The sequence below is a fragment of the Microchirus variegatus genome, assembly GCF_963457635.1.
Source record: "Microchirus variegatus genome assembly, chromosome: 1".
Taxonomy (NCBI): domain Eukaryota; kingdom Metazoa; phylum Chordata; class Actinopteri; order Pleuronectiformes; family Soleidae; genus Microchirus; species Microchirus variegatus.
The window spans coordinates 41669399-41813577 of NC_139802.1; the positions used below are offsets into that span (position 1 = coordinate 41669399).

Below are 144179 nucleotides of genomic sequence, written 5' to 3' on the forward strand. Positions count from 1 at the left end.
GTGTGTGTGAAGGTGGCGACGCTGCAGGCCCACCTGGAACAGTCCAGGAGGAGCACGACAGAGCTGAAGCGCCATTGTCGTCGGGTGACCTCTGACCTCCAGGACGCAAGAGTCCTCGCCGACAGCCTGCAGAGCCGCATGCATGAGCTGGAGCGCAAACAGAGGAGGTGTGTGTGTGTGTGTCTTACATGGTCTGTGAGGACAGAATCATGTGTTTTGACTAGAGAGCAAGTTAATGAGCTTTGAATTATGGAGCTTAGCGGCACGAAAACATTAAAGGCACAACAATATGAAACTGAACTCACCAGAAATGATCAGTGTGTAATATGTTGCCTAAATGCTTTACAATGAGTTTCAGTTCATGATCTGATCTTTACTTTCACCCCAAAAAATCATACTATAGTATTATTGTAGTACGTTTTTTGTCAAATTGTAGACGACATACTAATGTATGACTTTTTTTTCAAATTTTGTACGACTTTTTGGTCAAATTTTGGATAAAAATTGTTGACAATTTTTTTGTCAAATTTTTTGTCAAATTTTTTTGACAATTTTGAATTGTCAGATTTTGGACGACATAGTATAGTATGTCGTTTTTGTCAAATTTTGGACCAAATTTTTTTTTCAAAAAAATGTCACATTTTGGACAACATAGTATAGTATGACGTGCAACATAGTATAGTATGACTTTTTGTCAAGTTTTGGACCAAAAAAAAGTTTTTCAAAAAATTGTCAGATTTTGGACGACATAGTATAGTATGACGTTTTTGTCAAGTTTTGGACCAAAACATTTTTCTCAAAAAAATTGTCAGATTTTTGACGACATAGTACAGTATGACGTACTACATAGTATAGTATGTCGTTTTTGTCAAATTTTGGACCAAATTTTGGACCAAATGTTTTTTTCAAAAAATTTTCACATTTTGGACGACATAATATAGTATGACGTACTACATAGTATAGTATGACGTTTTTTTTCAAGTTTTGTCAAAAAATGTTTACCTTTTTTTGACCAGATTTGGACGACAATTTTTTTTGTCAACACATACTATAGTATGACTTTTTCACAATTTGGACAACAAATGTTTGTCACAATTTGGACGACATACTATAGTATGACTTTTTGGTCAAATTTTGGATCCAAAATGTTGACAATTTTTTCTGTCAAAATTTGTATGACATACTAATGTATGACTTTATTTTTCACATTTTGGACAAAAGATTTGGACCAACGTATTTTTGGTGGAGGTCAACAACAAACTTCTTGCTGCAAAGGCAAAAGTGTTAATCACTACACCGACCGTGTGAATTCATGTCTGCTGGTAATTGGTGACTTCACCCGGCAGGATCGTCATGACGTTGAGAGTCGAAAACCCCAGCTTTGCGTGGCATCAGCATTACAGTGCAAGTGCCTGGTCAAGATCCACCAGTTCTGTTGTGCTTTTCCTATTCCATGTGCCATAGTTATTCCTGCTTCTTCTGCTTCTCTGTGTGTTCAGGTTTGACAGCGAGTTGACTCAGGCTCTGGAGGAAGCTGATAATGAGCGAGAGCAAAAGGACAAAGCCTTCCAGGAAAACACATCTCTGGGGTCTGAGATATACACTCTGCGCCGCAACCTGCAGGTGTGTTTGTATTTATCTGTATCTGTCTGACACTGGTTGAAAACTGCTGGATTGGATAGTAGACGGATAAAAATTCAAGATCAGATACAATCCAAATATCACATGCTTCACATTGGAGCTTCAGGACTATGGCTGTGGTTTGTGGGTTTGTTTCCCCCTTGAACATATAGTATATATACGTACAGTTATTAGAATCTTCGTTTTGGTCTTCTGTTACTTTATGTACTTGTGTGTGTGAGCAGGAGAGCCAGTCAGAGGTGTCTCGTCTGCAGAAGCAGAAAGAGGAGCTGTGCGCCCAGATCCGGGACCTCAGTCTGCCCGTCGATCTGGCCTCAGAGTCACTCCCTGACCTCAAGAAACAGCTCAGACTCCTGGAGAGCCAGGCCACTGAGAGGGCGGAGGAGATCACCCAGCTCTCCGCCAAGATACAACAGCAGCACCAGGTGCAAATCAGTGTCCGCGCACTCATCCAGACGTACGTCACATCACCCAGCACCGCCTTTTTCTCACCTCATTCCCTTTATCTCTGCTAGATCCACATGAGGTTTGAGGTGGAGATGGAGAGGACGAAGCAGATCCATCAGAAGGAGCTGGAGGACATAAACGAGGAGTTAGAGGATGTGCACAAGTCGTCTCAGAGGCGGGTGAGTTCATTCGTAACTTACCTCAGCACAGGACGCTGGTGATAACCTAAAGTCAAAGGGGACATATTATGCAAAATCAACCTTTTAAACATTTAAATCCTTATATTTGAGACTCTGGAGGCTCTATCAGTCGGCAAAGTGTGGAAAAAGATGACTCACTCCTGTTTTTGTGGTCCTCCTCAGTCTAAGGGACGTCACAATGTGGAAAATTCCTGGTTGCGAGGACAACGGTATCCAAAAACCGCAAAGTCTGCGAAATGTTCTATTCTTGGCTCCACAGTGCAGCACAGAGTTCTACACAAACTTCCAGCCTCAGAGGATTTATCTGTCCAGTGGATACATGTTATATATGACGGCAATGTGCCTGCAAGCCCCTGAAAATGATCACTTTTCCAAATGCTAACTGCTGTTAGCTCCCAGTAGCCTCTGTGGATGATGTCATTTCCTGTCCCTTAAGTTTCGTTTTACTTTTTTTTAAGGTGGACCTAAAGAGATACTACTAAACAGAGCATTCTGAACAGGGCTGTTTTGGCAGGGTGATTGAACTGCTGTGGTGCTTCATCCTTATGGTATTATGACACTAGAGTGTCTTTAGTCTCCTTGACGTTAACGAGTACAACGTTTAAAAATCACCAAACTGTGGTGGAGGAGTTGTGCATGTGATGATGGAGGTCTGTTATTTTTATTCTCTTCCACAGACGCTGTTTTAATGCCTGTCATTTTGCATTTGTGCTGCAGGGAAGATTTCCTGTCAGTGACAATAAAAACCCGTTCTGACTGCTCGTTCAACTTTTGTTGTTGTTGTTGTTGATGATGTTGATGATGTTGTTGTTGTGCATGTGTGTGTGTGTGTGTGTGTGTGTGCAGCTGAGGCAGTTGGAGATGCAGTTAGAGCAGGAGTATGAAGAGAAGCAGATGGTGATTCATGAGAAGCACGACTTGGAGGGACTCATTGCGACTCTGTGCGACCAGGTACACACACACACACACACACACACACACACACACACACACACACACACACACATATGAACCGTATCTATATTGATATTGATTTTTTTGGCTATTGTAATATGCGTTGTTTCATGGTGATGAGTTTATAGGGCCCCTTAGGCCATATGTCTTGACAGGCCCCTCAGTCAAATACTGAAGGTTTGAACGTTATTTTCCCACTGGTTCATTATCCATTGACTTTAGTTCAGTGCTGGATTTCCATCGATGTATAGATGAACAAGTACCTGTATTTTATGGAGTAATCAGCGTGAGCTCTCGCATTCCTGCAGGTGGGACACCGAGACTTTGACGTGGAGAAGAAACTGAGGCGAGACCTGAAGAGGACTCACGCTCTGCTGGCCGACACCCAGCTGCTCCTAGCCACCGTCGACAGCTCGGGACAGAATTTGCCCAACGGCAGTAAGGAGCAGATAGAGCGCCTACACTGTCAGGTACACACACACACACACACACGTAGTTTATACCACACAGGTTTCACTGGTTCACTCCTGGTTTCCTGTGATAAATTCTTCAATCCTTTCCCGTCTCCAATTAGCTGGAGGAGAGCGAAGCGAGACGTCTCGAGGCCGTGAGCATTCAGGAGGCCGTGTCCCAGGAGCTGGACAACACTCAGAATGAACTGGAGAACATCTGCAAACAGAAGAGTGTGGTGAGTGAAGACGTGATGTATGTCCCCCTCAAATATTCAGTGGACAGGTCACCAGGCCATTGCTTATGGCAAATACATTCAATTACATTAACTTCCACTTAACTCATCACAGACCCAATGGCCTTCTATACCTTCTTCACAAAATCTTGATCGCAAAAAACATCCACTACTGATTATCATTTTTTAATAACATTTGAGATGAAACTAATATATCATGGGTAATTGTTTGACTTTAATGCTTTTTGAAAGCTCCGGCTCCCAAGGTGTCCACTTTACTGGAATAGAGGAGACCGAGGTAAGTGGAGCTGTTGCTAGGAAACCATAAAAAAACCAGCAAATATTTAGGAGAAAGACATAATTTCATGGAGTCTGTGAAGGTAAGAGCCCCATGGGTTACGTGGTTAGACATTTATGCTCACTGTCAAAGTGCATCAGGGCAAATGGATAATTTTACTGATTTTCAAAAGTTTGTTAAATTATTCCTTAAGAGGTTTGCAAATATTTTCAACGGATCCTTGTTCAGGGCTATGCCGACTATTATGATGGTGAATTTCAAGTCATTCCGAGATACTTTTTGTTTTTCAGACTAAAGTCAGCTCACTGTCAAAGTGCATTAGAGCAAATGGATAATTTCCTGAATTTGAAAAATTAGTTAAAATTATTCCTTAAGAGGTTTGCAAATATTTGCAACGGATCCTTGTTCAGGTCGATGCCGACTATTATGATGGTGAATTTCAAGTCATTCCGAGATACTTTTTGTTTTTTTGAAGAAAGTCAACTCACTGTCAAAGTGCATCAGAGCAAATTGATCATTTCCTTCAATTAAAAAATTTGTTAAAAATATTCTTCAAGAAGTTTGCTAATATTTTCATCAGATCCTTGTTCAGGGCGATGCCGACTATTATGATGGTGAATTACAAGTCATTCTGAGATACTTTTTGTTTTTGAGAAGAACGTCAGCTCTCTGTCAAAGTGCATCAGAGCAAATGGATCATTTCCTGAAATAAAAAAAATTGTTAAAAATATTCCTTAAGAGGTTTGCAAATATTTTCAACGGATCCTTGTTCAAGGCGATGGCGACTATGATGATGGTAAATTTCAAGTCATTCCGAGATACTTTTTGTTTTATTGAAGAAAGTCAGCTCTCTGTCAAAGAGCATCAGAGCAAATGGATAATTTCCTGATTTTCAAAAATTCTTTAAAAATATTCCTTAAGAGGTTTGCAAATATTTTCAACGGATCCTTGTTCAGGGCGATGCCGACTATTATGATGGTAAATTTCAAGTCATTCTGAGATACTTTTTGTTTTTGAGAAGAAAGTCAGCTCACTGTCAAAGTGCATCAGGGCAAATGGATCATTTCCTGAAATTCAAAAATTTGTTAAAATTATTCCTTAAGAGATTTGCAAATATTTTCAACGGATCCTTGTTCAGGGCGATGTTGACTATTATGATGGTGAATTTCAAGTCATTCCGAGATAGTTTTTGTTTTTTTGAAGAAAGTCAGCTCACTGTCAAAGTGCATCAGGGCAAATTGATCATTTCCTGAATTTCAAAAATGCATTTAAAATTATTCCTTAAGACATGGTTAGACATTTATGTGTCACTCATGAAAGTGAATTAAGCCAATCCTAATTTTACATTATACATCAGCGAAAATTAAAATTACTCCAAAAAACTTGAAAATCAAAGATGCACACCATCAACCCATATCCAAAATCTTAGGGCAATCTGACTAACAGTCAACAATAGCTTTGATGATCCAGATAAGAAAAACCTACCCCCGGTCTCCCCAACTATAATGTAAACAACAACATCAACACCTTTTATCCCCTCTTTTTTTTTTTTACGTTTGAACAAACTGGAGTTGTGAAAGTGATGGTTTTATATCTATATCTTATATCTCAGGTAGATGAGCAGTTAGCCCTGCTCCAGCATGAGAAGGTGGACCTGCTGAAGAGGCTGGAGGAAGACCAGGAGGACCTCAATGAACTCATGAAGAAGCACAAAGCGCTCATTGCACAGGTTGTGCATCAGGACAGCATTCACAGTTTTGTCTCTCTGCCTGTGTCAATCACTGATCGATCTCTCTGTCTCTCTCTCTATCTATCGCTCTTGTTCCTGATTAGTCGTCCAATGACATCTCTCAGATCAGAGAGCTGCAAGCTGAACTGGAGGAGATGAAGAAACACAGACACGTTCTGCAGGAAGAGGTTTGTCAGGCAGTCACAAAGAAAATGCAAATTAAATCTCCCGTTGAACCAGGAGAATATCAGATTGTTGTAATTTAAGGGTGTTTGACATATTTAGGCATGGTCGACACAACACTCCCCAACGGACAGTAGAACAACTGGGCTCTGTTTTCATATGTTGACTAACCAACGTTGTCCCTTGAAGATCAAAATCACCGTGACTGGCTCTTTAACTCCAGCCAATTGGACATTATCCCAGACATTCTCAAGGATACGCCATTTGCATGTAGTAAACACAGTGGGGGATTATCTGGGTGACACGTGTTCACTGTCAATTCTGTTGCTTTCTCACAGGATTAAACTCAAGACATTGCTGATTAGAGCACGCACCCTATCTCTGTCCAAAACGAATGTGAAAAACGCCATATAGAAGGCCCAATGTAAAAGAAAAAAAGTTATATTTTTAATATTTTCAGTCATTTACCGTGCCGTGTCTCTTGTACTGAAGCATAACACAGCATCAGGGCTGTTGCACTTATGCACTGCTAAGAATAATCAAAATATACAGTTAGCAGAACAGAACTAAGGCTACGTTTACACTAGCTGGATATTTTTTTTAAAACTGATTTTTTTCTTCCCTCCGTTTCCAAATGTAAAAAGGTCGCATTTTTGGAGCGTAGATTGCCCAAAACTCTGTTTTTTCCGTTTTTACGCGAAAAACAGAGTTTCCCAAAATCTCCACTTTTGCTGGAGTTTTTAGAAATAGTCGTTTTCAGAGGCGAAATTGCCGTTTGTGTGTAAACGAAAGGCGCAAACGCAAAGGAAAGTCATTTTTAAAGATACCCGTGCTAGTGTAAACGTAGCCTAAAACACATATTCTTTGTTGTTGCCGTTATCCTGGTTCTTCTACGTCCACGCAGTGTGCTGCATGTAACTACATGCTTACATTACCCACTCCTTCAAAAAAAAATCACGCACTATCCCTTTAATTTTTTCTGCGACAAATCTCTCAGGATCTCTCAACGCAAGCTTCAGGTGGAGAGCAGACATCATCTCTCTCTGCAAATGTTTGCGCCTCACTTTTCTCCCCTTCTCATGCAACAGCTCCAGCAGTCAGTGTCAAGGTTGCAGTTCCTGGAGTCCTCCACTGTGGGGCGCAGCATTGTCAGTAAACAGGAGGCACGTGTATGTGACCTGGAGAATAAACTGGAGTTTCAGAGAGGCCAGGTCAAGAGATTCGAGGTGAGGGGATTTAATTTCCTCTTCAGCACGTAGCCATAATTACCGACGTGTATCATGCTCTCTCATCATGCTGCTGCACGGCCTCACTCCTGCAATGCGTCCCGCTCAGGTGCTGGTGTTGCGTTTAAGGGACAGCGTGGTTCGTCTGGGAGAGGAGCTGGAGCAGAGCGCCCAGGCCGAGGCTCGGGAGAGGGAGAACGCTCGCTACTACCAGCAGCGCCTGCAGGACATGAGGCTGGAGATGGATGAGCTGACCCAGAGAGAGCAAGACAGCGGTCGCAGACGCATGGAGCTGGTAAAAAAAACACACACACACACAAACCACTGTTCTACTCACAACAGTATTTTTGTACCATAAATAACAAAAACAAGTGGTACCTCTCCACTGATACGACCTGCTGTCCTTCACACATACTTAGGTGTTTCTATCTTGCGTTGGGCTCTAGGCCCCTAATCTCCAATGAAGGTCAATCTTAACGCTTCATACCAAGACATTTTGGACAACGCTATGCTTCCAACTTTGCGGCAACAGCTTGATTCAAACATGACTGTGTTCCCAGTGCACGAAGCAAGGACTATAAAGACACGGTTTGACTTTGAGTTGGTGTGAAAGAACTCGACTCAACTCCACACAGAGCCCTGACCTAGACCTCAATGAGGTCAGCCAGCCCTGACCTCATAAATCAGTTCAGTTCCGTGAATGCAGTGGTCGTAGGAGCTTCACAGCAACAGCCAGCAACAGTGATACGTGTCCTGGGCTTCCCGCGATGAGTCGCGCCGTGCTCAGGCCAGGCCAGTCCACCCCTTGACGTTATCCAGCCACGTCTTCTTTGGCCTCCTTCCTCGTTTTCCTCCCTCCGGCTAACGTACCTTGCAGAATGGTCTTAGCAAGACAGTTGTATATCGGCAAATGTGCCCGAACCAGTTCAGCTTCCGCCGCTTGACCGTCGACTTGCACCGACTTGTTGGTCCTCTTGTTGCAGGTAGGAGATGCCCGGGATCTTCCGCAGGCATTTCAATTCAAAGGCTTCTGTGCGGCGCTCTGTTTTTCGGCCGTTGTGGTCCAGCTTTCGCAGCCATAGAGGAAGATGGAGACGACGAGTGATTTGTAGAGTTTGATCTCCAAACACGTCAAAATCTTGAGGAAGTGTGGAAGATGTGTGTTGTAGCTGCACAATATCCATATTAAAGTAAAGTACATGTATTTGAATATGTCATTACAGTCCTTGTTATGGTGTAGTGGTCAGGTGCGCGAATGCTTTTGTCCATATAGTGTATGTACGAATCCTGTTTCCAGAAAATGTTGGATGCTTCCTCTAAATGCGTTTCAAATCAAACGAAAAGTTGGAAAAGATACTTCACTTAAAAGGAATTATAATAACATACATTATATGTGAACGATGCACGTGTGAGCGAACGGGTGAACTGTGCGAAGTACTTTGAACGATTATCAAGGCTTGACAAGTGTTATATAAATAGAGACCGTTTAGCAAATCCTTGAATAAAATTAAATCATTCATTGATATAAGTCGGCAATAGAACCAGGTTTTAATAACACAGCTACTGTAGATGGTGGTGCTGAGGCGGGCCGGGGGGTGGAGGACAGTGAGGTGGATGGAGGAGGAGGAGGAGGAGGAGGCAGTGTGGAGGAGATTAGACCATAGTGAGGGAGTCCGTAAAGGGAGGGAATTGCAATAATCTCGATGGGGTTGTGACATGGCTATGAATAAGAAAAGGAGTGATGTGGGGGTGAGGGAGTGACGCAGACGATTAATGTTGCGTAGATGGAAATAAGCAGACGGGCTAATATTGTTGACGTGGAATGATAATGAGCTATCAAGGATGACGCCAAGACTCTTAACCTGGGGGGTGGAGCTGTCAATTGAGAGGGATAAACTGTCTACTTTGGATATTAGTAGTTTTGCTTCCAACGAGGAGGATTTCAGTGTTTCGTCATTGATGAGTTTAAGGAAGTTTGAGTCATGGATCATGGAATTTGTTTTTCTGGGGGAGATAGAGCTGGGTGTCATCCACGAAGGTAGGTGATGAAAAGAAGAAGAGGGACCAGGATTGAGCCCTGGGGCAGACCCGATGTGACGGGATCTGAAAGACCGGTGAACTGAGAGATACGAACCAGTCAAGGGGGCGACGTGAGCGATGCCAATGTCTGTGGAGATAATTGCAGGAAAAGTTCATCTCATCTCATCGGCAGTTACCTGCAAAAGCGCAATTTACCTGAGCGCCACTAAGGCCGCTAAATATAAACCTCAAACGGCAATTATTTATGTGTGCGCTGTTCCTCCAGGCTACGATTAAAACTGCGGCGGTGCTTCCACAACAGTCACTTTTACTGCTGTTCTCATTAGCACCAAAACAACATATGGCGTTAATGAGAAAACATCACTTTCACTACTGATCAAACTTTGTTTTATCATGATAGCATTAGCAGCAGCAGGAGGAGGAGGATAAACACACAAGTAGACTTCTTTTCTTTAATAAGGTTATAGTTCTGATACGTGTTAAAGGGATAGTTTGTTTGAATAAAAGCTCACCTTCTGCACAAGTCTGCAATATCTTAAAAATCAGATATTGTAGACTCAGGTCAGTGTCCTAACCCTGACCCATCTGGAGCATTTTGGTATCGGCTCAGCTCACTTGAAACCTCGACTGAAGTGATAACAGTGTGTGTTTATTTTAGTTTAATTTTCGTGTTTATCTTGACAATAATATATATATAAAAGGTCTCTCAAAACGCAAATTACACAGCACACACATGGCAATGGTGATATGAAATCCAAACGATCTCCAACGATAATCAGTTCTTCTTCCTGTTCTGGGTCCGTGTACTTGACGGTCAACGGAGAAAATAAAACCAAAATTGCAAAAGGAGCCGTTTCCCCGACAAAATAATCTATTCAATTACCATTTGTTGTTACCTGGAAACTATCATTATGATCCTGTTGCACTGTACCCAGAAGTCAGGACATTCGCCTGCAGTATAAACGTGTCTTTACACCAATTTACTAGTATTTTAGCTAGTAAACTTTTAATAGTTTTACAATTCACAAATATCTGAAATAATCAACTGCAGCTGGTTTTTTGGATTAGCATGTAAAGGTGTATTTAGATTACATGCAATACTTTCTGCATCAAGCTAGGCTAAGCAATTGTACGCAACTGATCATTGGTATTTACAAAGCTAACCTTCAGACAACAATCAATCAATTGACACACATACTGTAAACATTATTTTCCTGACTTACGACAAAGGTCAGTCACTACAACTTCTTGGCCCACCCACTCCTTCCCCATACATGTATGGTGCAAAATCTGACCTCCATTTCTGGTGCAAGTCAAAGTTCAAATAATTCACTCAGTGCTTGATGCCCTTTTGTGGGACACTTTTGTGCGATTCTACATCTCCCGGGTTCTCCTCCGTTTGTCTTCACGTTTCCTTTTGTACGGAATCCTCGAGAGTTTCACTCTGTTGTGACCCTCTGAGCCGAGGAGAAGAGACGGAGCTTCAATAATTATTCAGTTATTAGCACAAAGCAACACACACACACACATGCGGATGCCCTTTAACAACCTACCAACTGACAACGTGCACACACACACACACACACACACTCCGCACAGTCCACCTCCACCCACCTCCCCCCCGTCCTCGACGTCATCTCTCCCTCATCCTGCTTTCTCTCTCTCTGACTGTGATTAATCTTCATTGTCTCCTCAAGGTTATGTGCACGCACACGCGAACACGCACACAGATGCATGCTTACAGTGTGTGTCACTATGACAACCACTGCACCCTCACCCGTCTCCTCAAAGCCATAACCAATAACTTTGAAAGCCTCTAGCCCGAAGTGTGTTTGTAGTAGACGACGAGGACAAATTTAGCATCAAACCTAATGTCCTTGTGAGGACATTCTGACCTTGTGAGGACATTTTGGATGGTCCTCCTTGCAAATTTAAAGAGCTTTTTTCGAGGGTTAAGACTTTGTTTTGGGGTCCTCGTAAGTTACGGTTATTGGAGGATAGAACATAATGTGTGTGTTTGTGTATGCTGCAGGTATTACTCATGTTATGGGGACCTACATCTGCAGTCACATTATGAGGACTTGTGACTGTAGACAGATGAATTGAGATGCATGTTTGAGATGAGGTTAGGGTTAGGCCAGCGTAATTATGGTTAAAGTAAGTCAGTCTCCAGGAAACGAATATAATGTGCTGTGAAGTTGGTGTGTGTGTGTGTGTGTGTGTGTGTGTGTGTACATGAGAAGAAGCTAAAGAAACGGGATGAATGAATAAATCACTCTATTCTCCCAGCGTCACTGTGCGTCTGTCACAATTCCTATCTAAATAACTGGGGCAGCGTGGCACAAACATCAGCACCACAGGCTGTTTCATAAAACACTGGGCACTCACAGTGTTTGACTGATGAGGTAATATTTGCGAGAGAGCGCGCGCGTGGGTAATTGCTGTGGAGGATTGGACCTCGGGAACGAAAACGCAGACGTGAAGGTGACTCGAGTTTGATGCTTCGTCTTACAATGTTTGTTTACAGGAAATGCAGGTGGAGGAGCTGACCGCCGTCAGGCAGACGTTACAGGCCGACCTGGAGACGTCCATCCGCCGCATCGTGGATCTGCAGGCCGCCCTGGAGGAAGTGGAGTCGAGTGACGAGAGCGACAGCGAAAGGTATTTGACAGCGACGCGCGTGAAGTCGACCTTTTGTTGAAACACTGCACTCGAGCACAAATTGGAGTTTTGTTGCACTATATGTCATAACTCAATGAAGACCTCAGGAGTCATAGTGGTATTTAAAGGGAACATATTATGCAAAATCAACTTTTTTAATCATTTAAATCCTTATATTTGGGACTCTGGAGGTCCTATCAGTCGGCAACGTGTGAGCAAAGATGATTCACTCGTGTTTTTGTGGCTCTCCTCAGTCTAAGTACAGGAGATAAAACACGCGATGTTGACTTCCGTGCTCATTGGGACGTCACAGTGCACTAAATTCCTGGAATTGTCACGTTGTCCGTAAAACACGTGAGAGTGCTGGCGAGGGCAACGGTATCCGAAAACCGGAAGTCCGTGAAAAGTTCTATTCTTGACTCCACAGTGCAGCACAGAGTTCTACACAAACTTCCAGCCTCAGAGGATTTATCTGTTCAGCGGATACGTGTGGTAGAATTATTCCAGACTTCATTGTAAACTTTAGTACCTCCTACAGCCAGAGTTAATAAAACTCACTTCACTCAAGCATGAAGTATTTTAACAGTGTCACCACCACTGAAACTCCATCTTTAACCACTGTGCCTTTTACTCCAGCGTTCAAACGGCTGTGGATTCCCTCAATCGAAAGAAAGACCTGTAAGAACCATATGTGTGTGTGTGTGTGTGAGATTCTGAAAGTATTGGTGTGTGAGCATCATCTCAGAACTTGAATGGCATCATTACACATCTGGGTGGAGTAACTCTTACTAAAAAGTGTAGGAGAACTAATTTCGGCCATTTTTAAAAGATTTGGAGCCACATAACACTGGTCTCTTAATGTGATGTGTGACTGCACACGATCTCCAGATGTCAGTCATTAACTCAGTGGTTGAAATGTTGCTGAAAGTGGCTGTTTTTTGAAAATGATGTCTGCATGGCTGCTTGTAGTAGTCCATGGTATCCACTAGTATATTTTTTTACTCTAGTGTCATCATTTGCATCTTTTCCTGCTTTCCCATCAGCAGTTGAACACAATCCAGACAATTCAAAAGATGAACAACATGTCTCTAAATCCTCACTGTATAGAGGTAGAAGATGGTCCATGCAAAATGCAGGTATCAATTGCAGTTTTTTAAGCGTCAAATATCAAATTAATACCAACTTGGCGAGTCTTACCTCTTGCAGCGACACTTTGCATGACGAGCAGCTAATTTGACGACTTGCTGCACCAGGATATTCCCAGACTGACGCTCAACTGCAGGCATTTCGTTCCCACCTGCGGAGCGTCTGCTCGTCATTTCAAAGTATCACTGGAAATAGTTCTCATCCATACGGAGCACCCCCCCCCCGAAGCGCAAGAGAGTGCAACGACGCTTTGGTTGAACGGTGAAAAGAAACGCAGACATCAGTGTCTGAGATAAAAGCCAGATGAGGTGGCTTGTATTCCTTAAAACATCATAGACTTGTGCTAGTGTAGAATTTATTAGGCGAGTCTGTTTTTGGCAGGGTTCCAGGGTGCAAAGTGAGCATCGACTGTGTATCAGGTCCCCTCCCGAAAATCAATGGAAACCTGTTGCTGCATGGAAAGCAGGAAAATCAAATGAATCATTACAGCTATTGGAGAACGTTTGCTAGCTAGAGAAGGAAAGGGACGTGGTTCCGTTCTTATTACGTTTTTTCTGATGACACTTTGTTCTGCAGCGACTCCGTGTCCAGCGCTGGCTCTGTCGGAACCGAGGATGTCGGAGAGGGCATTCGTCACTGGTTGGGAGTTCCAAGGGGAGGTGGCGCCCGGGCCAGTGGATCTCCCTACAGCAGCCGCCACTCTCTCGCCGACACCATGAGCACCTACAGCTTCCGGTGAGACCAACGTCCCGGGGTCTTTTGCAGATGCAAAGTAAATGTGTAAAAGTTACTACGATACCGGCATGACTAGTAGCGAATATGCACCATCGTGTCCATATTGACCATGAAAAGAAAGTTGAAATGCATAAGTGACCAAAATAGATAAAAACCCAGTAAGTCAGCCATTGGTGGTTGCACTTTACTGTCGACTGTAGCCAGAGACTGCAGCTCATTTTAGATGCTGAGCAGCTTCCTGAATCTCTAATGGTTGCAGGTACAGATTTACTCCTGACTATCTGTCTACCAACACTCTCACAATGATACACCACTCATAATCCCTAATTCAAATGTTTAAAGGAGCTACAACAAATGGCCAATTCATCTTTGAGTTGATCGGAAGAGAATTGGGGCCAATTCCAATTCCTATCTTAACCCTCAAGCTCAACCCTTAATCTTAACTGGCCCTCAAAACCAAGTGTTGAGGGTTATTTTGTCACTTAGAAATGGGACACCCCTTAAATGCAGATACGTCTTCAGACTGTAGGGGGCAGAATAACGCGAAAGCTGCGTCCAGTCTTTCAACTCCAAAAAAGAAGACGAAGAAGAAGAACACATTTACATCACAATTATTTATTACGATCCGTTTGTCAGTCAAGTTATTAGGTTGTCAGTTAGTTATAAGATGATACTCATACAAATACCACAACCACGGACATATTCAGCTGACAGTTACCACACACCACGGCTTATTGAAAAGTAAACCATAGCAAACGATCGCTTGTCCGCACCGGCCGGCTATTGACAGAAGATCGTAAAATAAAAATACGCAACAATGACGTCAGTAATCCATAATATGGGCCTAAACTAAGATAATACAATGGTTTTCATAGTTTTTATATCTCTATTAACAAAGAAAATACTTGATTTGTAGCGTACTCGTTTCGCTGCTTTCGGCACCATCTTTGTTATGTGAAAAAACGCAATGCATTCTGGGTAGCCCTTGCTCCCAAGGGCGGTCTCGGAAAATCTCAATATTGAGGGTGATATAGACCTTAAACTTGGCCCTCAACTCAAGGGTTGAGCAAGAAATTGGAATTCCCCCTAAAAGTGATAGACTATCCACAATAATCACTTAATAGATAGTTTCTAAAAAAAAAGATGTTATTGTCAGGACGATTTCAACAAATGAATAGCAACAGTCGGTAATGGTTAGTTGCCCCCGAACAATTATTCATAGGAGCTATGCTGATGGACTTACCTTGAAAGTGTCTCTCTTTTCCCAAAGTTCTTGTGTGGATCCTGGAGACGAAGGTCCCGATGCTGGGGGAGTTGGTAACAGAAGTCTCGGCCGAGCCCCGTCCTCCTCTGCCCTTTCTGAACTGCTGGATGGACTTAGAAAGCGCAGAACTGGCGCTGAAAAGGGAGACGCGGCGGGCAGCACCATCTCTTTGCCGATATATCAAACGACGGGAGCGTCGGCCCTAAGACGGAGAACTTCAGCCCTCTCTCTCAGTCCAGATGATGTCCAGGAGCCCAGACCTGGACCCAGCATCCTTAAACCCCCATCCCCTCTCCTGCCACGTGCCGCCAGCACTCGCTCCATCACCGACTCCCATACGACAGCGGGAGCCAAACTCTCTCGCTTCAACTCGAGTGATTCGCTGTCTTCCCTTCCCTCGTTGCCTCGCCTCTCCTCACTGGCTTCCTCTCTCACCGCTCGCCATCCCCCTCCCTCCCTGTCCATCCCAGAGGAGGACCCCGAGGAGCCCCACCGCTCTGCGACGACCCCCATCAAGCGCTCCCCGCAGCCGCCACGGCGGTGCATGCTGGAGAGTCTTGCGACAGAAGACGGCGGTGAAGTCTCTCTGGGTTCAGAACCGATGGTGTTCCAGAATCGGCGTCTGACCGGGGACGACGACGGCGACGCGGCGTCTGACATCTTGCCCGCCATCCGGAGAGCTCAGTCCACCAGCAGCCTGGCCGGCTCGGTCCGAGGAGGCAGGAGAACGCTGAGCGTCCACTTTGGGGAGCTGCCTCCCTCGACTCGCAGCAGGAAAGGCTCTGAAACCGAGTCCTCCAGCTCCGGCGGATCAGGAGGGAGTTCCCAGAGCGGCTGGACGAGGCAGCGGCTTCAGAGGCCACAGGGAGAGAGACTGGAGGCAGAAGGTAGTGAGGGGGGAGATGTGGCGTCAGTCATGAAGAGATACCTGAAGAAGGAGATTGACTGAAGTTGATGAGCTCAGGCCTCAGGTGTGTATACACAGTGACCACTCAATTAAAAGGGTTTCGATTCTACATGGCAGTTGGTTCCAGTCAGGTTTGTTTTCATGAAAAAAAGCTAATGCTAAAGTTGAAGTGCCCAATTTTAGGTGAGCATTATTGTTGTTGTTGATTGTGTGATTATTTTGCCTTTGTTTGGTCTTTGTGAACAGAAACAATGCGACTTTATTCGTGTATGCGCTCACTGGGCTCTGTCAAGCAATAATATCTAGCTTTACTTGCGCTGTGTGCTTCATCACGTCACCAGCGCAGTCGGAATGTAAATCTGTGTGCACCGAAAACTGCAAAAATTACAAAACTGAGAAACATAAAGAAGTCAGCTTTGTTTAGTTTTATGAGCGTAACGGACATTTGTTGATGTTTAAAAGGAGCCCCTGAGGGGAAAAAAAAGAAAAATTATTATTGTTGTTTTTTTTTTAAATCTCGAGTTTCAAATTCGAGATCTGGAGTTTCCAAAAAATTTGAAAAAAAAAATTAGTTTTTTTTATTTATTTTTTTTTTTTCATAATTTTTTGGAAAGTCCAGATCAAATTCGAGATGTGGAGTTTCCAAAAAATTTGAAAAAAAAAAATTGTTTTTTTTATTTTTTATTTTTTTTTCATAATTTTTTGGAAAGTCGAGATCTCGAGTTTCAAAGTCGAGATCTTGAGTTTCCAAAAAATTATGGAAAAAAAAAAAAAAAAAAAAATCATACTTCTTTTGTAACGAGATTAAAAAAAAAATTTCTTCATTTTTTTTTTTTCTCAAGTCACTTCGGGGGCTCCATAGTTTAACACACAAAGACGCTCTATGACTATTGCTCGACTGAGCTTGTTTTCCAGTTGAGGACACATCGTCCAAATAATGGTACCCCAAACAGAAGCACGATAATAACATCAACAACAACAACAAACACCTAAAGCTGTAATTAAATTGAGTTCAAACCAGTGAAGTTGGCTTCTCCCTAAAGAGAATGTTTGTTCTGTGAGAGTCGATGCACAAAGATTCATAAAAATGAGCCGCATCTGTGGTATTTTTAGTTCCGAGTCAACTTTCAGTGCAGTGATTTTGAAGTGCTTGATAAACACAGGCCCATACCTGCATATGTGGCAGCACATTCACACACAGCAATACCCCCCCCACCCCCCATCTCTCACATCTTCATTTCTATTCTCACCATTCTGGCTTTGTTTTGTCTTTTTTCTATCTCCCCGTCAGAGTCTTTGTGTCCACATTCAACAGAAAGACAATGTCAGGAGCTGCTGCGATGAAGACTGAAGGAAATACTCCATGTCAATGTTGAATCCAGCTGAAAATACACATGCACTCAATCACCTGTATTTTCAGAGAATCACTGTTGTATACGAATAATAATAATAATAATCAAACAAATGTAAAGAACTTTGTGAATTTCTTTGGTCCCTTTAATTCTTTGACAAATATTCTCATCTCGTCTTCCCTAAAACAAACCAAATCTTCAGAAGTGGCACTTAGGATTCATTTTGCCACCACTTTCACGTTCGTTTTGTGTCTGCGTTTTTAAAAGCCGTCCGTGGTGGCCGAGGTTGTGGCATAAATTATCAACTTAATGTGGAATTCTAAATACTCAACACAGTCACTTTAAATTCATCTTACACTGCTGAGCCAATCCCAGCTGACAGGAGGTGAATGTTTGGGTGCATCCTGGATTGGCCATCAGTGCAAAGATTGTTAACCCTCAGATTACAGGTCTGATCAGTGTGGTGTAAGCCAGGTTTGATCTGAACACTCCTGAATGTGACCTTAGATGCGATCCGAAAACTCCTTTATGTGTCCTTAGATCCGATCCGAACACTCCTGAATGTGTCCTTAGATCCGATCCGAACACTCCTGAATGTGTCCTTAGATCCGATCCGAACACTCCTGAATGTGTCCTTCGATGCGATCTGAACAGTCCTGAATGTGTCCTTAGATGCGATCCGAACACTCCTGAATGTGTCCTTAGATCCGATCCGAACACTTGAATGTGGTCTTAGATCCGAACACTCCTGAATGTGTCCTTAGATCCGATCCGAACACTTGAATGTGGTCTTAGATCCAAACACTCCTGAATGTGTCCTTAGATCCAATCCGATCACTCCTGAATGTGTCCTTAGATCTGATCTGAACACTCCTGAATGTGTCCTTGGATCCGATCCGAACACTCCTGAATGTGTCCTTAGATCCGATCAGAGAGACCACATTTGGAAGTGGTTTTACACGTAGTATCAACATGGGTCTCCGGTGTCCACATCAAGATCACGGTCATCTCCACTGATGTCACCTCCTCCTCTTCTTCTGCAAAGGTTTCCAGCAGCAGACTGCACCGTCGGGTCATGTGTGAACTTGTGGTTCGAATGGGACAGACATTTTCTTTACATTTAAAAGTAAAGTTAGAAAATATACAGATTTCTGAACAATTAACATGTTTAAATGTGCGTTTACAAAAGTATTTTCAGCTGTTCTACTTTCACTAGCAGTTTAAAAGCAGCCCTGCTGTAGAGTGTCGTCTTCCATATTAATGCTGTGAGCGTGTATCAGTCTACTTCCTCTGGAGCTGGTTTCCCAGCTGGATTTGATCCTCCTCTGTATGATTCTAGATTAATCAGAATTTGTTAACTTGTCGGACCTGTTCAAGCGAAAAGGCTCAAAGCGTCGAAACCCTAGTGCGTGCAATGCGCGGCCTGCAGGGGGCCACAGCAGCAGAGAGCCGGGGGAGTCTTAGAACTGTTTTATAGAGCACAATTTGGGATTTTTTTTCCCCTACTTTAACTCGCGCATCAATCTCTACTCGTCGGAAACCACTTCAACACCTTCAAATGAAGTGTGATGAATTCATCATGTTTACTCTCGTCTTGACCTAATTATCTCGAGAGGCTCTCTCTGGAGCGCAGACCCCCCCCTGAGAACGTGAGATTCACATCGATTCAAAGCAAACACAAGAAGAGTTTGATTTCATCTCAGAGTTAGGATTCCTGCATTGTCGGCCATAGTTCACACTTTTCATATACTCCAAGAGGCTCCGCTGGGATTTCCAGACACTTGAAGAACTCACTGTACGCTAGTTTTACCCTTTTTTTTTTTTTTTCCTGCAGGTACATTTATTTTTGGGCCAGTTTTTTGCCTTTCAGCTCAAGCAAAACAGAATAAATAATTATGCTCTGTGGCTTCTTTTCATATTTTTAAAATGATTCTGTTATTTTTATTATTATAATAGCACAACAGGTCACATTAGTCATTTGGGTAACCCACACATTTAGTCCACTTACATTAATATGAGGCACAAACACTGGCAGGTACTTTGCAGAAATGATATAGATTAACATTATACTGTATTGGGCGACAGCTCAAATGCTTCACCTTGCATTAAATACAGAAAACAAACCCAGTGTAATAACTGTGTAATAACACTGGCCTCGTTTCCAATAAACCCAAATCAATGGAGCTTGGAAAAAAACTATGGTTCTCATATTGTTGATTTAATTGGATATTTTGTGGATTATTGGTGAGGCAAAAAAAAAAGTCAGCATTCTGAGATTAACATCAGAAAGAAAGTCAGAATTCTAAATTTAATCTCAGAATTAAGAAATTCAACACAGCTACGCTAATGCTAATGCTAAAAAATGAAAAACATTTGCGTTGTGCCTAATGAGGTCGCACAGTGTTGAAAATACGTAGCCTCGTTAGTTTAGCCTCGCTAGCTTAGCCTCGCTAGCTTAGCCTCGCTAGCTTACCTTTGGAAACAGGTTCGGCGAGTTAGCCGCAAAGAAGAAGCATGCTAATGCAAAAATAAATATGTGCTCGCGTATTGGTGAACTTCGTTGTTTCAGTATAACACCCCTCATAACACTGTTGTGTGTAGTTCTGGGTCGTACCATTTGAAAACCACTTCCAACTCACGCATTTCCATGTAATCTGAAGGTGTCAATATATGCCGTTTTATCTTTATTTTAAAGCGAATACCGTGTGCGTCACGTGACGTGTTAGCATGCATAATAAAAAGCTGTATAATCTGTATTCCGCACCTGATATTTCTGTTCTCATTAGGACTTGGAGAACATCTCCGACTGATGTGATTCACACATCAGTCGGAGATCTTTCCCACGTGATTACATCTCTGCTGCCACCGCACATTTTTTTTTTTTATCTGCTCCTCACAGTTGCATCATTGTTTGATTCACATTAGCACTGATCCACTGATCTGGGGCTTCGCTCAGATATCGACTCCAGCGATTGAGGATACCGTCGGCAGCCAAACCAATTTGAGATAAATCCTCTCATGTTTCCCCGAGTCTGGTAAAAGGAAAAAAACGAAGGAGGGCAAATAAAAATTCAAATTGAGCAGTTAATAATTGATGCATCTTCCACAGTCTATGATCACAAATCAGTGAGCTGTTGCTTGTGTAAAGTGAACTCATGTCGGCCGTGGAATTTAGAATTAGATTTATTTGCACACGGAGCAATTAGTGATAGTAAATCCCACCTCTGTGTTTAATCCACCCCTTATACACAACAGTCGCCAACACACACACACTCTACTGTAGTGTGTTATCTAACTGCCACAGGCTGCTGAAGCCAAATGTGGCTCGTTAGGATGTTAGAGAATCTCGAAAAATCACAGGGTCAGATTATATAGGCACAGGCACAATGAAACACATCTGAATCTACATTTACAGAACTATTTTACAGTAGTTTTAGTACACACACACATATATATGTACACATACATACATACATATATACACACATATGTATATATATACATACATACACATTATATATATACATATACACATATATGTATATATATACATACACATATATATACATAAACACATATATGTATATATATATATACATACACATATATATACATAAACACATATATGTATATATATATACATACACATATATACATATACACGTATGTATATATATATATACATACACATATATACATATACACGTATGTATATATATATATATACATACACATATATATACATAAACACATATATGTATATATATATACATACACATATATACATATACACGTATGTATATATATATATACATACACATATATATACATGTATATATACATATGTATATATACACATATATATACACATATATACATATGTGTATATATATACACACACACGTATATATATATACACATATACACATACACGTATATATACACATACAATACACGTATATATACACATACACGTATATATATATATATATATATATATATATACATACACATATATATATACATACATATACACATATATAAATATTTATACATATGCACACATATATATACATATACACACATGTATACACACACACATATATATAGCCAGATTTGAGCCACTTAACAAAAATAATAAAATCTACACCTGCTTTAATCTACAATGTCATACTTTATCTTTCTCTGAACTGAGAACCATCTACTTTCCTGCAACAAAGTCCATTGTGAAGGTAAGTGATTTCACAGCACAGAACACATCAGTGATGTCAGGAGTCTCATTTAAATCATCAGTTTTACCATTTCCCATTTCCCATTTCCCAATGTATTTGTGCTCTTTTCGTCGCCATTGACCTTCTCATGCCTACTGTCTGTCCCCGTTGTTTTCCACGAGTCAATCGGTCTAAAAATAACCCAGCAGTCACATCATGTCTTTGCCAAATTGTCTTTGCCACCGTCATGCGCTTCACTTCCCCCCGTTCCAAGTTCCCCCTCTGCACGGATACAGTTTATATCATTTGGTTTTTGAATTTCCCAGTGTATGTTACAGTTGTTTATCTGCTGCTGCCTCCATCAGTAAGTTCAGATGTGTTCCATAGATCGCAGTAGACCAGCAGCCCCACTGTTACACACTGCTGTGGGCGTCTTTAACACAAACATCAACAACAAAAAAAAAAAGCTGACTCGCTCTGGTTCTTATGAGAAGGAAAAAAAACAAATGAAAGAACATCCAGCACATACATTCATCATCATCATTTTCTCATTTACGCTGATAAACGACGTAATGACGAGTTTGTTTATCTTCTCCCCTTCATCCACCTCTTTACTTGCTGCTCCATTTTTTCCCTTTAAACAGCACTTCTAACGTGGCCAGTGCGACCTCTGTACACTGTGAAGTAGAGATGCACAGAGGCGCAGCTTGTGAACGGGCAACTGCTTGGGGCCCCCCGAGCTGATATGGGGGGGCCCCCCCGACACTCGTAGCCTGAGGGCTGTTTTTTAACTGAAATGTGCAGTGACCAGCCGCCTCCTCGTCCCCCTTAAAAAAAAACAATGAGGCGATTTGCAATGACATCTCAGTAGGAAACCCCCCCTTTAAGAGGTTACCAGGGGCCCCACCTCACTTTAACCTGTGTGAAGTTATCGTTCTGCAAGTTGGCAAATGAAGAGGATTATTTACAGTGTAATGCATATCTTTTTTACTCTAAGTTACTAAGTTTATATAGTTTTTTAAAAGCTATTTACAATATTTTATTGTTCTTTCACATACTTTTTAAATTACAAGGTTTTTCCATGTTTTTTCGAAAAAAAAAAAATTGAACTCATACATTTTTCGTCGGTGTCAGATTATTTATAACATAATGGTGATGGACACTGGTTAGAAGTTTTATAGTGCCAAATCATAACATACACTCTTAGAAATAAGGGTTCCAAAAGTGTCCTTCTACAAGGGCTGAGGTTCTACCTGGAACCATTTTCTTCTGAAAAAAAACCCTTTCTTCGGGGAAAGGGTTTTTTCAAGGGTTCTTGGTAACACTAATGGTTCCAGTAAGAACCATTTTGATCCAGAGAACCCTTTAAAACACCTTTCCTGAATAAAGGGTTTTAAAAGGGTTCTTGGTGGAACCCTCCAAAAGGGTTCCAGGTGGGGAAAAAACTACATTTTAAAGATGTGCAGCATCTGCCTCGACCGGTTGGGGTGAAAGGACAAGTAGTAAAAGTGCTAAGTAGAACCATATAAAGTTTTTCTACCTGGAACCCTTTTGGAGGGTTCCACCAAGAACCCTTTTAAAACCCTTTATTGAGGCAAGGGGTTTTAAAGGGTTCTCTGGATCAAAATTGTTCTTACTGGAACCATTAGTGTTACCAAGAACTCTTGAAAAATGCTTTCTTCTGGAAAGGGAATTTCAGAATCAAATGGCTCCAGGTAGAACCTCAGCCCTTGTAGAAGGACCCTTTTGGAACCCTTATTTCTAAGAGTGTAAAAAAAAATTGAACTCATACATTTTTCGTCGGTGTCAGATTATTTATAACATAATGGTGATGAAACACTGGTTGGAAGGAAGGAAGGGCCCCCCTGGGAATGTTTTGCTTAGGGCCCCTACAGACTCTAGAACCGCCTCTGGAGATGCAGCAACATTGGAGCAGGTTTGTCGCTGAGCCCGGCTCACTGCAGAGGCTTATCTGCCCTCGCATTTATCTGTGTGAAGAAGCAGCAGCAGCAGCAGCAGCAGCAGCAGCAGCGTGAGAACCAGAACTGATGGCAGGAAAGAAAAGAGATAAAAGAGATGAGATTGTGGGCAAAGATGGGACGAGGGGAGGGGGGGGGGATTAGACCGAGGGACATTGAGACAGAATGAGGACGGGGTGGGGGGTGGAGGAGGGTGGTGCTGGTGGTTGTTTCTGATCTCTCACAGAAATAATGATAAGTTTTCTCCTTCAGAAGCAGTTGGCGAATCGTTTTTTTATCCTTTGGTTATCGACGACGGAAGATCTGAGGTCTCAACACTCAGCGGAGGAAAAGCAAAAAAAAGTTCATTCATGTGGATGATGATGATGATGATCGGGAAGATACCATGTCACCAGTTATTGCGGGAACGACGTTCCCAACATGATCTGTGCAGGTGAAACCATTTGTTTACAATCGCTTCATCGTGAATCTATCGCTCGATTAAGCATCGACTTAGAAATAAGGGTTCCAAAATGGTCCTTCTACAAGGGCTGAGGTTCCATTTGCTTCTGAAAAACCCTTTTCCAGAAGAAAGGGTTCTTGGTAACACTAATGGTTCCAGTGAAAACCATTTTAAACCAGAGAACCCTTTAAAAAAACCCTTTCCTGAATAAAGGATTCATGGTTGAACCCTCCAAAAGGGTTCCAGGCGGAACCTTTAAAAAAAAAAGGTTCTACCTGGAGCCAAAAAGGGGTTCTTCTATGAGGACAAGAACCTTATATGGTTCTACTTAGCACTTTTATTTATTTCAGAGTGTATTATCAATTTGTCAGATCACTGATTTTTCAACGTCTTAAATGTGAATATTTATGGTTTCATTGCACCGTACAACAAACGCATAATAAACACAGAATCAATTTGTTTTGTGGAGAAAACGCGACATTTCGAGAACATCAACGTTCTTCAGTATTATCTGACATTTCATGGACCAAAGAACCAGTTTAATAGAGTAATCAAGAAGATGATTGACAGTAATTGCCACTATATTCAATTGAATTAAATTGTATTTGTATAGTGCCAAATCATAACATACACTCTTAGAAATAAGGGTTCCAAAAGGGTTCTTCTACAAGGGCTGAGGTTCTACCTGGAACCATTTGCTTCTGGAAAACCCCTTTTCTGAAGAAAGGGTTTTTCAAGGGTTCTTGGTAACACTAATGGTTCCAGTAAGAACCATTCTTTGATCCAGAGAACCCTTTAAAACCCTTTCCTGAATAAAGGGTTTTAAAGGGGTTCTTGGTGGAACCCTCCAAAAGGGTTCCAGGTGGGAAAAAAACTAAATTTTAAGGATGTGCAGCATCTGCCTCGACCGGTTGGGGTGAAAGGACAAGTAGTAAAAGTGCTTAGTAGAACCATATAAAAAGGTTTTAAAAGGGTTCCATCAAGAACCCTTTTAAAACCCTTTATTCAGGAAAGGGGTTTTAAAGGGTTCTCTGGATCAAAATGGTTCTTACTGGAACCATTAGTGTTACCAAGAACCCTTGAAAAACCCTGTCTTCGGGGAAAGGGTTTTTCAGAAGCAAATGGTTCCAGGTGGAACCTCAGCCCTTGTAGAAGGACTCTTTTGGAACCCTTATTTCTAAGAGTGTGGTTCTTATTTCTAAGAACGATACCAGGAGCAGGTATAGAACACATCTGTTGACGTTAGAGTTTACTTACGTGTCTCCGTTACGTCTTTCCCACTGGTTTCCTGTCCACGTCTCTCTGTCTCTACAGAGCTTGTTTTAGAACCATAATATTACTGAAAGATTAATACACTTGTGTCATGAATTATACACAAGCTTAGAGAGAGAGAGAGACGTTAAACCAACAGTGGTTTAAAGCAGCTTCCACACACACATGTCTCAGATTATTATTTTATGTATTAGACAGTGAGCAGCGGTTTGGTGTCTTATTAAAAACACACAGCTTTAATAAGACTTTGGTTCTCGTACGTTATCTAACCACAGGCAGATTCTGCTTTGTAAGTTAGAACCATATAAGGTTCTTCGGCTTGTCCTCACAGGAGAAGCCTTTTTGGCTCCAGGTAGAACCGTTTTATAAAGGTTCCACCTGGAACCCTTTTTCGAGGGTTCCACCAAGAACCCTTTTAAAACCCTTTATTCAGGAAAGTGGTTTTAAAGGGTTATCTGGCTCAAACAGTTCTTACTGGAACCATTCGTGTTACCAAGAACCCTTGAAAAACAAATGGTTCCAGGTAGACCCTCAGCCCTTGTAGAAGAACACTTTTGGAATCTCATTTCTAAGAGTGTATACACTCTTAGAATTAAAAGTGCTAAGTAGAACCATATAAGGTTCTTCGGCTTGTCCTCACAGGAGAAGCCAGTTAGAACTTTTTCGAGGGTTCCGCCAAGAACCCTTTTAAAACCCTTTATTCAGGAAAATGGTTTTAAAGGGTTCTCTGGATCAAAACAGTTCTTACTGGAATCATTAGTGTTGCCAAGAACCCTTGAAAAACCCTTTCGTCTGGAAAGGGGTTTTCCAGGTAGAACCTCAGCCCTTGTAGAAGGACCCTTTTGGAACCCTTGTGTCCACATTCCCATTCATGCTTGACCACAATCTGGATTGATTAGAGACCCTCCAGACCAGACCATGCTTGTTTCCGATGAGTTCTATGACTTCAATGTCGATCTAGTAATGGCATCTCATGACTTTTGGTCTGGGGAACTTCAAAAGGGGTTCACGCTCTGCAGCTACGTTCCCCTTTCAGAACAACATCCACTAGTCGTAACAACATGTTCTCATCAAGGGTTCGTATGAAAACGTAAAGAAAAAGTATGAGATACTGAGGTGCCAGCCCATTTAAGGATGTTTTAATTCTATCCTGGGGGGCCACACGGTTGGCGTAGTACTTTTGCGACCCAAACCCCGGTTGGAACAAGAGCCCTCCTGCATGGAGTTTGCACGTTCTCCGGGTTCTCAGGGCTTCCTCCCACAGTCCAAAAAACATGCAGATTAGGGGATTAGGTGAAATAACCATATAAGGTTCTTCGGCTTGTCCTCATAGGAGAACCCTTTTTGATAAAGGTTCCACCTTGAAACCCTTTTAAAACCCTTTATTCAGGAAAGGGGTTTTAAAGGGTTAGCTGGATCAAAATGTTTCTTACTGGAACCATTAGTGTTACCAAGAACCCTATCTTCGGGGTTTTTCAGAAGCAAAAGGTTCCAGGTAGAACCTCAGCCCTTGTAGAAGGAACCCTTTTGGAACCCTTATTTCTAAGAGTGTAGAGAGGAGGAGCAGCGATTATATCGGACAAAGGAAAAGAAGAAGACCACAGAGGAGATGCACGGATGTTGTGAAGGAGAACTTGAGGAACATTTGGTGGAACAGAAGATGGCACAAGGGAGAGGACGAGACAGGGGCAGATGATTCACTGTGGTGACCCTTAAAGGGAGAAGCTGGAAGAAGAAGAACCATGGCCAAAACCAGCCGTGATCATCATCGGGTTCCTCTGCAAAGATGTGCAGTTCCAATATCGACGATTGCAAACAACGTTAAAGTACATTAGTACGTGGATGAAGACCAGCAGTGGTCAGCATTCATCAGCGAGTCTGCAGCATGTCCACGTTTACCGTAAAGCCAACAGTTTGCAGTAGATCGCTGCAGTGAAATACAGCTACTTAGAGAGATTACCAGCTCGGGATGAGATGGCTCGTAAGTCACCACCCCTCCCTCTCCCTCTCCCTCTCCCATCCCACCCTCCTCCAGTATTCAGGATAAGGATAACACATCATCCATCCAGGAAATCTGCACCATGAGACAATATTACTCTCTCTCTCTTATATAAGCGTACCCTGATCTTACTTCAGCCCACAACAGTCACCCGGAGACTCTGTGTCTCTGCAAAGTTATCATATATATATATATATATATATGAAGTTATTATACCTAGTGGCATTTCAAGGAACTTTGGTAGCCCGAGGCAACAAGGACCTGAGGTGGTCTTCTTCTCTGCCTCTTGCATTTGTACGACTCCTTGGAATAAAATCATATGTCAAGGTTCATACTTATATGCAGCAAAAACAGTAAATAAAAGCCTTTCATCAATTATATAATTGTACAGCAATAATGTCCATTGAGTCGTTTATATACTGTCAAAGTAAATCATTGTTTAAAAAAGCAACTGTCCTCATAGCAACATGTCTAGGTTTGTTATAACAGTTTACGTAGCAGCGTTTCTATGACGGCAGCCATCTTGGAATCCCATGTTTTGGTTGGTGGGATTGCACAATTGTGTGACAGAGTTCACTAATACACTTAAAGACACTATGAAAACGTTTATTTTAGTTGATATAAAAAAAAACAAAGTTATAGGTGCATTACCTAATAAATCTTTTGCAGACCGCAAATTTGAAATCATGTTTTTGGCATGTGGCGCCACCTACTGCCGTCTACCAATCGTCGCAGTCAGTAGAGCCTCAGCTGCCGAGCAACCGCGGGTTGCCAGTTACGTTACTGAGCTACAGTGGCGGAGGGAAAAAAAACGGAACCTAAAACTACCGATCGATCTGTATTTTTGAATTTGAGCGCTCTTACATACGGTGCCTTTAAAGCCAAAAGGCTCTTAATTTGAAAGCCGGGGTTGAAAGGAAGTGGTGCGGCGTGAGATAAACAGTCCACTCAGCTCATGACCGTTACACTGAACCAAAAACAAGTTTTATTTTATAAGAATAACTAATACAAAACATGTATTTTATTAAGTACTAAAACAAAATGTATTTATTTTTACTAAGGCTAGCTTTACACGACAAACGATCTGAACACAAACTGCAAAAATGGCGTTGCGTTTCCCTGCTTTTTATTTCGCGTTTAGACGAGCGTCTCTGGGTGGAAATCTAAAGTGTGTGAATTTTGATGTAGTATGCATGCCGGGTAGCTAGGTGGCACTGTGGAGCACTGCCATACAACAACAACACCAGGAGTGCAGGAGTGTTGACACTTCCTGCTACTTCTCTCTAGTAGTGTGAAGTAGCAGCTAAGGCTACTTGAAATGTCCGACTGATGGATTATAATCCGACATTGTTTGTTGCGTTTTCAACCATTTAGACGGAAACGCGCGACGGTGGAGCGTTTTTTTAAGATTTCCAATCTGGAGGTTGGGTTCATTTTTATTTTTTTTTTGCGTTTTTAAGCCCCAAGACGGCGAGTTGTCGCGTAAAGATAGCCTAATGCTGCGTTCCAGAGCCCATCCAAACCAGTTGGACGTGGGACTTATCCCTACCTCCAACGAGAAAAAGTGCACTGGAATGAATGCCTGTCGAAGTGGGACCTCCTACTGACGTCGGAGAATAATGGCGCCACCCGTGTAGTCACATGAATAGGCTATAAACTTCACTTTTCTGCGCGTAGAGTTGTTTTAGACGCCGCGATTTTATCACAACTTGTTTTTTCATGTTTTGGCGTGAAATTATGCCGTCGTCGTTATCCTTTGGCGTGAAGATATGTAGGGCTACGGTAAAAGTACACTCATGACGTTACATGTATCGCTTTTACATATACGGCTCGCTTGTGCATGTGAGTAGAGTGTGAATTGCTGACGGTCAAGACGCCTCTTCCAACATAAATCTAAAGCGCCGCGATCGTCCACGTTTTCCAACATTCGACTTCAATCGCTGGAACGCTTTGAAGTAGTACAATTCAGGGTAGGACAAGTCCCACATCCCATTTGTTTGGATGGGCTCTGGAACGCAGCGTTAGAATAACTTGCTGGGAAGTGGGAAATCCGAGTTCAGGGTCATGAACTCGGAATTTCCCGAGTACAAATTTAAAGGGGGGGGGGGGGGGGGGGGAGGTGTAGGGGCAATCTTTGAAAATTGTCTTTCCTATTGCAACGCCCCTGTAAATGTTATCATTATCATAAAGGTCAGGTTGTATGTGGAGGGAGCGAGCAAGTGTGTGTGTGTGTGTGTGTGTGTGTGTGTGAGAGAGAGAGAGAGAGAGAGAGAGAGAGAGAGAGAGAGAGAGAGAGAGAGAGAGAGCAAACGAGTGCGCGGAGGAGAGAAGGAGGACCGCTCGGAGTCAGACGCAGGAGCTGCGCGTTCAGGAGGAGGATGTCGCTCTCACGTGCGCGCCGAGATCTTTAAGACCGCGACGTTTACCGCGCTCTACGAGACTGACTGACCGCAGATCAGCCTCACTCTTTTACTCACACGCACGCACCAGGAGCTGCGGTAGTCTCTCTCTTTATCCCCCCCCCCGACCCCCCCCCTCTTCTCTCTGGACCCGCTACTATCGTCATGCCACCGGCCGCCTGCTCGGTCATGGTGCCCGCGGCGCTGTGGATGTGGCTGCTGTGGAGCAGCAGAGGATCAGCATCAGCACCAGCATCAGCATCATCATCATCATCAGGTACAGTGACTGACTGTGTTTACACTCTCGTCCACAATAACAGCAAGGTGACTTCTGGTGTGTGTGTGTGTGTGTTTTAAAATGTGCTGCACAACAACAGACACACACACACAGAGTCTTTGAAGTCTTAGTGCGTTATTTACTGTTCCAACACATTTATTTGCCCCAGCTCCTCTTCTTAGGACTCTTGCCCCAAAAAATATCCCCCAAAATCATTCTTAACCATAACCAGCTCCTCAGAAAGGAGGTTCTGCGTTAAGGGGGTTTGGTGTTTCCAGAAATTCAAGTATATATATATATATATATATGTGTGCATATGCAGGAACACAAGGCGCAATACACTGTGCATGTGGAACGGAGCCCACCCCGTGTGCGTGGGAGACTCCATCAGCAGAGCAGGAATGGATGCAGAGAGAGAGAGAGAGAGAGAGAGAGAGAGAGAGAGAGAGAGAGAGAGAGAGAGAGAGAGAGAGAGAGAGAGAGAGAGAGAGAGAGAGAGAGAGAGATCACCTGTCAGCAGACTCTGCAGTTAGACTGTTTCACATGCGTGGGAGACCAGAAGGAGGAGGAGGAGGAGGAGGAAGAGGGGGGTTCTTCTATGTCGGAGCGTCATAAAGTTGACATTGGAAACATCCGTGCATCCACGGAGAACATCGAGTGTGATTTAGAGTAGGTGTTTATGAAATGTGGATATGCAGAAGAAGCTGGTGTCGTGAGTTGTCGTTAAAAGGAGTCGCATTATAGCCTGTTTCTCCAAGTTAACCCTGGTGTCCTAATGAACATGTCTGTGACATGCTTTGGTCAAAAATGACCATAAGGATGAAGCACCACAGCAGTTCAATCACGCTGCACAAAACAGCCCTGTTCAGAACGCTCCGTTTAGTAGTATCTCTTTAAGTCCACCTTAAAAAAAAGGTAAAAAAAAACGAAACTTAAGGGACAGGAAATGAGGAAATCGGCTGCAGAGGCTACTGGGAGCTAACAGCAGTTAGCATTCGGAAAAGTGATCATTTGCATGGCACATTGCCGTCATATAAATCCTCTGAGGGTGGAAGTTTGTGTAGAACTCTGTGCTGCACTGTGGAGCCAAGAGTAATAGAACTTTTTTTCGCGGACTTTGCGGACCGCCAGCACTCTCGCGTGTTTTTTACGGACAAATCGGAGCTCCGCGTGACAACAATTCCAGGAAGTTAGCGCATTGCGACGTTCCAATGAGCGCTGAAGTCAACGCCGCGTGTTTCATCTCGCACTCTGCCGACTGATAGGGCCTCCAGAGTCCCAGATATAAGGATTTAAATGATTACAAAGTTGATTTTGCATAATATGTAACCTTTAATGTGTCGTTAAGACGAAGTTTTTGTTGCAGGTCTGAAAGCAACTTTAAGTAGGCTGCTGTTTTCAGGGTTAGGGCCATAGACAGTGGTGTAACGTCCCCGTTGTCACTGCTGCTGACAGTGACATTGATTCTGCTGCTGCTGATGTTGACGAAGAGTCCTTTCTTGTCACTTTCTCGTCTAACATCCACACAGACGGCGTTATAGAGGAGCGTGGACGTGACAGATGAATTGTTCTTTGAACAGAATGTATGTGCTGCTGCTGCTGTTATTGTGGGATGGTCACCGTCATTCATCAATGTCGCTATCTATCTATCTATCTATCTATCTATCTATCTATCTATCTATCTATCTATCTATCTATCTATCTATCTATCTATCTATCTATCTATCTGTCTATCTGTCTGTCTGTCTGTCTGTCTGTCTGTCTGTCTGTCTGTCTGTCTGTCTGTCTGTCTGTCTATCTATCTATCTTCAGTTTGCAGAAACATTTGTGATTCAACATGTTTACAACCACACATTTGAGAGCCATTTCTGTGCGCTGGTACACTGGTGGTACAGGACGATAAGAAGCAAAAATAACAATAATAATCTATCTATCTATCTATCTATCTATCTATCTATCTATCTATCTATCTATCTATCTATCTATCTATCTATCTATCTATCTATCTATCTATCTATCTATCTATCTATCTATCTATCTATCTATCTATCTATCTATCTATCTATCTATCTATCTATCTATCTATCTATGTAATTGAATATTTCAAACACTCGGTGCAGTTGCTACTCAAGGGACAAGGTACGAAACAAACAAACGTGGCGCAGTAAACGGTAACTTCACTCCCCACTAGCCAAAATAGTGGTGAATTTCCCCACATAATTCCTGCAAATTGCACATTAATAATTGGTCTGCGTCCACCTCCTGTTGTGGAAGTACTCGTGGTCTGGCTGATGGAGACCAGCAGCTGGTGGAGTTGATTCTGCAGCAGCTGTAGAGGAGGAGGAGGAGGAGGAGGAGGAGGAGGAAGAGGACACAGTGAGACGAGGTGATTAAAAGAGCTGCAGATGATGAAAAACATGATTCCGATGTGACACTTCTCGTACTTTGATGTGTTCACGTGCAGCGACTTCCAGGTTCTTTTATCGCTGCTCCGTGCATACTTGATGTTTTTCTGTGACTTTTTTTTTTAATTAGGCCACCGCTAGCTTTGCTGTATTAGCAGTGCTATAATGACTATACGGTATAATTATCTGTCACTCACTGGATTAGAACACGTCCAGAATATAACTGTGGCCCCGCCCGTCGCGGCTAAAGTCGGCACAGCTCAGAACTCAAAAATTGTGCAAGTGGAAGTTTTGAAGAAGCCATTTGAAGAATGCTTCAAATCACAGCATTTGTATCTGAATAGGGCTTGTGGCGTCGCGTTGCATTCTGGGACGTGGCTGTCATGTTGACGGCCTCGCGAATGTAAACAAACAGCGAGTGAACCAGGAAGTAGCAGCTGCTGCGGTGAGTGTGAGTGTGTTTACCGTTGAATGAAGACGGACAAGGAAGAACCGCAGAAGAACCAAACTGTGGCTGTACTTCTTAACAAACACTGAGACAGACACAAATCTCACTTCTGCTGCGTGAGTGGACTCGTTAGCGTTTTAAGCTAGCGATCTTTATGCTAACGCGTTAGCATAAACGTTAGCAGATTTCGTTGTCGCGAAAACAACAAACAGCTGGATTATTTAGCGGCCGAACGGACATGACAACTGAGGAACAGACGCAGCACCCCGAACCTCTTATTATTAACCTTCTATCTTCTTACGGGGTGAGTTTTCATTAACGTCGTACATCTACGTAACGTAGCACTGTGTGCTATAGACGTATACCCTGCAATATGCCGAGCTACTCGACTCTTTCACTGGCTGTTTCAATAAAAATGTGAAGATGGTGGATAGATGCTGTGAGCCAGGATGATGAAACAGTCAGTGACATGCCAACTGGAGGATTTTACTGGATCAGAGCGGCGGGAGGTGGATCACTGCTATAAAACACACTCAAAGCAAGTGTAGAAGGTGGACTAATGGGAACCCACACACCACAAAGTCCTAGTCATCACTTCATATTAATCACAACTCAGAAGTTTGCAGCTTCCCAGTCAGCAGTGAAGAGGAAACTTAAGGGCATAACATAACTCACAATGATCATCACAGCTTTTCCTCTTCGTAGCCTAGTGTTTTCTGGAGTAGAATGAGGGAAAGTTTATCCGTGTTGAAGATGTAATGCTGCAGGTCTGGAATAATGTGATTTTTGTGCAATTTGATGATGCAAAATACATTTTTAAACATTTAAACCCTTATATTTGGGACTCTGGAGGCCCTATCAGTCGGCAAAGTGTGAAAAAAGACGACTCGTGTTGTTGACTTCTGCGCTCATTTGGGACGTCACCTAAATTCCTGGATTGAATTTCCTCGTTGTCTCGTGGAGCTCCGCTTTGTCTGTAAAACACGCGACATTGCTGGCGAGGTTAGCGTTATCCGTTATTCTTGGCTCCACAGTGCAGCACAGAGTTCTACACAAACTTCCAGCCTCCAGAGGATTTATCTGTCCAGTGGATAAATGTAATATATGACGGTAATATGACCTGCAAATGATCACTTTTCCAAATGCTAACTGCTGTTAGCTCCCAGTAGCCTCTGCGGCTGATGTCATTTCCTGTCCCTTAAGTTTCGTTTTACTTTTTTTTTTTAAGGTGGACCTAGACAGAGTGTTCTGAACAGAGCTTGTTTTGGCAGCGTGATTGAACTGCTGCGGTGCTCAGGGTTATTAACACTTGCAATGTTTAATGTGATCATCACACGTCGTCTCTTGCTGAACATCTCGTTCCAGCAGATTTGATCACTTTCACACTTTGATTTGATTTGGGAGGGAGGGGGGGGGACGAAAAAAAAGAAAGAAAGAAAAACATTCCAAAGTGACAGTTGGTCGTACACAGATGCCGAATGTCCCGTGACTGTTAATGAGGGCTTCCCTGCTGAGCTAGGCTTCATTCATTTACCCCGTCACACACACACACACACACACACACACACACACACACACACACACACACACACGCACACAAACACGTTAGCATGAATTCATCAGCCTTTTTCCCAGAAGGCTTCAGTCTTCTCCTTAATCAATCCTCGTGTCACTCCTGTCTTCTCCCGTAGAATGTGCACAAGTGTTAAATGTTACACACACACACACGCACACACACACGCACACACACACACTGTACCACGCGCTGCATCACTGGTTCCATCACACAGTCAGCGTCTGTGGTTAATGAGATCGCCCAGCAGCGATGTAGTGTCACAGCGCAGGTTCTGTCGTTTTGCATGCGTGTGTGTGTTTGTGTGTTTGCTTGTGTGTGTGTGTTTGTGTGTGTGTTTAATGCCGCAGATTGTGCCTGTGTGTGTGTGTGTGTGTGTGTGAAGATAGGCCGGATCACTGCATGGTCTAATTTCTCAGGGTGAGAGCGATAATCTGCTGCAAAGACAGCTTGACATCTGTGCGGAGATTGGAGAGCACCAGCCGGGGAAACGGAGCCAAACTGCAGTTTTTTTCCCTGCATCCAGAGCGCCGCTCTATAGACGCCACGCTGATGCTGGTTCTGTTGTGCGAAGATCATCGAGGCGTGTCCACTTAACGTAGAAAATATAGCTTTTTCGTCCTCTTGCGTTCTCCCTCTCTCTCTCTTGCAATTTCCCGTTTGTCTCCCGCTTCCTTCCTCTGATCTGCTCTCTGTCTTCCTCTTTCCTAATACCTTTGAAAAGCAGGAGGAGAGGAAATGTGATGGGGGAGACAGATGAGATGGTTCAAAAAACAAACAAACAAACAAACAAACCCTTCTCCTTTATTATACAAAGAGATCCTTCAGAGGGCTTCAGAGTTTTTAAGGATATTGTGTCACGTAAGCGTCAGGAAATGACAGAACGGCACCGTGTAAACAAGAAAACACGGACATTGATATCTGTATCTGAAAAAAAAACTAACTCAATAACACGTCATTTAAAAGATGCATTAAGTAATAAATCTAAAGCAACTGGCCATAAAATCCTCCTAATATGTCACAGAGACTCAGGAATAATGTTCATATAACAAACTGAACTCACCAACAACAACAGTACAGACACAATATTTGCATTAAAAAAAATTTATTTGCAGACTGCAAATCATGTTTATGTTTTGAAATCACGTTTTGGCATGTGGCGCCACCTACCTCCGTCTACCAATCATTGCAGTCAGTAGAGTCTCAGCTGCCGAGCAACCACGGGTTGCCAGTTACGTCAGAAAACAAAACCGAAAAGACCTCGGTATTTTGAATTTCAATGTAGTAACCGTTTTTGGCCACATTCTTACATATGGTGCCTTTAAAGCCTAAGTATTCCTTATAGAATTGTTGAATTGTTTCTACCACAGGTAAATGTCCTTTATTTTAACTTTGAAGAGACAACAACATACATTTTATGCATGTAATACAGATCATAAACAGTCCAGATGACTACCGGATGTCCCTGAAAAGTTATATTCTTGGCTCCACAGTGCAGCACAGAGTTCTACACAAACTTCCAGCCTGGGACTCTGGAGACCCTATCAGTCGGGAGTGTGAGATGAAACACACGGTGTTGACTTCGGCGCTCACTGGGACGTCACAATGCGCTAACTTCCTGCAATTGTTGTCTCGCTGCACTGTGGAGCCAAGTTCTATTCTTGGCTCCACAGTGCAGCACAGAGTTCTACACAAACTTCCAGCCTCAGAGGATTTATCTGTCCAGTGGATACATGTTATATATGACGGCAATGTGCCTGCTAGAGCCTGCAAATGATCACTTTTCCAAATGCTAACTGCTGTTAGCTCCCAGTAGCCTCTGTGGCTGATGTCATTTCCTGTCCCTTAAGTTTCGTTTTGCTTTTTTTTTAAGGTGGAACTAAAGAGATACTACTAAACAGCGTTCTGAACAGGGCTGTTTTGGCAGGGTGATTGAACTGCTGTGGTGCTTCATCCTTATGGTATTTTTGACCAAGCATGTCACAGACATGTTTATTAGGACACCAGGGAACTAGGTTAACTTGGAGAAATAGGGTATAATATGACTACTTTAAGTTTCCATTGGGAAAGTGGTGAGAAAAAGTTGACGCTTGTAGTTCTTTAGTTAAGTTAATATATGTTTTCCCTTAAATCCCTTAAGTGCAGGTGCACTGAGCAGTGTCACTGTCAGCCAGTTCATACAACCTCGCTTCACAAAACCTGAGCTATCGCTATCACAACACGGAGTTAACAGTGGCTTTTCTCATCAGTGACTGCAGTCAAGGTTTAACACACACACACACACACACACACACACACACACACAGAGAGAGGACTTTTGGAAGCATAACAGAATTGAAATTGGGTTTCCTCCCTCACAGGTGGCTGCTGGCTACACTGAAACTCAATCCTGCAGAGAGACAGAGGAGAATCCATTAGAGTGTGAACGTGGAGTTTGCTCGTCGTAAATCGTCTTTGCGGTCGTGTGGCATTTTCAACATGCCAGGATCGCCTCGAGGTCCACTTTTAGGGGGTCGGTCAATTGTGTCTTGATTACGCTCAGTTGGTGACATCCTTTTGCGAAGGCTGAAGGAAAGGAAATATATATAAATATAAAGCCTCTAAGTGATCGACGAGACATATATTGAAAATGTGTGCACATTTATTTGTCTGAATTTAAACATTTAAGGGTCATTTTGGCTCGATATGAGTGATTTATCTCATAATGTGCATCTTAAAATCGGTGTTGCCAACTCCTCAGTAAGGAAAGTAGCTATTGGCTGTCCTAAAAGTCGCGAGAAGTCGCTAAACGGCGCCATCGCCTAATTTGCATAACTAGCCATAACATAGCCATTCGCCTGATATAACCACATGTGCGCCGTGACACGGTACAGATAGCAGTACTGATATATTATATATTATATTAGCGCACGTTAGCGCATGTTAGCGCACGTTTCCATGACGACTGACCGTAAAAAGAGTCACGTGACGTCATGTTTACGTGCCGCGACACCGGAGTCCAGGCACCGCTTACCAGTTAGCCCCGTTAGCTTTTAGCATTAGCTCCTTTTAGCGCCGGTTAGCGCGCCCAAAGTCGAACTGGAACGGTCTGTTTATTAAAGGAAAAGGGTTAGGTTTAGCGCTACAAATAACCAGCGTACCTATGTACCGCGTATGTGTGCCTCTGTTTTTTAAAGTTTAGCGTCACTTTAGAGACTCATTTTAACAATCGGGAGTCACGGAAACGCGTTGTACGTTAACATGCGTTAGCGTTGACGCCGTTAAACTCTGTTAACACATTAACGTTTGACAGCACTTATATATGTGTGTGTGTGATGTTAGTATATACTTTTACAGAAGTGAACAGCATGGTTGCCTGTCAGAGGACGCTACCATAGCTACTGGAGCTCTGTACCCAACCATTTTAGCGTCAAAGAGGCTACATTTACAAAGTGAAAACAAACACAGGTTACCAATCTAAATGCAAACATACTGTTTTATCATTATTATGACAAGATCAACATGTTGTCTCTTTTGGCTTTTAAGTTTAGTCTTGTACGGGTCTCATTTTCACACACATCCCATTAAAAAGCCCCCCCTGAACCAACAATGACTGTGTCTTAATAATAACAAGTACTGCCTGTGAATGCAAAGCCGAGTGAATCTTATTCCTCTGAGCCACAGAGCTCCTTTTGTTTCCCAAAACCCATTAAAAACACATCAGTGAGTCACACTGCTGGACTGGCTGACATGTCTCTGCATCACCATGAACACACACACACACACACACACACACAAACACAAACACAGCATGCACTTTGAAATACTTTATTAAGATTCTTTTGCAGCAACAAATGACCCTGATTCTGACAGCTTCATCTCCACATGCTGTAAACGAGAAAAGCACTCGGAGAGCGCAGACCACCTCTCCACTCATTTTCAGGAAATGTCCGCAATAGGACAAGGAACGTGGTCGTGATCCGTAGACGCTATCACTATTTTTATCGCTATTTTGTAGGCACTGAGCTGCTGCCTTGGCGGAGGTCTGCGCTCTCCGAGTGTGACTATGTCGTCCAAAATTTGACGTGTTTTTGAAACTTTTTTTTTTTACAAAATTTGCCCAAAAACGTCATGCTATACTATATCGTCCAAAATGCGAGAATTTTTTTGAAAAAAAATTTTGTCCAAAATTTGACAATTTTTTGGGAAAATATTTGTTGGTCCAAAATTTGACAAAAGTGTCATACTGTACTATGTCGTCCAAAATTTGACACTTTTTAAAAAAAATAAAATGTGGCCCAAAATTTTACAAAAACGTCATACTGTACTATGGCGTCCACAATTTCAGAATTTTTTTGAAAAAAAAATTTTGGTCCAAAATTTGACAAAAATGTCATACTGTACTATGTCTTCTAAAATTTGAGATTTTTTGGAAAAAAAAAAACGTTGGTCCAAAATTTGACCAAAAACGTCACACTATACTATATCATCCAAAATTTGAGATTAAAAAAAATAAAAAAAATAACTTTTTTTCCACCCATTTTCAGGAAATGTCCTCAATAGGACCAGGAACGTGGTCGTGATCCGTAGATGCTATCACTATTTTTATCGCTATTTTGTAGGCACTGTACTGCTGCCTTGGCGGATGTCTGCGCTCTCCGAGTGCTTTTTTAGTTTATATTAGTATCTCACCTGTTCAGAAACTGAAAACACTTCCTCAGGTTTGATCTACTGTACGTTTAGTCCCCGATTCCTTGGTCGTAGCAAACTTTAAAGGGGCAATGAAATTCTACGATTTTGCTTGAGGGGTGGTCTGAAAGTAGATTTGCTGCGGTTCTCCTGGATTAGCGTGACAATACGGATTTTGCGGTCTTACGCATAAATGTGTCCTGACACGTTCTTGTGTCTCGTCACAAAGCAGACTGGCACAAGCAAGTGTTGTCTGCAGCCGAGTCTTTTTTTTTTGAAAGGTTACTATTTCAGTTCCCATTTGCCTCAAAGCTCGAACTAAGCTGCCTCGTCTCTTTGCCTTTGATACGGAAATCCCGCTGAAGTAGTTTTGCAGACGCGTGCGACAAACTGTGTCTGTTGTTGGATGGAGAATATGTTTATTTTTTTACCACAACGATTGTCTCTAGTTTTTTAGTTGTCCTGGATCATCACTGCTGCTGCTGTACTATGCTGCCTGGTCAGGGGGATTGATTGATTGACTCCTGTCATGGTGCACCAGCAAAGCCCCTTCGGAGCTGTTGAGAAATTTATGCTCCAACAGTTTTGAAGGAGGACGCAGGATGAATTTAAAGCCTCAGTCCAAAACCCCAGCTTCCTGCTGCATAGCTGTCAATCACGCTCTGAAGTGGAGCTCCTGTTAGAGATCCACTGAAATGGACTCTTCCTCTTGTGTTCTTCACTCCCAAAGAAAAAAAAAATCATTCAAAAATTCGATATGAGTGAGCCTCTACTGCTGCTGCAGCAGCTCAGGTCATCTGAAGAGACTTTTTTTTAAAACTGGAGTTAATGCTGACTCAGTCAGGAGCAGGGATTAAGGCTCTGAACTTCAGATATCCGTTCAAACTTGAACATATAGTTTGAGTTCAAAATATGCAGCCTACACATTTTTTTCAGTATTTGTAACGGTCCAATACTGCCTAAATCACTGGATGTGATTTCAGGAAAAAGCTATAATCCAATATGATCCATAAACCACCGAAACGACATAATTGCTTCACTAAACACCAGCAGCCAGCGGTTAAGAGTGTCCACCACCGTCGGACACTCTCTGCTAATTCTCTTGGACACTGACTGTGGTAAATGTGTCAGCACAAATAGTTTATTAAAAGTCAAGGTCTTTAAAGCTATACTTATATGTATTCGACAGAAACGTCATACTATACTATGTCGTCCAAAATTTGACAATTTAGAAAAAAAAAAAAATTTGTCCCAAATTTGTCAAAAAAGTCATACTATACTATGTCGTCCAAAATTTGATTTTTTTTTTTGAAAAAAAAATGTTACCCAAAATTTGACAAAAAAGTCATAACTGTACTATGTCGTTCAAAATTTGACAATATTTTTGAAATAAATATTTTGGTCCAAAATTTGACAAAAATGTCATACTATACTATGTTGTCCAGAATTTGACAAATTTTTTTAAATAAAATTTTTGTCCAAAATTTGTCAAAAAAGTCATACTATACTATGTTGTCCAAAATTTGACAATTTTTTTTGAAAAAAAAAATGTTACCCAAAATTTGACAAAAACGTCATACTGTACTATGTCGTCCAAAATTTGACAATTTTTTGGGGAATATTTTTTTGGTCCAACATTTGACAAAAAAAAACCATCATACTATACTATGTCGTTCAAAATTTGACAATATTTTGGAAATAAATATTTTGGTCCAAAATTTGACAAAAATATCATACTATACTATGTCGTCCAGAATTTGCCAAAAAAAAGTTTAATAAAATTTTTGGCCCAAAATTTGACAAAAACGTCATACTATACTATGTCGTCCAAAATTTGTCAATTTTTTTGAAAAAAAAATTTGGTCCAAAGTTTGACAAAAACGTCATACTATACTAACCTTTCTCGCATTTTTTACACTTTTCTGTTATCACAGCGTATTCAAACAGTGCATTATCATGTACAGTATCAGTGTGATATTTACAAAACAGAACACCCACACTGTAAATTAGGTTCAACTTGGGTCTCAACCCACTCATAGGTCACGTGCCTTCAGGTACAGATCAGTACTACGCTTCTTTGTGGTGAGTTCATTGGGTCCACACACTTTTAGAGCACATCAACTATTTGTCACAGTAAAAGCGAGTGCGTTGCACTCAGACTCAATCCCACTGGAGAAAATAATCCTCATCTCATATACCAGGAAAAAGTGGAGAAGTATTAGCCTTTATTATTTATTACTGTGTGATGGATTTAGGGTTTTAAACAGACAATAGTGGATTTTGTGTTGTACATGTGAGGCACTAAAAGCATACCTCCTGTCTTCCACGACTCCTCTTAGCTCTGCTCTTTCACAGTTGATGCATACACGTCTTCTTTTATTCATAGATTAAAAACATGGAGTCCACACACCTGTGACAGACCTGCAAACACACTATGAACACACACACACACAAGTGCACTCACTCTGTAAGATGTGCAGTGGTCTTTCTCGAGCTGAGTTGAAAGCTTGATATCTTCAAACATTGCTATGGAAATCTATCTCCAAATCATCGCCACGCATGCTAACAAAGTATGCCGTTGCTGTCCGTTATAACTTTAACTCCACACTTGCGTTTAACCAAGTACAGTATCTCATTCATGTGGTGTTTTAAATAGTTTTTGGAAATGTTGGAAATTTTCACAATATAATAATAATAATACAAACAATAAAGTCATTTATTTAGCATTAGCATGCTACTACTTTGCCGCTGACTTGGCGAACCTGTTTCCAAAGGTAAGCTAGCGAGGCTACAATTAGCATTAGCGTAGGGCTAATGTAATGCAAACACTGTGCAACCTCATTAGGCCCAACGCAATTATTTTTTTTTCCAATTAGCATTAGCATAGCTAGCTGTTGTGACCAGGCAGGCAGCGGCTCATCAGCAGCAGCTGCGCTGTGTGGAGCAGGGAGGTAAGCTAGTGAGGCTATGATTAGCATTAGCGTAGGGCTAACATAATACAAACACTGTGCAACCTCATTAGGCACAACAGAATTTTCTTTTTTCGATTAGCATTAGCGTAGGTAGCTGTTGTGACCAGACAGTGGAGGTGGGAGTGAAGAGGCTGGGCTAACTTGGCGAACCTGTTACCAAAAGTAAGCTAGCGAGGCTACAATTAGCATTAGCATAGGGCTAAGATAATACAACCTCATTTGGTACAAGAAAATAATTTATTTGGCTGCAACTAATGATTATTATTATTAGTAGTAGTCTGTTCGATTATACGAACTTTAAATTTACTGAATAAAAAGTAATTTTGGTACAGAAAGTATTGGTCAACGGGAATTGGTTCCCCGGAAATGCTGATGTTCTCAAATGTCTTAATTATTTCTTTGTTTTACGCAACAAAGAAACCAGAAGACCATTCGTTCACTTATAAGATTTTGAAAATTCAAACCAATTGTAAATCGTGTTGTGTGACGATCAATGATCGAGTCGTCGTCGCAGCCCGGATTATTCCGCTGCCACTTAGAATGCACTTTAGCGACGCTACATTTTAGCTTACAAAATACAATCAGCAAAGTGAGAAGTCATCATTGTCGTAGACGTCTCCTGGAGTGAAAACACAGCAAGAGTGCTGTGTTGGTCAGAGACGTCTGTTTCCTTTGGCATCCCTTTATCCCACCTCTCCTCCCTCTCTTCAGCCCTCCCGTCTTCTTACCGGAGGCAGGCAGGAGTGTGAGTGGAGTTTCAATGACTTTTTTCGCTGCTGCGAGTGCACTCACACAGTGATGTTTTTTCCGCTCAGCGGAGCGGCAAACAAACGCGTACGCGCGTCGTCGGCACAAACACACGCGCCCGCTATTACCGAAAGCAAACTTGCGAGGAACTCCGTTGGCCTTAGCTTTCATTTCCTCGAGTAATCCCAGCCTTAACCACCGCGCCGGCGCCTGACATTTTCACACAATCCCGTCCTAATCTCAGCCCTAAAGCCCGAGTGTCAAACTCTGCAGCAGCCATTGGAACGACGTAGAATTGTTCAGACTCTGGTTTCATTTATTTATTTATTTTCTTCTTCTTCTTCCTTTTCCTTTACAGGGACATTTAATCCTTGCGAGGATTAAATATTTTTTTCGCATAAGAGAGGACACAAAAGTCCCAAAGCCGTGGCTGCAAAATGCACCACTTTGAATTATTTCTTCTTTTTTACCCCCCCGTGTTGGTTCTTAGTGCAGCCACAGTCGTATACAGAACACTACAGAGTCACTTCTTACTCTGTGTGTCGAGGCACAAGTGATTCTCGTTGGCAAAGGCATGACGAACACACAATGACAAACACATTTATGTAACACACAATCACTGATCGCTATGTGAATGTGTGGATTTGCCATCGTCACCTCTCTTGTGACTGAGGTCCATCTGTGGAGCTGAAGCTTTGGCACGGCCACTTTACAAGTGGAATAATGCACGGCAGAAATGCAGTTAGTTACGTGTTATATATGCTGTTAAAAGGCAGGGTTTATAAGTTGCTTACTGATGGAATACGATTCAAAATAAATATTCGATTCAAAATTGATTCTGTGCATTGCGCTCAGTGTCCTCGTTTAAGGTAGCAACGAAGGTTTTGAATCGACGAAATTCAAAATCGAATTCAAACACTGTGCAACCCCATTAGGCACAACACAATTTTTTTTTTTTAAATTTCCGATTAGCATTAGCGTAGGTAGCTGTTGTGACCAGACAGTGTAGGTGGGAGTTAAGAGGCTGGGCTAACTTGGCGAACCTATTTCCAAAGGTAAGCTAGCGAGGCTACAATTAGCATTAGCATAGGGCTAAGATAATACAACCTCATTTGGTACAAGAAAATACGCTCAACACTCTAACGAAGTTTTTGAATCGACGAAGTTCAAAATCGAATTCAAACAGTGTGATTTCACCAATTCTTACACAGAGAAACTTTGAAGGGGTCATATTATACCTAACCATATCCTAATGAGCAGGTCTGTGACATGCTTTGGTCAAAATACCAATAATAAGGATGAAGCACCACAACAGTTCTGTTCAGAACGCTCTGTTTAGTAGTATCTCTTTAGGTCCACCTTAAAAAAAAAGAAAAAAGTAAAACAAAACTTAAGGGACAGGAAATGACATCAGTCACAGAGGCTACTGGGAGCTAACAGGAGTTAGCGTTTGGAAAAGTGATCATTTGCAGGCTCTAGCAGGCACATTGCCGTCATATATAACATGTATCCACTGGACAGATAAATCCTCTGAGGCTGGAAGTTTGTGTAGAACTCTGTGTTGCACTGTGGAGCCAAGAATAGATCTTTTCGCGGACTTCCGGTTTTTCAGATACCGACCGTTGCCGCATTTTACGGACAAAGCGGAGCTCCTCGAGATGACGATTCCAGGAATTTAGCGCATTGCGACGTCCCCAATGAGCGCGGAAGTCAACATCGCGCGTTTCATCTCCTGCACCACAAAAACACGAGTGAGTCATCTTTTTTTCACACTTTGCCGACTGATAGGGCCTTCAGAGTCCCAAATATAAGGATTTAAATGATTAAAACGTTGATTTTGCATAATATGTCCACTTTAAAAGCAGCAACACAGTTGCTAACTAATGTAGCATCATGTTTATACATTTTGCTCAAAGAGAACACTCTCGAGGTGGAGCTCTCGGAGAAGATGCTTGAGTGCACACAGGGATGGACATGGTGGACACCACGTCGCTATAACTCTTGCTACCACCGCTGTAAAACTGCAAAACTTTTCACATGACTTTAAAACTAGTAACTGAGACAAGAAACCCTCAGGAGGTGGAGGAAGTAGGCTCACATATATGTACTACTAGAGAGTTGGAATTGTTGGTCACATATTCAAGATGTTGTCGAGCAGCTTTCACTTCTGATATGGAGAAGACACTCCCAAAATAAATCCTCAGAGTTGCGTGGCAATCCAACGGGGAAATTAATTTAAATGAGTTTGTATATGGTTGAGCGAGAGCATTTATTGCTCATTAATCATGTTGTGTTTCCCCCCGAGGGGGGGGGGGGGACCACAGAGGCAGATACATGCAACAAATGAGTCACGGAGACGTGTGATGATATCAAAACAAGATGTAAAAAAGCGTAAAAGGAGGAGTCGTAAAAATAACACAGTCGACAGCTGGTCGTGACTTGGACGAGTTTTGCGGAGGACTGGATGAGGAACAAATGAGAGGGACGATGGTGTTGAAGGAGAAAGAGCTCACAGATGATGCCATCTGCTCAGCTGGTCATGCCTGGCTGCAGTGGCACCTGCTTCTGACAGCACACAAACACGTTCTTACTCTTGGAAAATAAGGGTTCCTTCTACAAGGGCTGAGGTTCTTCCTGGAGCCATTTGCTTCTAAAAGCAAACCTTTTCCCGAAGAAAGGGTTTCTCAAGGGATCTTGGTAACACTAATGGTTCCAGTAAGAACCATTTTCCTCCAGAGAACCCTTTAAAACCCCTTTCCTGAATAAAGGGTCTAAAAAGGGTTCTTGGTGGTATGAAATTAAACCTGGGTCGCAGGTACACTCTTGGAAATAAGGGTTCCTTCTGCAAGGGCTGAGGTTCTTCCTGGAGCCATTTGCTTCTAAAAGCAAACCTTTTCCCGAAGAAAGGGTTTCTCAAGGGATCTTGGTAACACTAATGGTTCCAGTAAGAACCATTTTCATCCAGAGAACCCTTTAGAACCCCTTTCCCGAATAAAGGGTTTTAAAAGGGTTTTTGGTGGTGTGAAATTAAACTTTGGGTCGCTGTTACACTCTTAGTAATAAGGGTTCCTTCTACAAGGGCTGAGGTTCTACCTGGAACCATTTGCTTCTGAAAAACCCCTTTCCCGAAGAAAGGGTTGTTCAAGGGTTCTTGGTAACACCAATGGTTCCAGTAAGAACCATTTTCATCCAGAGAATCCTTTAAAACCCCTTTCAACCAAAAAGGGTTCTCATATGAGGACAAGCACGAAGAACTTTATATGGTTCTACTTAGCACTTAAGAGTGTAGAGCTACTAAGTGGCAGGCTGGTGCTCACTGCTTTTGAAAAAACAGATAGTAGGCCCTTTCATGGCAGGCCTTCTTGGAGGACAGCTGAGAGAGTTCTCTTGTGTACCTTCTAAGAATTAAGGGTTCCAAAATGGTCCTTCTACAAGGGCTGAGGTTCTACCTGGAACCATTTGCTTCTGAAAAACCCTTTCCCGAAGAAAATGGTTTTTCAAGGATTCTTGGTAACACTAATGGTTCCAGTAAGAACCATTTTCATCCAGAGAACCCTTTAAAACCCCTTTCAACCAAAGAGGGTTCTCCTATGAGGACAACCCGAAGAACCTTATATGGTTCTACTTAGCACTTAAGAGTGTAGGGCTACTTAGTGGCAGGCTGGTGCTCACTGCTTTTGAAAAAACAGATAGTAGGCCCTTTCATGGCAGGCCTTCTTGGAGGTCAGCTGAGAGAGTTCTGTTGTGTACACTCTTAGGGTTCCAAAAGGGTCCTTCTACAAGAGCTGAGGCCCTACCTGGAACCATTTGCTTCTGAAAAACCCTTTTTCAAGGGTTCTTGGTAACACTAAAGGTTCCAGTAAGAACCATTTAAAACCCCTTTCTTGAATAAAGGGTTTTAAAAGGGTTCTTGGTGCAACCCTCCAAAAGGGCACCAGGTGGAACCTATATAAAAAAAAAGGGTTCTACCTGGAGCCAAAAAGGGTTCTCCTATGAGGACAAGCCGAAGAACCTTATATGGTTCTACTTTAATTTGTACGAGTATAGGGTATTGGTTGTCCACGCTAAATTGCGGTGGTGTTTTGAGATCGTTTCCACTCTGGGATCTCATAGATAGTAGATTTTCAGGGCTCCCAAAATACCAATACAATAACAAAACTATGGCTCTCGTTGTCTTTCTAACATAGGACCACGTGGCTTTATCTTGACTGAGGGCCAACACTGCACCTCTCGTTGTCCTGCCCTATGTTTCACTTGACTGAAACGTATTAAAAATCACCCACTTCCATCTGACAGCATGGAAACCACTATTGCAAATCAGCCAAGTTCAATAATGAACTTTAATTAACTCTCTCTAAAAAAAAAAAATGTTGCTCTTTTATCTCATTAGGCAGGAGGATGTTGTTATTGAATCTATAAATCCAGTCCCCGTTAACTGAAAATAGTCCGTTGTAATGAGGTTAGCGTGTTTACATTTCACATGTATCGGTATGTCCATGTGTGTGTGTGTGTGTGTGCGAATTGTGCACGAGTGGATATTACATTATCTACATGCTCATCTGTTCAGAGGTCATCTGTCATTGGCCGGGTCAATAGGATCTCTGCTGTCAGATTCGGGTCAGTCCGGCCGACCCCTATTTCTAGATCCAAGATAACATTGATTGGTGTGTATTTGTGTGTGTGTGTGTTTGTGTGTGTGTGTTGGCATCCTATGCGTCTGACACAGGGAATCATTAAGTCAGTGGACTGGTTTAAGGGGTTTTAAGGTTAAGGCTAAGACATAAACTAGTCATGTTAAGGTTGGATACGACCTTATTTGGGCTGTCCAAAAGAACTGAAAGTCATTGCAATGTCCTACAAAGAACCTTTGTATGTATGTGTGTGTGTGTGTGTGTGTGTGTGTGTGTGTGTGTGTGTGTTTATCACTGTGAGTGCCCATGGAGAACAGACACAGCAGGCAGGGAATGTCTTCTCGATACAGTCGCTGCCAGTCTCATGGTCTGATAAAGCGCTAACCAGCCACCAGCTCATGGAATACAAATTAAAGCCGACCTAACAAAGGAAACAAAACAAAAAAAAAAAGATGAGCTTCCTTTCTTTATTTTTTACTCAGGCTCTCAAAAGTGCACACACACAAAAACCCACAAAGGAGCACGGTTTCATTGTCGTCAGGCTTCCCCCTCGGTGCCGTTCGAGCCTTTCCTGACATTGCTTCACACCCTCAGACTCGATTGTGCCGGAGTGGCAGTGAAAGCGCAGCCTCTGAGGACGATTGGATTCTGCCTCCGTCTCCCTTGTTTTCTCCTTTTTTACAACTCTCATTGTGCTGTGAGCTCAAGCGCTCTGCAGTCAAACACACACACACGTACGCAGGCGCGCTTGTTTTCACCCTCTGCAGGTGCGTGTTCGTTTGATAGGAACCTACCACTAAACCCAGTCGACACTAAAGATTTAAAGGAGGAGTTGGGAGTTTTCAAGCAGGGGTGTATGATTTTACCTACAGTAGACCAGTGTTTCGCAACCCTGGTCCTCAGGGAACATTACCCTGCATGTTTTAGATGTTGCCCTGCACCAACACACCTGATTCAGATGAACAGTTTGTTATAAGGCTTCTGCAGAGCTTGATGACGAGCTGACCATGCTGTGAGACAGTCCTTTTCATCGGGACAACATTATCTGGACATATTTCTGCTCTCATAAGGGCAACAGGATGTTTGCGCTCTCACTTTTTTATTCAGACTTCAGTATTAGCGTTTCAGTAGTGTATGTGAGAGTGTTTAAGAGCGTTTCAGTAGTGTATGGGAGAGTGTTTAAGAGCATTTCAGTAGTGTATGGGAGAGTGTTTAAGAGCGTTTCAGTAGTGTATGTGAAAGCGTTTCAGTAATGTATGTGAGAACGTTTCAGTAGTGTATGTGAGAGCGTTTCAGTAGTATATGTAAGAGCGTTTTAGAGCATTTCAGTAGTGTATGGGAGCGTGTATTAAAGCATTTCAGTAGTGTATGTGAGAGCGTTTCAGTAGTGTATGTGAGAGCGTTTCAGTAGTGTATGTAAGAGCGTTTTAGAGTGTTTTAGTAGTGTATGGGAGCGTGTATTAAAGCATTTCAGTAGTGTACGTGAGAGTGTTTTAGAGTGTTTCAGTAGTGTATGTGAGAGTGTTTTAGAGTGTTTCAGTAGTGTATGTAAGAGCATTTCATTAGTGTATGTAAGAGCGTTTTAGAGTGTTTTAGTAGTGTATGGGAGCGTGTATTAATACATTTCAGTAGTGTACGTGAGAGTGTTTTAGAGTGTTTCAGTAGTGTATGTGAGAGCGTTTCAGTACTGTATGTGAGAGCATTTTAGAGTGTTTCAGTAGTGTAGGGAAGAGTGTTTCAGTAGACTACGTAAGAGCGTTTTAGAGAGTTTCAGTAGTATATGGAAGAGTGTTTCAGTAGACTAAGTAAGAGCGTTTTAGAGTGTTTCAGTAGTGTATGTGAGAGGGTTTCAGTAGTGTGTTGTGTGTTAGAGCGTTTCAGTAGTGTGGTGAAATTGCACTCTCCAGAGTCCAAGTCACGACTGTTCGCTCTCAAATGGTGAAACAAACCTCCCGATCACCATCCGGACAGTAGAAGGCCTCCAGGTCTTCCGCCACTGACTAAAAACACATTTCTTTCGACTCTGCCTCGATTAAAATGACGGCATATATTTAATCGGTGTTAATCTGCGTTTTGTTAGGCTTAGGAAATCTCTGTGCTGCTGGCCTCGTTGAGGGCAAGCGTCCATATCGTGGAATCAACGTGTCATTTTATCTGATGTTGATATGACACAGACATATTTTACTCTATAGCGAGAGAATGTACCAATGTTATATTACCTGTGGTTTGCAGTTAGTAAAATGGCACCATTTTTCTGGATGACCCATCACCAGCTCCTCCACTCTTTTCAGTAATGACAGTCCAGACAGCAAAGCAGTTAGTCTTGTTTTTGTTGTGGCTGTCCCCACAGATTGGACTCTGTGGACGCTCTCGCAATCAATACAACCGTCTAGGTGCTTGACTGATGTCCTGAAATAGACACCCGTTATTTTGAGCTACGGGGGCCACGCTATTTTCTACAAAAAGCCTTGTCACGAAGCTGGCGCGCTTGCCGCTTTCATCTTCTTTGTGATGGAGAGGTCATCCAGGTAGCGCTGCACCTCGGGGAGTCCCCATACAACTCACACACACACACACACACACACACACACACACTAAGGCTTTAGCTTTAGCCACCAGGCATCCGCATCATCAGATTACTGTGATGAAACAGTGACCTTTCTCTGGCACACTTTTATGTGTTTGGTTTGTCATGTAGCAAAAGTCAGTCTTTAAAACAGCAAGGCACTAGACCCTGAATTTGGGCCAATTCCAATTCCTATCTTAACCCTCAAGCTCAACCCTTCATCTTAACTGGCCCTCAAAACCAAGTGTTGAGGGTTGAGGCAATGCATTCTGGGTAGCCCTTGCTCCCGAGGGTGGTCTCGGAAAATCTCAATTTTGAGGGCGATACAGCCCTTAAACTTGACCCTCAACTTAATTTTTCTGAGAATCGGGACAGCGCATTTTTGAGATTGAGGGTTAAGCAAGGAATTGGAATTCACCCTTATTATCACTATCCTTGCTTAACACTTGCACTCATGAATATTTGATATATTTTGATTATTGTCATTGGCCCCGTCCCAATACCTCGCCTAACCCTAAATTTTCCCCTCAACCCTCACAATGTCGTGAGCTCTGATGCGGGCTTAAAACGAAGTGGAAGATGAAATTACCCATGATTCTTTGCGAATTCAGCGACTCAGCCGATTTTTTTACAACAAAGATGGCGGCCACATCTGCCGAGAATGTACTTATTTTCGCAAATAAGCACGTTACAATGTCGAAATGTGTTGGAATATGTTGGTTCGATATACATCCAAATTGGACCGTTGAGCTTTGAACACTAACGTCAGAAAACAACTGACAGCTAGCTAACTAGCTAGCTAGCGGTCGTGGCGGGCAAACGCTGTCAAAGCACTCGTACAAATAGCCGCTCGCTAGCTCTGCTACATCTGGGTAGCATTTGTGAGTGTTTTGGATGTGGAGCTGGATACGCCGGGCATTTTCGTCCTCAATGAAAATAGTGGCACGATCCACCGGGTAGAATTGTCAACATGTGACTTAGGTTTTAGCGCGTTGCGTTGCTTTCACTACGCTAATTTGCATACAGTGGTGTCCCAATTCCATAGGGGAAGCCACTTTACAGGGGGATTTACAGTTGAGGGCAGTCCAAACCAAGTGGAAATTTTAACGGGGAGGTATTGGGATGGGGGCCTTTGGAGTTTTGGGATTGTGTCCGATTTTTCATTGGATCACACTGGCTCATTAGAATTAATTGTTTCCTATACTTGTTTTATGGCAATATTACATATTTTTTAATATATATTGTATTGCCTCACTATTATTTACATATATCCCATTTAAACTGTACATTTTTTACAATTAACCATATCATTCTGTCCCTAATTGCATCTTAAATGAGACCAAAGTGATCTGATCTCAACGCAGAGATTATCGGAGCTACGAGTCTGTTTATTTCCACATCACTGCAGTCGTGTCATTAGGTTTCTTTTCTCATTAAATTACTCACATTTCAGTCGCGAGTCTCTCAGCAGAGTCAACCTTTGTGGGAAAAAAAAAAATGAACCCCCCCCACCATCATCAAACTGCTGCTTCTGCCGCAGCCAATTTGCATCAAAGAAACATAAGAAAAAGTTCGTGAGATCTGATCGACATTCATCTCGAACGCTGTGACCGAGAAAAAAGATCAGCAATCTGTGCTTTAATAGACTTCAATTATTCATTTGATGACTGAAGCAAATAACACGTTTTTCTTCTGACGGGAAATTAAAGATTACGGGACTTTCCAAAATATTCTCGTAACCCAAACCACTATAAAATCTAAACGGCGCCGTCAAATCCACCTGTTTCCATCGTGTCCCCGTTTCCACGTTATCACCTGAGCGGTTTTCTCGCTATAAAGGAGGTGATGGTGATGAGTGTGCGACAACAACACAACAAAACACAGTAATTACAAAATACCACAGACGCTGGAGACCAATTAAGGCTGAGCAGCTCCCACAAAGGCTCAGACACTTGAAAACACAGAGTTGAAAAATTCTGTCAAACGCTGTTTAGCTGAGACGACGCTCGGAAATGTGTCTGCTCAGAATACAAACTGTCTCGTTTTAGTCCTGGAGAATGTAAACTGTTCTGCAAAGTAGGAGAAGCTGCCAATGCTTCAGCGTCTCAATCTGAGATCTTTTTTTTATCACGAAATGTGATGCTACACTCGTAGAAATAAAAGTGCTAAGTAGAACCGTATAAGGTTCTTCGGCTTGTCCTGATAGGAGAACCCTCCTGGTATCGTTCTTCTGTCTCTACCTCACTTCCTACACTTTTAGAAATAAGGGTTCCTTCTACAAGGGCTGAGGTTCTACCTGGAACCATTTGCTTCTGAAAAACCCTATTCCTGAAGAAAGGGTTTTCAAGGGTTCTTGGTAACCACTAATGGTTCCAATAAGAACCATTTCGATCCAGAGAACCCTTTAAAACCCCTTTCCTGAATAAAGGGTTTTAAAAGGGTTCTTTGTGGAACCTGGAAAATGATTCTACCTGAAGCCAAAAAGGGTTCTCCTATGAGGACAAGCCGAAGAACCTTATATGGTTCTACTTAGCACTTTTATTTCTAAGAGTGTACTTGTCCTTTCACCCCAACCGGTCGAGGCAGAAGCTGCACATCTTTGAGTCTGGTTCCGTCAGAGATTTCTTCTTTTTTTCCCACCTGGAACCCTTTTGGAGGGTTCCACCAAGAACCCTTTTAAAGCCCTTTATTCAGGAAAGGGGTTTTAAAGGGTTCTCTGGATCAAAATGGTTCTTACTGGAGCCATTAGTGTTACCAAGAACCCTTGAAAAACCCCTTCTTCTGGAAAGGGTTTTTTAAGAAGCAAATGGTTCCAGGTAGAACCTCAGCCCTTGTAGAAGGACCCTTTTGGAACCCTTATTTCTAAGAGTGTAGGAGAACCCTTTTTGGCTCCAGGTAGAAACTTTTTAAAAAGGTTCCACCTGGAACCCTTTTAAAACCCTTTATTCAGGAAAGGGGTTTTAAATGGTTCTCTGGATCAAAATGGTTCTCACTGGAACCATTAGTGTTACCAAGAACCCTTGAACAACCCTTTCTTCGGAAATATGTTTTTTCCAGAAGCAAATGGTTCCAGGTAGAACATCAGCCCTTTTGGAACCCTTATTTCTGAGAGTGTATAGCACATAAGTATATTATTCTGCAGTGTTATGCTTTGTCCTTCAACTAAAAATACTCTTACCAAGAAATATTATTAGAGCTAACTGAGGGAGCATTTGTGTGTATACAGCAACAGCACAGGGACGGCAAGGGACAAGAAGATTCAACAACTAAAGTTCCCCCATGACCTGAAAATGCAGATTTTTATGTAGAAATTGCAGCTGCAGAATGGAAGCTCATCTGCTGTCGGTGATTCGTGCAAAGGTGCAGAAGACCAGGTCACATTAAATCATGTCAGAAGAGTTAAATGATTCATCAAGGTAAGCAGGAGGGGTGGCTGCCAGCGACATGTTGTGACATTAACACGACACGATCCATTAACAGCACAGTTCACGCTCTTGTCTCCACGATGTGCACAAATCACTGCGACAAGTTTCTTTTTTTTCCCCACTGTGGAGCCTAATGGCCTGTGGCTGTGAGGCTTGATTTGGAAATTGAATATGACGTTAAACTTTAAGGTTGTTTTTTAGCACTAATGTATATGAATTGTTGTATTTTTCTCGGCTTTTTTCCTCTGGAGGATTTGTTGCTGCTGCAGTTGTTTTGTGTTCTAATATAAGCTTAGTTACATTAGAATAGAAAAGTCAAGCTGGGAGTGATGTTACTACACTCTTAGAAATAAAAGTGCTAAGTAGAACCATATAAGGTTCTTCGGCTTGTCCTCATAGGAGAACCCTTTTTGGCTCCAGGTAGAACCTTTTTATAAAGGTTCCACCTGGAACTCTCTCGGAGGGTTCCACCAATAACCCTTTTAAAGCCCTTTATTCAAAGAAGGGGTTTTAAAGGGTTCTCTGGATCAAAAATGGTTCTTACGGGAACCATTAGTGTTAACAAGAACCCTTGAAAAACCCTTTCTTTGGGAAAGGGTTTTTTCAGAAGCAAATGGTTCCAGGTAGAACCTCCGTAGAAGGAACCCTTATTTCCAAGAGTGCATGGTCGCCATTTCCAGAACAAAACATGACCGTCAACATATCTTTGATACCCAATATTAACCATTGTTAGCAAGACCAATCAATAACAACCACTCAGAGGTGGGTAGAGTAGCCAAAACATTTACTCAAGTTATTCTAAGATAATAAATACTCAAAAGAAGTAAAAGTACTCGAGTAAGAGTAATGTTAGCGAGCTATGCTAGCTGAAACCCGGCATCCGGAGTGTACAGCAGAAACCCAGAAACAGGAGACCAGAGACTCGGACACGGTAAACAACGAGCCGCTGGTGTGTTTTAAGTCCACTTGGAGTCCGAAATCTGCGGCTAACAGCCTCGCGGCTAACAGCCTCACAGCTAACAGCCTCGTGGCTAACAGCCTCTAAGCTATCAGCCTCGCGGCTAACAGCCTCACAGCTAACAGCCTCTAAGCTATCAGCCTTGCGGCTAACAGCCTCAAAGCTAACAGCCTCGCGGCTAACAGCTGGTGCCGCGGCACGGAGTCACATGGCAACACTTGTCATGTGACGGTGGCTGCATTTGATTATTAAGATTTTGTTGGCTGAAGACATCCCTCAGGGAGACAGATTAATGTGACAGACTGAACAATGCCAAACTATAGATCAGTCAAAAAGACTTCAAAATCTCGAAAAACATCCGTTAATCTCCCAATATTTAGCAAATAAATGTCTTAAATCTCAATATTTAACAGACTTGTCTGGTGTATTTCGTCGAAAAGCCAGTGATCGTGAGCTCAATCACAACCCAGTCCAGGTCATTGACTGTGTCGGATAATCCAGTTTCCTCCCACAGTCCAAAAAAACAGGCAATCTGGAGATTAGGTAAAAATTTGACACTCTGAATTGACCGTAGGTGTGAGAGTGCTTGGTTTGGACCGGCGATCTGTCCACACAGCGCCCCCCTGTGGCCCTCATGTGGAGGATACAGCGGTAGAAGATGGTTGGATGTCGTGAACTTCACTATACCACCTCACTGCATCTTTTATTTAACTGAAGATTTTTCCATTATCTGGTGATGAGTGATTTACTGACAGACATAGTACATGCTTCATATCGATTGATCTAAAGCCGTGTAGCTGCCCTAAATAACTGCAATCTGAAGGCTGAGATGACTTTCTCGATGATAGCGGTTTGACACCCTGAGCGTAAAATGCATGTATATATCAATTTATTTCCCTGATCTCCAAAAAACAAGAAGAACTCTCCCTCCCTCTCTCTCCTTGATAAAACAGTGACAGCTGCAGTACAGCTCGACCCTGCATCTTGTTCTGCTGGAGGAGTGTAAATGAAACTCTTAATGTAGATTAATGTGCGACTGCTTCATGAGCACTTTTTCAGCGTGTGAACGGCTGATTGTTGTTATTGTTGTTGTTGTTGTTGTCGCTGTGAGGCTGGAACGCAAGGTATGTGGGCAAGAAGACAGGAGGTGTTTTGTATGCGCGTGTGTGTGTGTGTGTGTGTGTGTGTGTAAATGCTGGTCTCTGCTGTTCTTGAAGTAAAGCTGGAGACAGCGTTTTTAATCATGCATGGCAGAGCGGTTTGCTTCCTCTGCTTTTTGCACCGTCCCTGTCATGTCCAACTGTCCGGACTCTCCCATAAACTGAAGGAGTGTTGTTTCCCAATTTGTACCCGAGGTCCTCCTCAGTCTAAGTAATGATGACGTCACAATGGTACATTCCTGGAATTGTTGTCTCTTGCGGAGCGCCGATTTGTCTCTAAAAAATGCGAGAGTGCAGGCGAGGGCAATAGTATCCGGAAGAGCGGAAGTACGCAAAGTGTTCTATTCTTGGCTCCACAGTGCAGCACAGAGTTCTACACAAACTTCCTTCCAGCCTCAGAGGATTTACGTGTCCAGTGGATACATTGATTACAAATGCTAATTGCTGTTAGCTAGGGGTGGGGGGAAAAAAATCGAAAAATCACATCATCCACGATTCTGAATCAATTCATGAACTTCAAAAATCAATTTTTTGATTGATTTGATTGATTTTTTGAAAGTTTCTAATTTGAAAAACCACACAAAACACCAGTTTGTGTTATTTTGTGTACAGTTTATTTTTGTCACTTCTGGGAGAAAAAGGCAGCTAGCCTAAGCTAAGTTATTTTTTTTGTACAGTAAGGAAGTTTTTATTTGTTTTTGAATGAGTAATTGTTAACTTTTGTCATAAGTTTGCCTTTGTGTGATCACATTATCACATCATCTTATACAAACGGCATTGTTTTGATGCCATAATTTGCCTTAACACACTAGGCATTGTATCAATTTTTGAATCGAGAATCGATTTTGAATCGAATGGTGACCCTAAGAATTGAGTCGAATCGGATCGTGAGCCACCCAAAGATTCCGCATCCCTACTGTTAGCTGCCGTTAGCCTCAGTGACGCAGTTTCCTGTGTCTCATTTGCATTTAAAGAGACAGGCACTCAAAACAGAGTGTTCTGAACAGGGCTGTTTTGGCAGGGTGATTGAACTGCTGTGGTGCTTCATCCTTATGGTATTTTGACCAAAGCATGTCACAGACATGTTCATTAGGACACCAGGGAACTAGGTTAACTTGGTGAAACAGGGTATAATATGACTCCTTTAAAATAAATTGGCTTAAAACATAGACAACAGGTTGAATTGCATCAATGCATTGCTTCAAATTATTAATTGTCCAGCCCTTGTTCTGGAGTAGCTTATGTTGTGATTGTGTCCTGTGGTAAATGCTCCATCATTTAATTCCAATCTATACTATATTGAAACAAAAAGAAATCAAATCTCAGTTTTCCACGAATGGTTCAGACCTTGTGATGTGGAGCAGAGCTAAGCTTGTGCTGCCTTTGACTCCTCTGTTAGAAAACCTCACTCCTGATAAGACTTGACAGCAGGACATTGACAGAACCACCCAGACTCTTACTCCCAGGGCATTTTCAAAGACTTTTTTTTTTTTTTTTTAAATGTACTAGTCATGGTCATTTGCAGTGATTCATCCCTTGTTTTTCCACTCTTTCACAGATAAAGAAGTCCCCACAGTCGTCCCCTTTACCCCGTCCCCGGTGGTAACACCCGGGAACACAAAAGAAAGCAGCACCAAAGGCAAAAGTCCCAGTGCCGGAGCGTCCGGAGAGCTGCTGCACTCGGTGCTCACTCAAAAGGGACGACTTGTCTCCCGGAGAGGGGAGCTCCTCCCCTCCGCTCTGCCCCAGAACCTGCTCCCTCTTCTGGGCAGAGGTCTCAGCATGGGATCCCTGCCTGGAAGCCGCTCCCTGGAGCGTCAAGGTGGCGGATTACTGAGGAAGATAAAAGCCCAAGCATCCGCTGCCGTGTCAGGCCGACAAGGCGACAAAGCGACCGCGGCCCCTCCCGTGGACGCGCAGTCGTCTCCACCGCGCACACAGACACTCGAGACAAAGCATGAGGCTGAGGTCACCACTGTGTCCGCCATGATGGAGGTGGACACTGACGCTGGACCATCTCCAGGTATGAGGAGGATTTTTTTTTTTGCATCTGAAGTCTTTCTTTATGGAGTCAAAATGTTCACTCTCTTTGTGAAAAACCCTCAAGCTGCCTGTATGCAGTGTCAGCACATTCAGTCCTTGAATTTTGACCTGCTGCCTCATACCTCATAAAAAAAATTAATGAAATACACTAAATATAACATTATTCTATATTATATATTGATTAGGGATACACTGAAATGAAAAATTGAACTTTGAAAAAAAAACTCCTGCGCCGTTCGCTTCTCCGTATCCAACACAGACTGGATCGTTCCTCTATGCGCTGATTTATCCCCACATCCAAATAATGATCCTTATGACGAGGATGGAGTACAGTCACGATGAAGTGCAGGGGATCCGTGTAGATCTTAGTGAAACGTGTTCACAGACGCACACTTTTCATTGTTTTCACTCCATTGTCTCAACCTTTGTGTAGAGGACGCTTTAACGCTATAATTAAGGGAATAACGGATGCATCGGATGATCCAATCTCTTTAGTTCACAGCTCACATCTGTTCAAACTCATTAAACAGTGTATTTCTTTAATGTTATTCATGCAAGAGAGAGTTTAAAAAGTTTACTTGATGTTTTGTAGTCAGTTATAGAAAGAGAGAGTCATTATTTTTTGATTAAAAATGCAGAGTACATGTGTTTATATTGCCAGTGTAATTTTGAAGGTGTAGTAACCATAATTCGCCAGTAGGTGTCAGACGCGCTACAGGAACACACCGCACAGGTGCGGGAGAGTCGCAGGGTGCAACTCTCGCGTGGTTTACGTCAGACAAATTAGATTTCCTGTGTACGAGACCGCAATCGGGAAAATGCTGTGTGGAAATTGTCAATATGAGTCGTATTCTTGCATTTTGCAGGTAAGCTGGTGATGTTATGTTAGAGCGTGAATGTTTAGAGAATGTTTACACTGTACGCGAGTAACCCTGTGTATGTTTAAAATGTTTGTGTGAGCGGTTCGCCGCATTAACGGTGTTGATTAGCCAGTTAGCAGCTAACTAGCTAAACACGGAGTGTTGGGTTAGCATGAGTGCGGGGTGGATACCTTGACAATGAGCCCTCTGCTCATATTAATATACTGTGTAAGGTTATGGCCGTGGTTTATGAGGAAAATTAATTGTTTAAGTATGTTATTTGTATGCATTTTTGGTATCGGGTGTCTTCGTTCTGTATTCCTGCTAAACTGACCGCAATTTTTTAAGCTTTATCGCAACGTTTCGGTCGTTTTGTGTCGGTGATAAAGGTCTTTCGGCCGGAAACCGGAAGTACATTTTTCAGCAATGTTCAGCCGATATGATTCGGGTGTCCCGAATTTTCGGTGCATCTCTTATATTGATAAAAAATGAATTGACAAAATAATATAAAAGTAATAATAGCACTTTAATAATAATAGCTGCTAACGCATGACGCGTTTCCATGACGACTGACCGGAAATAGGCGCGTGCGACGTCATGTTTACGTGTCTCCCGATTGTTAAAATGAGTCTCTAAAGTAACGCTAAACTGTAAAAACAGAGGCACACATACGCAGTACACAGGTACGCTGGTTATTTGTAGCGCTGCTCTTTTCGTTCAATAACAACAGACCGCTCCAGTTCATTTTAATCGCGCTAACTGGCGCTAAAAGGAGCTAATGCAGCTAACAAAGCTAACTGTTAAACGGTGCCAGGACTCTGGTGTCGCGGCACGTAAACATGACGTCACGGGCGTTTTTTCCCGGTCCGTCGTCATGGAAACGCGTCATGCGTTAACTTTGTGCCTAGCACTAGTAAAAAAGCCAAATAAATAAACCAGGTAGTATCTGAAATGTTAATTTTAAGATCATGTAATACAGAACATAAACAGAAGAGTGTGTTATAGACCGTTTGGAAAACACTGCTCTATTGTATATTTATATGTATATTTCCTGGTCATGTGAGATGCAGATGCATTTTGAATCTTTTATATATCAACATGGAACTTAAAAAAATTTTTTGGGAGAGATTTACAACTGTAGTTAAGATGTATGAAGGTACTGGTCATTACGCCTAATTTTCATATTGTTGTAATTCTTTTTACTGAAAGATCTGAAAATTCCCCCCAAATGAAAATGGAGAATGTGATTATTTCATTATTTATTGCCACTGTTTACTCTGTACTGAGTTGACTGTACTTTGCAGTTTCATTTCTGTCATTAATTATACACAGTGGGGATTTCCAGTGAGGCTCACTTTAAAGGGATTACAAGGGGAAGCAGACAGGAAAAACAAAAATGGCAAGGACACTGCTAAACAAACTCTCCCTGTCTGTCTGTCTGTCTCTCGTCAGCTGCACAGAGCTGCATGGTCAATTTCTCAGACCCGGAGGGATACATCTGCTCGTTGGATGACCCGCCTCTGCCTGACGGCACCTTCTTACACTGCACCTACTCGGTGACGGTGTACGTCGGCTACGGCGTGGAGCTGCAGGTACACATCTTCATAGACATGTTCGTAGGTAGTGCCTATTGGAGCTTATGATCATCACACTTTATTATCCCTTTATTATTATCTATTTTCCTCTAAATGGGAGCATCATTTACAAAACTGAGATCATGTTCAATGTTGTTATAGGTTGAGAAGTAGGTTCAGAGTCGCCCCCTGGCGGCCATTCAATGAACTGTTGTTTCCTGGCAGACTCAACCTGCAAACTTGAGGACGAAGTCAACTTTTTACATGATGGTCCATGGCTGCAGTAACTAATACTATAGTGCTGCAATGACCACCAACTGATCTCAGGGTCAACTCTGCCTCCTAGTGACAGCTGCTGGTACTGCCGTCTCTGGCTCTCTCCCTCTCTCTTTTTGAGTGGTCATCAAATTGCTGAAAATGCTATATAAATACAGACCATAAGTACCATAAGTGACAGCTTTATCAGTTTGTGTCACAGACGGGTGACGCGTACTTAAGCGTCCATGAATGATGTACAGTCTTAACCTAAAGCGGTGACTGTGTGGACGCTGAGTGACAAACTGTGACTCAGGGGAGCTGCTTCCGAAGCAGTGACTCAGTGACTGTGGACATTTGTTTCCATAGTAATGGCTCGAAAGTGCGTTGCTAATGATCAGGTCGTGCCGCAGACTTGAAGCAGCCGCCCAAATTAACAGAGCATCACTTATATGTAAAGGCTACTCCTTTTCATATCTTTTTCATTCTGAAAAAATGACTCGATTACATTAGACCCTGTGTGTCAATTAATAATAGTTGTAGTAAATGCTGTATATTTACATAAAGTGTTGAAGTGTAGCATTGTTAATACCGTACAATGTGATATTTGACTGGTGGAAAGAGTTTCAAACGTGCTCCCTGTTGCCGATACTGGAACTTTGGACAGGAGGCAGATGATGCACTGTGGCGACCGTCAAAGGGAGAATTTGGAGGAAAGACATTTATTTGTATACACTGGGATTAGCACTTCAGATCGGATGCCGCAATTAATTTCCTTGTACAAGTTGAATCTAATCTGATCTAATGCCAGGTCTTATTTGGATCTATGTTGACCTTTTATACTGTCTACTCTGCTGCCATGACGACTTTCCTGTTTACCCTATGGAGAGAAGGAGGATGGATAGATGTGTGAGGTGGGGGGGAGAATACAAGGGAGGAGAAAGAGGAAAAGGTCAGGAAACTATATATGATAAGAAGACTGGAAAGGTTGCAGTGTCTTCTGAAACTGTTTGGTAGCTTCACGTCTACACTCAGGCAAGGATAGACCGACCGGGTCCCTGAAGCCCGAACTTCTGCGGTACTTTGCCCATATCTTTGCCAATGCCGATATTTTAATGTGGCCCTTAGTCAAATAAAGAAAGTTAAGTTATGTGATATGTCTAACAGGGCCATAAAAAACAACAGAAAAGTTGCGAGCCGTGAATAAAACCCGTGTGGAGCTTGAGAGGCTGAGCTCATTACCTGTGCTTTTCACATTTCATCCATTGTTAATGTAAAAACAACGCTGATTATAGGGATTATTGCAACCTTAATGTTTCCTCTGTGATGATGCTGTTTTTCACAATAGCACAGGACGTGATGCTATGTGGGTGTTTTTAGGTGATAATAACGAGCATCGCTTTTATATATAAGTGCATCACGGGGGCCATTGAGTCTAATTTACCACTGTAATATGTGAAGAGCAAGAGCCCAAAACAACACAGGGGCTAATAAGGTGGAAATATTCTCAGAGGGAGTGAAACAGAGTTTAGCGTATTTTCTCCTGTTGTTGTGTTCAGGTGAAGAGTGTGAACCTGTCGGAGGGTGAGCAGCTCTCCATCAGGGGCCTGGATGAACGAGGGTCTCTGCTGGTGCTGGCCAATCACACGCTGCTGGTGGAGGGTCAGGTGATCCGCAGTCCCACCAACACGCTCTCCGTTTACTACTGCTCCGCACCGGAGGGAAGCATGGGCTTCTTCCAGCTGCACTATCAGAGTGAGTCCACACACACACACACACACACACACTCACACACACACCCTCAAAAAGTGCTTTAAAGTAGTGAGGACCAGACAAATGTCCCCACTTTGTATGGTTTATAAGTTTTTGGTCCTCAAAAACACACACACAGTCTGGACTTCAACCCATTACTTTAAGCGTTCATTTCCTGGAGACTTACTCTAACCCTTAACCATAACTACTATTGGCCTAACTCTAAACTTAACCTAACCCTACACTCTTAGATATAATGGTTCCAAAAGGGTCCTTCTACAAGGGCTGAGGTTCTACCTGGAACCATTTGCTTCTGAAAAACCCTTTCCCGAAAAAAGGGTTTTTCAAGGGTTCTTGGTAACACCAGTGGTTCCAGTAAGAACCATTTTGATCCAGAGAAACGCACACACAGCCTCACACAGAAGACCTCTGAAATATGATCATTATAAAAATACAGTTATAGTTATAAACTATACAGTTTTAATTAGTGCTGGGCAGGTTAACGCATTAACGGGCAGTCAACTGCGTTAACTCCGGATTGTTAAAATGAGTCTCTAAAGTAACGCTAAACTTTAAAAACAGAGGCACACACACGCAGTACACAGGTACGCTGGTTATTTGTAGCGCTGCTCCTTTCGTTTAATAAACAGACCGCTCCAGTTGCACTGTAGGCGTGCGCTAACAGCACTAAAAGGAGCTAATGCAGCTAACGGAGCTAACTGGTAAACGGTGCCTGGACTCCGGTGTCGCGGCACGTAAACATGACGTCACGCGCATCTTTTTCCAGTCAGTCATCATGGAAACACACCATGCGCTAACGTGCGCTAGCCTAGTGCCCAGCACTAGTTGTAATACAGATGCATGCATAATTAGGGACTGAGTGGCTGTTTGTACTCCGCTAATGTGGAATAATCTGAACGTCTCATTTTATCACTTAACATGCTGATTGAATCCGTCATGTGAATTACCTGATTCAATTTCTGATTAATTAGCTCCCATTAGCTCATTAGGGACCAAACATGTGGGAATGTTTGCAGCATGTGTGTGTGTGTGTGATTGACTTTACTAGCCCAGCAGTAAGCTAGGTTCATCTGCAGGATATGAACGGTCCAATATGCAACACTTGAGCACAACCGGTCTTGGCAGAATGTCATGAGGGTGTTCCCATTGAAGGAGATCAGATTCCAACTCAACTAGCGTATATAATATGACCCCTTTAACAACAGCGAGAGAGTGTCCATGATCTCACGTGTGTTTCTAGTCTTCAGGCTGAGCTGTTCCCTGCCAAAAAGGCCTCATTTTGGGGAAGTGTCTGTGCTGGACTTGCTCCCGGGAGGCACCGCCCGCTTTCACTGCCACATGGGCTATCACCTGCAGGGGGAGCCGTTGCTTACCTGCCTCAATGCCTCCATGCCCATGTGGAGCGGCAAGGAGCCCATTTGCAGAGGTGAGCGGCTGCACAGCGTCCTCGACGTCCTCGACGACAGCAAAACTGTTTCAACCTTCGTTGTGATAATTATGTCCCATCTCCTCTGTAGCTCTTTGTGGGGGGACAGTGAAGAACGCTACCGTGGGGAGAGTGTTGTCCCCTTCTCCCCACCATGGACCTAATGCCACCCAGGACTCGTCCTGTTCCTGGTCCCTGGAGGCACCTAAGGGCCAGAGGCTGCACCTGCATCTGGAGAGACTGGCCTTAGGGCCCACTGACAGGTAGGGGGGGGCCCACAAGAGTGTGATTAGGAGAGTGTTTCCTGTGAGTCAGCTCTGACCTGCTAACCTCAAAAAAATATTTCAAGGTTCAAGGTTTTTTTCATTCCCTGCAGGCTGGTGTTGTGGAGCGGCCTGGACGCTGGCTCTGTTGTGCTGTTTGACTCGGGTCGTGGCGGACAGATTCCCTTCGAGGGCGTGATCAGCGAGGGTCCGGCTGTGAGGATCCAGTTCATCACTGATCAGCCCAACCACAACACAGGGTTCAACATCCGCTATGAAGGTAACATATATGGAAGCTAATGTAGACGTATAGATGCAGATCATACATCGTACAGATCGATTGTCTCTTTATTTAAAGTTTTCCAATTTTGCCACCGTAAATAAGTTAGGTATTAACCCATCCGTAACATACTCATACTCGGCTGTTCTTTTCCTCCTGCAGCTTTTGAGCGCGGCCACTGCTACGAGCCGTACATCCAGAACGGCAACTTCACCACTTCTGACCTGCTGTACGGGGTCGGAGCTGTGGTTCAGTTTACTTGCGATCTGGGCCACGCGCTGGAACAGGGGCCCCCCGTCATTGAGTGCATCAGCGCAAGAGATCCGTACTGGAACGACACCGAACCGCTGTGCAAAGGTAACGCTTGGAGGAGTGAACTCGGGATCTGCCACCGTATTTCCCTGACATGCTTGCGAAAGGAGCGGAAGCGTCCTCCGTTTGTTGCATCACTGATATTCAGTCGAGCAGATTACCGTGTTCTCTATTCATTTCACTTCCCTGCACTGTTTCTCATTTATCACCGTGTCCCCCTGCTGTCTCCCTGCAGCACAGTGCGGAGGCGACCTGACCGGTCCAGGAGGAGTGATTCTGTCTCCCAACTGGCCCGAGTGGTACGGTGAGGGGGAGGACTGCAGCTGGAGGATACACGTCGAGGAGGACAAACGAGTGCTGCTGGACGTACAACTGTGAGCAACACACACACACACACACACACACACACACACACACACACACACACACACACACACACACACACACACTGTACCTCTGATCCGAAGTTTGGCCTGACTAAAATGTGAGCATTAAAATGCATGTGTGTGTGCGGTTCTGAGAGTTCTGGAGGCTCATATGGAGGCTCAGGTGGAGGCTCAGATTGGGGCTCAGATGGGGGTGATATGGGGCTCAGATGGGGGGTCAGATGGAGACTCAGATGGAGGCTCAGAAGGGGGGTCAGATGGGGGTGATATGGGGGCTCAGATGGGGTTGATATGGGGGCTCAGATGGGGTTGATATGGGGACTCAGATGGGGGTGATATGGGGGCTCAGATGGGGGTGATATGGGGGCTCAGATGGGGTTGATATGGGGACTCAGATGGGGGTGATATGGGGGCTCAGATGGGGGTGATATGGGGGCTCAGATGGAGGCTCAGATGGGGGGTCAAATGGAGGCTCGTGTGGGGGCTCAGATGGAGGTTCAGGAAGTCCATTGGAAAAAAAATATAAATATATATATCAAATCAAAATGCTGATCATTAGCTGTGGCAACCCCTAGAGAGGGAGGGAAATATGTATGTGACAGTCAGTCCCAGTGACACTTGAATTATGACTACAATGTGTAAAATGTTTTTGTTTTAATTAAATATGTCACGCTGGGATGGTACGTTTTTTTTAAGATTGCTGTTTGGTCTGAATGATTCCCATCAGTATTTTTGCTTGAGTGAGCGCACATAAGCAAAGCAGGAATCTATGCAGTGTTTACTCAGCTGGTGAAAAGCAGCAGGGACCAGAGTACAGAGCGGAAAAGGAAGATGGGGTAAATAGCCACCATTTCAGCAGAGCTGTCGTCGTACATTTCAGAGAGAATTTATTCCACGGGAGATGAGATCAAAGGCTGTGCCCTCTGGAGTACTTTGTTGAAGCCTTAATAAGTTAAATAACCAGCATCAAGGCAGCTTAAAGGATCTTGTCGAGTAATAAGACTGGCGAAGTAGGAAGGAGCCTAAAAATGTACTGGCTTTTAACCGTTGATTATATATAAAAAATGGAAATAGTCATATAGTAGTCAATAGTTCATGACCATTTTTAGACACTTGTAAGCTGTATCTTTGCAAAGCTTCTGCGGTGAAACAGGTCTCTGAGCCAATACTGACGTATGACAGATGTTCTCATTCTCTGTCCTCAGACTAAACATCAGCGACAGCGACATGTTGACTATCACCGACGGTGACGAGGTAACGACGCGCATCCTGGGACGCTACGTCGGAGGAAGCAGCCCCTTCAAGCTCTCCTCCACGACTCCTGACCTGACCATCACCTTCCACTCTGACCCAGCGGGGCTCGTCTTTGGGAAGGGCGAGGGCTTCATCATCAACTACATGGGTGAGAGTTAAAGGAGTATTTCATTTCATGCATAAGGAACTGAAAGGCGGCCAATTACACACTGTGCTGAGGCTGTAGGAGATGGAAAGGCATGAGATCGACGACAACCCAGCTGCCAGAGAAATTGATTTCAGTCACTTGGCTCAAGGGTTACCTAATAAAATGTGTATGCTATCCTAACAGTATGTTTGCAGCTTTAACTTGCCTTGATACAACCTGCAATTTTAGTCACAGGAGTTGCAAATCCACTTCAGTAGCATCAACAGATCTTCTCTCTGTCTATTTTTGCAGGGACTGTGTGCACCATGCATGGAAAATAGGCGAGATGCCTGAGCTCAAAGATAAATGCAACTCTCATGCGTGCAGTATGAGCACTCTCATTTGTAGGCGCCCAAATGAAAACCCAGTCATGCATCCATGGTGAACCAGGCCTTAGGTGTATTGATATGGAAACAGATCGCTTCTGAAAATTAGCGAAAATGCTTATTGTCGAATGCATGTAGTGTGAACAGTTAAAGGGGACATAAAGGGGAACTTTTTTTTAATCATTTAAATCCTTATATTTGGGACTCTGGAGGTCCTATCAGCCAGCAAAGTTTGCACAAAGATGACTCACTCATGTTTTTGTGGTCCTCCTCAGTCTAAGTACGGGATATAAAACACGCGACTTCCGCGCTTATTGGGACGTCACATTGCGCTAATTTCCTGGAATTGTTGTCTCGCGGAGCTCCGCTTTGTCCGTAAAACACGCGAGAGTGCTGCAGAGGGCAACGTCATCTGAAAACCGGAAGTCCGCGAAAAGTTCTATTCTTGGCTCCACAGTGCAGCACAGAGTTCTACACAAACTTCCAGCCTCAGAGGATTTATCTGTCCAGTGGATACATGTTATATATGACGGCAATGTGCCTGCTAGAGTCTGCAAAGGATCACTTTTCCAAATGCTAACTGCTGTTAGCTCCCAGTAGCCTCTGTGGCTGATGTCATTTCCTGTCCCTTAAGTTTCATTTTACTTTTTTTTTTAAGGTGGACCTAAAGAGATACTACTAAACAGAGTGTTCTGAACAGGGCTGTTTTGGCAGGGTGATTGAACTGCTGTGGTGCTTCATCCTTATGGTATTTTTGACCAAAGCATGTCACAGACATGTTCATTAATTTAACTTGGAGATATAAGGTATAATATTTCCTATTTAACAAAAGTTTTTCTCTCCTTAAAATTGGCCCCATTCGTTCCCATTTAATTTCTTCTCCTCACAACTTCCCTTTTCTCTCTCTCTCTCTCCTCGTCTTTATTTGTCTTTTCATTAATTTCTCTCTGCCCTTATTCAATCACATCCCATTTGTTTTGCCATCTCACAAACGTAGCCGCCTCATCCACACACAAGCAAGCCAAACAAGCTCACTTCCTCCTTTCGGCAAACACAGTAATCTGCAGTTGCTCGCCGTATCCAACATCTGACACCAATTTAGAATTGCACCGTGACACACACTGTCCAATTTACTTGTCACCCTCCCGACACCACAAGCTCACACACTGCTCCGTTTCCCACAGGAGTAAATCAAGTAGACACAGCATGACCACGCCGGCTAACATTTGATTGTGTGTGTGTGTGTGTGTGTGTGTGTGTGTGCTGGGAATAAATAAATTACCCAGCGCACATCGTCCTGCTGTATATGGAGGAGGAGGAGAACCAAGTCAATAGAGAATGAATAATTGATCCAGCAACAAATCCCTGTGGGCTAATTATAATGTACAGTGTAATGCAATACTGATGTGGCTGCCTGATCAATCATCAGAAATACACACACACACACACTGGTCCCACCAGGATTCCATGTGTTTCAGGTTCTAATGATTTTCTTTTCTGTCTTTACACAGTGTGAATTTTATTAAGGTCCTGTATTTGCATCTTGGCAGGCAGTTGCCACTGGAGGTGGATTTGCTGTGCATGAACATTCCCTCAGTAATACATGAGTCTGTGAATATTAGCGCATAACAATCCACGAGGGCACCGATCAGCTGATGTGAGGCAACGTATGCACCGAATCAATTAGGCACAGAGATTATGATTTTAAAGTTCACGTAAAGGTAAAGCACACAAAGTAATCACAATGCCTTATGCTGCAAAGGTTTTATAGTTCTATGTGTTCGTGTCACTAGCTTCTCTCTCTCGAGTTGAACGGTTTCCTTTGCCTCGTGCAATGACACGAAAGCCAATCGGCGTTGAGTTTCTCTGTCGAATGTCATGTGCCAGGAGTATTCTGTTCACAAATAACCAAATAATCGAAAAGCTTGGAGTAATATCACTGAGGAATCTGTCTCCCTGGTTTGTTAGTGACAGACGTGAACACACAGGAATTGTACAAAAATGATCTTGATTCTACCAAATCTGCAGAGACTTGCTGTGACTCTGCTGCTTATATCAGTGTTTTTTTACAGTATATCTCTATAATGGTGGAGCATTTTCCTTTTAAACAAACAGCTTTCTGTCATTGAAACAACGCCATAAAATTGATGCTCATATTGACAAAGTCACAAAGAGTCGTTTTGACCTGACTCAACAGTTCCTCTCTGCTGGATTGAGTTGAGTGCTGTGTATCTTTCAGCTCATTGCTGCTTGGATTTAATGGTCCATGACTTGAGTGTCTGGGTTCAGGCTGAGAGCTTAATTTCCAGTCGCAGCGAAAGCTGTTTTCTTTAAACAAAGCTCTAAAAGCCAGCCCTCTCTGTCGCACACAGCAGACGGAGACGACACAGTGGAGCGTTCACACACTTTTAAAGGGATACTACGCCGATTTGCATGTGGCGAATAGCAGTAGTATTTTTTTTTGCTTTTTCACTGATTTGTAAAACGATCTGTTTTCCGCAGCAGCTCCTGTGTCCCTGTGAGCTAAAAACACCAATTTCCTCTTTGGACTTTGGTGAGGGAGAGTCAGTGTTTTTTTAAATTTGAGTTTCCAGCTGCAGAATAGTGTCTAACTCTGAGGTAAGGCAGCAAACATATTCTTTAAAGGTGCATTGTGTAATAAATCTAAAGCAACTGGCCATAAAATCCTTATAATATGTCTGACTCAGGAATAATGTTCATATAACAAACTGAACTCACCAACAACAGTACAGCCAAAATACTCACATTACAAAAAAAATATTTTGCGGACCGCAAATCATGTTTATGTTTTGAAATCATGTTTTGGCATGTGGCGCCACCTATGGTCATCTACCAATCATTGCAGTCAGTGGAGTATCAGCTGACGAGCAACCACGGGTTGCCAGTTACGTCAGAAAACGAAACCTAAAAGACCTCGGTATTTTGAATTTGAGTGTAGTAACCGTTTTTGGCCACATTCTTACATATGGTGTCTTTAATATATCATAGAAGTGTGTTTTTTATGAAGTCAACCTGTTAAGTGGCTAAAATCTGTTTTTTTTTTTTGGGTGGGTGTATTCCTGCTGGTGGCCGTGTTTTCAGTGAGGGCGAGTGTCCGGTATCCAGCAGAGATGGAAATCTATCATTCTGCCTTACAGTCAAGTAATGACACAATAAGTCCATCAATCTTACACGTTGAAGCTCGGCTTCATGTCAAAATCAGATGTATTGGTGTTTCTCTTGGCTTCGTTCCCCTTCACTGTAGTCGAACCTGGACAATGAGCAATGTCGCTGTCATAACGGGGCCATGAATCGTCGTCCACTTGTTTTTGTTTTCTTAAATTCACAGAGGTGTCCCGAAATGACTCCTGTCCGGACCTGCCCGAGATCCAGAACGGCTGGAAGACCACGTCCCACGTCGCTCCGGTGCGAGGGGCTCACATCACCTACCAGTGTGATCCTGGTTATGACCTGGTTGGACGGGAGACGCTCATCTGTCAGCTGGACCTCTCCTGGAGCTCACAGCCACCCTTCTGTGAAAAGAGTCAGTTCCACTAATGTCCTGCACGGCTATGTTTATGTGTGACTATGACTGTGGATTGGTATTGTTTAGGAGCTTGGGGACATTAAAATCTCTGCTTCTCCAAGCTACATTGTTCTTTGGTAGGACATGATATTTTGACAGTGCTGTTTAATCTTTAACTGTGGACATGGTGTGGTAGTGCCAACAATGGCTCACCCCAAGATACGTTTACGTTCAACTATTACTTGGAGCAAAGCCAATATTAGAGCACAGTGGAGTTACTGCAATTCGTTTCAAGGGGGTGAGATTTCCTAAGTTTCACTACAAACCTCCAGAAAAGCTTTCCACCTGCTCTACTCTCATCACACGCACAGATCTATCTGCTGGTGCCTTTTCAACACGAGTTGAACCTAAATCATCTCAGACAGCAGTTGAAAGTAGCGGCTGCTGTGAATCATGCTGAGTTTGGAGAGATAATGGTGGCAGCAGTAGCTGCTCATTGCTTGAAAGGGCTTTTAATGAGGTCCCATAAAATTTCACTGAGGATTCACAGTGTCCTCAGTGTTCCTGGATCATTTATATTGGATCTACTGAAATGTAGATGATGTCTCTCTTCTCGACAGCTTCAGGTGAAAATATGAACAAGGAAAAAACATGTTGATACTCCGCAGAGGAATGACTGATACCTATTTTACACCAATGATAATTTCATAGTCATGCCCTGTGTTGTGGAAATTCCCTGCCGCTGCTGCTGCTGGTGAAGAATGAAATGGAGACTTCTGCCGGCCGACAAGGTTTTATTTTCTTTGCAAAGAAAAGGTCAATCTACACACGAGTGGTCGTAGATGAAGAAAGACCCAGAGCATGGCAAGAGCTAAAATTTTATACATAAGGAACACCCCTTTCACATTTGTCTGTTGAAGGGGTCTGCCCCTCCAGGCCGTGCTTTCACACCCATTTGTCTACTGCAGGTATTGGGTCCGATCCCCCTCAGAGGCATCCTAGTTAGGTGCAAGTTCAGTCTAGACATCCTAATTTGAATACAGAAAAGGACCTGGCATCTTGTATCTAAGTAATCATATATATATATAAATGACATGTCCCTCTTCCTTTGTTGTCTTTTCTTCAGTCATGTATTGCTCAGACCCTGGCCATGTGGAGCACTCCACCAGGTCTCTGTCAGATCCTAAACTCATGGTGGGAACAACCATTCAGTACAGCTGCAATTCTGGCTTCATCCTGCAGGGTGGCGCCACCCTCACCTGCTACGGCCGTGAGCCGGGGACTCCCGTGTGGACATCTCAACTTCCTCACTGTGTCTGTGAGTATCCTTAAAGCTAAAGTTGGGTCTGAAGAAAAAGGCCGACCGACCGACATACAAACCAGCAACAAGCAGCGCGTGCCGTTAACGGTAAAAGAAGCAGCGTTTGTATGGTGGCAGCCATCTTGTAATCCTAACTCGGGATATGGGAAATCTTCGTTCAAGTTAGTTCAGTTGGTTAGAGCGTGGTTCTGATAATGCCAAGGTCATGGATTCGATCTCTGTACAGGCCATAACATACAGTCAATTTCCCCCAGTGCAAGATAATAATAGGCTAATCTAATCCACAAGTCCAACTTTAATAGTGATGAACAGCATGGTAAAGAATCTTAGGTCGTCCTGCATTCAAAAATTTGTCAATAATGCTCCAGTAGCTCAACACAACAACCAAGGTAAGGTCACCTTGACTGCCGTTTCCATCATAAACATGAAGATGGTGGATAGATTTTGTGCACCAAGATGCCAAAACAGTCAGAGACAGAATCGCAGGAGAGTATTTTACTGGATCCCACAGATCCACAGACATGGTGGCGGTGAATCACTGCCGTGTCACATGGAACAACGAGGAACGATAGGAACGTATAAGAATGACAGCAACGTTAACGCAGCTAACGATTTACATTACACTGATGCTAGCAGGGTTAGGGTTCAGTGACAACAACGCTATCTTTAGCCCGGCAGACTGCAGACTTGAATGTCACAAAGCGAGATTGCATCCCATTTGTTTCTCTCCGAGTCTCTTGTAAACTTTCAGCGACTCTCTGGAGTAAGATGAAGGGACGTTAATCACGAAGTCGTGTCAGGATACTGCAGGTCTGGAATAATGTCCTCTCCTGCTGTTTCCAACCTTGTAAACGGCATCCTTTGCCGGAGGCATTATAAGGTATAATGTGCAGGCTGTCCGGTCCTGTGATATATTGGTCAATTTAAAGTGTGTAGTGAACTCTGACAGGTGGTTCCCTATGGTGGTTCGTAGGGTCGTATGTGGTACTGACAAATTCAGTGGTGACTTTACTCCCAAACAGGGGCATGAAAACAGATTTTAGCCACTTAACAAAGGGCTTACCCAATAATAATACCCTGAAAACGTTGTTGATCCACTGCTGCCTCCATCAATTAATTCAAAGGTGACGCAAACTTAATCAAATGAGGCAGCAGCCACAAGCTGAAAAAAACAGATTTTTCTCAATGGACTACGGTGAGGAGAAATAACTACAGTAGTTTCCATATCTAGCTACGCGTCTATAAGGATTTATATATGCATATCAAAGAGCTGTGTGCTGAAGCTGCCCTGTGGTTTGGCAGTAAATTGACGATAGAAACTGTCATCAGTGTAGACAGTTTCATATTCGGCTATAACTGAAGATGAGAGGCTGTCTTCCTGCTGCGGTGTGATCTAACATGAGTGGGTTTGTGTGATTTTCTTGCAAAAAAGAAAAAGAAGAGACCTGGCTCTCTTCCCCCTGTGCTGACACAGATTACAGCGTCCCTGCATGCCAGAAATGCAGGACTCTGTGTAAGTGTGTGTGCTCATTTTTATTAATGTTTGTGAGCAGCGTTTGATGTGTAAATCTTATGCTAATGCAGCATAGCAATCAGCCCTCAGCCACCTGAAAGGAGGGGGTGGAGATTATCCCTGAGTCATGTCACCTCGGCAGGAGCCCGTCACATGTGTCAGTCCAGCTCTGACGCAAAAAAAACCCCCTCACATTCACATTTCTTTACTTCTTTCCTTCTTTGTTTTTTTTTAACGCTATAGCCGAGGAGTCCGTTTCCTGTGAAAACCCTGGTCTCCCTGACGACGGCTACCAGGTCCTGTCCAAGAGGCTTTACCTGCCCGGAGAGTCACTCACCTTTGTCTGTTACCAAGGTTACGAGCTCATCGGAGAGGTTTCGATCAAATGCATCCTTGGAAACCCGTCGTTCTGGAGCGGGCCACTTCCGCTGTGCAGGGGTGAGCCTTTTCTAGGTTGTTTTTTTAGCGAATGTATAGAATGAAACGCTCCCCTGTCTATGCACCCCTTGGATAAATGCATGATGAACACCAGGTTTTTCTGCTCCTTGCCTGCTGAAATAAAACGTCCCTGCTCCTTTTCACGCAACTGACACTTCGCTAAACTCCTTTCCCAAACACTCAAATCGCAGCTGAGCTCAAGCAAGAAATGTCTGTTTCCGCGTGGATAAGGCCTTATGTAACGTTTTTCTGAAAACCCTCAGGTTTTAGGATGTTGTTTTCACAAAGTCCTTAGTTTCTAAGCAGCTTTTTTTAAGGTTGCTCTTAGGTCTTAAGGGGATAGTGCGAATCGGGTCCAATTATAACAGTTTGGGCCTTTCTGTGTGGAGTTTGCATGCGTTTTCTTTGGGTTCTATGCCCAACCAGTTCCTGTTCATGTGGCTCCTAATAAAAACAGTGCAAAAACAGGCGGAGGTTAATTGTACACTCCAAATTGACCGTGGGTGTTAATGGGAGAGTGAATGGTTTTTGGCCCTGTGATTGACTGGCGACCTGACCATGGTGCACCATGTCTTTTTTTGGATTCCCAAAAACATCGGTGTGGAGGATAAATCGGTGAAAATGAATGAATAAGTGAATAATTGAATGAAGCAACAATGGTGCAAAGTCAGAGCAGAGATTTCTGTATATGAGACCAAATAAACCGGGGTTCAATTGTGTAGCGAGGGAGTTTGTCTATAGTTTCTACAACGGTTAGCTTAGTTTAATAGAGTGTGGGGCTAATAACGCCAAGGGCACCGGTTCAAGCTCCTTACGGTCCATAGCATTTAGTGAATTTCCCCAGTGTGGGATGAATAAAGTCAATTCTAATCTGAGATTCCAGCATCAAAAGTAATGAACAGTGGGGTAATATCAGCAGAGTTTGGAACAGAAAATGGACAGACTGCCTCAGGTCACGTTGCAAATGAAATGAGTTTGTCCGTCTATCATCTGAGGAGAGCTGCGATCCCAAAACATCATCACTTTAATAACCTGCTGATGGAAAAACTCAACAATCCTACCTACTGCAGCTTTAAACACGTGCCTCACATCAGAGCAGAAAGCTTGAGCAGCAGCGTGATGGGTGAGGATTTTAACGAACTGTGACGTTAAGCAGACTCGTAGCCAAAAGTGCACGGACACTAAAATTAAAAGTGTGATGTCAATTTGCGTACGTGCACTGACTGACTGGAATGATGTCTTGCAGCCACCCGTAACTGCTTTGGCAACCATGCTTTGGAAGGTGAGTTTGTCTCTTTACGTGGGTGTGACGTGACACTGTGTGACCAGAAAAGAGGGCGCAGTTTGTTGTGTGATTCTCACCTCAAACAAACCATCACACGAGCCAAAAAAGACGAGCATTTCTGTTTAATGTGTCTGCTCAGTGTGCATCAGCAAACACCTGACTGTCCACCTCATTCCCACTGTCTCTGCATGCGAGTGGACTTGTTACCGTTTCCCCCTTTGTCGATCTTTCAGGTCCAGTGGTCCTTATGGAGACCAGAGGTCAGATCCAGGCCTGGGTCATACTAGTCATTACCTACTGTATGTCAGCTTGCATGAACATTCAAATGTGTCTGTCCTTCCACACATGCATACTCGAGCTCACATTCCATTCCACTTTTCTGTCCTGTTGTTGTACATGTTCTGGTACCAGTGGACCTCCTTGCATTATCTCTAGCAAGTTTTCCACAGTTACCTTTCTTTGTTGTTTCTTTTGACCAAAACAAGAGTTGTACTACCAACTGGACTGGGGATTGTTGTGTTACAGGGAGCATGCACACGGACTCAAACTGTAGGGGTGCTCACCAATGGCCATGTAGGGTTCAAATTGACCACCATGAAAATGGGCAGATGACTAAATATATGACCCTTGTGGACCTCTGTGGTCATGCGGACACAGATGGTACAGATTGTAGGGGTTTGTTGCTAGATGAGTTCGCCCCAATGTCTGGGTTCTTGTATTCTGTGAGCGATGAGTTGTTCAAGGGTGGACTGAAAAACAATGGTCAAATGTGACACATGCTCTCCTGAGGTCTACATACTTCCCGTTGCTGTGCTTTTGACATCCTTGGTATCCTGTTTGCCAAAACGGTCATAATTAGCAGATCTTTCCACTGCATGGACTGCCTTTTTGTATCTGGATCAAAGTGGTGGACCTCAATTACTCATACTGGGTTAGGAACCATCCGTGGCACCCACCAAGTGGAAACCTTCAACAAGTACTTTGCTCAGAATGTTCTCTACTCCTTCGCGGGAGATGTTTATAGCATTGGCTAATGTAGGACCCATGTGTCCTTGGGGTCTAAACCCCTTTTTCTGCAGGTGTTGTAACACCCCGGTGCCAAATTTTGTCCAGGATTTCCAAAGTAAGTTAGCTACCAAATGCGAGTTTATCTGGCTTCTTAGTCAGACTATGAACTTTTCAGTCCACCCTTGTACAGGCATGGGCACCAACAGACCTCCTTCTGTAACCTTACTTTGAAGTGTTTTGAAGTCTTCTTCGACCAAAACAAGAACCTATAACCAACTGACTTGAAAGTGTGGGTCACCAAATGTTGGGTACACATGGACAGATGGTGAAGCTTAGGTCAAAATGACCTCTGCAGATGTGTGGACATGGATAGAATCCAACATTCTTTCTTTCTTTAACCAGTTGCAGAGGCAACCGCCGGCTCCACTCTGGACGGAGGGAACATAGCGCTGGTCGTCTTCGTCCTCATCCTCTTGCTGTCCGTGTTGCTGGGAGGCGCCTATGTCTACGTCACACGGTAAATATCTTGGCTTTTAAGGTCCAAGTGTGTTGTTGTGGGATCAGGAGAGGATTTATAATGAGAGTATGAACAGCTGTTTTTCACGTATTCAGGTTCAAGACAAAAACTTGCTGCGAGAGGCGTCTCTTTTATGTAATCATGCTGATAGAATGGCAGAGTTTTAGATGTTGATTATGTGGTTGACTGAGCAGGTGAAAAGATTCATCTTATCCGAGTCTCAACAGCATACTTTGGACTTAGTGACATCTAATGGTGAGACTGCAGACTGCAACAAGCATGTTAGGGAACTCCAGTCGGCTTCACGCAAGGATGTAAACCTCCCCTGTCCTCTCTCAGAATTGCAGCGGTACTGAATGGTTGTTCCCCACCATGAGTTTAGGATCTGACAGAGACCTGGTGGAGTGTTCCAAATGGCCAGCCAAGACGGGTGTAACGGCAAATTCAATTTCTTAGTCTTGGAGCTCGAGCCTTTCCTAACACAAGATACCAGGCCCTTTTGTGTATTCAAATTAGAATGTCTAGACTCGTAGACTAGTAGACAAAGGGGTGTGAAAGCACGGCCTGGAGGGACAGACCCCTTCAATAGACAAATGTGAAAGGGGTGTTCCTTAGATATAAAAGTTTCTGAAGCCTTTTGCCATTGTTTTTATACAGTGAATATTAATAGTGAATTCATGATTTTAATGGGTTTTCTCCTTATTCCATCCATCAGGTGCAGATATCACTCAAACCTCAGGCTTCCTCTCATCTACCCTCACCCTTACCGACAGATCACTGTGGAGACGGAGTTCGACAACCCTCTCTATGAGACAGGAGGGGTGAGTTTCCACCGCGTTTACACGTCTACTAACCCCGTCCGTTACACCTGTAAATCTCACTCACATTGTTCCCGTCTCAGCAGGACACTCGTGAATACGAAGTATCGATATGAGAAGTTCCCCGCGAAAGACGTTTCCGAAACCAAGACCGACCGCCTCGTCCCTAACTCCTTCATCCTCTCTTCCCTCCTTCTCCGGCCCAGGAGCAGGCGATGTAAATACAGTTAGATGACGTCCAGCCCCCCCCCCTTTCTGCTGTTGAGACGCAGAAATTAATCCCGTTCTTTTCCTCCTCCGACACAACACAAGTGTCTGACAACACGGTGGGTTTTTTTTGGACGGGAAGCTAGAACATTGTCGCCTGGAGACGATGGGACATGTAGGATTTAACTGAGAATAAAAGACCTAAAGATCGTCGAGGAAACGCAGAGATGTTAGGGTGTAAACATGGCACAGGCGAGGAGTTACCGAGAGGAGAAAAAGGAAGGAATCGGGGACAAGACACAGTGTGAGGAATGCCAAATGAAGACACTGAAGTACTTTTTTTTAATTCATATTTTTGTTTTTCCAACTTACAGAGAGAATCCTTGACTGGAATATGTCTCAGTAAGAGAATTTGAGTTCTAATTCTTAAAGGAATATTTTCTCAAAGTGAGCTCGCATGAAGTACTGACACAAATGGTGCAAATGTTGCTAATATACTCAGATCAGAGGGGAGATCATAATAGAGAGCCATGATCCTAAAAAAAAAAGAGGGTTTTATGTTTTCACTTTTTTCAGTTAAACTGCCCACTATGGATTTAATATGGTCATTTTCAATTCTTTATTGGTTTGGGCATGGGTTAGGGATGTTTATGACATTGGATTAAAGATAAATGATCATCTAAGTCTAACTATAAACCCAACACACCCTGATAATGAGACGGAGTCAGATGACCACTGCATCCACTGTAACCTTCAGTCAGACCAGTTGGACTCAAGCTGGCCTGGATGATCTTGAGTGGGAACACTGTCCCTAATACGGAGCTAATACACTGAAAAATAAGACTACAGGTACAAAAACCTCAGTCAGCTTTAAAGGAGTCATATTATATCCTATTTCTCCAAGTTAAACTAGTTCCCTGGTCCCATGTCTGTGATATTTTTTGGTCAAAATACCATAAGGATGAAGCACCACAGCAGTTCAATCACCCTGCCAAAACAGCCCTGTCTCTGAACGCTCGCTTTAGTAGTATCTCTTTAAGTCCACCTTAAAAAAAAACAGAAAATGACATCGGCCACAGAGGCTACTGGGCGCTAACAGCAGTTAGCATTTGGAAAAGTGATCATTTGCAGGCTCCAGCAGGCACATTGCCGTCATATATAACATGTATCCACTGGACAGATAAATCCTCTGAGGCTGGAAGTTTGTGTAGAACTCTGTGCTGCACTGTGGAAAAAAATGTACTGAGTGACAGTGTAGGACTGGGTGATACGGGGGAAAAAAATCATATCACAATATACTTTTCTATATCATTTGAAATCAATATTTCTGTAAGGGTGGGTGATATGGATTACAAAATAATGGGGATATAAAGCTGCACACAGGTTGTTTCTCTGGTAATACCTGTCATACCTATCATGATATCCAAAACCTAAGGTCATATTTCGTCTCATAGGTCTAGATACAGATATAATATCCACATATTGCCCGGCCCTAGAGTCACACCGTTGCTCCATGAGTTGGACTTGTTTCATGTGCTGTGAGTGCTTCCTAATCAGTCCAACACACTGTGTCTCTTCCTCCCTCCTGTCTGCAGTCGCCTCCAAGCCTTTAACTCCAGTTTCTCCACTTTTGGCTTTAGCTGCTGTAAATGTGGTATTTAAATCCATGACTTCAGCTGCCGTCAAGTTCCTCTCACGCGCGCGTTTGTTCGAGGAACTGGAACGGGTGATTCTAAAAGGAAAGGTTGCGGAGGTTCGCCGTGTGAATAGCGTAGCTGTAAAGTCGACCGACCGACCCGGCGAGTGCGAGTGCGAGCTCGATCCGCCCCAACCAGATGATGTATTTATTTTGACGTACTGTATATGTGATGTTTTATGCAAATTGATAAATGTACATTTTCATGACGACAAGACAAATGTGACAGTTTCCCTAAATAAATCATAAAACTCGAATAAAAAAGAACAAAAGGTTTATTCTAAATATTGAAGCGTTCTTCTGTGCCGTATTTTTGTGCGGACAAAATGCTAATATTTCCCAACTTTTTTTTTTCCCTCACCATTCCTTAAAGGTGCATTATGTATTTACTAAATCCAAATCAACTGGTCATAAAATCCTCCTAATATGTCACAGAGACTCAGGAATAATGTTCATATAACAAACTGAACTCACCAACAACAACAGTACAGACAAAATATTAGCGTTTAAACAAAAATCTTTTGCAGACTGCAAATCATGTTTTTGGCATGTGGCGCCACCTACCGCCGTCTACCAATCATTGCAGTCGGTAGAGTCTCAGCTGCCGAGCAACCACGGGTTGCCAGTTACAAAGAAATCCAAAAAACCTCAGTATTTTGAATTTGAGTGTAGTAACGGTTTTTGGCCACATTCTTACATATGGCGCCTTTAAAATGCAAATTTTTTTCCAACTACACAAACAAAAACAGGATCTGTGGTAGGTTGTGGGTTCAATTCCCGGCTCCGCTAGCCTACATGCCGATGTGTCCTTGGGCTGCTACACCAACACTTTTTTTTAAATGATGCTTTATTTGAACTAAACATTACGTTGTATACCAAGTGTTTTGAGCCTTTGTAGATCCACAGTGATCTGTAAATGGTAAACTCGGGCATAATATTGTTGGATTTGCACTTATATTAAAAAAATATATATATTATTTTTTATTTGAGATCCAATTGCGCTGTATGTTGCCGTTGAAGTAAAGTAAGATCGACTTTGACCTCACTAGACCTTGCAATATATAACGTGAACAGTCGGTCACGAAGATCAGATTCTGATCGGAAATGCTTACGAATCAGATTTGGGCTGCAGTCTAAACGAGGGCTAAAAAATCGGATCAAAACCCACCTCTGTATGTGGTTTAATCGGCCAGAAAATCAAGGTAGATTCAATCTGGATATTCCTAACCCTTTAAGGTACTACTCAACCGTTTGGTCGACCACACTTTAACTATCAAGCTGAACTCACTAACACTTATTAGGCACTTGTTCTGAATGTTGTACTTTATGAATTATGCAAACAAGGTTTATCGTGAACAGACGTCTCAACCGTTTGGTAGAGGTCCTGTATCTGAACTACTGTAGGGTCTAATTTAAAAAATAAACACATATTTATTGTCGTTATTATTAAAGGTCACATAGAGTGGTCCTGTTGCACATTATATGTTAGTTATGGAGGTCTACTTACATATATTAACTTGTTTTTATGGTCAAAAACCTCCTAGTTGCTGTGAACTAGCCGATAGAAATCCTCTTTTCTGACAGTGTTTTTCTACTGCGAGATTTCAGAGTGAACTTTCACCCCCAGAAGACAGAGTCTTGTGATTGGCCAGTACTATCCAGCACATCCGTTCTCAGAAGCGCAGCGCCCCCCTCTGGAACGGCGGATGCACTGCTCCTCATTATCAAAGCATTGTTTTAACAGTGTTTAAAAATAGCTTCGTCACGACTCCCCGCCGCAGTCCCTTTTATGACTTTAAACCGGAGTCAGACCCAGAGTCAGAAGACACTGTCGCTCGTGAAACACCTCCACAACGGACGTTATTCTTCTTCTGCGGTTCAATGTACGCAACCGGATGTGCCCGGAGCAGGACGATCGGTTGTTCAGGAGAACTGCTGCTTACGTAACTATTACGGGATTTTCAGTGATCTCGTTGAGCCCCGAGATTACAATAAAACACAACGTTCTCAGCAATGGCTGAACTGTTTGTTTCGAACCGTCAGGGCTCCATAAAACAAGGTAATGACGCAGACACTCACCAAAAAAAACAGCGATAATAGGAACTTCGGTCTAGTTCCGCTTTAAAAATCCTATTTGGGCTGCCGTCTAAACGCGACAGTCGTGGTTTTTGCACCGTAACGTCTATCTGAAGGTAACAGAATGCGCGACGGGTCATTTAAGATCCAAAGAGCGAGTCTAATTACAGCGCGTCATCACGGCTCTTGCCCCGGCACTTTCATTGTTCCTGTGAATCTGTGAACCAACTGCTTTCGATTTTTTTTTCTTCGCAAAAACACAATTTCACCATCGCCCGACATAAATAGATTTTAATCTTCTTAACTGTCACGAAAAAAGAACTCGTTACTTTCATCACACCTCTGGCTCCCACGCAACTTTCTTTCTTACCGACTTTGCCATCTTCCCTGATAAGTCAGAGGCAAATCCTGCCCCGCAGCATTTCCCCCCCCCCCCCCCCCCACCCCACGAAACCACTTTAATGTCCTAATGATTCCTTCCTTCTGCTGCCTTTGTGAATGCTAATCAGAAGATAATGCTTCCTGCGATGATTGTGATTACCAGGGGCTTTTCCTGCTGCGGCGAATTCAACTGCTGAGACGCTTTTAACCAGATGCCTGATGATGTTTCAGAAGCTCTGACGGAAGTGAGCGCTACCCACACAAGTTTAATGAGCCAAAGGCGTCAACAGAGGCACAAAACGCGTCACGTTTATTTCTTGCATTTCAGGCTTTTTGGTGGGTGCTTTTAATCGGGGAGAATCGTGCATGGGTGCCGCATGAGGCTTTTATCGTAACTTGAAAAAGTCCTGTATCTGACTCGATCAGATTCAGATACACAGATATTCGCTTTCAAATAAACATCCATATTCTGCATCTTCTTTCTTTTGGCTTCTCCCCCCTCTCTAGGGGGCGCCACAGCACATGATCACCATATTTCACGTTACACGTATATTGCACGAGCCGCAATCTGCGCGTCCATATTAACATTTTCCAGTCTTCCACGTGGATTTCTATAGTTACAGTCTACACAATCTACTGCAATATGCATGTACAATATATCATGTTCAACCCTGCTAGTATAGCAGGGTTGAACATGATATATTGTACATGCATATTGTATACTTTCATCACACCTCTGGCTCCCACGCAATACAAGCCCATACTGTGCTGGTAACTGTCTTTAAGGTACATTCCATTTTAACATTTTATAGTGGTATTATTAATTAATTTTTATAATTTTTATTTTAATAAATAAATTAATTAATTGTTTAATTAATTAATTGTTTTTAATTTTTTTATTAATCTTATAATTTTTTATTAATCTTTTAATTTGTTAATAAACTGTTTAATTAAATAATGAAGTAATTATTAATTAATTAATTAATTATTTATTAATTATTTATTAATTAATTAATTAATTAATTAATTAATTATCAATATCTTTCCATAGTGTACTTTGACATATGTGGATATTATTTCCACATATTATTGATTTATCTTTATCTTAACTGTCTTTTCTGCTGTGATGATTTAAAGGACTATCTTATCTTAGCTAAAAAAAAAAACTAAAAAAAAAAACTTTATTGTTAAACACAACAGTGCCTCACTGTTTCCATGCAAATGCTATGTTGAAGGTTGGCCACCAGATGTCACCACATTCAATTGAAACACAGACGTTTCAACCATTTCAACACAACTGATTCAGTGGTTTCTCCATTACTACCTAGTAATTAAAATGAATATGTTTATTATTATTATTATAAATGAATGATGTAAAAACATCAAACATCCCATATATTCAAAATTTCCCATTGCATTTTCTGAGGAAATGCACATGTTGCACAAGTTATTAATGTCTATTCAATTTCAACAGATCAGTCAAAATGTAGCACTTCCATTTTCTTGTCATTCCGGGGTTTTTTTTGGATGCATTTTTTTCTCCCATAGAAAATGGGGCATATCAAAGGCAGACAACTCAAACAAAGAGATCAAAGATCAAAGATCAAAGAAAGGATCGTAAGTACTGATGCTGAATGTGGAGCGCAGCGTCGTTAAATTGCCTCTCGCTGTAAAGCCTGACCCGAATTAATAGGAAAGCTTTTGAGAAACTTTAAATTGCGCTTGGACTGTGTTGAAGAATTTCGAAGGACTTTGCCCTGTGGAAGGCAGCGTTGCACCATCGCATTGGACCAATCAAATATATCATCTGGAAACAATTTGCCCGTAAGTAATGTGAGCTCTTATGTATTGTAATGGGGATGTTATCTCAATCCATCAGGAACTCATCTGTCACTAATGCAACAGTTAGCGTTAGCGCTCTAATGCGTCACTTTGTCTCGCGCACGTGATGGATGCTGATGCTCAGCCTGTGAGTTGGAACTTCCTTTGTGTCCATCTGTGTCGGCCGCTTCACAGGAGTCAAAGTCATCAAAGGCAGCAGTGAAACGAGATTTCTTTTAGCGGCCAGTTTTTTTTTTAAAGCGCCAAAATTCGGACATTATATGAGGCGTCGCCGATAGCCTGTGAACTGTGAACTCTTTTCGGGGACGTGATAGTTTAAACCGTTCATCTGTTCAGTCGCGAAACTGTTCCGACGGGGTCACTTGAGAGGCTTCAAACTCGCTCAGGTTACTCACTAAAGTAAGTCATCGTTACTTTACTTGCGTCGTCGTCGTTTCAAAATCCAACGTAGTGGTGTACGGCGCCAAAAAGAAGAGAATTGTGTCGAAGTGGCCTAAAGTCAGACTTGTTCCAAAGGGGGCGTTTCGAAGGACTCACGAACTACACTCTTAAGGCGGATTTCCACCGGGCGCGTTAGCGGTTTTGCTTCGTCCTCTTGCCCAGAGTCAATCCCCACTGGGCGCGTTACGGCAGCGCGGCGGTGCCTTGGGAGCCAGCGGTATTCACGAAAGATCGCGCGATAATCCAGAACGGATTATCATAGGAGAACCTATCATTTTGGCTCCCTACCCTTTTGGAGGGTACCACCAATAACCCTTTTAAAACCCTTTATTCACGAAAGGGGTTTTTAGGCGTTCTCTGGGTCAAAATGGTTCTTACTGGAACCATAAGTGTTACCAAGAACCCTTTCTTCGGAACAGGGTTTTTCAGAAGCAAATGGTTCCAGGTAGAACCTCAGCCCTTGTAGAAAGGACCCCTTTTGGAACCCTTATTTGTAAGAGTGTAGGGAGGGCAGTGTTGCACCTCTTAGTGAAATGTGCTCACATTTAGGACGAAATAGTAACTAAATAAACATAGAAGGATATTGATATTATATTGATTTCGAATTAGGGTTGATAAAACCTGTGTTTTTTTTACCGTTTATTTTCATTTCACAGTTGCAAGATGCAGATCTTTGTGAAGACCCTGACAGGCAAGACCATCACTCTGGAGGTGGAGCCCAGTGACACCATTGAGAACATCAAAGCTAAGATCCAGGACAAAGAAGGAATCCCTCCGGACCAGCAGCGTCTCGTCTTCGACGGCAAACAGCTGGACGATGACCGCACCCTCTCAGACTACCACATCCAGAAGGAGTCCAACATCCATCTTGTCCTGCGAGTGAGAGGAGGTATGCAGATCTTTGTGAAGACCCTGACGGGCAAGACCATCACGCTGGAGATTGAGCTGAATGACACCATTGAGAACGTCAAGGCCAAAATCCAGGACAAAGAAGGAATCCCTCAAGACCAGCAGCGTCTCATCTTCGCTGGTAAACAGCTGGAAGATGGTCGCACCCTCTCCGACTACAACATCCAGAAGGAGTCCACCATCCATCTTGTCTTGCGTCTTAGAGGGGGCAATGCAGATCTTTGTGAAGGCCTTGTCTGACAAGACCGTCCCTCTGGAGGTGGAGCCCAGGGATTCTGTTGAGAACGTCAAGGCCAAAATCCAGGATAAGGAAGGAATCCCAGATCAGATCAGATAAGCAGCATCTCGTCTTTGCTGGTAAACAGTTAGAAGATAGGCGCATGCTCTCTGACTATACTACACAGAAGGAGTCCACCCTCCACCTTGTTTTGTGTCTGAGAGGAGGAAACTCTGAACCTTATGAAAATGCCGCTGTCAATCAACCTTTAGTTCTCGTGCTGAAATGCCGTGTCCTGCAATTTCAGTCATTCCAGTAAGTTTAAAAGGGTAGCATCTTTGAAAGTTCCATTCATATAATAAATAAATAAATAAACTGGATCCTACAGTTACTCGCTGTTTGTTTTGTCGATTTTCAGTTAATTAACTCTGTGTTACATCAAACTTCATTTATTGATTAAAAAATATATATATTTATATATATTTTTTCTCCTGCTCAGTGAAGGGCTTTTGTGTAATTTGTAGCGTAGCCTAGCTATTCAGCCACCAGGTGTCAGCAGAGACCAATTCAACTGCGCGTCACACATACATACACATATATATTGTGTATACATGTACATATGTATGCAAAAATTGGAATATATACATATAATTAATAATGTTCTGTTCAGGAATGCAAGTAAATAATTATAATGTGACAATTTGTCATCTTAATCAAGAAATAATGTGCAATTTTCTTTTTGTAAAACAGTAAATTTGAAAATCCATGGATAACTATAATAAATATATTACAAATATAATTTCGGGTAAAGAGCTTCTACGTGCTGGTTTATTAACCACCAACAACAGATTTTGATATTTACGTCCAAATATGTATGGAGGTAGATTTGTGTCTTTGTTATTCAATCAAAATATATATTTTCAATCAAAAAAAACCTACTAATTAAAGAAAAAAAGTTTTTCAAAAAATTGCTTTGATTGAAGTGAAGTTTTTTTTGTTTGAAGCAAACTTTTTTTTTAAAAGATCAAAGTATCTTTACTCTACTACTATGTGGAGAAATTTCAAAATAAAAGTCCATATTTTCCAAGTGGCATAATCGGCCATATTTGCATATTTGAGCGACTGTAAAAACATTTTGCTCACTAATTCCTGGCTGTTGTTTTGTAAATCCCTTTTTTAAACTAGAAGCAAATATTTTATATATTACGGTAGCATATTGCATTCACTTGAAAAAAAACAAACTCCTGTTTTTCTCAGTAATTAATTTTCGGTTTGATTTAAAAAAAAACATTTTTTTTTCTGTTTTTCTAATTTTTTTCCTGATTTTCTGAGTTATTATTTTCTGTTTTTCTGAGTAATTTTTTTGTTTTTCGTGCAAATTTTTCCCCACCCCCGTTTTTCCCATTATTTTTTTTTCTGTTTTTCAGAGTAAAGTTATATATATATATAAATAAAATTATACTGCATTGACGTTTGAGTATGTGCTGCCTGATCTCCGCCACCAGATGTCACTCGCGCTGAATCAAACGTTTAGCGGGCGGGGTCAAACGTTTAGCCACGCCCACATTTAGCCCATCCCTGATCTGCGTACTTGCAGTCAGGTGCAATTGGATCCATCCTCCAGGTCAGTAGATGGCGCTAATGTGCTTGTGCGCCAAAAGAGGTCAGTAAAAGAAGAGTGAAGGCAGGCGGAGCAGCAGCATCCGAGTCGTCATTTATTTGCTGAATCATTCACGTCCATCGTCCAGAGGAAACTTATTAGTCACGAACATCGCTTGAAAAGCAATTTTGTAAGTAATCTGAATTTTCACCCGCTTAGATTATGTGTCGTTATGAGATGCTGCGTGTGTTGAAAATGTTGAAAACATTGCGACGAAAGACCTGTTGCTCTCAAAACGCAGCATTCATCAGAATTTGGCTTTTTTTATTGTTATTATTTGGTCCGAAAAATGTATATTTAAAACTTTAATTCGAAACACAAGTGTTTTTTAATACAATAATAACATAGACACGCGCGTGCACTTCCGCCACAGTAAATCACAACGACGGCGACGTCGGGACAACATTAGCTCGTAGCTTTCACAGCCGTGTGTTAGCAGCTGACCGACGTCAATGAAAAGGGTTTAGAAAATGTCACCGAATAACTATATTGAAGTATTTCGAGTCAAGATATAAAAACGGTTTAAACTGTGGTTCCCATGTTTTTCCGCTGTTCAGTTAAATGATGTTTATTCGGTTAATTAGCGAGGGCGACGTCGCCTGCTAGCTTAGCAACTGTGACTGTTTGGTATCTGTTAATAACAGGCAGCCATTTTGGATAATTAAATGCTGTTGTATTTGTTTTTTTAGACTTTTATCGTGTCTTTAGGTCGACTTTAATCGGAATAATTAAGTAAACTGAGTACTAGCGTGTTTTCAGCGAAATTGCAGATGAAACTACGAAGCACTTACGATTAATCGCCAACTATTTTGATAATCGGTTTGAATCTCTTTTTTCGTGAGTAAAACAATTTCTGATTGTTTAGCTTCTTAAATGTGAATATTTTCTTCGTTTCTTTGCTCCATATAACAACGAAATCATTAAAACGGAATCATTTTGGTTTGTGGACAAAACAAGACATTCAAGAACGTTGTCATTTCCGGGTTTGACAAACACTGATCAATGTTTTTTTTTTTTTACGTATTCTGACATTTTATGGACCAACTGATTCATTGATTAATCGAGAAAATAATCGACAGGTTAATCAATTACAAAAATAATCGTTAGTTGCAGCTCTACTTACAATTATTGTGTTCCTGTTCTGTATTATTATTATTATTATTATCATTATTATTGTTTCATCATCTGCAGCACATTTTGAGTTGTCGATATTGGCACAATTCAAAAACAGTTGTACACAAATATTATACAATTCACCCCTCCAGGATACACCCCAGAATAGCGACAACCCCCTCAGTAACCGCACAAAATCTTTTATTCCATGCAGTAAAATCTGTGATCTAGCACATAATACATCAGTCACATCAGTGTCCTATGAAGAAAAGCACAAACAGACAACTTGGACTTGATACGTGTACCTAAAGTTGTGTTATATTTATTGTTTAAGTGTGTGGCACATTCAACTTTTGGCTACTGCTAATATGAGTAAAACGTGATAGTTTTCTTCCATTTATTTTCATTTAACAGTGTCAAGATGCAGATCTTTGTGAAGACCCTGACTGGCAAGACCATCACTCTGGAGGTGGAGGCCAGTGACACCATTGAGAACGTCAAAGCTAAGATCCAGGACAAAGAAGGAATCCCTCCAGACCAGCAGCGTCTTATCTTCGCTGGTAAACAGCTAGAAGATGGTCGCACCCTGTCCGACTACAACATCCAGAAGGAGTCCACTCTCCATCTTGTGCTCCGTCTTAGAGGTGGAATGCAGATCTTTGTGAAGACCCTGACTGGCAAGACCATCACTCTGGAGGTAGAGCCCAGTGACACCATTGAGAACGTCAAGGCCAAAATCCAGGATAAGGAAGGAATCCCTCCAGACCAGCAGCGTCTCATCTTCGCTGGTAAACAGCTTGAAGATGGTCGCACCCTGTCCGACTACAACATCCAGAAGGAGTCCACTCTCCATCTTGTGCTCCGTCTTAGAGGTGGAATGCAGATCTTTGTGAAGACCCTTACCGGCAAGACCATCACTCTGGAGGTGGAGGCCAGTGACACCATTGAGAACGTCAAAGCTAAGATCCAGGACAAAGAAGGAATCCCTCCAGACCAGCAGCGTCTTATCTTCGCTGGTAAACAGCTAGAAGATGGCCGCACCCTGTCCGACTACAACATCCAGAAGGAGTCAACCCTCCATCTTGTGCTCCGTCTTAGAGGTGGAATGCAGATCTTTGTGAAGACCCTTACCGGCAAGACCATCACTCTGGAGGTGGAGGCCAGTGACACCATTGAGAACGTCAAGGCCAAAATCCAGGACAAAGAAGGAATCCCTCCAGACCAGCAGCGTCTTATCTTCGCTGGTAAACAGCTAGAAGATGGCCGCACCCTGTCCGACTACAACATCCAGAAGGAGTCAACCCTCCATCTTGTGCTCCGTCTTAGAGGTGGAATGCAGATCTTTGTGAAGACCCTTACCGGCAAGACCATCACTCTGGAGGTGGAGGCCAGTGACACCATTGAGAACGTCAAGGCCAAAATCCAGGACAAAGAAGGAATCCCTCCAGACCAGCAGCGTCTTATCTTCGCTGGTAAACAGCTAGAAGATGGCCGCACCCTGTCCGACTACAACATCCAGAAGGAGTCAACCCTCCATCTTGTGCTCCGTCTTAGAGGGGGAATGCAGATCTTTGTGAAGACCCTTACCGGCAAGACCATCACTCTGGAGGTGGAGGCCAGTGACACCATTGAGAACGTCAAAGCTAAGATCCAGGACAAAGAAGGGATCCCTCCAGACCAGCAGCGTCTTATCTTCGCTGGTAAACAACTTGAAGATGGCCGCACCCTCTCCGACTACAACATCCAGAAGGAGTCCACCCTCCATCTTGTGCTCCGTCTTAGAGGTGGAATGCAGATCTTTGTGAAGACCCTGACAGGCAAGACCATCACTCTGGAGGTGGAGCCCAGTGACACCATTGAGAACGTCAAGGCCAAAATCCAGGATAAGGAAGGGATCCCTCCTGACCAGCAGCGTCTTATCTTCGCTGGTAAACAGCTAGAAGATGGCCGCACCCTTTCCGACTACAACATCCAGAAGGAGTCCACCCTCCATCTTGTGCTCCGTCTTAGAGGTGGAATGCAGATCTTTGTGAAGACCCTTACCGGCAAGACCATCACTCTGGAGGTGGAGGCCAGTGACACCATTGAGAACGTCAAAGCTAAGATCCAGGACAAAGAAGGAATCCCTCCAGACCAGCAGCGTCTTATCTTCGCCGGTAAACAGCTTGAAGATGGTCGCACCCTGTCCGACTACAACATCCAGAAGGAGTCCACCCTCCATCTTGTGCTCCGTCTTAGAGGGGGAATGCAGATCTTTGTGAAGACCCTTACCGGCAAGACCATCACTCTGGAGGTGGAGGCCAGTGACACCATTGAGAACGTCAAAGCTAAGATCCAGGACAAAGAAGGAATCCCTCCAGACCAGCAGCGTCTTATCTTCGCCGGTAAACAGCTTGAAGATGGCCGCACCCTCTCCGACTACAACATCCAGAAGGAGTCCACCCTCCATCTTGTGCTCCGTCTTAGAGGTGGAATGCAGATCTTTGTGAAGACCCTGACAGGCAAGACCATCACTCTGGAGGTGGAGCCCAGTGACACCATTGAGAACGTCAAGGCCAAAATCCAGGATAAGGAAGGGATCCCTCCTGACCAGCAGCGTCTTATCTTCGCTGGTAAACAGCTAGAAGATGGTCGCACCCTTTCCGACTACAACATCCAGAAGGAGTCCACCCTCCATCTTGTGCTCCGTCTGAGAGGAGGAAAGTAGGCTCTTTATGATGAAGATGCCCCTGTTCAGCCACCTTTTGCTCCAGTGTTGACCTTGAATGTCCTCTTAAAGTAAAGGAAAAAACATTCCTCGTTGTGCTTGAGCTTGCGAGTCAGCATTCCCAGCAATTGTTTTTTTTAAATTATTTTTTTGATGTAACAAAAAATATTTTTTTTTTGATTTAACATTTTCACTTGCATTTGCTGACAGTTTTTGAATCGACTTAAATAGATATCTGATACGCTGGCCTCAGGTTTTGAGATTTTAAAGCCCGACATTGAATTCTCAACCTATTTAACATGTTGTCGAAACCAAAAGTATCAATTGTCTTTTTGTTTTGCTTAAAAGGGAAGCAAGAAATCCTGCTGATATAACTAATAAATGTCCTCTTAATCTTATTTGCTGTTTGTTTCTCTAATTTATCAGTAAAGTCACATGTTAAATGTCAATACCAAACTCGAGTGTATTGATTCAAGTATTTGCTCTTCTGCTTGGTGATGATAGCAAATTTGACTTTTATGTAGTTTGGCTATTCAGCCACCAGCTGTCACCAGAGATCACATTCTCAGAAATCCCTTCCGTTAGCAAAAAAATGCTTATGCTATGGAAAATGCTACCTGGTGTAGAGTTTCTTAGGAGCGCCTGATGTGGCTAAAAGCTATTTTTCATTGTGTGCAGCCATGCTGTCAGTGAGGGTAAGTACCCTTTTTTTATACTTTATTTTTGTCATACATGTACAAAAACAAATAATAGGGGTCTAGGACATGTCAATTGCATTTGGGAAATAGGTACAGATAAGAAAGACCAACATCTGTTCTTTACATGCATATAATATATATATATATATATATATATGATGTATTGTTTTTATTCTTAACCCTTAAATTGCTAGGTTTATTCATGGTGCACCTTGATTTTATGATCTAAAAAAAAACACCAAAAGTTAAATATTTTCAATATAATTCATGCAAACAGGATTTTTATTTTTTTGATTATTGCACCATGATGTATGTAAATGATTAGCATAAACATTTTGTTTTTGTATACAATTTGTTGTGTAATGTCAGATGGCCTGAAAATCCTAGCACTAACCCACCTAGCGCTCTGTGTCTGTCCGTCCATCTGTGGACGTACAGGACCTCCTGGCCTCGTCTTGTTTGTCAGAACGACAATATCTTATCTCTCTGGGAACTTTACAATATGCCCTGCTTGTTTTCTCGGGCCCTGATTCGTCAGTCGTCGATATGCGATGTTAATAGATAACTAACACACTGGTCCATATTCATTTAATATGGTAAAACTGAAGGGGTGGGGTCAGCAAGGGTGTTGTTGAGTAAAGAGTTACATTTTTTAATGATGAAATTATGATGATTTATTTATCGAGATTGTGACATTAGGCAAGATACGGTCTTAGATTGTGGATAATCCTCATTAAGTATCTGTAATGACCTTTCCTGGTTTTAAACGCCGTTGCATAGAATATATTTGTGAATACACTATATTTAATAAATTATATATATATATATTATACTTTGATTGAGAAAAAAAAAAACCCCATAGAATTGACAAAATGAAGAATCCCTGGCAGCTGTGAATGGGTGTGGACGACGGCCCTGCCTCTCGCTCATCTCCACAACTACTGTCACTTGATTTCACTTTCGGACGCTCCGTCAAGCTGCTGAAAAGAAATCGCTCGCAGGAAGTGCAATCGGCTTTTCCCCCGTCAAAATAAAACACCCATTAGACAAACCGTGACCTACTCGCAGCGAGGCGTGTTCCTGAGCCGTTCGTCACGGCTGCTCCTCGCCCCGATTACTGTTCAGACTCTGACGCATCAGATGATGTTAAAAATCGAATCTGTTAATCCTTCACGCTGGAGGATAATTTGCCCAGTTAATCTCTTTCAAACGACCTAAAAATCAGAAGGTTCCATGACTAAAGCCCAGCGTTCAATTCATTCTAACGATGTTGTTCTGCAGAACAGAAATGGAATGGTGGTAAACGGGATACAGCTACTAGCACGTGATTCACCTTCTTCTGCTTAATGCTAGCTATGTTTACATGTACACAAGTCATTTGGATCGGTATTTGTATAAACAAATCAATCCGATCATGACTTCCTGGTTGGGTTTTTATTAAACTGATTTCGGATCTGTACGTTCTGGTACCTTTAATCATTACAAAGGGAGCAACAACTGGTGTAATGTACCTTTAAAGCTATTTTCAGATCGTCTGCAATGTAAGATAGTGATTGTTTTTAAATTTATCACTATTTATTTGGGCTTGGGACTGACACTGGGTGCAATATATATCCCACTTTCAATCTGTATCAAGCCCATATTCTGGAAACTGTCTTTAATATATGTATATTCCTATATCTTTATATATTGTACTTTCTTGTAAATGCATGTTTATTATTTATTATCTTGTCTTTGCTGCTGTGTCAATGTGAATAATGAACTTTCTTATTTTATCTTAACACAGGACAGGAAGTCAAACTTAAGAAGATACACAAAATGAAACAGGAAACCAGGAACAGAACTAAAAACCCAAGGTAATTTAAAGCCTGTTTCCAGATGAAGGATTGCAGCTGTAAATCCTGCCCTTTAAAGGAGAATATTTTGCAGACTGCCTTTGGGTAATGGAGATTTTCATGTTCACGTACAGGTTCAAAATAAAGGTCATGTGATACCAGTGGGACGTCAGGCTTTTTCGTCGACCACAGACCGAATCTTGAAAAAGTTCCCCAATCAATGATCCCACTGTTCTGTTCTGTTCTGTGCTTCGTTTTCAAATGAACGGGGACGGGAAACTCCTCAAAAGCAGAACTAAAACTATTCAGATGCGCGGATCACATGTTTCCTCATGGAGCGAGACCAACTGGTGTTTCAGGTCAGTGGAGATTTTTTGTTTGTTTTTGTTTTGTTGGAGAACGAGCGGTGCTCCCTGAAAAAAACCTTAAGAGTGTTAAAGGTTAAACGTCTTATCGCTAACGGGGAATATACGCTAATAAACGTGTGGCCGTTTAACTTGTTTTGCCCAAAAGGGTCAACAACTTCAATGCCTATGGTGAGATTCAGCTTCTACACGCCATGATCCGGAAGCTGAGTTTGAAAAACGAGTTATTCCTGCAACCGAGAGACAAAAAGGACCGATGTCCTCATTGTGAAGTGACAGGTTTCTCACTCTTCGCTCTCTTTCTCCACAATCGACAGGTTGTTCGACCTGATTCTGGAGGAGCAAGGAAGTGGTTACCATTTAGGTTAGCTCGTATATAACAATCGCATTACGTTCAGTTCTGAATCAGTTGTATAGTATTATACTGTTATGTACATAAACGGTAGCATAAATTGTTGAAAACAATATACTGATATCAATTTTAATGACCGTTCTACTACTAATACTAATATTAATAGCCTCATCACTGGATCTGGATCCTGCAGCCCAGGTGTTAAGCACAAACTAGAGGAGAGAAAGAACAGGGTTAGTGTGAACACGTGCGAAACAAAACAACGTCACAACACTGAAGTGCTGCATATATACTGCTCTATGGCTGCAAAGCATTGTGGGAAATGATATGTCATTAACCTTGTTCTTTCGCTCGCTAGTTTGTGTCCTCATCTTCCAAGTTGCGGGATCCAGATCCACTTACCCACACTGTAAAAAAAAGAAAACGAAAAATTTGCTGCAATCAATTATTGAGTTAACAGCTCAACAAAAGAGCTTGAGTTATTTTTTTTTAAAGTTCCAACAACTAACATTATTTTGTTAGACAAACTTGTAAGTTAGATTTAAAAAAAAATTTTTTTTTTAATTTTTTGAACAACATTGGTTAGCCAAACTGTTTGGAAAGAGAGTTTTGAGATGATTGCAGCAAGTTGCCTTGAAATTTAGAGTTTTCTCACCTTTTTTTTTTTTTACAGTGCAGATTCTAGCCCGTGAATACGGTTACATATGGAATATAAAATGTACCTTCTTTTAATATGTTCCACATTTCTTCCTGTGTCAATTTAATAGATAATTTGTGGATACACTGTAAAAAAGGAAACTCAAAATTTCAAGGCAACTTGCTGCAATCAATTTTTGAGTTGTGTCAAGTCAAAATTTAAACAAAAAACAGTTTAATTTTTGAAATTTTGTTTACATTATCTGAACAAGATTGGTTAGCCAAACTGCTTGAAAAGAGAATTTTGAGTTGACACAAATCTAACTTACAAGATTGTCAAACAAAATAATATTAGTTGACGGAACTTTAAAAGAAAAACCTATAATAAATAATAAACCTAATATCTTTTGTTGAGCTGTAAACTCAAAAATTGATTGCAAGTTGCCTTAAATTTTTTGTTTTGTTTTTTACAGTGTATCCACATATATATTAAATTGACACAAGAAATTTGGAAAATATTAAAAGACTGTACATTTTATATTCCATATGTAACAGTATTGTATAGATCTTGAGTTATTTTTATTTTTTTTATTTTTTTTAAAGTCCAACAACTATTTTTTTACATTATCTGAACAAGATTGGTTAGCTAAACTGTTTGAAAAGAGAGTTGATTGTATCAAGTTGCCTTGAACTTAAGAGTTTTCTCAACTTTTTTTTTTAATTATTTTTATTTTTTTTATTAGAGTGTAACTGAAATGTTAATTTTCTCATTTAAATGAAAATTATTTGTTATATAATATGCGATATAATGTATCCAAACTGGTTGTTTGCCATATTCCCACAACCTCTCCATAACTGTCAAACCGTGCTTTTATTTTGAAGGCGGCACTGCTGGGCTGTGATAATGACGCCCGTGGACACACAGTCAGTGTTTATCACCTGGAGGCAGCATGTAGTAACAGTTCTGTGCGTAATCTCCTGCGCTCTCACTGTACTCGCCCTCCCGTCTCTCTGGGTGTCTTCCTCCTCTGGGTGTCTTCCTCCTCGCGGTTCCTCCCGGTGCGTCACACGGGTTAGCCGCGGACATGGCTCCGTCTCTGGGGTGGCTCTGGGCTCTGGCCGTGGGTGTTTTCTCGGCTCACGTTCTCCAGAGACTCTGCTTCCCGTACTTCTGGAGGGACGTGTCGTTCCTGCTGAAGGTGGTGAAGTACGGCGCCAAGCTGGAGCTCTCGCCCGGCGTGACCACGGTGATGGACCGCTTCGTGCGCCAGGCGCGACGCGCGCCCGACAAGCCGTTCGTCGTCTACGAGGGACGCGCGCACACGTACCGGGACGTGGACGCGCGGAGCAACAGGCTGGCCCGTGTTTTCCTGGAGGAAAAAGCTGCGCCGAGGAAAGGAGACTGCGTGGCTCTGCTCATGAGCAACGAGCCCGACTTCCTGTGCGTCTGGTTCGGCTTGGCGAAGATCGGATGCCCGGTGGCTTTTCTCAACATCAACATCAAGTCAAAGTCTCTGCTGCACTGCGTCCACAGCTGCGGAGCCAAAACTCTCATCGTGGGCTCAGGTAAAAAAAAAAAAATACTATTACTATGTGTTCTGCTCATATAGATGATAAACTGCACATCCTCTGATTAGAGCTGATCTTAGATCCTGGTGCGCTTAGGTTTTGGATGAGAAGGTGAGGACCTTTCCTGGCTGTTGCACTGATAATATCATACATTTGTGAAATACACTAATTTAAATATTATGTCAAAAATTAGCAGAATTAGTCCTGATCCACACAGTAAACTGGACTTCACCATATCATCTTATTCTTTACACTGTTAAAAAGTCTTCGGTAAAGACTAAAACTCGTCAACTATTGCAATAATCAATTAATGGGTTTGAGTGTTTTTCCAGCTTTTTAAATGTGAATATTTTCTGGTTTCTTTGCTCCATATAACAAATAAATCCTAATCATTTTGGTTTGTGGACAAAAACAACATCATCAGTATGGAGGATGATAAATGACATAATAATAATGATAATAATACATAAGAAAGAAAGGATAAATAAATCAATACAGAAATAAATAAATAATGGTGACATTAAATAAATAAATAAATAAACTAATAAATGAAAACAGAAATGCTGAAATCAATAAATGTATAAATAAATAAATGAACATATATATATATATACATATACATATATACATATATACATATATGTACATATACATATATATACATATATAGTATCTTTTTTTCCCTTTATTTTCCAATCCACCTTATTTATCGATGACGATCTGGAAGTGAAGAGAATTTCATCAGTGAATCTTAAAAAAATGTTTTAGACTTTACTTTAACCCCAATCTCCAAATATGAGGTCACTGTTTTCTGCAGCTCCAGTGTTGGGAGGTTGAGCTGATCGCACATAATATGTGTGGGCGTCGCCTCCGAGGAACGCTCTGCCAAAGCAGCTGCAAAACTCTTTATCATTATTATTATTACTCGAGTTCAAATTTTTTTGTTTGGAGCGCGTTCAACATCCTCCTGTGCTCCGCTGCGACCCTTCCGTTTGCACAGTTAATAGGATTCACCACGCCGCCGCCGCAGCCATGTGACAGGACGAGCCGTCATTGCTCAAGCAAACAAAGCGTGATGTTTGTCAAGTGACGCTGTCCTCACGACTAACCCCAGAGCAACAGGAGAGGTATTCATGGAGGAGCTGGAGCAGTCAGACACTGATGGGAGTCATGTCCACAGACTCTTGTCTTTAAAGGAGTCACATTACACTCTGTTTCTCCAAGTTAACCTAGTTTTCCCTGGTGTCCTAATGAACATGTCTGTGACATGCTTTGGTCAAAAATACCATAAGGATGAAGCACCACAGCAGTTCAATCACCCTGTAAAAACAGCCCTGTTCAGAACGCTCCGTTTAGTAGTATCTCTTTAGGTCCACCTTAAAAGGTCCACCTTAAAAAAAAAAGTAAACGCCGGGTGATTTTTACCCGAGATAATAAATACACCCCAATAAAAAGTACTAATATATCAAAACATGACAATGCATGACACATTTGAGTAGTGTTCTTTTATTTTAAACTGTGTCATGTCTAACATAATGAAAGAAAAGCATCATGAGGGGACCAAAAGATGGTCCCCTCATTTGGGAACAAAAAATTTCAAAAAAGATTAAATAATGCAGATTAAAACTTTGGATTTCATGAAAGTCACATGCATTTATTTGCTTATATGGTGTTCTAGGGTTAAATGTCCACCTTAAAAAAAAGAAAAAAAAGAAAGTAAAACGAAACTTAAGGTACAGGAAAACCACAGAGGCAACTGGGAGCTAATAGCAGTTAGCATTTGGAAAAGTGATCATTTGCAGGCTCTAGCAGGCACATTGCCGTCATAACATGTATCCACTGGACAGATAAATCCTCTGAGGCTGGACGTTTGTGTAGAACTCTGTGCTGCACTGTGGAGCCAAGAATAGAACTTTTCCCGGACTTCTGGTTTTCGGATACTATTGCCCTCGCTAGCACTCTCGCGTGTTTTACGGACAAAGCGGAGCTCCGCGAGACAACAATTCCAGGAATTTAGCGCATTGTGACGTCATCTTTTTTCACCCTTTGCCCACTCTGATAGGGCCTCTAGAGTCCCAAATATAAGGATTTAAATGATTAAAAAGTCGATTTTGCATAATTTGGAACCTTAAAATACATAAAAAAACAATTGACAATTTCATTCTAACCCATTTCCACTGAATCGTGGATTTCGATGGGTCCTTCGCTCGCGTGAACGAGTTCTTGCGGCGCTTACTTTATATATATTCTCTGTCTCCGATCAACATTAGTAGGATTGCAAGATGTTTTTTCTATTTCTATTTATAAAGCACTTTGGTCAAAAATGGTGTGAGTAGATTGGTGTGAAAGGGTGAATCGTGAGTGGTGATGAAGACTAGAAAAGCTCTACATAAATGCAGATTACTCTTTTACCCCCGACTCACTTTGTTTTTGGCGGATTCGTTATCGTGCAATTGTTATGCAGGGGTGGAAAAACACCACAGGGCAGAACGACCTCTGACCGTGGGAATGGTGTTAATCGCCTTTTTATTTGTTGGCTTCATCCACATTAAGAAATCCCGTTTACCTGCTAATTTTGGTGCGAAAGAGGCTATAAACTCAAATATCCAAAACGTATCACTAGACTTAGATTACCAACTTATCTTACGCGGCTGCAGCCTCTTTGTCTTTGCACCGATGACAACAAAACATGCTGTGCCTATTTTCTTCTTCCTCATTATCCAGCGGCTGTTCAATTCCTGCGGGTGAACAGGTGTGTAATCACGGTCCATCCTCTGGGACCTCGGATCGCCAATTTTCCCAGGTGGCCATGGATCGTGCGCATCGTTACCGTTGCTTGCGTAATCCCAGAAAACACGATCCCGCGTTGTGAACGCCTTACGCGTTGCGATGTAACATTACCGCCAAACTCTTAGAAATAAGGGTTCCAAAAGGGTCCGTCTACAAGGGCTGAGGTTCTACCTGGAACCATTTGCTTCTGAAAATGATCTGGTTCATCGCGAACAGGGAACATCATTAATATAGCGTGCATGAGAAAATGCTATCTAGTTTGCTGGCATACAGGGTTCCAAAAGGGTCCTTCTACAAGGGCTGAGGTTCTACCTGGAACCATTTGCTTCTGAAATACCCTTTCCCAAAGAAAGGGTTTTTCAAAGGGTTCTTGGTAACACTGATGGTTCCAGTAAGAACCATTTTGATCCAGAGAACCCTTTAAAACCCCTTTCCTGAGTAAAGGGTTTTAAAAGGGTTCTTGGTGGAACCCTCCAAAAGGGTTCCAGGTAGAACCTTTATAAAAAGTTTCTGCCTGGAGCCAAAAAGGGTTCTCCGATGAGGACAAGCCGAAGAACTTTATATGGTTCTACTTAGCACTTTTATTTCTAAGAGTGTACTTGTCCTTTCACCCCAACCCATTCGAGGCAGATGCTGCACATCTTTGAGTCTGGTTCTTGTCAGAGATTTCTTCTTCTGAAAGGGTTTTAAAAGGGTTCTTGGTAGAACCCTCCAAAAGGGTTCCAGCCAGGTGGAACACCTAATGTCTCAAAAATCTGATGCCTCTCAGAAAGGACCAGGATCAGGATTAAAAAAAAGATGAAGAAAGACAAAGGGTCAATAGAATAAATGAGTTTCATGAAATACTGTCTGTCTTTATCCCTCAGACTTGGTAGAATGCCTGGATGGCATCCTCAGCAGCCTGCGGGAGGACAACATTGACATTTGGGCCATGAAGAGCCACAGCGAGAACCCTCAGGTACACACCTTGTTGGATAAGATGGAGGCTGCATCTGAGCAGCCTGTACCGGCAGCGTTACGTTCCACCAAGTCTCTCAAATCGCCTACTCTGTACATCTTCACCTCTGGAACAACTGGTAAGTCACGGTATTGTCTACGTCTTTGGCGCCCTCTTGGCTCACTCCTTTGCCCCTCCCTCTTTGTCTTGTAATGCATTTATGTAATTGTCATTTAATATATTGATTATCACAGAACCGTTGTATGGCGATATTCTTGGTATCGTAGACCATGTACCCACACGGCGAAGAATAACCTCCTTCGTAGGGGACTACACTCTTAGATATAAGGGTTCTTCTACAAGATCTGAGGTTCTACCTGGAACCATTAGCTTCTGAAAAACCCTTTCCCGAAGAAAGGGTTTTTCCAAGGGTTCTTGGTAACACTAATGGTTCCAGTAAGAACCATTTTTTGATCCAGAGAACCCTTTAAAACCCATTTCCTGAATAAAGGGTTTTAAAAGGGTTGTTGGTGGAACCCTCAAAACGGTAGGTGATAAAAAGCTTCTACTTGGAGCCAAAAAGGTTCTCCTATGTGGACAAGCCAAAGAACCCTTTATGGTTCTACTTATTTCCAAGACTGTAGGGTGAAGTGAAGCTTTTAGGCCGGTATACAAAACATTCGGAAGCGTTAATTCAACCTAAAAGTTGAATTCAACACTTTCAAATTGTCTACATTGGTCCACTCTAGATCGAGTTAAAACAACATAGCTAGATGCTTTGGAATAGATTCCTACCTCTACAACGAGGCTTGCAATAAGTGTGCTAAACAAATATATAATATAATAACATGATAAACAACAGTTTTAGTCCAGGGATTTCCGATTTTTCTGATGGTACTGAAATGTACAGGTACCTAAACAATGGCTCAGTAATATCTGAGATGTCACTCTCTGTTCAAGACATAATTATACTGTATAAGGTGGATGCATTTCCTGATTTCTGCAGAATGTTCGACCCTTAATTGAGTATCGTGCCTTTATTTTTTCCAGGTCTCCCTAAGGCTGCAGTGATCACTCACCTCCAGTGTCTGAAAGCAGCAGCAGGCTTTTGGGCTTTCGGAGGGACCGAAGATGACGTGATATACGTCACTCTGCCGCTCTACCACAGCGCCGCTTCAATGATCGGGATAGGGGGAACCATAGAGCTGGGTAGGCCTCAAAGTCTGATCACAACCCATCCATACATCCATTATCTATCACTTTATCCGCCACCGGAGGGTCAACAACCATTCACTCTCACACGTTGAATAGCCCCTGCCCTAGAGGTTTGCTTGGCGAACTGGTTCGGGGTCTGTTGACAGTGAGTCCACAGCTGCTGAACAATGTGGGCCCCTTTGAGGAACCACCGTTTCAACTTCAACCAGCAGATCAATTAGAACCTTTTTTCAGAGGAGGTAGACACTGGAGACCATTGTGTGATAGCATTTCGTCGGCCGTGCTGTTGATGAGTCCCCGGTTGTCTTTTCCAGCTGGCACAAATGCAGACAGTTCAACGTCCTTCACTGGCAAACACTACAAAGATCTGTTTAGCAGACTGTGCTGACAGACATTCGGCCAGTGACCTAGTACTTTTAGATTTTGACTCGTAATTACCTTTGTACACATTTCAGAGCAGGGGATGTGCTGTTCTGACAACACGGCGGCACCCAGAGTTACATACTACATACCCAACTGACTTTGTTTCTCTGGTTTTAAGTCCATGTAACTTGTGTTGGATGACAGCAGGCTTTTACTACGGTGGCCAGTAAGCAATATATTATTACAAAGTGTGAAACTTTTTCACAAAGCTTGAGACAAATTTACTTTCAGGATGAAAAAAAAAAAAAAGCATTTGTAGCAACCAAATTGATTTAATCGATTTCACTTGACATGATGTGCAGGATAACCAATAAGGTGTTAGAAATCAGCCCACTGACCACGAGGGCGAGTTTGACAGATAAAATGACCATGAAATAATTAATACGTTAGAGAAATTATTATGTTTTTACATAAAATTAATTGGTATTTTAATTAATTAATGACACATTTAATTAATTATTAAATTCTGTATTCATTTATTTAATTAATGACACATTTAATTAATTATTTAATGGTGTATTTATTTATCTAATTAATGACACATTTCATAAATTATTTAATGGTGTATTTATTTAATTAATGACACATATACGTAATTATTTAATGGTGTATTTATTTAATTAATTAAGTAATTAATTAAATTTATTTATTTTCAATTATCTTTTTAGATTTATTATGGAAAACAAAGTCATGCATTATCCAATTGTGACACGGGCTACTGTGATTTTGATGTATGTGGTATGTCAAAAGGTGACTGGGACTTTAAACCGAGTGACCTCAGAGGTCAAGGGGAGGAGCTAGGGACAGGTACCAGGAAGCAGGTAGTGAACCAATGAGAAATGTTTGGTGTGGAGGAAGAATGATGTTTTGGTGTGTTTGGGAATGGAGTAATCCTGGAATCTTAAAGCCCCACTAAAATCCTGATGCCTCGGGTCAACTGCGGCCTCCTTGAATCCTTGGATCCTTGATTTCTGCGAGGTGCGTTCAATGATTCTCGTAAAAATCCGCTCGCTCTCTCGAGTCTCACAGCATTTGCGCACACATGCACCCCGTTGCCCTGTCTCTAATATTGGTGGAATCGATCTGGCTTTCTCTTAATACCATACATACACAAACCTATGCCCCCTTGGTTTCAGGAGATTCCAGTTCTCACTTGTATTTACCACTGTCTGCGAAATCCGGTGAAAGGGCAGCGATGTGAGCCGATTACGCAAGAAACGACGAGCTTTGTACCCCCACGAAAATGAAGGGACACCGTGTGCGATTTTGTTTGACCCAGACGCTGTTTACTCTTCTCTGGAAGTGATTCGGGATGTTGTGATTGTTTTTACAGATATCAGTGTTGAAAAGTGTGATAAAAGATCATTTACCCTTTCGCCTTACGTTATGTTAAAGGTGCATTTTGTAATAAATCTAAAGCAACGGACCATAAAATCCTCCTAATATGTCACAGAGACTCAGGAATAATGTTCATATAACAAACTGAACTCACCAACAACAACAGTACAGACAAAATATTTGCATTAAAAAAAGCATCTTTTGCAGACTGCAAATCATGTTTATGTTTTGAAATCATGTTTTTGGCATGTGGCGCCACCTACCGCCATCTACCAATCATTGCAGTCGGTAGAGTCTCAGCTGCCGAGCGACCACGGGTTGCCAGTTACGTCAGAAAACGAAACCTAAAAGACCGCTGTATTTTGAATTTGAATGTAGTAACAGTTTTTGGCCACATTCTTACTTATGGCGCCTTTAAAATTCAATATTGTATTATAAATAATTCTGATAATAACCATATTTTGTTTTTACAAATTTACTTACCATTTTTCTCGATAAGTAGCGTATGCATACGTTGGTTATGGAGCAGAAACATGAAAATATTCGATGTAAATTGAAATTTAATTGTAACATATATGTCAAAATGTCTCAAAAAAGTGTAATCTGAGAATTGAATCCTGAAACATATATATTTAACAACACTTGCGACGGTGGATCAGTGGTAGAGCGGGTCGTCTTTCAACTGGAAAGTTGAAGGGTTCGATTTCCGCTTTTTTTTACACGCTAAAAAGTGTCCTTTGTGGCAAAACACTAAAAAGGCACCATATGTAAGAATGTGGCCAAAAACGGTTACTACGCTCAAATTCAAAATACTGAGATTGAGACTTTTAGGTTTCGTTTTTCTCCGCCACCATTGTAACTGGCAACACCGTGGTTGCTCGGCAGCTGAGACTCTACTACTGACTGCAATGACTAGATAGACGGCGGTAGGTGGCGCCACATGCCAAAAACGTGATTTCAAAACGTAAACATGATTTGCAGTCTGCAAAAGATGCTTTTTTTAATGCGAATACTTTGGCTGTACTCTTGTTGTTGGTGAGTTCAGTTTGTTATATGAACATTATTCAACATTATTATTACATAATGCACCTTTAACCTCTGCTCCTTTTATATTATATGAATACAGACTATTTACCGTTCACCTTTTTTTCCTCCCCCCCTTGTGCAACAGGAGCAACCTGCGTCTTGAAGAAGAAATTCTCCGCCTCCCAATTCTGGAGCGACTGCCGAAAACACGACGTGACTATTTTCCAGTACATTGGCGAACTCTGCAGATACCTCTGCAACCAGCCTCAGGTAAACTCCTATGACCGCCTGGATCACCTCCATCATACATAATAATACACTGACCGCCACTGCCACTTATGAATCATTCCTGTAACTTTGTGCACAAGAGCGACAGCGACACAACACAAGCGTCGGTCTTTGTCTCTGCGGTTCACGTCCTCCCACTGTGGACAGAGCTCGTCCCTTCATGAGGCCTGAGACTCAAAGTCCTCTTTGTGCCCTCTGCCTCTGTTATGTGGCTGTCTGGGGTGGAAGGCTGCCCATCACTGTCCTCACCAGTGACTGAAAATGAACGCGTACGGCACACACACACACGCACACACACACACTCGTCCTTTCACCGCGCAAACGAGCGCGGCCGCTAATTGCTGCTTTCATTTCGTGTTGTCATTCACGCACAGTAGAATCGGTGTTTTTGAAAGTCTTTGGAGCAGGCATATGCTGAAGTTTCGGTGTCATCACAAATGACGTTTTTTAATTAGTCATAGTTTCTGTTTTTCAGTCAAATCTGACCAACTTTCCAAAAGCAAAAACTGTTATTACCTCTGAAACATTAAAAAAGGTACAAAACATATTTAACTGGGTCATTGAATGCATCTCGTTAGCTCAACATGCTGTGAAACCGGCATCACAGGTCTCACTGCTGGAGTATTCAACAAATAATAACACAGGTTTTTTTGCTGTCATATATATGTGGTCTGGTATGTACGTATATATATATTCCAACAATGTAACTTCGTGCCAAAATGGGCTGAGTCTGTTTCTGTTGGACGACAGGTTTCCAGTTGAAACTAATTGTATGTTTGATATATTTTCTCCCATTTGTTTCATGCTAATGTGATGCATTTATATTCAGGTATTTCGTTGTTTCTCTTTTTTCTCTCTCTGTATATTTCTGAGGCAGCTACAGTAAAAGGGATAGTCCTGGTTTTTGAATTGTATTGAGCCGTGACAGAGCAATGCAATCAGTCACAAACAGTCAATGCTGTCAGACATGGAGTCAAACCTGATCTATGTCTGAAGTCTTTACACCTTTTTAAGAAATGGTGACTTCTTTTTAAAAAATTGATTAATTACTTAATGAATTAATTAATTAAGTAATTAATTAATTATATTTGTATGTATTAATTAATTAATAATTAATGTATTTATTAATGTATTAATTAATTAATTAATTAATTAATTATATGTTATGTATTAATTAGTTAATGTATTAATTAATGTATTAATTAATTAATTAATTAATTAATTAATTAATGTATTTATTTATTCATTAATGAATGAATTAATTCATTAATTAATTATTATTATTATTAATAAAATAAATATAAAATATATACTGTATATATATATAGGTAACTATAATAACAAAATTAAAATAATATAATAAACATAATATAATCAAATTATAATTAAAAATAAAAATAATGATATTAAAAAATTTAATAATAAAAATAAATGGTGACTTGTCATCTGTCTGAACTGTTAGGCCATTCATTCTCTCTCCTTCTCTCAGGCAGAGACGGATAAAGTTCACAAGGTGCGGATGGGAGTCGGGAACGGGCTGCGTCAGGACGTGTGGCGGCAGTTCCTGAGTCGCTTTGGAAATATTAAAATGTGCGAGGTGTACGGCTCCACGGAGGGAAACCTGTGTCTAATGAATCACATCGGCAAGATTGGATCTGTGGGCCGCTCCAACTTCTTCTACAGGGTGAGTGTGTGGTGAACACTGCGAAGGTGCAGGACACACTGTACGCTTTACACACACGTGTATATATATATATATATATATGTGTATATACAGTACATACAATATCTGATTTACAGTACATGCATATATACATTTACATTCCAGCAACAGTGGGCGACCACTGTTGATTCTGCGGAGCCACGGATTGGTCATATATGGGGAACCGTTGACTCGCTATAGAGTGTCTGTGCTCATTGTTGACCCGTTATAATCTTGATCAAACTGTTGGACTGACACATACTTTTTTGTATGTTTTCCTGGTGCCATGCTGCCAGCTCCACTAAAAATACTGTGCATCCGGAAAACTGTTTCCACCAGTTTCCAGTGTGGACGAGCACTTGGCGAACGGTGCCAAGGAAAAACATTAAAAACCAAAAGTCCAAAACAAAGTTATTGCGTTTTTTTTTTTCCCGGAAATATTCCCATGGTGGACTTGGACTTGGATTTCCTTCCCCTTTTTTTACGACTCTGACCCAGTTAGTGTACATGAGTGTTGAGGAGAGCTGTGTTTACAAGGCATTGGCTGAGTTTCAGCGACGTCATGTAGTGTCCGAGTCCAGCAGAAGTTATTTGGGGTTTTTAGTGGGACACTGAATAATAATAACAGCTGCTGTTACAAACGTGCAGCAGCTTTCACATTAAAGCCCACTGTCGTGTTTGCTCTGTCACGTCCAGTCCAACCCACACCTCAATGCAAATACCCGTGAGTCAGACTAAGCCTTTGAGTGGCCCTAACCACACTGTGATTCTAGCCTTCTTAAAGGGGTAGGTCGGGTTTTTTGAAGTGTGTGCACTATCAATGCTGACGTTGATACTTCCTCAAGAGGGAACAAACATGGCGACCATTGAAGAGGTTATTTTATTGTGAAATAGACAGACTGGAGACCACTGAATATAAGTTTCCATTGTTTTACAAGTTCCCCTTTCCACTTGGCAGTGAGCTGCCTATAATACTATAATAAAAACGAATGCCTTGAAACGAAATATGTATTTCCAAGGATATTTTTGGACAGAAAAAGACGACTCAGTCATGTTTTTTGTGGTCCTCCTCAGTCTAAGTACAGGAGATACAGGAAAAACGCGATGTTGACTTCCGCGCTCAATTGGTGACGTCAAAATGCGCTTAATTCCTGGAACCGTTGTCTCGCGGAGCTCCGTCTTTGTCCGTAAAACACGCGAGAGAGTGCTGGCGAAGGGCAACTGTGTCTGAAAACCGGGAGCTGGCTAAATCTGTGAAGTCTGCAAAAGTTCTGTTTCAGTGCAGCACAGAGTTCTACACAAACTTCCAGCCTCAGAGGATTTATCTGTCCAGTTGGATACATGTTATATATGACGGCAATGTGTCTGCTAGAGCCTGCAAATGATCACTTTTTGGCTAATATAGGTAAGTCTGCAAGGATTCGTTGATTACTCTGATTAACTATTTTAACTATTATGTAAATATTTTCTGGTTTCTTTCCTTCATTTAACAAAGAAGTCATTTTGCTTCGTGGACAAAACAAGACATTTGATTCTTTTTGGCAAACGCTGATCGACATTTTGCGCCATTTAATGGACCAAAACATTATTCTCTTTATTTGTTCACTTTGGCGGAATAAGCTTTACGTACAGATGTGGAGCAGGGACACACGCCACGCGGTTACTTGAGTTCATGTAAACACAGCAAGTGAAGGGGAAAAGAGCCCCGGACTCTTTCCAGAGTTCCAAAACGCACCCACCATCGCATTCCGCTGGCCTGGAATGTGATGTAAATAACTGCATGATGTCGACACACACACACACACACACACACACACACACACACACACACCCTTAATTCAGCTCATCGTGATTTGAATAGCGCCGTACGCCCATTTCAGTGAGAAACAATACTTCTTTGTTTCCACAACAGTAACACATTACTTAGTTACTTTTATTTTAAAAAGTAATGCCTTTACTTGACTTTGTTACTCGCTGCTTAAAGGGGGACATATGATGCAAAATCATGTTTTTTTTAATCATTTAAATCCTTATATTTGGGACTCTGGAGGCCCTATCAGTCGGCAAACGGTGAAAAAATATGATGTTTTTGTGGTCCTCCTCAGTCTAAGTACAGGAAGTGAAACGTGCGATGTTGACTTCCGCGCTTCCCGGGACGTCACAATGCGCCAAATTCTTGGAATCGTCGTCTCGCGGCGCACCGCTTTGTCCGTAAAACAACAGCGCGAGAGCGCTGGCGAGCGCGGCGGTATCCGAAAAACCGGAAGTCCGCTAAATCCGTGAAGTCCGCGAGAAGTTCTAGTCTTGGCTCCACTGTGCAGCACAGAGTTCTACACACACTTCCAGCCTCAGAGGATTTTGTTATATATGACGGCAATGTGCCTGCTAGAGCCTGCAAATGATCACTTTTCCAAATGCTAACTGCTGTTAGCTCCCAGTAGCGTCTGTGGCAGATGTCATTTCCTGTCCCTTAAGTTTAGTTTTTACTTTTTTTTTTAAGGTGGACCTTTAAGGTGGACCTAAAGAGATGCTACTAAACAGAGCGTTCTGAACAGGGACATGTTCAATAAGACACCACACTGCACCGTGAAACAGTCAGACTAGAGGTCAGAAGTTGGTCTTGTGGCCGTTGTCATAACATAATTAGCTTCACTCGTGTTGAAGTGAGGTGCTGCTGTTAATCAGTGGAGTTACAAAAGAGTGGATTTAGCTTTTAATCCCTGACCTCGACCATTAGCTATTATTAGCTGTGTCTCAGTGTCTGTCCTGCTGACCCACCAACTGTTACACAGGTCGTACGTATTACACACAGGTTACCAGGGCCGCGTAATACATGGGTATGATGTAAGCGCAAAAGGTCAAGTAAAGCTTTACTTGTCTTCATTGCCTTACTCTGTGATTTGTTATTTTATTTTATTTTATTTTTTTTTATTTTATTTCCTAAAGATATTTTCTCGTCATATTTCCTACAGCTCCTGTTTAAGTACGATCTGGTGAAGTACAACATGGAGAAAGACGAACCAGTGAAAGACGAGCGTGGGTTCTGTCGGCGAGTGGAAACGGGTAAGAACGTGTATTGGGTCTAAATCAAAATTATTGATTTAAACTTACTTAAATTAAAAAATTCCAATACTTTACAAATTATATGCAAAGTTAATGATGATTTGTTCTGTAAATGTAAAAAATTAAAGGTCCAGTATGTAACAGCAACATGTATCCGGTGATGTTTCATGTCGTAGCTGAATATTTAGCCTTCAGTTAGCATCAAATCGCAGATATTTAGTTTGTCCACTGTGGGCTCCTGTAAATACATGGTGATCCAAAATGGCCGCCTACATTAGCGCTGAACCAGCTCTTGATATAAATATAAATATAAATATAAATATAAAAGGCTCGTTTTGCGTTAATGAAAAACAACAATTCATACAATCAAGATTGTACACATACAGAATAAAACATTTTGAGTGTAGATTTACACATTGAACCTTTAAAGGTGCATTATGTAATAAATCTAAAGCAACAGAGACTCAGGAATAATGTTCATATAACAAACTGAACTCATCAACAACAACAGTACAGACAAAATATTTGCATTAAAAAGACATATTTTGCAGACTGCAAATCATGTTTATGTTTTGAAATCGTGTTTTTGCATGTGGCGCCACCTACCGCCGTCTACCAGTCATTGCAGTCAGTAGAGTCTCAGCTGCCGAGCAACCACGGGTTGCCAGTTACGTCGGAAAACGAAACCTAAAAAGACCTCGGTATTTTGAATTTAAGTGCAGTAACTGTTTTTGGCCACATTCTTACATATGGCGCCTTTAAAGCGTGCAGTTTAATTTTTTTGGGTGAAATTCAGATTTACCCTTACTAACCCTTTTACGTCATTTGCGCTGATGTGAAACTTTCGTCCGTCAGGAGAGACGGGGCTTCTATTGTCCAAGGTGAGCGCCATCACCCCGTTCTTCGGCTACGTTGGAAACAAACAGCTGACGGAGAAGAAGCTGCTGAGGAACGTGTTCGCGAAGGGAGACGCCTACTTTAACACGGGCGACTTGATGGCTGAAGACCACGAGGGCTTCATCTGCTTCAGGGACAGAGTGGGAGACACTTTCAGGTACATGTTCTGTCGACTTCACTTTGTTCCAGTTGAGTCGTCGGAAGCACAAACTCCACAGGTTTGACTGAAACATTTCCTTAAGTAAAATAAAACTCTTTCTGTCTCTCTTTGTGTTTTCAGGTGGAAAGGTGAAAATGTAGCAACGACAGAAGTGACAGAGATTCTGGGGCAGGTGGAGTTTATACAAGAAGCTAATGTTTACGGAGTGGAAATACCAGGTAAGTTCAAAACGACACTGACACATAATGACAGTGATAAATGATAATGATGATAAAGCTGCACATACAGTTTTTTTTCTCTCTCTCTGAGCTCATGAAAAGTTTTATTTTCAGACGTTTGTGCTTCTTAAATACGCTGTAAATACACTCATAGACATAAAAGATCAACTGTGTATTTTACATGATCTTAAAATACACTTTTACATACTTTTACCTTTCATTTCTGGTAATTCTCCTTTATTTCTTTGGCTTTTTAATAATGAAGAAACAATATATATATATATGAATACACATAGTTCCATATATATGTGTGTATGTTTATATATGTATACGTATGTATATATATATGTGTGTGTGTGTATATGTGTATATACGTATATATGTATGTATATGTGTATATATATATACATATATGTGTATATATATACATATATACGTATTTATGTGTAGAAGAAACAATATATGTGTATATGTATGTGTATATGTGTATATGTGTATATATATATGCATATATGTGTAGAAGGAACAATTTGTGAATATATATATACATATATACGTATATATGTGTGTATATATATACATATATACGTATATATGTGTAGAAGAAACAATATGTGTGTATATGTATGTATATATGTGTATATGTGTATATATATATGCATATATGTGTAGAAGACACAATTTATGTGTGTATATATATATATATATACATATATACGTATATATGTGTAGAAGCAACAATATATGTGTGTATATGTATGTGTATATGTATATATATGTATGTATATATGTGTATATATATATGCATATATGTGTAGAAGAAACAATTTTTGTATATATATAAATATATATATACACATATATACTCGTATATACACGTATACACATATATGTGTATATGTGTGTACATGTTCAAACGATGCTATAACACAAATAATTAAAGGCCTAAAATTAAAGAAGTTTTACGAAGTTTAATTATAATAATGAATATAATATTTCGTGTATTTCGTTAGTTCTGGAATGGAAAAGTGAGGTGAGATATAATCAGTGGTTACTTGCTAAATCCTGTGCACTGTACCTTTAAGAAGCTGAAAAATTTAGAACGTTTTAAAGGTGCATTGTGTAATAAATCTAAAGCAACTGGCCGTTAAATCCTGCTAATATGTCACAGAGACTCAGGAATAATGTTCATATAACAAACTGAACTCACCAACAACAGCAAAGGTACAGCCAAAATATTTGCATTAAACAAAAATCTTTTGCTAACACGCGGCGCCACCTACCGCCGTCTACCGGCCGTTGCAGTCGGTAGAGTCTAACTGCGACGAGTTGCCTGTGCACAGGACACGAGGGCAGAGCGGGAATGGCCGCCATGACTCTGAGACTCGGCCACTCGTTTGACGGGAAGAAGCTGTTCGAGTGCGTGACCGCGGATCTGCCGTCGTACGCTCAGCCGCTCTTCGTCAGACTCCAGGTCAGAAACTCCTCGCTGTGAAAAAAAAAAAAAATTCAAACATCAGCTGGAATTCCAAACATTAGATATTGATTTTTTAAAAATCACCCCCCCCCCCTCTCCCTTTTCAGGAGATCATGGAGCTCACGAGCACCTTCAAGCAGCAGAAGTTACAGCTGGTGCAGAGCGGCTTCGACCCGTCCACCGTCTCGGAGCCTCTCTACGTGTTGGACCACGAGCGGAAGGACTACATTCCGCTCACGGACACTATCTATCAGAGCATCCTCACTGCACAGCGCAAGCTTTGAATTTCCATTTACAGTTGTCGTTTTCTTCAGTTACTAGTTCCCTGGTGTCCTAATGAACATGTTTTGGTCAAAATACCATAAGGATGAAGCACCACAGCAGTTCAATCACTCTGCCAAAACAGCTCTGTTCAGAACGCTCTGTTTAGTAGTATCTCTTTAGGTCCACCTTAAAAAAAAAAAAGTAAAACAAAACTTAAGGGACAGGAAATGACATCAGCCACAGAGGCTACTGGGAGCTAACAGCAGTTAGCATTTGGAAAAGTGATCATTTGCAGGCTCATTTGCGTCATATATAACATGTATCCACTGGACAAGATAAATCCTCTGAGGCTGGAAGTTTGTGTAGAACTCTGTGCTGCACTGTGGAGCCAAGAATAGAACTTTTTGTCCGGTTTTCGGATACCAGCGCTCTCGTGCGTTTTTTACGGACAAAGCAGAGCTCCGCGAGACAACAATTCTGGGAATTTAGCGCATTGCAACGTCCCCATTGAGTACGGAAGTCAAAATCGCATCATTTTTCGTCTCCTGTACTTAGACTGAGGAGGACCACAAAAACATGACTGAGTCATCTTTTTACCAAACTTAGGGTAAGACCTCCAGAGTTCCAAATATAAGGATTTAAATGATTAAAAAAGTTGATTTTTGCATAATATGTCCCCTTTTAATACTTAAATTATTTAATTCTTCCAGGTGCCTTAAGCGTGTCCATTTAATGGAATTTGGAGAAGCAAAAATTCAGGGATTCAATCTTACTTGTCAAATTGACTATATTCTTTTTACTTCAAAAAACATTTTAAATGTGCTTTTTTTTTTAATTGATTCTACATTTTAATAAATGTTATCAAAGGTCTGCCTGACACTGAGCAATGACGGCACATAATGCTAAATCTGTGATATCTGTTGCTCGGATATGAGGCATATTTAATATTTTTTTCCATGTTCTGTATTTTTAATGCTGTGAAACTTCTGGTTACTTTGTCTATTTTTGCTGCTAGTATGTTTTTAACAGGGCACACTTGGAAACTGTAATCAGGTCACATGACCGTCAGCAGAGCCGTTTCTTGTTATATGCGGACTATGCAGCTGCATAGGGGCCCCACAGCCACCAGGGGGCCCCCAAACTGCAAGTTCAGACTCATATTTTATTATATTTTTGAGAATTAAAAGTACCTGTCTTTACTTGCATGTTTTGTATGCATTCATTATGCATATATTTGCAAAGCATGTAAGAGTTTGTGGGGTAATCAGAAAAAGTTAGAAATCTCTACCTCCAGTTTGAAAAAAATAGGGGCCCCAAATAGTATCTCGCATAGGGCCCCCAAACTGCTAGAAACGGCCCTGACCGTCAGATAAGACGTCGTCCTCTCAGTCACAAAACGGTATTTGCACTTTCACAGCTGGGGATTTCAACCATCAGTCAAAATAAGCTGCCTTTTTTGCCCCCCCCACCATCTCCTTCAGTATTCTGCTCGTACATTTACACCAGCTTATGTCGCTGCATGACCAGGTAAACACACTTAACAAGGACACAGCTAACACAACCACCTGCTGATTATTAACTATTTTTGATTAACGATTAATCTGTTTTTTTTGTTCATTTTCAGCTTCTTAAATGTGAATATTTTCTGGGGTTTTTTCTTAGCTAGGATATGAAGGATATGAATCATTAAATGTTCGTGAGTTTGTTGACAAAAACGATCATCATTTTGTGTCGCGGATCAGACGACCCGTTCGTTAATGGTGAAAACGATCAACGGATGAATCGATAATGAAAATAATCGTCGACGCGGGAGTTGAATATTTGTAAAAATATTTGATTTATTGTATTTTACGTTTCCAAACTACCACAAAATAAACATGTTCAGTGTATTTAGCTAAAAAATAAACAGCAACACAATTCCAGCAGTTACTATATTTTTATATTTTAAACAGCAGATGGCGCCAGAATGTTATGAACAGTTTGAACAGTAACTTTTCATCAAGACGTTCACGTCACTCACATTCTCATGTTCATTCCATCACGATGTATGTGTATATATATGTGTATATATATGTGTATATGCATATATGTATGTATATATAAATATGTATGTGTATATATATATGTGTATATATATATATGTATGTGTATATATATATATGTATGTATATATATATATGTATATATATATGCGTATATATGTATGTGTATGTTTGTGTATATAATATATACACATACATACATATATATATATTATATATGTCTATATATATTTATATATATTTAGGTATATATGTATGTGTATAATATATTGTACGATCACGTCACTCACATTCTCATGTTCATTCCATCATGATATATATATGTATATATGTGTATATGCATATATGTTTGTATATATATATGTATGTGTATACATGTGTGTATATATATATGCATATATATTTAGGTATATATGTATACATATGTATGCATATATAGATATATATGTTTATATACATATGTTTATGTGCACACAATGACACTGACAGAGTAAGGAGTAACTGTAACTAAAGCATTTCTGATTGTGATGCAGCGTCCAGCCCATAATGGCTTATAAGATACAAAGATGATCACATATATCAGCATCTCACAATGTCCACATTCACAATTACATAATGATTTTTTACTTCTATAAACGGAGACAATGAATCTGGCTAAGGCCAAAGATCTCATTCCTATTGTGAAATAAGGTCTTCAGTTCTTTCCGTCGAACCAAACGTCCTGGATGTGTGATCCCGGTGTGACGTCATCCTCCTTCATCAGTTTTTTTTAGGAAGGTTATTGGCGCCCCCTGCTGGAGACAGGACACTGAAGGAAGACTTTCAGGCAGTTTGTTCTTCTTCTTCTTTCAGCTTCTGATTCCTATGATCTGCCTCTTGTCCTTCACGACATCCATGAACCTTCTCGTGGTCTTCTTCTTTTCCTCTTGCCTGGCAGCTCCATCTTCAACATCCTTTTGTCCAATGTAATATAATCACCGTCCCTCCTCTGCAGGTGACCAAACCATCTCAACGCAGCCTTAGGTGGACACAAGCCAGTGTCTTTTTGAGTCGGTCCCAAGCCCGGATAGATAGCAGAAGAGGGTTGCGTCAGGTAGGGCAACCGGCCAAAACCAAATATGCAAATGGAACCTACGACTTTCATACCGGATCGGTCAAGGCCCGGGTTAACAACGACCGCTATTGGTGCCGATAACCTACAGGGTATTGGGTATGGATTTTGAATATTGGGACGATGACGGGGGGAAAAGCTAGAGAGTTGTTTGACATGATGCAGAGAAGGAAGGTGGATCTACTGGTGTGTGTCCAGGAGACCGAGGCGTTGCACCTGCAGCTCCTCCTCGCGCACTCGCCGACTCTGGCTGCCCGGGACACGCCTCCGGGAGACCTTTATGACATTTAGATGTCCACAGCGGAGCACCATCAATATTGACAGCCATAATGTTTACTGTTTGCTTTCCAAAGTTCAGCCTCCATTTAAGACTCCGTGCTCGGATAGCAAGGATAAATGCAGGTCGGACGGAGCTGCAGTGACGCGTGCGACAAAACTTTCCACTGACCGTGTGCTCGCAGTGGGGGGGCGCGGACACACCCTTTGTGTGCCGGACAGATGGACAGTGGTCGTTCAAAGTCTTAACCCTGAGGTGTCAAACTGGTGGCGCGCGGGCCACACGTGGACCTCCTCACGGCCCACCTCTTAATATCATGTTGACCTTTGACCTCTTCCTTCAAACACATCTGTCAGTGAGGTGATACTAAATCAATTCTATTAATAATAAAACACTTTCACTTTGAAATTCTGCAAAATATCACCATGAATATCTTATATACTGCGACCCGCTATAATTAGTGTATATTGTAAGTATGGATATATAATACTGACAGCTACAGCTAACAATCGAGGAAATCAGTGTTTTAGCTGTCTGCTGCCTCGTGTGGTCACCTTGTGTCACTGAATCAGACAAAGGAGCAAATTGCGCGTCGTCGATTTTCAGTTTTTTTTGGAGTCATTTTAATTTTTTCGGCGATTTACCGCGCTACACCGGGCAGCAGCTCATTACACCAGCACATGTTTATTTAGCATTAGCATGCTACTATTTTTGCGGCTTCCTAGGCGAACCTGTTTCCAAAGGTAAGCTAGCGAGACTACGTGGCTGCACAGTAAAAAAAAAACTAGCTAACTAAGCTAGCTACGCTAATGCTAATCGAAAATTTAAACATTAGCGTTGTGCCTAATGAGGTTGCACAGTGTGTGTTTGTACATACTTCAAAATAGTCTAAATCTATGGAAGCCCTTTGCACCACTTTTTGGGGAAAACAGCACATCCAAGCCATAATTATGAGAGTATTTCAAAAGTATGACTTAGTATTTCATAATTATGACTTGAGTATGCATTCTGACGTAATGTTAATCAAAACATATCATTGTAAAGTTGAAAAAAAAATGTCTGTTTTACTATGTGTAGAGACGTGAGATGATGTAGGATGAATTCCAGATATATTGTAGACTTGAGTTTGCTCAGATTTTGGGATGTGAGACTTTTGTTGTTCCAACAACAAGCAACACACACACACACACACACACACACAAACTGCTTTCAAAAAGCATCCATGTTTGGAATAACTGTTCAGAAGTCTAACATATTTAAACTATTGCTACAATCCAAAAGATATTTGTGTGTTGTAAATGTAAATTTGGGACTGAATGCCTTCACAACAGAATGTCATACACACACACTCACACACACACACACACACGCACACACTGCATTTAGCGTTTGCTCTGTACCTCTGAGTGTGTATGAAAATATTTTCACCGGCATGTTGTCTGTGATGGTAACCCTCTTGTTTTGGGTTGGGCACTGTTTTGGGTTGTGTCCACTCACAGAGAGAGAGGGGAACATCGTTTTAATCAAAGTCAGGGTTTGTCAAAATATATCATAAACTTGTCTTTTAATGAACAGTTGTGATATCTGGCATATTCACCATCCACCAAATTGTGGATATTATGCAAAATCAACTTCTATTCTTGGTTCCACCGTGCAGCACAGAGTTCTACACAAACTTCCCGCCTCAGAGGATTTATCTGTCCAGTGGATACATGTTATATATGAAGGCAATGTCATGCCTGCTAGAGCCTGCAAATGATCACTTTTCCAAATGCTAACTGCTGTTAGCTCCCAGTAGCCTGCGGTTTGTGCTAATGCTGTGACGCAACATGTCAATCACACACGCCGGTTGATGTTGCACAAAAATCCAGTGATCCCACGGCGGTAGTGATGCGAATGGCACATCGCGGCACAAAAATCCACGTTTAGACGCAGCATAACATATCAGATCCCTTTTGACTTGGCATAGTTTTGATAACACCTAGCAGTAGGTTTGACCTGAGGACGTTTTGGAGGACTTAGTGCGTGTGGACAGGATTATTTTTAAGGAACTTTACGTCAGAAACCACAAAAGAACTGAAGTGGAGCCCAAAAACCACTGCTGTAGAAATTGTGTGTATGTGGTCTGTTGTCTCTAGGGACTGACAATGAAGGTCCTGAAGAACAGAAGTAACACCTTCACACTGCTATGGAGGCCTGGGTTCTCCAGTTGGGGAGGAATGACTCCCACTTCTGCTTCTACTACTGGGCGGCTAACATTAGATGTCTTGCACTCCCACCTCTGACCTAACTCCCCCAACATGGACATGCTTGGAGGCTAATTCTTCCCGAGGCCTATCCCTGCCTGAGAGTGTGGACCCGGTTCAGCAGAAGCTTTGCCCTCATACCCTGCTTCCCTGCTCCCAACTCCATTGACAAACTCCCTCTAGAGCGCTAAAAGGAACCTCTCTTAACAACAGGATCCAGGCCTGTCACTTTCTGATGATTTGGGCGATGCTGTACTGGTACATTCCACCTCTATGTGAGCCCCTGTATCTGAACTGAAACTTTCTAAGACGTTCCCAGATATCGGCGCCAACTGTCCAAATTCTTCACTGATCTATTTGTACTGCAAGTCCCAGCCTTGAAAAACTCTGCAGAAGTGTATTTCAGAACCCTTTCACTCATCCTAGACGCTGCCATAGAACCAGACCGACTCCTAGCCCTTTTTTGGTGTCGTGGTAGAGTGGAGCCTACCTAAAACCAGACGTGCTTCCCCGATCATTTGCCTTTTCTGGCTCGCATGGAAAGAGTCTCCCCTCCCACCCACACGGGTGATCTCATGTCTTGCATATAATGCTATAACTAACCCCTTGTTAGTACCACTGATACCCTCCCTTGGAGTTCCAACACTTGGTAAATCCTGCAGACCAGGGGCAACTAATTAATTTGCTTAAAAAACCTGATAGGAAAAGTTCCTGAAAAAAAAAATCGTGTGACTTTTGCAGAAAGGTCTTGAAGCAGCTGCGGTTAATGGAGTGTGTCAACAAATAAAGAGAGAATGGCTGTGTGTAAGGTAAATAAAGGACACCGATACGCAGGACAATGGTACACAAAGGAAAACGGCAACAAGGTGTTGTCAACTGTACGCATTCATCAAGACCGATGCATGTCGTGTAAACACCAACGACGGGTTTGTTTTGTAACATGTGCGACTGACTGAGGATGATTATGAGCGTGGACTTTATGAGCCGGGGACGATATCTTAATTCTGCTTTTCATGCAACAGGCCCCTGGGTGGTGACTGTGGTGTAAACAACAACAACAGCCCCGATGTGTTTTGGCTGAAAAGCTGAACATGTGTTGACAGTGAAAACGTCATTAGAGCCAATGATACCACTGGTGAGTGACACTCTCTTTTTATGCTAGTGAATTTACAAAAAATGATCACATCGACGTTTGACCGCACCGGCTGCAAGGTGATTTAAGTGTGTGATGATTGAAATTTCATTTTTGTCATAAAATGACAAATGTCTTACGTTAACTTTTTCTTCATGATTATGCCATTTATATCGGTGATTTTGTAGTATTTTACTAACCCTAACCTTTTTACTAACCCTAACCCTTTTACTAACCCTAACACTTTTACTAACCCTAACCTTTTTACTAACTCTAACCCTTTTACTAACCCTAACCCTTTTACTAACCCTAACCCTTTTACTAACCCTAACCCTTTTTACTAACTCTAACCCTTTTACTAACCCTAACCCTTTTACTAATCCTAACCCTAACCCTTTTACTAACCCTAAACTTTTTACTAACCCTAACCCTTTTACTAACCCTAACCTTTTTACTAACCCTAACCCTTTTACTAACCCTAACCTTTTTACTAACCCTAACCTTTTTACTAACTCTAACCCTTTTACTAACCCTAACCCTTTTACTAATCCTAACCCTAACCCTTTTACTAATCCTAACCCTAACCCTTTTACTAACCCTAAACTTTTTACTAACCCTAACCCTTTTACTAACCCTAACCCTTTTACTAACCCTAACACTTTTACTAACCCTAACCCTTTTACTAACCCTAACCCTTTTACTAACCCTAACCCTTTTACAAACCATAACCCTAACCCTATTGGAGTCCAAATAAATCCAGAAAAGTGCTCCAGCAGAACAACGTTCGTTTGACAGATCCTCCTAAAGCAATGCATCGACTTTGGAAACCTTGGGTCGGAGTTTTCGAGCCTCTTCTTCGCCTGTTTCCGCCAAAATTTGTGCGTTCTTCTTCTCTGCGTCCTTGCGAGATTAAACAGCGAGCTAATATAGCGCCCCCTAGCACTTCCTGTAGCTAGTACTGGATAGCTCGAGTGGTCGTGTTTGTTTGCACTGCAAATTTTAGCCCTGATCTTAACCATTTCCTTAGGAAATTAGGTTGTGCCTCATTAGGACCAGGTTTTGGTCTCCATCGTGAAGACGACTGGTCCTGACTGAAGGTCCGTGTTTGTGCCAGAAAAAGTCCTAAAGAGGGAACAAAATCCTCTATATCAGCTCCACGGTTTCAGCCTGGCTGTCTGGTACTGTAGCAGGGTGTCATGCTGATAATAACTCTGTGACAGGCAGTGTGAAAGGTCAAACCCCCCCCCCCCCCCATGTAGTTTCTCCTGCTCATTAGCCAAGATGACTGCTAATCCTTTTAATGCTGTTCTCCTCAGCAGGAAACTGACTCTCCCTTTAGAAAATACAGCTGCATTAGTCTTACAGGGGAAAAGTTTAGTACAATTTCTGTCCCACTTATGGCACTTGTCCACTATGGTGCCAACTCGACACGGCATGATTTAGTTTGCTCTCCACCACAAGAAAAAAGTACCTAAATAAGTAAATGCTGGCGTTGAGGTGTTAAAACAATCCGACCAAAGACTCTAATGATCCAGACTTTTAAGCAGTGGATGGTGGTAATTGAGTAAATCGGCGGCAGGTGAGCTGGAGGTCGTGGTGGGAAACAAAACAAAAGGAAAGTTTACCCGCCCAGCCTGCAAGGGGAAAGTCTACAGACACTCCCGCAAACACACCCACTCACTCTGACAGGGAAACAAGAGGAAACAGGAGGGAAGACGAGGGTTTCTTGGCGGATCCCAACAGTGTCCTTGAGTAAAAAGCTCCTTGGCTCCAAAAGGGTTCTTCTACAAGGGCTGAGGTTCTACCTGGAACCATTTGCTTCTGAAATAACCCTTTCCCAAAGTGAGGGGTTTTTCAAGGGTTCTTGGTAACACTAATGGTTCCAGTAAGAACCATTTTGATCCAGAGAACCCTTTAAAACAAAGATGTACCTGTACACACTGAGAAAGGTACAGTGCTTGTACCGTGATAGGGTACAATTGGAGCTTTGGCCTCGTACTTTGATTTCTTAGCGGTACCCTCTTAGAAATAAGGGTTCCAAAAGTGTCCTTCTACAAGGGCTGAGGTTCTACCTGGAACCATTCGCTTCTGAAATAACCCTTTCCCAAAGTCAGGGTTTTTCAAGGGTTCTTGGTAACACTAATGGTTCCAGTAAGAACCATTTTGATCCAGAGAACCCTTCCTTTAAAACCCCTTTCCTGAATAAAGGGTTTCAAAAGGGTTCTTGGTTGAACCCTCCAAAAGGGGGTTCCAGGTAGAACATTCTACCTGGTGCCAAAAAAGGGTTCACCATTACTGGGCCTTATAGTCACTTCACTCTTAGAAATAAGGGTTCCATAAGGGTCCTTTCAGGGTTCTACCTGGAACCATTTGCTTCTGAAAAACCCTTTCCCGAAGACAGGGTTTTTCCAAGGGTTCTTGGTAACACTAATGGTCCCAGTAAGAACCATTTAGATCCAGAGAACCCTTTTCAAACCCCTTTCCTGAACCCTCCAAAAGGGTAAAAGTTCCACTTGGAGCCAAATAGGGTTCTCCTATGAGGACAAGCCGAAGAACCTTATATGGTTCTACTTAGCACTTTGATCGTTCACTGTGATTGCTCATTTCAGGGAACAGTAGATTAATACTCATGCTAAATATGCAGAAGTGCTGTTTCCCATAATGTGCAAGTGACACTAATCACGTCGTCAGATTTATTATTTTAATGTATAATTACCACAACATTTTTCTGTTGAGATTTGGAAATACTTAGGTAGTTCACACACTCCTTCTGTCCTTGGTCACTGGTGGATACAACCATGTACAGTACATGACCTAATATGCTGACACAACAATTGTCAGCCACACATACAGCACTCACTTCCTGGGTGTGTGTTTAAAGAGCAACAGCCACTGTAGCATGTAAATATCACAGAGGACAAAACGCCATCTTTTTTTACACTTAGTTCCACTAATAACACGCTTTATTTTGACAAAAACAAAAACTTTTAAATGTAAGTATAGAAAAGTATACTTATATGTGCAGTGTAATGTAATGATAGCGGTGTGTCTGCCTACATTGCTCATTAGATTCCTAGTAACGTATGTGTGCAGTAAAAGTAATCGTGTGTTTCCATGACTGCAACGTCGATAGTTTTTCCTTTCGTCTAATTGCATTTATCACCAAAAACAGGCAAACCTAATTTTAGTGATTCGATTTAAGATGACAAAGTGGACCAATGATGTCTCACAGGGGCGTTTTAAGAGATCAGAGTAATCAATAGGTCATTGTACCATCAGAGCTTGTTTTAAGCAACCTCGGTTTGTGACATCAACATGTTACACTGTGGAAAGGTACAATAGTTGAAGTAGGGCTGGGCGATATGGCCTCAAATCGATATCACGATATATTGAGCAGCTCACCTCAGTCACGATAAATGAACGATAAGTTGCGTAATTGACCATTCGCCTGATATATACTGTAAGTGTCCGAGTGTCTTAAAGGGACATGAACATACAGTTAGCCTGCCTACCTACATAGCCAAAAACAACTTTTATTTTGTTTTCTTTTTTTTTTGACGTCAAAATGACGTCGATTATCGTCGTAAATTTCGATAAAGATACATTTCCGATATATTGCCCAGCCCTAAGTTGAAGAAACTAAAACATAAATATGACACATCGTAAAGTTGTCAAGTTATTTGGACACAATGCCATATAAGTTAAAGGTACAATATGTAGTATTTATGGGTTTATATTACCCAAAATCCACTTTTTTATACATATTATGTGCTCCTGCATTGTCTAGTCGCTGTATAATAGCTTTTGTTTCATTTTCGTAGTGTTTCAAAAAGTCATGTAAAATAACATGACCGCGGACCGCGGTTGCATAGCCACTGTTAGCAGCGAGACGCCATGTTTCTACCGGAGCCTGTAAGGACAAACGCGAGAGAACAAAACAAGCGTCTCTTTACTTGTAGCGGAAGTCCCGCCTCCTCTCTCTCTGCTTCGTCTGCTACGGCCGTGGTAGCTCCGCCCTCTCCCTCGCCTCACGAACCTCATCTGCTGACACGGAGAAAGACGACGAGGACGACATTTGACCAGCTGCGGATACCGTAGCGCTCAGGGAAGGGAGGGGGTGAGCAGAGGAGCAGGTATTTGTTGTAAATTTCAGCCTCTCCTCTAGATGGCACTATAAACTACTTATTTCCCCTTTAACTGTTTTATTTTTCCTATTTTTGCCATTTAATGGTCTTTTCCAGCTTGAAACTGGTTCGCCCCTTATCCACACTTCTATCTGTGGTACATAAGGGTTCCAAAAGGGTCCTTCTACAAGGGCTGAGGTTCTACCTGGAACCATTTGTTTTTCAAGGTTTTCTTGGTAACACTGGTGGTTCCAGTAAGAACCATTTTGGTCCAGAGAACCCTTTGGAACCCCTTTCCCGAATAAGGGGTTTTAAGAGGGTTCTTGGTAACACTAAGGGTTCTCCTATGCGGACAAGCCCGAAGAACCTTATATCATGGTTCTACTTGGCACTTTTATTTCTAAGAGTGTAGTCTGATTACTCCTGCATGTGTACACTTAGTCGGACTGGAGTGGGGACTCGGCGTTCCGCACCAAAATGTCCCCCTCTGTCTTTAAACTGTTAGTAGAACGAGACGATGTATAAACTGAAGTGCTGTAGCACTACTACAAGAGCCATGCTCCATCTGACGACATGTACGGCAGATACCAAACATACAGAACCTCAGCACCGTCCAGCTCACCGTTGCTTTTTTCTGTGACGTAAAGGTCAAGCACTAGCTTACAGAGCGATACAGCGCCAGACGCGTTCGGCCAATTCGTCGATTTTCTCCTCCACATGTATACATAGTCAGACTCTGACTCTTGCAAATTGTCCGATTGCCTTGATTCGTATTGCGAAGTGTGAAAAAGTGACACATCTTGAAACACAAAGCCGATGATGCTGAATTTGACTTGAATCCACCCCCGGTTTCTCTGCAGCAGACGCGTGAGAGTGTCTGTCCACGGACAATCCACATCCTCCACACTGTCAGAGCTCGAGAGGATCTGTTGAGAGGAACAAGAACAAATCCCTGAATCCTTGCAACGCAACGCTTGTTGCAAATCTCACCCGAAGAAGATTTGGAGCTGAGAGAGAGATTTGGTGACATTGACCCAGTTCTTTGTAATTGCCTTTTTTCAAAGTATCAACATTCTGAAGACACAGATGTCCATAGATTGAAACCTGACCCCTGATGGGGGACGGGGGGGGGGTCAATCCTACTGTTTTACTTTCATTAGCCCCCACTTATGCATCTCCATAATTCCTTTACCACTGGGGAAAACATCAGGGTCATCTCCTTTCAAAACCTGCAATAATTTCTTTCCGCCAAGCGAGTGCAGCAAAAACACGTCATCCCATCTCTGCTGGTATAATGGGACTACAGAGACAGATTTAGAGCTTATATTGATCCCCAACGTTATTCCCCCATCATATTATAAGTGATAATGAGTTTTGGAAAAATGACATCATGTGCAGTTCAATGACGCATTGTTTCATCTATCTATGACCTATACGTCAAAAGCCGACTGAGTTATTACAGCTTAGCAGCTGCACTCTGGTCCCGTAGAGTGGCTAGCATACCGGTTCCTCTCCCACCCCCTGAAGCCTCTAACGTCTGGATCCATGTGCCAACCCCTGGGCAACGGCCTCGGCTGGCCCGGCCGAACGACATAAGGTGGACGGTGTTGAGCGGAAGACCTCCAGGACGAGGTCAAGGGTCAGGGCGGAGGCTCTCCACTGGTAGGAAGTAATGGCCTTGGTCGTGGTCAGGCTTGGAGAGGCCACACCGCCCAAGACTCACTTATGTATGAGGGTTAGGCGTCGTAATTAGAAGCAGGGGTCGATCAAACCACCCCCAGTCTGGTTACTTAAACAGCGGTTCTCCTGAACAGCAGATCCTCCTGCTCCGGGTACTAGTCCGGGCACATCCGGTTGTGTAAATGGTACAGCAGAAGAAGAAGTACGTCCGTTGTGGAGGTGTTTCACGAGCGACAGTGTCTTCTGACTCTATGTGGGTGGGTTAGGGTTGGGGTTGGGGTTGGGGTTGGGGTTGGGGTAAGGGTTAGGGGGTTAGGGTAAGGGTTAGGGGTTCGGGTTGGGGGTTAGAGTTAGGGGTTATCACATGTTTTGATAATCAGTTGCAGTGCTTCCACCCTTCCAGAGGGGGGAGCTGCGCTTCTGAGAGCTAGCGCTACTGACGAGAGCTTCAGGGAGGAGAGATTTATATCGGCTCGTTTACAGCAACTAGGAGGCTTTTGACCATAAAAACAAGTCAATGTATGTAAGTAGACCTCCATAACTCACATATATGTGCAACAGGACCACTCTATGTGAGCTTTAAGTTAATTACAACTACTTCAAGAAAAAAACATGATTAAAAAAAACATGTTCACATTGCTTGATTAGTGTATTTTAAGCCTAAAATCCTTAGTTTTAGGACTGTAAATCAATTACGATATCGTTGAAGATACAGATTAAAGGGACAGTTCTGGTTTTTAATGCTACTTTAAGGCCGTGCTCACTGCCAGTGCTTTGCGGTGGCTTGGAACTGTTTACTGTTTCTGGAAGCAGAGTGAATCCAAAACACCGACGCCTGCTTGTGAGCTATAAGATGAAAGCTACAGGTATTTTTCCTCCACCCTGTCCTTCAGCCATTGTAGGCTCAGCTCATAACTTTGAAATGACTTTGGTCAACATTTTGAACGAGGTTTTCACACAACGTACCCCATGTTCTTCCCCTTTACTTGCTATGTGTCATCTTCTGGCCAGGTTTTGCCTAACTTTTGACTGGGACTCATGCATGTAAATGAGTGTGAACTGGAAATTAAACATCTTTCAGCTTCTCCCATTAGGGGGTTGATTTTACTTGAGACTGGCAGTAAGCATTTGTGTTTGTGTATTTGTTTACATCTGTTAGTATTAGATACTACAAGGAAATGGTTGAAGCAGTGTTTTAAATAAGGTGGTGGTGGGGTTTAGGTCCAGGAAATGGAGGTGAGCATAAACACCAGCTGTAACCTTTAAACCAGTCAACTGTTCCTTTGAACTATAACACATCTGTTCCTGTGGCTCAATATACATCTTCATTTTCTACGTCCAATATTTTACCACAGCCAAACCGAGAATTTCACTCTACTGATAAAAAATATGCTTTACTAGGGTTTTTAGAGACTGAATTTAAAGGCGCCATATGTAAGAATGTGGCCAAAAACGGTTACTTCACTCAAATTCAAAATACCGAGGTCTTTTAGGTTTCGTTTCCTGACCTAACTGGCAAACCGCGGTTGCTCGGCAGCTGAGACTCTACTGACTGCAACGATTGGTAGACGGCGGTAGGTGGCGCCACATGCCACATGATTTGCAGTCAGCAAAATATTTTTTTTAATGCAAATATTTTGTCTGTACTGTTGTTGTTGGTGAGTTCGGTTTGTTATATGAACATTATTCCTGAGTCTCTGTGACATATTAGGAGGGTTGATTTATTACATAATGCACCTTTAAACAAATAAAAGTGTCATATCAAACACCAGCGGGTCAGTTTCTAATTTGAATTACTAAGAACACGCGTGTCGACTTTGATGTTGTTTGGATAAGACATGCAAGCGATTTAGGTAGAACGCGACGGATACACAGCTAAAAGCACCGCTTTATTCATCGTTATCCATCTATAGATGAAAGGAACATCCGGTCTTCAAACGGAGACTTCAAACTCGGCGGTGACTTGACGTTGTTCGGATAAGAAATGCAAGAGATTTACTGTAGGTACAGAAATGTGACCGATATATCGCTAAAAATGCCAATTTATCGATCTCTGTATATCTACATATATCAAGGAATGTCTGTTTCGTCTAGCTGTTGATCACGCAACTGTCCGAAGAGGCACCAGTGTGTGCAGTGCTAACTTTTGACTAGCGGAGCTGGGAATCAAACCCCACAACCTTTCGTTTGAAAGATGACCCAGTTGCTCATTGGATACATATTTTTTGTGAAACATTTGAATATAAAACATATAAAATCTCGAATTAGACGTGGAATGACTGGAAATAACGCAGGCTCCCCCTTGTGGTAGATCAAAATAAATCGCTATGTCATGGGTTATACCTTTTGTGTTCCATTCCGTTCCAATTGTATGCCCTGTGCGCATCTTTTTATAAAGGTTCCACCAAGAACCCTTTTAAAAGCCCTTTATTCAGTAAAGGGGTTTACATGTTTACATGCATGTTAAAAGTCTGATTTTAGTCCGACTAAGTCTAAGGTAAACATATTAGTCCAGCTAAAATCGATCTAGTCTTAGTCGGACTAACATACCTCATTATTCCTGAGTCTCTGTGACATATTAGGAGGATTTTACGGCCAGTTGCTTTAGATTTCATTACATAACGCACCTTTAAATATACATTTTAGGAGATTACAGTTGCTTAAAGTGAACTGTTTTCCTCCCTATTTGACAGTCAGTGTGTTTACATGCATGTCAAAAGTCTGATTATAGTCAGACTAAGTCAAAGGTAAACATCTTAGTCCAGCTAAAACGGATCTAATCTTAGTCAGACTAACATACCTCATTATTCCTGAGTCTCTGTGACATATTAGGGAGGGTTTTATGGCCAGTTGCTTTAAATTTATTATATAATGCACCTTTAAATATACATTTTAGGAGATTACAGTTGCTTAAAGTGACCTGGTTTCCTCCCTATTTGACAGTCGGTGTGTTTACATGCATGTTAAAAGTCTGATTATAGTCCGACAAAGTCTTAGGTAAACATCTTAGTCCAGCTAAAATGGATCTAGTCTTAGTCGGACTAACATACCTCATTATTCCTGAGTCTCTGTGACATATTAGGAGGATTTTACAGTTACTTTAGATTTATTTATTACATAACGCACCTTTCAATATACATTATAGGAGATGACAGTTGCTTAAAGTGACCTGGTTTCCTCCCTATTTGACAGTCAGTGTGTTCACATGCATGTTAAAAGTCTGATTATAGTCAGACTAAGTCGCTCTAAAAAAATCGATCTAGTCTTAGTCGGACTAACATACCTCTAACATACCTTTAATGTGCAACGATATTGTATATCACCCCATCCTTACTACATTACTAATCAGTCTGAGTTGCTGTGCTTGATGCTACAGTGTTGTTGTTGTTGTTATTATCTACATTTTCCTCTAATTCACATCCATCTACATTTAAAACTGGTGCAATGTATTGGATGAATCAGTGTAGTGTGGGGCCCTACGGCAAAGGTGTGGTGAATAAATTAAATTCTGTTTCCCGAGCCCCCCGAAAGTCCTCGGAAACACCTTTGTGTTTGTGGGCTTTTGTTGATGCAGTTTCACCTCCTCCTCCTCCTCCTCCTCCTCCTCCTCTCTTCTCTCCTCCCCTCCTCAGATCATCCTCCTACAGGGAGGAGGAGGACGAGGACGTCACGCCTGCTATTTTCGGTATTGGTGATGTCTTCTCGCGATATTTCCTCCCCCTTCCTCCTCCCATCCTCCTGACATCTCGCGTGGTCGCTCACAGCGGAAGCCCACCCCTTTTTTCTCCCCCCCCCTCCTCCTCCCGTGTGATGCTGCCGACTGCAGTGTGTGTATAATAGCAGGCGGGAGGGCAGCTCCGGGAGACTAAGGCGGAGCTGCGGCAAGGTCGGCGACAGCATCCTGTCCGAAAAGGCGCTGAGACGACAGAGGGTTGACGGGGGCTTCAGTTCAGTGCAGCACAAGTCGCTGTGGAGCTTGGATTAACTGTCGGGGAACGGACGGAGAAGACGGGCTGAAAGTTCCCCCCCGTGTGTGTGTAGTCTTCTCGGTTAGCTAGCGAGCAGCTGCTGCCTCGGCGGAGCAGTTTTTTTTGTTCCCGGGCTTTTATACTTCCTTCCATTTAAGTTTTTTCTTTTTTTTTTTTTACACACCAATAGCGTGGTTTATCCTTGTGCTTGTTTTTCCTCTTTTTTTTTTTTTTTATCACAGTAACCGGTGCCTTTTGTGCCATGTCCGCCCCGGCAGAGAGCGCCGCCGCCGCCGCCGCCGCCGCGGAGAGCGAGCTTCTAGCCCCCGATGCGGGGCAGAGGCCGCTGGGTCAGACTCCCAGTCAGAGTCGCTTCCAGGTGGACCTTGTGACCGAGGCAGCCGGCACGACGGAGGACAAGTCGCCGAGCTCCGACGACGCGTCCTCCTCCGCCGCCGCCGCCGCCACGTCCAGCGACAAGGCCACCCCGGCGGGTCAGAGTAGTGGCGACCCCGCTGCCGGCGAAGAGGAGGCGAAGGGCCGGTTTCGGGTGGTGAATTTCGCGGACCCGAGCGGAGCGAGCGACGCGGGCTCCCCGGAGGCGGCGCCGGCCGACGGACACCAGAACGGGGACACGGTGATGAGCGAGACCAGCTTGCATTCGTCCACGGGCGGCCAGCATCACTACCACTACGACACCCAGACCAACACTTACTACCTGAGGACTTTTGGCCACAACACCATCGATGCGGTGCCAAACATCGATTTCTACCGGCAGACGGCAGCGCCACTGGGGGAGAAACTCATCAGACCCACCCTGTCAGAGCTGCACGACGAGCTGGACAAGGTAAGCCCCCCCCCTCCCTCCACACACACACACACACACATGGTGCTTGTGCAGACAGCGTGGGCTGCAAAAATCCCAAAATGTGTGTAATCTTAATAAGGAAAGTCTACAATCCTCACACACTACATACATTACAGCCCCTTTCTCTAATCCCAACCATGTGTTGTGCACCGATCTTGGCAGTCAGTGTGTGCATGTGTGCAAATAGAAGCAGCATGTTGTCTTTCCATTAGTCTCTCACCTCCTTTTTTTTGTTTTTTTGGACACATTTTTGACCGATTTGAGAGCTTGGATTTCGGGGAGACGTCTGTTGTCTGTGTGGTTCCATCACTTTATGAGTCATCAGCTCATTAAGACAACTTTACACTTTCACTGGTTGGCTTTTGTCATGTGTGTGTGACTCACAAATACTTTTCTATCTATTTACTTGTCGGTACACGTGTTTCCACCAACTGTATTTAAAGGGATAGTTTTTGAAGTGTCGTTGTATGAGATACAGATTCAGTCCCAATCAGCATTTTGCGGGGTCTTAAAAAGTCTTAAATCCAATAATTTGAATTTAACTGGCCATAAAATCCTCCTTATATGTCACAGAGACTCAGGAATAATGTTCATATAACAAACTGAACTCACCAACGACAACAGTACAGACAAAATATTTGCATTAAAAAAAATATTTTGCAGACTGCAAATCATGTTTTATGTTTTTAAATCACGTTTTGGCATGTGGCTCCACCTACCGCCGTTTACCAATCATTGCAGTCAGTAGAGTCTCAGCTGCAGAGCAACCATGGGTTGCCAGTTAGGTGCCAGTAGGCCACCTGTGCTGCCCGGTGAGAATTTATCGAGCACCACTAGCTAGTGTGCTATGGGCGCGCACCGCAGTGTTTTACAGTTTAGCATAGCAGCGGAGAAAACTTAGTGAAAGCCCACAGCTATGCTGGATTGCAAGTTCAACAATTTGCGGCTCCAATTTTCCTTCATGTCTTTCGTACTTTTTTGTCAGTACGGATTTGAAATGGGTCTTAAACTGTATTCATTATGGTCTTGAAAAAGTCTTAAAAAGGTCTTAAATTTGACTTGTTGAAACCTGCAGAGACCCTGTTTTATCCAGTGTTTACAGTCGTCCTAGTAGGTCGATCTCCTGTCGGGTTTAACGTACACGAAAGAAACTTGGTACACGTGTTCATGAGGTTGTGCTGTAAATAAAAGTCGATGACAAGTGTCCTGTGAATCCTACAGGAAGGCCGACATTTTGAATTGAATTAACAGAGGCGTTTTTGCACCAATGCTACAAAATCTATCTATTAAAATGTGGAACAATGTTCGAAACATTGTTTTAAAACCTGGAAATCGTGATTTATTTATTTATCTTTGGGGATATAGAGAACAGAACGTAGACATTTAAGACATTTAAGAAGAACTATGTTTTGATTCTCAAATAACTACTGGATAGATTATAGCTCAGTTGGTGGAGCTGGTGCCCCCTATGACCTGTGTTTGACCTCTCTCTTCACTGTCATGTACATTAAAAGCAAAAGCCCCCAAAATCTCAAAAGTCTAAATAAAAATAGTTGATAGAATAATCGTTGCAACCTTATTTTGTTTTAGCAAGTTGACGCTGAAGAATGTTAAGCACTAACCGCTGACACTTTTAATAATATAATGGAATCAAAATTGTCTGTTTATTATCAGTGTTATTGCCTGTACAACAACATTGCAGAACAAATATGTCTTTTTGCAATATGCCTTTATTGGAAAGCCCTAAAAGTAACATGAAAAGAAAGCCACAAGTAGCCAATAAAGATCTTTGAAAAGCTCTTTTTTTAATATGGTTAAGTGGGTCATAATGTCACGCTGCAGCTTTTGTCGTAGACTATTTATTTTTTGCAACAGGAACTGTAAAATACCTCCGTTATCCGTGTCATTGCTGTGGTCTGCACACATTTCCAGAACTGGAGTGTGTTTATCAGACGCTGAGATGCCTTTTTTAATTGTCAAGGTTAGATTTGGATAAACTTCAAAGTGGGCCAACGGCAGCAGTTTAGCTCCGCTAACGCACCGTGGCTGTGATGCATTTTCTGCGCTGGTTACTCATTCTGCGATTGAGGGCTATTCTTATGACTCGCACTGTAAACATTAAGCCTATGAATAGGAGGCATTCATGACATGTTGTACACAATCTCTTTTTAAAAGTGATGATCTCAAGTGCTTTTTCTTTTGAGAAATGCACTTCTAACTTTTAGAAGTGACAAGGCAGCCCAACATGGTTGATAGTATATGGTCATCTAAACACATGAATTAATGGATTAATGAATTAACAAGTTAATTCTATAATTAATTAATTATTTAATGAGTTTATTAATTATTTAATGAGTGTATTAATTAATTAATGAGTTTATTAATGTATTAATTAATTAATTAATTAATTAATTTACTAGAGGGATATTTTGGGGCAGTTTGGAGTCTTTGTCCCTGGCTAGTCCATGGCTGTATCTCCATTTGTGAGTGATCTAATGAACATAAACGAGATTCTCCAAGAACAAAAAGTCTGCATAGTGACTTAATAATTCTTGTTTAACCAGAAATTGTTTGTACAAACTTGCCCCTGGCCTTGGGATAAATCCTCCGTCACAGCTATGATCGTGTATCACCTGCGTTATCACCGCAGAAAACAGTGGAAAGTCGGGTTGTCGCTGAAGTGACGAATACACAAGTTACGTTATTATGAATTGTGGTGAGGCGCTGCCACATTTGTAAGTGCAAATGGGGCTGCAGTCCTGCGCTAAGACTAGCTGTTTACATTGATTTGTGAGAGGGCCACGTGGGGCCCCCCGTCCGTTTTCTCTGTATACTGTTCAAGTGGTCACATGCTGGTTTAGCCTACATGTTTTACATTCCAGCACAGACAGCAGTCACGGACTGGAGTTTTAAATAACCCACCAGGACGTTTACTGACTGCTTTTACATACGTTTTTGTAGGAGCTATTTGTCTGTTAGATATTTAAGTATTGGTTTGATTGTGTTGTTATTAATAATTTAAGTAGATATTTGTTTTGTTACAATTATAGTTTTGATTATCAGTATTCCGTAATACTCCCTGGAGTTATCTTTTTGGTGGATTAAATTGCTAGTTTTGATAATGATAGTTGATTTGGGCATCGTGGAGGCATCATGTATTATTTAGGTCAGATGACTGATCAGGGACTAGAAAGCACCTGGGTTTACCAGAGCTATGGAGGCACACAAGTATTCCCTTTGGTTTTTTTGGTTGCATCGGACAATTATGGAGCCCCAGACACAACCACGGAATACTTATTATTAAATATATTTGAGGGCAAGTTAAGCAAAAATGGGAGCAAGAGGACTGAACAGGAAATGCCCGCAATGGGACCAGGAACAAGTGATTAAATTTTGGGCATGATCCGTGGGGGGCTGAGCTGCCTTGGTGGAAGTCTGCGCTCTCCGAGTGCTTTTCTAGTTACTGGAGTGAACAATAACATGGAAACAAAACATTGTTGAAACGTATTTTGAATCCTATTGATCTAGACAACACGCTAGAATCTTAATTGGTCATCAAAAAGACCAGTGTTCATGTAAACGTCGCAGTGGTACTGTAAGTGATAATACACTGTGATAGTACACGGTCCTTGCACTCGGATCAATCTAGTATTGCTAGCTTTTAATGGTGCATTTGTGAATATCTTTCTAACTCTACTTTGGTGTGCTCCATTTTTTTTACCAAGTTGTTGATGTTGTGTTCATGGCCACAAATTGCTCCCCCCCCCCCCCTATGTCATGTCTGGTTCTCCGTATTTCTAGCTCTTAATTTGAAGACTCCATGGTAGCATTTGTAGTGTGGACGTGCAAAAATGAAGGCCTTTGAAAACCAGTTACTCATATTTGCTTTCTGGTTGTTTGCGTTTGCCTCGGCTCGACGAGCAGCTGCAAATGAAACGCGGCGCAGCAGGTGTTGTCGTTTAAATTAAAGCGTTCGTACCACTGACTTTGTTTTGTCGCTTAACAATTCAGTGAGTCGAAATATCAGGCTTGTTCAAGGGAAGCGTGGAATGTCATGTTAACATTCCGCTGTGAGATATGACGGTTGGAATGACAATGATTGGGACGTAAACAACACGGCACATTTTACTGCGTCTTACACTCTAGTTATCTTTCAATGACGAGATTAAACTGTGCAGATGTCATCCATCATAGGATGTCGGGTAATAGACATTAATTTTTGGTATTTTCAATTTGATTCTGTTCCAGTTCTGACGACAACAATTATGCTTCATGAATTTAAAGACTACCTTGTCGTATTCATGACCTGAATGAAGAAAACTTCTAATTTATATATATCATGGATATGCAAAGTATTGTTTATTTCACCTCAGAAGAGAGTTGGGCACAGGGAGGCACTTGCATATATATTGGCATTAGTTATCTGTCCCACACTCTTAGAAATAAGGGTTCCAAAAGGTTCCTTCTACAAGGGCTGAGGTTCTACCTGAAACCATTAGCTTCTGAAAAACCCTAACCCCAAAGAAAGGGTTTTTCAAGGGTTCTTGGTAACACTAATGGTTCCAGTAAGAACCACTTTGATCCAGAGAACCCTTTAAAACCCTCTTCCTGAATAAAGGGTTTTAAAAAGGTTCTTGGTGGAACCCTCCAAAAGGGTTCCAGGTGGAAAAAGGGTTCTCCTATGAGGCTTATATGGTTCTACTTGGCACTTTTATTTCTAAGAGTGTAGCACTCCCGATATGTCGGCAAAAAGAAAAAGAAATTCCAATTTTGTGCATCCATACCTGTTGATTCTTTAGTCCTATGATGTTGTCATTCCAAATTATTAACCAAACAAAGCACAAATTGTGCTCTGCAGGCTAACCTGCGCGCATCTACGCAGACATTTACTGCCCAGAGCCGCTCTATTACAACTGGAAATTGCATGTCCACTTAGGTACACAGGATGTGATGCAACACCCAATGGATTATGCCGGCTGTTGCTGTATTAAGGGTTGCAAAACGCATCCTTCGTGAGCAGCGTGCACTGAAGTGCAGTGCTGTTCATGCCGGGGGACTTTTCTCTTAGAGGGTTTATTTCCGTATCAAGAAGTGAAAATGTTATCTCGCCTTCACTTAGTGAATTCATTCAGATGTTATCAGTAGTAATTAGCTGCAAATTCACTGAGGACTAGAGTTTTTTTTTTTTTCTTTTTCACTCCGGCTCATGAAGCAAATTACTGCTGTCGAGAAGAAGTGAGTCACTGTGTTCAGTCACTGCTCATTATTACTATAAGCCTGCATCGTTGGCTTCGTGGTTGCAATTTAATGATATGAAAAAGAACATAGTGCATCCCCCCTGGTGGTAGCTAGTAGCTAGCCACTGATACTATGATAAATGTTTTCATGTCATTCCTTATAGTGGGAGCTGAAGGTGATTTTTCAGTAATGGCCAAATGAGGCTGTGTGAGAAGGTCGGGCGTACAAAGAGGTGTGTACTCTTGTGTAGTGTTCGTATACAAAGTGTATATTGGGTAAGACATGGATGTACACACATTGAGATATGATGAGATACAGAAGTAGTTATTTTAAGAAAAAGAAAATGATGTGCGCATTGAGAAGATGCAGCAGGTAGTAGTATAGAACCACGTCCATTGTGGCCTCACGGTAAAACTATGTATTGTATTGCAATAAAATACTCATCAGTCCTTAAAGTTTTGAGCTTGTACACTATGTACAACAAATACATTTTTTTTTTGACTCGGTGTTTGCAGGTGAATCGTTTGGTGTAGCGTGATAAATCAGCGAAAATTAAAATGACTGAAAATCAAGGATTGGTCGATCCGACACAACTTGCTTTATAGATAGATGACTCGCATTAACCCAGCGTAAGAGACTGAATTTGTCAATGAAATGCACAAATTCTTCTCATGCCTGTCAGTGTGGACTGATGGGGAGTGTGTTGTATGTGTTAGTCAATGTGCTTTAACACATGAGAGTGATGCAGAAGTAGGACACGAGTGATTGAGTGAATGAGTGAGTGAGACTGATCACAGGGCAGTTCTACTACACCCTCTTTGCATACAGCTCCTTTCCATGGAATAGAAGGCAGCTCCTCCCTCGCTTTATGGGCACTAGTGTGAGCATGCTATGACACAATAGTGCAAAAAGTGTCACTGTATATGGATCTACAATGCAGCGATGGAGCAAAATGCCAAAAGTTTTCTTTCTGTTGATCTTGAGCTTGGTGTAGTGGTATAGGATAGTGTAAAAAATGTTTGGGTTCATTATATGTTGTTATTTAAAATGTCCAGGCTATAGCTTTAGCTTGATGCCCAGAACTGAACCAAACCAACTGGGTTAGGTTAGGTTAGGGTAAGGGTTGGGGTTGGTCCCTTTTCATAGCGTTGTGTCACAGGTCAAGTTATGGTCTTGACCACCAAGTAGGGCTGCATCTTTTTCCAAAAGTTAAATCACTTGAGGAGCTAGCAGGTTTTTGCGATTTTGCTTGCATTTTCTTATATTTTCATATTATCTGCCCAATATTGGGATCAGCCAATATTGATTTTAAATGGAACATGCCAAGATCACAATATATCTCAGTTGTTGCTGTTCTAGGCCGTTAAATTGGAAAACCGTCAACAGGTTTTTCCAATGTGACAACCCTATAGTCCAAGGTTTACCTGCGCAGGGTCCAGTCGGGTCAGCACTTGAAGACGCAGGTAATGGCTGGGTTCTGGATTTTACACGACAGGTCCCTCAACATGAGCAGGATGCCTTTGTCCAAGTCAAGATCACCTGCCCAGTGTTGTGTTGTATGAATGAAAAACCATGAAACGGGATCCCTTCAGTGTTCCTTAATAAGCCGAAACAGCTGATGAACTGTTCCAATATCCCGCCGTCAAGTAGTTGGTGATGAAAAGTCTTGTGTTTGTAAGGTTGTATAGCTGAAAGAGGGCTCCTGTTGTCTTCCTGCTCGGAATATGTTAGGCTTTAATGTAGTCCAGTATTGGGGGGGTGGGGGGGGTATCTATCAACTGATAGATGACAGGATTTAATTAGCTGCCGTGGTCGGCTTCTCGTATTCATAGGGGCAGCACTGTTTTGGCTTCATATCTTGGAAATAGCTGTGGACTTTGTGGTTGTTCTGGAGGTCACGGTGACCTTGGCGTTTCCACGTTATCAAGTCCAACATTAAAAAAAGTTTTCCGCTCTCTTCTATGGCATGCCCACGCCAAAATGCAGAATGGAAATTCCACTGTACTAATTGACCGTAGCCCGTGGACTTTTGTTCAATCGATAAGTTATTCACTGTTGTGAGTCTGGTGCCTCCACTTTTCCTCCACTTTTCTTCGATGATGCACGAATACTTTAGGTTCGTCATCAAACCTCTGTGGCTTTGCGGCATACATAATACTACATTTGCCTTGTTTGGCGTGATGGATGGGCTCGCTATGCGGGGAAATTGCTGCTCTCAATAGCCAGGAGCCTCATTAACAGCAGTGTGTGGTTGGTCTATATTGACAAACCAGGAGTGAAAGGGTGACAGGGCAGATTTGTTCAGTCTGAAGTAGCCGAGCATAAACACATGCTTAAATATTGATTTTGCCCCTTAGTTTCGCTCCAGTGTGGAAGCTCCACTGTGTCTGAAAGGCCCGAGACATCTTTCACAGGGTCAGTAGGTCCATGATGCTTTTTGTGAATATGGTAATCAGTGTGTAAATAAAGATACATTTTAGTTTTCACTAAACAGTTACCACAATTAATGCTTTTCCTAGGGTTTAAAGGTCTACGTGGATACTTGCACTGCACTCTTAGAAATAAAAGTGCTAAGTCGAGTCATATAAGGTTCTTCGGCTTGTCCTCATAGGAGAACCCTTTCAAAACCCTTTATTTAGGATAGGGGTTTTAAAGGGTTCTCTGGATCAAAATGGTTCTTACTGGAACCATCAGTGTTACCAAGAACCCTTGAAGAACCCTTTCTTCGGGAAAGGGTTTTTCAGAAGCAAATGGTTCCAGGTAGAACCTCAGCCCTTGTAGAAGGACCATTTTGGAACCCTCATTTCTAAGAGTGTGCCATTCTGCTACTTTCCCTATTAGACTCTAAGGAATGTGTTTTTTGTTTCTCATTAAAGGAGACGTCTGCACACAAAATAATGTAAAGACCCTTCTTTTATTGTTTCAGTTTTTATAGCCCCCAAACCAGATCTGAGTACTTTAATAGTTTAAGAGCGCTTTTACACCTATAGTTTGATTGGTTTGGTCTGCACCAGTTGGAAAAATGTAGCAAACGGACGTAGGTACGGTTTGCTTTCACATAGGCATAGTTCTGGGGTAATCCCGTATCTCATCTCATACCCATAATGCACTAAACTATACCATTTTGTCCCATTTAGTTTGGTTGCTTTCTAGGGATTTGAACCTTTGGGTGGCTCACGATTCGATTCCGATTCTTAGGGTCACGATTCGATTCAAAATCAATTCTCAATTCAACCGATTCGATTCATGCGATTCTCGATTCAAAAATTGATACAATGCATAGTGTGTTAAGGCAAATTATGGCATCAAAACAATACAGTTTGTGTAAGATAATGTGATAATGTGATCACACAAAGGCATTTATTCTTTCAAAACAAATAAAAACTTACTTCCTGTACAAAAAACTCCCAGTTAGTTACAAAAAATAAACTGTACACAAATAACACAAACTGGTGTTTTGTGTGTTTTTTCAAAATAGAAACTTCATTTGGTGCACACCAAAGTAACAAGATTGCATTCACACCTACGCAAACGAACCGAATTTAAGGGACCAAACACGTTTGGTGCGCACCAAATACTGTAGGTGTGAAAGCAACCTTAGTGTCTTTAGCTAACTTCATTCAAAAAATATAGTTTAGGAATAAGTTTCTACGCTTTAGCTGGAGAACACTTTGATATTGCTGTAAAAAAAATGTCTCACACTGTTGGATTTGTCGGAGCTGAGGAAAACACTGGGGTTTGTTTGTGGTTGTACAGTGTTGCTGTTTGAGTGGTTTACTGTGAAACCAGTAACCGCTTCATCCCCGTGAGAGTGACGGCTGCACAACAAAGGCCAAACTGGCTCAGAGCAGAACTGTGGCCTTGTCATCTTTGACATCATTTGAATGTATTCTACACCTTTTATAACAAGATGTTTGTTTTTTTACGGATCCTACAGTGCGTACGAGTGAGTAAGTAACGAGGAATGATACGTTTCTCGGTGTACTACTGAGGGTAACTCTAGACGCACGCAGACGTCCAATATCCTTTTATACCGTCCCAAAGCGGAACGCTGTGTCCTTGAGAAAAGTCAGGAGTAATACAGTAATGACCTCTGTGATCACATTTCCTGTCGCCCCTTTTGCAGCACTCTGCTCTGCACACACACACACACACACACATAGAGCCACTGTCGGCGGCGGCGGCTCCCAGCACTGCTGAGCTCATCGATTCACAAAGAACACGGCAACATTTTCACTTACGGGGCCCGGTCTCGGTGTGAGCGAGGCGAGGTGAGGTTAACAAAACACCAAAACAACCTCGTTAAAATAAATGGGTGCGATTTGTGTGGTGTACTGGAGCCAACAGTGAACTGTGGACACAGAGTGTGTTTAATTTGTAGCCTTTATTTATCTTTTTTCGGAGTATTTCGGGCTAAAGAGTTTCATCAGTAGACAACGATGAATCCCGTGCTGCTGTATCTTGGTGTGTGTGTTTCAGAGATTAGACATAGAATGACAGAAGTGTAAGACATTGTATTAAGAGTACAGGAAAGGTAGAATATTTTTTGCTGGGTCTAGAAGGAAAATGCTTAAGTTGCACTATTGGTTTTTCACAATTGTGTTGAGTCGTCACTGTTACTGTTAACATTAAAGGGGACATATTATGCAAAATCAACTTTTTAATGATTTAAATCCTTATATCAGTCGGCAAAGTGTGGAAAAAGATGACTCACTCATGTTTTTGTGGTCCTCCTCAGTCTAAGTACAGGAAATAAAACACGCGATGTTGACCCCCGCGCTCACTGGGACGTCACAATGCGCTAAATTCCTGAAATTGTTGTCTCGCGGAGCTCCGCTTTGTCCGTAAAACACGCAAGAGTGCTGGCGAGGGCAACGGTATCCGAAAACCGGAAGTCTGAGAAAAGTTCTATTCTTGGCTCCACAGTGCAGCACAGAGTTCTACACAAACTTCCAGCCTCAGAGGATTTATCTGTCCAGTGGATACATGTGATATATGACGGCAATGTGCCTGCTAGAGCCTGCAAATGATCACTTTTCCAAATGCTAACTGCTGTTAGCTTCCAGTAGCCTCTGTGGCTGATGTCATTTCCTGTTTTTTTTTAAGGTGGACCTAAAGAGATACTACTAAACGGAGCTTCTGAACAGGGCTGTTTTGGCAGGGTGATTGAACTGCTGTGGTGCTTCATCCTTATGGTATTTTGACCAAAGCATGTCACAGACATGTTCATTAGGACACCAGGGAACTAGGTTAACTTGGAGAAATAGGGTATAATATGTCCCCTTTTAAGTATTTGTTGATTTCACACAGTGAAAAGTGAATCTGTGCACTGCTGTGTGACTCGAACATGTGTAAAGGAGTGGTAAATTCCGCCTGCCTTATTTTCTAAAACAGGAAATAAGGGGCCGTCCCCCGTTTCCTCCAATAACCTGCCCGGACGCGAGTAAAGGCTGCCAATTTCTAATTGTTCACCTTAAACCGAGGACACTTTGACAATGAGAGCTTCTGTGCGTTGATCAGTTAACACACCATGTGTCTGCGTATCTGATGTGCGTGTGGTTAAGGAGGAGGAGAAGGAGGCGGAGGAGGAGGAGGGGGAACAGGAAGAAACAAAAACGGTTTGGAGGTCACTCCGATGCGACTGCAGTGGCCTCTCCCACACGCTGAGAGAGGCTTCCTGTGAGGTCACGGCCGGCATCATGGAAAATCCACAGACGTCCTTTTGTTGTGCATGTTTACAGTCCGCCTCGTGTGTGTGTGTGTGTACACGTGCGAGCCGCATGGCAGGATGTGCCCACACACACACACACACGCAGTCTGAGTGCTTCTCTTTTAGTCGCCACATTAAAATAATTCCCTCCGGCCCACTTCTGTAAACGCATGTTTACAAAGCACATGCTTTGAGTGATGGAAATTAGTCGCTGGAATGCTAATTTATGATGAAATTGTGTTGTTGTGTTGCAGGTGCGAGTCCGTCTGTAGTCGCGCGCGAATCAGTCCCCGGGAAAATCACATCACGGTCGTACTGTCAAACAAGCACGAAACAAGATCCACTTCCTGTTTAACTCGCCTTTTTAGATCCTCCGTCTGCAAACTTGAACTGCAGGAATTTCCACGTGACGACCACTAATGGCCGGACCACATTGATGTGTGTGTGTGTGTGTGTGTGTGTGTGTGTGTGTGTGTGTGTGTGTGTGTATATCGTGCAAGACGACCATATTTCTGAGTTGCTGCAGACTCTCTCTCTCTCTCTCTGCGGCAGAATGGTGCTTTTCCTTCTCGGAATGTATTGTATTGTTTATGACAGAAATTCTCTAGTTTTGTCTCTCTTTTGGAAAAAATGTCACCAGGGTTCTGTAAAGTTAGGGAATCGGTATGCGGAGACGCATCTGACATATCGGCCTCAGCAGCTTATGTCGTCACTAAAAGGCAGGAAGTGAAGGCTCGAAGGAAAAGCTATGTACCATGGGTGATGATCCACTCTGCTAGGCCTGCCCTTTTGTTTATTTCCTTAACCAAATGCCAGGATTTTCACAATAAAAGCCTTGCTGGGAAAAAGTGAGAGGATTCAGGGAAATAAAACGCTAGATAGCTTGAACTTTGACACCGGTACAGAACATTTTTCACTTGGCATTCATACACTTTCCTCCAATACTGCATACATCTATAGACATAATTAATGTTTTGGGTGGTGGAAGCCATCTTGGTGGGGGTCATCAAGGGCTGGTGGGGTTGCTTCGAGTTACCCAAGTAGGAAATCACGGGGCGTTTACTTTGACTGTGGAAATTCCAAGTTCCGACTACAACTGGAACGCACCACCAAGAGCCAATTGTAAGTGTCCTGTAGACCATCGCTCATGATCAACAGTAAGCATGGACAGAAAAAAACCACACATAATGGGACCTTATGAGGCTCTGACGACTTAAACGGCTTTGAATTCACCTAAACTCTGCCACCCAGCTGTTGTTTATCCAGCTGTTGTTTATATGCTCGATACATACGTTCTCTCGAGCTTTCATATCCTCATATACACGACAATGTGACTTGGAACAAGAGTTTTGCAGCCTGTAACCTTTCACTGCCGGTGCCGTGGCCCTTTTGGAGACTTGTTTACAGAGTTGTAAAAGTTTTCCGTCATAAGGGAACCTTAGAATGTCCCCTTTTCACCTCATACATGAACCTCAAACACTCAGCTGACTGACTCCTCAGACCAACCCTGAGGGGGTGGTGGGTGGGGGGGAGGGGTTGTGTTACTGACTTTACTGCAGTTCCTGCTCTCTGTTTTTGACGTGCCATTAAAAACGGGTCATAACTTAAGTGCAATATAACTTTGGTTGTTGGCTCGTTGGATTAAATCTGATTATCGGTTGACGCTTCTGTTCAAACATTATAGAGTAAATAGTGTCATAGCCTGTATAAATACTGATAACCTGTAGGCCTGTGTCTGCTTCACACACACAAACACTCCCTTCCACCCAAATGAGAAGAGATCAGCTGTGAGCTGCGTCTCATTCACTTGTGCCATCATCTGGCCCGAGCAACAAAGCTGCTCATTGTTTGCAGCTGCTTCACTCGCCACTCTCTTTCACACCGACACCAGAGTCGAAGCCCAGTAATTCGACACAAAATCTCTGCAAGCGTGAGAGTCCCCGGCCGCTCGGGCCTCGGCGGTCGGCTAGGGAATCGCACTCTGGGAGAGTTTCAGTGCAGTAAAAGAATAATGAACATAGTGGTGGGAGGTGTTCCCCCCCCCCCCTCTCCAACAATGGGGAAATGTCCGAGGGAATGGACACCTGATCGCTCCCCGCAATGTATCCTGAATCACGGACTCTGGTGGCGTCGATGTCCTACCTGAGGAACAGTGATGCGTTCACTTTCCCCAACTCGACAGGATTTACTATGAAGAGGAGATGACGTTTTTATACTGATGTTCCAGCACTGTTTAGTGTAGCACTGGGCAATATATCAATATGTTTATCTATAGGGCGTCATGAGACATATTGTGATAAGGTATCTGTGATGACTTTACCAGGTTGTTGCATTGATAATCATCATATATATTATATGTAATAAATTAGTGAAATACACCATGTTTACGTGCCACGACACTGGAGTCCAGGCACCGTTTACCAGTTAGCTCCGTTAGCTGCATTAGCTCCTTTTAGCGCCAGTAAGTTTCAATAGTCTGTATTTTATGTAGCAATCAATTCATAAAGCACATCTGCAAATGTGCAGCGCATTTCCCAGTCTTGCCCAAGGACACACTGGCATGTCGAGTGGCGGAGTTAGGAATTGGAGCCACAACCACAACCCTAAAGTTGAGAGACGATTTGCTCTATCGCTGAGCTTCCATACACTCTTAGAAATAAGGGTTCCAACAGGGTCCTTCTACAAGGGCTGAGGTTCTACCTGGGACCATTTGCTTCTGAAAAACCCTTTCCCAAATAAAGGGTTTTTCAAGGGTTCTTCAAGGGTTCTTGGTCCTGCTAATGGTTCCAGTAAGAACCACTTTGATCCAGAGAACCCTTTAAAACCACATTCCTGAATAATCTTGGTCTTTTGGAGGGTTCTCCTATGAGGACAAGCCGAAGAACCTTATATGGTTCTACTTAGCACTTTTATTTCTAAGTGTACCATTAATCTCAAAAATGTTCACTGACTTATTGAATCAAATGTTAAGATCCATAAATTTCCACTATAATGGAGTTATTTTTGCAACTTCTACTTCTTCATCCAGCTTTTCACTTTTCAAACCGATGGACTGCGTTCATTTTTTTTAATGTAGTTTATGATCTTGCCTCACATTTGTTTTCCCTGTACTTTGACCTCTGCTGCTAATTATGTTACCACTAAATTGGATGTTTGCTCTGTTCTGGTATAAAACTTAATTACACAGCATGTGAGATCCTGAGAAATATTACACCAAACACCACGAAATGAACAGCGTTGGCTGTTAATTTCATTTTTAATCAGATGAGATCTTGCTTGGTAATTAATTTCAATAATGACTTGTTCATAAATAGTTGAAAATGGTCTTCACGTGTCTGAAGAGCTGTCTTCAAAGATGGGGCAGGCAAACAATAGTGATTATTACGATGGAAATAATGATCATATCCTCTTCAGTCAGGAGCTCCTTGCTTTAAACGTAGCCGTAAAGAGTCACCTCCAGCATGTTTGGCTCTTACTTCAGCAGCTCTCCGTTACGTAAGCCAACACAATCGTCTGTTCAGAAAACTAAGTGCCTGTAGTGAGGTCTGTTTTTCCGTGATGTGGTGCAACAGCAGCAGCAGCAGCTCTTACCTCACTGACACAAACAGGAGCTATATTTATTTTGTGATTATATTTTCTGTCGGTCCTGATAATTTATATGAATAATTCATCAATGTGTCGTCGGTACGGCCTTTCAGTTTTCTCCAGAAATGAATCACTGCCCTTCTTTGCTGTCTGGCTGTGAGGTTGCTCATTTTTGCTCTTGAAGTTGAAGGTTCTTGTTTGGAACAACAAAGTCAACTCTTTTGGAATGTAACCGTATCATACGTTTGCTTTAACCATTGCCTTTCTTGGTAGGTCACGGTACAGTTAGCGGTGTGTTGTGCTGAGCTCTCGCTGCTTTGTCATTGTCGCGCAAAGCCCCGTCTTTGTGTTGCTTCGGCCATGTGGTTAATTTTCACTAACTGGTACTGTGTTGTCGACATTATTGCCTACTTGGGCTGTGTGTTCGCCAGAGAGAGCTTTCAGCCACACCACATAACGGTTGTTGAGTTGAATTTTGTGCGTCTACAATTTGAGTTGATGCATCAACCAGACAATTGACTATTGACTACTTACAACTTCCGCTAAAATATAAATGCATGATATCGTATCGTCAAATATGGACTAGATATGACGGTGCCATTAGGCTAAATAGGACGCTACCTCTTTGACCTCTAATGAGTTGGAACAATCTTTTCTGGAATGACTCGGCGCTCATGTTTGGAACTAAATGTTGAAAAGCAAAACTGTTCTGGCAACTTTTGTTTTTATCT

General features: G+C 42.2%; 5 protein-coding genes across 5 annotated transcripts in view; all 5 read left to right on the forward strand.

Annotated features, from left to right (window-relative positions):
• The window catches only part of myo18b (myosin XVIIIB), a 37843-nt gene extending 20271 nt beyond the window's left edge, over positions 1 to 17572 (forward strand). Inside the window, exons 28-43 of the mRNA XM_083886979.1 lie at positions 13 to 167; positions 1500 to 1623; positions 1866 to 2066; positions 2157 to 2267; positions 3135 to 3239; positions 3551 to 3712; positions 3817 to 3930; positions 5838 to 5954; positions 6059 to 6142; positions 7226 to 7363; positions 7473 to 7658; positions 11931 to 12064; positions 12701 to 12742; positions 13787 to 13945; positions 15216 to 16180; positions 17408 to 17572. Of these exons, the coding sequence (XP_083743105.1) occupies positions 13 to 167; positions 1500 to 1623; positions 1866 to 2066; positions 2157 to 2267; positions 3135 to 3239; positions 3551 to 3712; positions 3817 to 3930; positions 5838 to 5954; positions 6059 to 6142; positions 7226 to 7363; positions 7473 to 7658; positions 11931 to 12064; positions 12701 to 12742; positions 13787 to 13945; positions 15216 to 16158 (2775 nt within the window). The 3' untranslated portion in view covers positions 16159 to 16180; positions 17408 to 17572. The remainder of the gene's footprint in view (positions 1 to 12; positions 168 to 1499; positions 1624 to 1865; positions 2067 to 2156; positions 2268 to 3134; positions 3240 to 3550; positions 3713 to 3816; positions 3931 to 5837; positions 5955 to 6058; positions 6143 to 7225; positions 7364 to 7472; positions 7659 to 11930; positions 12065 to 12700; positions 12743 to 13786; positions 13946 to 15215; positions 16181 to 17407) is intronic.
• Positions 17573 to 29935: 12363 nt separating this feature from the next.
• sez6l (seizure related 6 homolog (mouse)-like) lies at positions 29936 to 77081 on the forward strand (the record flags this gene model as incomplete). The annotated part of the gene is made up of 17 exons (XM_083908256.1): positions 29936 to 30047; positions 57159 to 57623; positions 59956 to 60095; positions 61892 to 62087; positions 63346 to 63531; positions 63623 to 63794; positions 63908 to 64074; positions 64237 to 64431; positions 64622 to 64760; positions 65978 to 66174; positions 69889 to 70083; positions 71192 to 71383; positions 73143 to 73337; positions 74584 to 74619; positions 76033 to 76147; positions 76863 to 76968; positions 77052 to 77081. 17 exons carry the CDS (start codon positions 29936 to 29938, stop codon positions 77079 to 77081), a joined length of 2838 nt encoding a protein of 945 aa, XP_083764382.1.
• Positions 77082 to 86404: 9323 nt separating this feature from the next.
• On the forward strand, positions 86405 to 90519 carry ubc (ubiquitin C). The gene is made up of 2 exons (XM_083889309.1): positions 86405 to 86524; positions 87922 to 90519. Exon 2 carries the CDS (start codon positions 87929 to 87931, stop codon positions 90212 to 90214), a length of 2286 nt encoding a protein of 761 aa, XP_083745435.1. The 5' UTR covers positions 86405 to 86524; positions 87922 to 87928; the 3' UTR covers positions 90215 to 90519.
• Positions 90520 to 95149: 4630 nt separating this feature from the next.
• Positions 95150 to 111720, forward strand: slc27a6 (solute carrier family 27 member 6). Its single transcript, XM_083889321.1, has 10 exons — positions 95150 to 95666; positions 99326 to 99535; positions 100447 to 100605; positions 103544 to 103668; positions 105176 to 105370; positions 108361 to 108451; positions 109307 to 109505; positions 109629 to 109726; positions 111070 to 111200; positions 111311 to 111720. The coding sequence occupies exons 1-10, from the start codon at positions 95186 to 95188 to the stop codon at positions 111485 to 111487; spliced, it is 1866 nt and encodes a 621-aa protein (XP_083745447.1). The 5' UTR covers positions 95150 to 95185; the 3' UTR covers positions 111488 to 111720.
• A 16589-nt stretch (positions 111721 to 128309) lies between these two features.
• slc12a2 (solute carrier family 12 member 2) overlaps positions 128310 to 144179 on the forward strand; it is a gene marked incomplete at both ends in the record, with an annotated part of 55896 nt that continues 40026 nt past the window's right edge. The window contains one exon of the mRNA XM_083889298.1: positions 128310 to 128894. Within this exon, the coding sequence (XP_083745424.1) occupies positions 128310 to 128894 (585 nt within the window). The remainder of the gene's footprint in view (positions 128895 to 144179) is intronic.

Excerpts from the sequence above, each read along its gene's own strand:
- ubc (XM_083889309.1), top strand. The coding sequence starts at position 87,929 with ATGCAGATCTTTGTGAAGACCCTGACTGGCAAGACCATCACTCTGGAG.
- slc27a6 (XM_083889321.1), top strand. The coding sequence starts at position 95,186 with ATGGCTCCGTCTCTGGGGTGGCTCTGGGCTCTGGCCGTGGGTGTTTTC. Across the intron at positions 109,506-109,628 it reads AGAGTGGGAGACACTTTCAG|GTGGAAAGGTGAAAATGTAG; the intron begins GTACATGTTCTG and ends TTGTGTTTTCAG. Across the intron at positions 109,727-111,069 it reads TTACGGAGTGGAAATACCAG|GACACGAGGGCAGAGCGGGA; the intron begins GTAAGTTCAAAA and ends GCCTGTGCACAG.